At 34.8% G+C, this 129,419-nt stretch overlaps 1 protein-coding gene and 2 pseudogenes across 1 annotated transcript; 2 read left to right on the forward strand and 1 right to left on the reverse strand.

The window, feature by feature from the left end:
• The first annotated feature begins 7,758 nt into the window (after positions 1-7,758).
• On the forward strand, positions 7,759-8,298 carry LOC149203528 (TPD1 protein homolog 1 pseudogene; annotated as a pseudogene).
• Positions 8,299-39,780: 31,482 nt separating this feature from the next.
• On the reverse strand, positions 39,781-42,307 carry LOC149203529 (uncharacterized). The gene is made up of 2 exons (XM_089400203.1): positions 40,955-42,307; positions 39,781-40,132 (listed from the first exon to the last, which is right to left on the reverse strand). The coding sequence occupies exons 1-2, from the start codon at positions 42,233-42,235 to the stop codon at positions 40,031-40,033; spliced, it is 1,383 nt and encodes a 460-aa protein (XP_089256329.1). The 5' UTR covers positions 42,236-42,307; the 3' UTR covers positions 39,781-40,030.
• A 20,867-nt stretch (positions 42,308-63,174) lies between these two features.
• Positions 63,175-101,934, forward strand: LOC149203530 (transcription termination factor MTERF4, chloroplastic-like; annotated as a pseudogene).
• The last annotated feature ends 27,485 nt before the right edge of the window (positions 101,935-129,419 follow it).

Genomic DNA, 129,419 nt, shown 5'->3' on the forward strand with positions numbered 1-129,419 from the left:
AAGGAATTGCAGTAGATCCTGAGAAAATAAGGACCATAATGGAATGGCCCATACCAAAGGACGTGGCAGATATTAGGTCCTTTATGGGGCTAGCTAGCTATTATAGAAGGTTTGTCGAAGGTTTTTCAAGGGTAGCATACCCTATCACCTCCTTACAAAAGAAAGGGAAGACGTTCAAATGGACCCCAGAATGTCAGCGGAGCTTTGAGCAGCTTAAACACTTACTCACCACCGCACCCATTTTGTGTATAGCTGATCCTAATAAGGATTACGTGGTTTGTACTGACGCAAGTAAAGAGGGTGTGGGAGGAGTGTTGATGCAGGAAGGAAGGGTAATTGCATACGAATCAAGAAAACTAAAGGAACACAAGCATAAATACTCTACCTATGATTTTGAGTTGGCAGCCGTTATTCATGCACTGAAGATGTGGCGACATTACCTCTTGGGGAGAAAATTTCTATTGTTAACAGATCATCATAGTTTAACAAACTATTTCAGCCAACCCACCTTAAACACGAGGCAAGCTCGTTGGGCAGATTTCCTAAGTGGGTTTGATTTTGAAATTAAACATTTAAAAGGAAAGGAGAACCGGGTAGCTGACGCATTGAGTCGAAAGGTGCAGTGCTTGTGCAAAATTTCGGTCAGTAGATGGCAGAATACCTTGCTTGAAAAGATAAAAATAGCAGCTGATCAGGATGTTGATTATCAGCAAATTAAACAGCAGGTACAACAACTTTCTGGTAGGGATACACAGCAAGGATATGAATTAGATGATGTCGGAATGCTGTATTTTAATAAAAGGTTGTATGTACCTAATGAAGATAGCCTTAGAAAACTGATTCTGGACGAGTTTCACATCAGCCACTACACCGGGCACCCAGGATACCAAAAAATGGTCACCGCACTTCGGAAGGAATACTTTTGGCCAGGAATGAAGAAAAATGTAGCTGAATACCTGGCGCGATGTCTGGAATGTCAACAGATTAAGGCGGAGCATTTGCATCCAGCAGGACTGCTACAACCCTTACCCATTCCGGAATGGAAATGGGAAACTATTTCCATGGATTTTATAACCGGGTTGCCTCGAACAAAGAAAAATAATGATTCTATTATGGTGGTGGTGGACAAGCTGAGTAAGGCAGCACACTTTATACCTGTACAGTCCACGTATAAGGCTGTGCAAATTGCTCATATTTTCATGCAAAATGTGTTCAAATTGCATGGACTTCCGAAGGTGATAATATCTGATCGTGATGTCAAGTTCACATCAACTTTTTGGAGAACATTGTTTGCTGAACTGGGAACACAGCTGAACTTTAGCACAGCCTATCATCCCCAGACCGATGGCCAAACGGAACGAGTGAACCAGGTGGTGGAGGACATGTTGAGAGCATGTGTGATGCTGAAACCGACGCAATGGGAAGAATATCTTCACCTGGTTGAATTCGCGTATAATAATGGGTATCACACGTCAACACAGCTGAGTCCCTTTGAGGTTCTGTATGGGCGGAAGTGCCGCACACCCTCAAGTTGGGGTGGACCTGAAGATAGGTTAAGATTTGGCCCAGAAATGCTCAAGGAAATGGAAGACATGGTGAAAAGGGTGCGTACCAACTTAAAGGCTGCCCAGGACAGACAAAAAAGTTTTGCAGACCGGAAGAGAAGATTTAAGGAATTCCAGGTCGGAGACCATGTGTTTGTAAGAATTCAAGCCAGAAGGAGTACCTTGCAGTGGAGTGGGTGTGCCAAACTTGCTCCACGCTATTTTGGACCTTTTCAAATCTTGGCAAGAGTGGGGCCAGTAGCTTATCAACTCGCCCTGCCAAGTCATATTAAGATCCACAATGTTTTCCACGTTTCTGTGCTAAAAAAATACGTCTACGATCCTAAACATGTGATCCAATGGCAAGATGTTCAGGTAAGAATTAATCTGGTTGTTCTAGCTAAACTTGACCTCAAACAGGAAAATAACTAAACTTGTTGTTGGTTGCAGGTCGAGCCAGAAGGCGAGGTTCTGGTCGAACCACTTAACATTCTCGACCGGAGAGAAGTGCGGTTGCGGAAGCGGGTTATTTTCCAAGCTAAAGTGCAGTGGCAACACTATGGGCCTGATGAGGCTACCTGGGAGGATGAGGAACTCCTTAAAGAAGCTTACCCGAACTTGTTTAGGGAAAACAGACATCGGGACGATGTCCAATCATAGGAGGGGGAGATGTAATGACCCCAGAAGATGTAATGTGGAATTTTACTATGGTAAAAGATAGTGTGGTTGTTGTTGTTTTATTTAAAAAAGAAAAGAAAAAAAAAAAAAAAAAAAAAAAAAAACTCTGATATATTACTTTATTGAGAAATTTAAATATTTTTCTTGAAATGCTGGCAGCCTCTTAAAGGAGGATTTCAAAGAAAGAAGTCAGTTGCAATAACTGATTAAAACTACCCTCCCAAACAGGAAAAGTCCTGGAAGTGGGGAGGAAGTTCTGTGTTGTGGGGACAGACAGAAGGATCTCTTTCCAAGAGGAGAGAAAGAGGAAAGTACGAGAAAACTGGTTAAGTCTGGTGAGGACCAGATAACCAGGCACAAGGGTGTGCATATCTTGTTGAGGGCTGAAGGCCTGCAAGATGGCTCGGGGGGAGAATCCAGTCTGATAGATGGATCTCATGGTCGGGAGGAAGAGCAGAATCGAAAAGCAGGTGATTGCTAAAGTACTTATTCATGACTCTGGCGAACCAGGTATGGTTTCATACTGCAGAGCCTTTAATGAATTTTGAATGATGAATATACAGTGGACTTATAGTAGTCAAATGATAACTATATTTCGTTCCCTTAGTTACTGTCATGTTGTTAATCTAGCTACACAGGTGTAGTTTTAACTAAAAGACGGACTATTAATCGATAGACATAATAAGAAACAATCAGAGAGACAGAGGTAGTCCCAAGCAAAGAAAAGCATTTAATGAGACAAGCAGTCCTGCATGTCCTAGAATATGACTAACTGTTAATGTAATGTGCCGAAACAATATCAGAGACATCCTGAGCCTGAGCAATGAATGCTGGCTATAAATCTTTTCTTAAGACACCAACAGAAAGGAGATGAACCCACTTCTAATTACAAGAAACTGTTGAAATTCAAAGATCTAACATATTGTTTCAGGCAAAGAAAACAAACTCTGCAATCGTATGAGATGGAGAAGCCATACAATAACCAGATACAACCAATGTTATCAAATAATAATGTTCGAAGCTACAACAGCAGAGGAATCAAACTAATATAGATTAACAAAGGATAAACAAGATACCAAACAGTGTACATGTTAGGGTTAAAGATTTGGAGAAGGCGCAACCGCAGCTGTGAGTACGGCCGAGAGGAATTTTTCCTCCGGGGTAACCCATATCAGAACAAGAACCTGTGCATGCTATCAAGAAAACCCCATACATGGGAAATAATCCAACATTTTCAAAGGAAGGGAAAGAAGTATGGCGCTACTGCATAAATCGAGCCGAGAACATCAATAACAGAACTATTCAATGACAAGAACTACACGGAGATATCAGAACTATTTACTCCGAAACTATAACAAAATTATAAGTAAATTTGAAGAACCCTGTTGTCGCAGAGACAGACAGCTTAACCATAGCTGGAGGCGGAACCATTGGTAAGCAAAGGAAACGATGCATCATATTAACATTGTGCGGAACGCAAAACATATTAATAATTGCTCAAAACGCAAGCAACCTAGAAGAGGGCTCAGACATAGTAAAATCTTCGAATGTAAATTAGAAAAGAACCTAGATAGTATAACTTTGAAAGTGTAAACATTTGTATATATAAACCGAAAACTCAAAATATAGAGACTGGTTCTGCTAACCAAAAGCTGGCATTACGGCCAGTTTGTGTACAGTTTGCCTTTAAATTAAATACAGAGGCACCATTGTCCAAAGATGCCGAAAGGGTAGATATACCGAGAAAATTAATCCACAGACAAATGAAATTGAGTACATAGGTTCCGCCGTGCATCACATTTCACCAGGGCCGGACATGGATTCAAGCCAGATAATAAAACCCATATAAGTCGTGAGGGTCCTCTTGGGGAAATACCTCAGCAAATCGAAAAACGAGAGAAAACCAGCATCCGGACACGGACTGCAATAATCACAAATGCGAATGTATTAGGGTCGAAGGAGCTTAGAGCTCTCGCACCCAGGAGCAAAATAAATCAAGAGGTATACCTCCTACCTGTAACTGTCGAGAGAAGCTGAGGCGTTGAGGTTAACACCTCGATGTTGTCAGAGGGGCTTGAACGGACCCATCTGCAAGCACTACCAACAAAAGAAAAAAACAAATCAATATGAATTTCTAACGGGTAACAAATTTAACTCTGAATGCAAACCACAAATAGAGAACCAGATGATCATTACCTGTGTAAGCTTTACGTGAGCACTCCACGGCCTCCGGAAGGTTAACAGGTTGCGAGGACGACACTGGTGGATTCGAACGGGCGTCTGAGCACCAGAGTGGAGTCGGGTAGACCTTGTGAACAAATGAGCTCTGGGCTTGCTCCGGTAGGTTTATGTATTGACCTAAAACCCTCGGGCTCGTTCCAGCCCTTCGATCCAAGGAATAGATCTCGATCGTTGAAGTAGAGCGGGAAACTGGAGCGAAGAAGCCGAGAAACCAGAACCCGAGGTGTCACATGGCCGGGTGGGCAAGCCATGCCACCTGCCATGGTGTGGACTAAAATCATAAAGGCAGCGGATGACTTGGCGCCTGCAAGGGCTGCGGCCGGACCACAAACCTCCGCGCCAAATTAATATAAGCCGCGTACTGGGGGGGGTTGATGAGTTAGGGTTAAATGCAATATCATACAACCCACCATAACCAAATCTCAGCGCAGTATATAAACATTAATGCAACATATAATCCGACATGCGGTAAGGTGTTGGACAACGCAGCATATAAATTACAAAGTTATATAGTATATGGTGTTGGATAATGCAGCATACAAATTAACATGCAGTAAAGCGTAAAAGGGAATAATTATATAGTATAGTAGGGTTACCGTTTATGCCTTTAAAAAAAAAAAATTATGTATATGTAAATGAGGGTGTGACAATATATTTTTTAGAGTATTTTAAAACATATAGATTGAATTTGTTTAGGATTGGTTGGAATGACACATTTGAACTGTGAACTCTCCATAATCTGAGTATCCTAAAGAATTTTCAAAGGTAAAAAATACATTTTAAAAAACAAAAACAAAAAAAAAAAAAAAAAAAATAAAAAAAATTTACTAGAAAGTATTTTGGCAAATTCCAATAAAAACTCCAAAACTTATAATAATTAAATAATCTCAATAGAATATAATTGTAATCTATATTTTAATAATAATTTTTGAATAGTAAAAATTCGTAAATTTTGATATATATATATATATATATATATATATATATATATATATATAAATTAGCTTTAATTTCTAATTTGTTATTGAAATATATATATATATATACTTAGCTTTAATTTCTAATTTGTTATTCAATATATTACATGAACATATTGCAAAAAAAATTAAACATTCAAATTTAATTTTATATTTTAGAAATAAAATTTTAAATGGGATTATTTAATAATTATATAAACATAACACTCTAAACCTGTGAATTTTTATTTTTATCTTTTTGAATTTCAACATCTCAGTATTAAAGATTGTTTTAATTTAAAATCTAAACTAGTTAATTATTTTTTTTTTTTAATTTCAACACCTAAGTATTAAAGATTGTTTTAATTAGTTAGCATATATGGTCTGAAATACACTTTTTTGTTTAATAAAAGTTAATTGTAAGAAAATTGGGATATTATTTAGGCTACTTAATATAATATTTTTCTATATTAGATATGTTAAAAAAATATAATAACTAATTAATAATTTATAGTTTGTTTCGTGTCATGTAATTAATTCATTATGGGAATATCTTCACTTAATCAGTACTTTCAAATCTCATAGCCAGTTATGTTTTTCAACTATTATTTATTATTTATTGTTCTGGTTATTACAAATGCACAATTTAATTATATTAAAGGTTATATTAAAGGTACGGTGATAGAAATTAATCAGTAATTTCAAATCTCATAGTCATTTATGTTTTTCAACTATTATTTATTATTTATTGTTCTAGTTATTACAAATGCACAATTTAATTATATTAAAGGTACGGTGATAGAAAGTAATAAAAAAATATTAATTTAAAAAAAAAAAAATTTATTATAAATAAAATTTAATAGATAAAAAACAATATTTTTATAAATATATATATAATAAATATTTTATTTATTTAAAAAAAATAAAATTAATTTAGAAAGTTCAAATTAATGCGGAAAGAAAATATTTATCAACTTTCTCATGATGAATTCTAAAAGATAAATTTACAAATTCACAATATATAATACTATTGAATTTGCTTAGGTGTACTTTTTAGGTGTATTAGTTGTTATATTTTTAATTATTTTACTTTCAAGTTGCAAAGTAATAAATATTATGTAGTTCATTTCGATGGTTTCTTGTTTTTTTTTTAACTATGTATTTGTTTATAGAATTTTTAATATTTTTGCGAGACGTTTCAGAGAAGTAGAAGAAAGAAGATTTATAATAACTATAAAAATTGGAATGGGAAATTATATTAAAAAAACCAAATAAGTTACTAGAGAAAAAAATGATTAATTAATATTAATCAATAAACAAAAATACAAATAAAATAAAAATCAATAATAGGTAAAATAAAAATCAATTTAATAGGTAAATATGTTTAGTGTTATGTGCCATGATGTAAATAAAAGAACAATAATAAAAAAAATTAAAATGAGATATTATATATATCTATTGCATTGTATTGAGAGGCATTGTCCACTTTAATATGGAAGAGATGGTGTCATGTTCTATTATATTAGGCACAAAATAAAAGAAAAAATAAAATAAAATAAAAATTAGAATAATTAGAGTTATTAATTAAATTTTTTTCTCCTTATCAAATAATAAAAAAATAAAATTGTAATTATAATTAATAATTAAACACTTTATCTTAATTATGAATCTACCAAGAGTTGAGAGACATCATCTTAATTCTGAATTAAAATAATCCAAAATTAAAATAAATCTAAAATAATATATTATAAAATGTCGTAAAATATTTAAAAGTGTTTTATAACATTTTAAAAAATGTTTTAAAAGTTTATTATATTTACTGAATTTATTTAAACACTTAAAATGTTTTATTTAAACATGTTATAAGCATTTTAAACTTTTTATAAAAGTTTTAAACCAATTATAAAATTATTAATCATTTATAATGTTAACTTTATAAAATTAACATTTATTAAAAACATTCTGACATGAAAATTAAATTAAAATAAAAGATTTGACATGAAAATTAAATTAAAATAAATGTTAAGGCAATGTATAACTAATTCCACCTCGTTTTAGAAGAGTCAAGAATGGATTTTGTTCTCTAATTCCGTGGTTACGTGCTTTACCTGCTTTTTCCGATTGCTGAGCTACGAAAAATTAGAATTGTTACGTGCCTTTTCCCATTTCTGAGCTACAAACTTTTCCACCAGTTTTTCGCTTTTCTGCGCTACCAAAAATTAGAAATTTCAATTTCCTGTTTCAAACCTTGGTCTACTTAAAATCGAACGAAATTAGAGAATTGGAATAGAATACCATTTGGGACGGAGAAAGCTTTGTGAAAGATTACATAAAAAAAAATGCTTTCGCTGTGCGTTATTAATCGCCGCGGCCCCTCTATGAACGACCTTGTTCAATTGTTGTTTGTAGTCTGCATATTCCCAACTTTTCTCTCACCTGTTGAACCCATGCGGCAGTCTGCTGTTCTGAAGGTGGGAGGAGAATATGGATCGCCCATTAATGGGACAGAGAAGGCTCCAAGAATAGAAAAGACTGTGACAGTACGAGAGAGCCTCGCACTTGGTCAAGAGTGCTCGCCCAGAGATATTTCGGTGACTGAAAGTCCTATTTACTCATTTCCAGACGGTGTGCCTGCATTTGCTGTAGAAATTATAAACACATGCATCACTGGGTGCACAATAAGCAATATCCACATCAGGTGCGGCTCCTTCGCGTCGACGATAGAGGTAAACCCTAGCACATTCAGGCGCTTAGCGTACGACGACTGCTTGGTGAACGACGGCGGGAATTTGGCGGCGGGAGATACTGTATCGTTTGTGTATGCCAACAGTTTCATGTACCCACTCTCAGTCGCTTCCGTCGATTGCCCTGGTGATTAATTAATTATCGCAGACCGTCATTATAATACTGATAAATAAATCAGAGGGTATTACAGCTCCATGCACTCTGAATTTATAAGCTTGTATATTATATTTATATAATATGCTTTCTTCTTTTGGATATTCAGCCTGGTAGACAGATAGGGTATTACAGTTCCGTCAACTCTGAATTTATTGAACTTTTTCCATCAATATCAAGAATGTTTATATCTATTTCTATATCTTTTAGCGTTGATTAATGTATTGTTTTAATCACATGTTTATTTAATAATTGATATACTTTTTGATATTGTGTGTGGGAGTGATAAAGCTTTTAGGTCAATGTTAAACTCTGTAATCTGTGAACTCCTATAAAACCCATAACTAAGAGTGATATGTTTTTTATATGCAACTTATTATGAAGCCCAATGTCATTTTTACATGAGTATTTTTTTCTGATTCTATTCCATATTCATGTCATCCAGAAAATACAACACTATATAAGATCAAATCCATCAATATCAAGAATGTCTATATCTATTACTATATCCTTTTAGGGTTGATTGATGTATTCTTTTATTCGCATGTTTATTTAATAATTAATATATTTTTCTATATCGTGAGTGGGAGTGGTAAGTTTTTGGTCAATGTTTTTAAACAGAATTATAAATATAATGGAAGTAGTTTAGATATATATTTTTAGAGTGGTTTTTCAGAATATATTGATAGAATTTGTTTAAAAGTTGATAGGGATTTATTGAAATTACATATTTTAGTTATAAATTTTACACAATTTGAGTACTCAAAAGAATTTTCAGAGTACTATGAAAAACACAATTTAAAAATCAAAAACAAAGATCGTGATTTTTATCAAAAAAGTGTTTTGGTAAATTTTAATAAAAACTTCAAAATTTATAATAATTAAATAACCCTATTATAATATTAACTGTAATCAATATTTTAATAATAACTTATAATCAATATTTGAACAGGGGCTGCATAGTAGCTAGTCCACTTAGTTTAAATATAGCTTAATTAAATAAAAAAAAACACAAAATCAAAGATTTCATCACATAAATAAAAATAACTAATAAAATATTGTATTATTGAATACCAAAAATTAAGAAATGTGATTAACTAATATTGTTTATATTAACATGCATATATTTATATGTGTGTGTATATATATATTTATTAAAATATATTTTTAATATAACAATAATTTAAATTGAAAATAGTGTGAAAAAATTATAATTCATGAAAATAGAAATAAAAGAAAAAAAATCAAAAAATTAAATAAAAAACAAAAAATTAGTAATTAGAAATAAAAATTATTAAAAAATTCATAATAAAATCTCAATTAATCACCTTACAAATAAATAAATTAAAACATTAATAAAAATTGAATTTCTAATATTAAATTATATATATAAATAATAATTTTTTTGTCGAAACAAAATTCAAATTTGAATAAGTTATACCAGGCTACCGCACGCCTTATACCAACCACACTGCATGCCTCCGCACTGAATGCGTTGTTATGCCATGCTCCTGCACGCGTTATACCAACAGCACTACATGCAACCACACTTAATGCATTATACCATACCTACTTGCCCCCAGTATAATAATAATTTGTAAATCAATATTTTAATAATAATATATATATATATATATATATAATTTAATTTAAAATTGAAAATTTAATTTTTATTTTTTAATAATTTTTATTCAATATATTACATAAAAATTGATTTGAATTTATGTGGTTAAAAGTAAGATTTTATTTTAAAACTTATAATGGAAAATAAATTTAAAACCTAATTTCCATTTTTTTAATATTTTTTATTCAATATATTACATAAAAACTAAATTGAATTTATACTTTTAAAAGTAAAATTTTGATTATGATTATTTAATAATTATATAAGTAAAATTTAAACATAAAATTTTAACTTTTTAATTAGTTGGAATTTTAATTTCTTAATTTTTTAAATTTCTAACATATACGTATTAAAGATTGTTTTAATTAGTTATCATGCTTCGTTATAAATACACTTTTGTTTAATGAAGGTTAATTGTAAGTATAGAACCTTTGGAATAGATTAGAAGAGCTAAAGGTTCCTCTCGAGTTGAGAGCTGCCGCCATAAGGCTATATGAGAATGTAATTGCCAAACTAAAGAGCAATGAGGGGTGGTCAAAAGATATTAAGTGTAACATCGGAGTTAAACAGGTTGCCCCCTCTCCCCTACCCTATTTGGCATTTACATCAATAAGCTTGAAGGCTATTTAGAGGAAGCAAGATGTGATGGCACGATCTTAGCTGGGACAGTCGTCATCCTTCTTCTCTATGCTGACGATATTGTTATTTTGGCAAGGTGCCCATCTAATCTTGATAAGCAATTGAGGCTTCTTAAGGATTTCTGCTCTACCATGGGTATGATTGTTAACACTATTAAAACAAAATTTATAATTATCAAATCCAAGAAGGACACTTACACTAATTTTATGTATGACAATAATAACTTGGAGGAAGTGTATTCTTACAATTTCCTAGGAATTGATATTCATCACAAGCTCAACTAGAACCATAGCATTGAGAAAATGATTAATAGGGAGTGGAAAGCTTATTTTGGTCTTGAAAATAATTGTAAAACAGTAAACCTCGTAAAGTGGGATAAAAAGAAGTTCCTCTTTGAAACTTTAGTCACTCCTGTTATATTATATGGCTGTGAGATTTGGGGTTGCAACATCTCCAGAGAATCACGAAGGAAAATTGAGCAAATCCAGAAGCCTTTCATAACTTATAACCTGAAAATTAGAAGTAATACACCCTATCCTATTCTCCTTATAGAAGCAGGTCTTTCCCCTATTGAGAGTCTAGCTATGATTAGTTTTCTGTTGTACAAGCACAAACTCAATAACATAGATGATCATAGACTTCCTAAGCTAGCTTTAAATTCCAGCCAAAACCACCTAAGGCTCAATCGGGGGTGGCATAAAGACACAAGGGCTTGGTTAAACTATTGGGAGATCAACAAAAATGATGCATTGCAAAACATAAATAACATTAAAGATATTATTACTTCTAAGTTCAAAGAAAAAATGTGGTGTGAGAAAGATTTAGCAGCTAAAAGAAAATTAAGTTATTATAAGAAGGTCATCAACCCCACCCTAGAAGATCAAAATTATCTCTCTATTTTAACCAGCTCAAAGAAGAAAATTAATATAGCAAAGACTAGAACGAATTCTCATGAGCACCATAGTGAAAGAGGTAGTTGGGCAGTTCCTAAAACGCCATGGATGGAAAGGATCTGCCATATATGTGAGAATAGGAACATCGAGGATGAAAACCACTTCCTCTTAAAGTACCCCGCGTACAACCACATTAGATCTCAGTTTCACAATCTTTGTTACAACACTGACCTTCCTAGCCTTTTACAATTTCAAAATTATAGTGACCTCGGGAGGCTTCTCTCCAAGCTTTTTGAGCATAGGAATAAAATCTTAAATCAAAATAAATAATTTGTTTCTTTAGGTCCAATAAACCAATGTTTGGTCTCAGCGGACATTAACCACCATCATCATATTTTTGTTTAATAAAAGTTAATTGTAAGAAAAATGAAATATAATTTATGTTACCTAATACAATATATTTGTGATGTTAAAATTTTAAAATAAATAATTAATAAGTTATATTAATTTTTATTATGTATATATATTTTTAAAATTAAGTATGCATAAGTATGTTTAATATTATATAATTTATTATTAAAAAATATTTACTTAATCAGTAATCCCAAAACTCATTAAAACTATGTTCTTATTAAAAAAAATATACTTCAAGTAAATATTATTTTAATTTAAAAGAATTAATTAATCTAAATATTATTTTAATTTAAAAGAATTCAATTAATTTAAAATTTTAGATTAATATAAAAGAAAAATATTTATCAATTTATTAGTGATAGAAGCTAAAAGATAAATTCACTCTCATTTTTATAATATACCATACTACTGAATTTCTTTATGTTTATATTAGCTTTTATACCATATCATAAATTTTGGTTAGGTTTGCATTAGTTTTTATATTCTGTGTGTTTATATTAGCTTTTATACAATACCATAAATTTTGGTTAGGTTTGCATTAGCTTTTATATTTTTAGTTACTTTTCTTTTAGGTGGCAAAGTAATAAATATTATGTATTTATTTTGTTTTTTCTTTTAAACTATGTATTTATTTATAAAAAATTTAATATCTTTATGGGATATTTTATTTAGAATTTTGGATTGAAGAAGAAGAATGAAAAGTATGAAAAGCTATAATCGTAATAAAAAACAGAATTGGAAATTAAATTTAAAAATATCAAATAAAGTTTTGTTTGTTATAAGAAGAAAGAAAGAATGATTAATTAATAGTTAAAAATTAAATTTAGAATAAATAAAAATTAAGTAATGGCAGGGAAAAAATTAATATTTAGTAATTTATTATGGGGGAATTTAAGTTTATGAAAAACAATAAATAAAATTGTGAAATATGTTATGTTAATTATGGCTACTGTAAGAGATATGTTGTAATAGAGTACTAGATAACAAATAAATTGTTGTAACGAAGTATTATATAAAATAATAATAACAAATAAATTGTTGTAAGTAAGTATTAAATAAAATAATAATAATAAACATAATATCGATCTAATTAAAAAAATAGTAAAATATTAAAAGTAATGAAAATAATAAATCTATTCAGTTCAATATGTTATATTGTAATATTTTTTATTTTATTTAAAGAAACTCATATGTATATATTTATATCAAACATATGTATATATTTATATCAAAGAAAAACCTGATTTAAAAAAATAAGACAAGTACCAACATCTTTACAATATGTATATATTTATATCAAAGAAAACCTGATTAAAAAAAACAGTCTACAGCTTCATCTTGCTCCATCGTCCAACCAAGTTGAAGAAGCTCATTTTCAACACCTTCTTCCAAGGCTTCAAGTACTTCACAGATTTGGGGCCTCTCTTCCTTTAGCTTCTTTGCCTTGCCCAAGAAATTAAAGAGTCTCCTTTCACGTTCATCCAAACTTGCCATGTCTTATTGTCCACTGTTACGAGCAACCCTGCTCACCAGCTCCAACCGAGCTCTGATACCAACTGTCACGCCCCTACACCTGTGGTGATCTTCCAACCGCTTGTAGCGAGGTGCGGCACCACCGAACGCTTTCTTTTTAACAATACTAACGTTTATGGGCTACGCCTATTCCAACATGAACATACTTAACTTGTGTTCTTAAAACCGAATAAAGTGTTATCCTTTATACTTTAACAAAGAACATTCTCAATCATTAACCATGTACAATAAACCGAGAACAATATACAAGTATAAAGGGAGGGGCAACTCCCGGTAAAGTCTGCCCAACAATATATTATAACAGCTTCTTCAATTTTACAATACAAGTGTGCTTGAAAAACTTCAATCCAACACTTAGAATAATTTTACAACAGGCATAGAACAGCCTTATACATCATCATATGCACCCTTGCACAAAGAAGAATGCCCACCCAGGCCACCTATCTTACTTTGTCAAGTCCTGCACACAATCTGCACACCTCGGCACGCTTGCCTTCACCCAACCCGCACTTAAGTCAAAACTGCACCTTTAGTAGCACTACGCATGAGGTATGCGTAGTCTACTTTTACCCCTGCTGTTTTACCCCTATGCGTATGAGAGATGAGCGAAGATGCTTGTTTCAAATGAGGTGCAGCCTTCCTCATTTATACGCTTGCCATCATGTTACATAACCATGGGCCGACATGTTTAAATAACATCATGAAGCCCACGTCATATCTTTTAAGATGTCGGCTTGGCATATGTTTATGCTCCATGTTTAATTCTTATAAACCTTCGCATATCCCTTTTACATGTCGGCTTGATTATATTATATTTTATTGTTTATTATTCCACGCATGTAAACCTCCATATTACATAGTTTTAACATGTCGTATATGTATGTGCTCCACGCCTAACACTTAGTCGTATTATGTGTTTACATTATCGTCACATTTTATGTCGCATGTGTCGTAGGATTGTCGCATTTCCTCCGCGCTCCATCGCACATCGGTTGAACGCACCCGCACGCCCGCCCACGCTCTTGCCCGTGCCCGTGCACGATCGCCCGCCGTCGCCCTGCTGCACGAAGGCCTTACAGGATCCCTCTCAACACTTCATAGATCTGGGGTTAATCTGGATCTAGGCTAGTTTAGATACATAAGAGATTATATTAACTTATTTTTTTAGTCTTCAATCACAAATCATATATGTATGAAATTAGTATAAGTGATAAAAATAGTAATAAAAATATTCCAATCAATTCACACCAAACGTGGTGAAAGCATCGAAAACACCCCAAAGGAAAGATTGTCTAAGGTCCAAAACAACCTAACAACATATTTAAATATATTTTCATATTTTTATAATGATTGTGTTTAGAGGCCCTCTCCAATTTAATATAGAAGAGATGATGTTATATTTTTCTCTGTTATTAATAAACAAAAATAAAATAAAATAAAAATAAGAACCAACTTTATATGCAAAAGATGTTTAATACAATGTTATATAATGTAAATAAAAAATAAAAGTTGTATATATATATATATAGATATAGGATTGTTGTAACACATAATTGTCTTTTATATTTTCTTTTGTAACTATGTAAAACTTGGTAATTTGGTTTGATGAAGGCAGTGAAAAAAAATTTAAAATGTGAATATAATCATTTTAAGAGATTATATTTGGTCAGAAAAAATAGAGGAAAAAACTTCACAAAAAGAAAGAAAAATCTTGAGTTTCCAACGGTTACTCCCCTCCCAAGGATATTAAAAAAGTGAATATAAAGTTATTATTAATCATTTTTTTTTGTAACTATGTAAAACTTGGTAATTTGGTTTGATGAAGGCAGTGAAAAAAAATTAAAATGTGAATGTAATCATTTTAAGAGATTATATTTGGTCAGAAAAAAAGAGAGGAAAAAACTTCACAAAAAGAAAGAAAAAATCTTGAGTTTCCAATGGTTACTCCCCTCCCAAGGATATTAAAAAAGTGAATATAAAGTTATTATTAATCATTTTAAGAGATTATATTTGGTCAGAAAAAAGAAATGAAAAAACTTCACAAAAAGAAAGAGAAAATCTTGAGTTTCCAACGGTTACTCCCCTTCCAAGGATATTAAAGAGAAAATATCAAATGGGAAAGTCATGAGTGGCCCAAGGGAAGTAAGAGGAAAGGAAAGAGAATTGATAGGACATTTTCAAGAAGCATTTATTCTAATGTAGTTTCTTGAGCTGGTGGTAACTAGTGAAAAGTTTCTTGAGCTGGTGGTAACTAGTGGAAACCCTTGCAAGAAGGAATTTCAGGCTGGACTAGTGGTCTTTAGGCTCTAGAATGATTACTATCTGAAACTATTCTAGAAAAAGAGAGGCTCAGGGAGGGGTTTAGATATCATCGCCAACCTCACTGGTTGGGTGTTAAAAGAAGTATCTTCTCGTCTTGATCTCTGACAAAGAGAACGAGACAGATAAGTATAATGATAATAAAACTATGTTACTTGATTTAGTAAATGTTTACTTATAAAAAAATTGGGAATAGCCAACCTCACTGGTTGGGTGTTAAAAGAAGTATCTTCTCGTCTTGATCTCTGACAAAGAGAACGAGACAGATAAGTATAATGATAATAAAACTATGTTACTTGATCTAGTAAATGTTTACTTATAAAAAAATTGGGAATTCTGAATAATCAAAGTAGTTCCTTCCAGACTGAAATTTTACTACACTTATGAGTAAAAAATTAAATAGTTATTATGGAAAGCAAATAACGGAAAATCTCTGTCATTGAATATAAATTTATTTATTATTGTGTTTATTATATTTATTACTTTGTAAAGCAATCTGTTGAACTAACCCTTCTGAGTAAAAAATTAAATAGTTATTATGGAAAGCAAATAACGGAAAATATCTGTCATTGAATATAAATTTATTTATTATTGTGTTTATTATATTTATTACTTTGTAAAGCAATCTGTTGAACTAACCCTTCTGTGTAAAACATTCGAGAAAATGTGAGGGATGAAGGAGAAACTAGAACAGACCTTGGCTGGTTATTAGAGGAGATATGTGACACTTATTATCAATAGGAAGAGGAATTGCCTCTCACAGTTGATTCATGAGTGAATGAGTTATTAGAGGAGGTATGTGACACTTATTATCCATAGGAAAAGGAGTTGCCTCTAACAGCTGATTCATGAGAAAGTGAGCCAAATAATCTACGAACTAAAATAACTGGTGGTAAGATAGCAATAACGTGGGATAGGCTAGTTATCCTTGCAACCCGAATGCCACTAGGAAACAGTTCTCCATGGAGAGGGATAATATTTTTCGGTCAGAAGTCGCACATGCAAATAACCGGTAATACCCCGTAATACCAGTTATATAAACCATTAATAATAAAATCCACCAACAGACAGTAACTATGTTCAATAAAGAAGATTATAAACACATTTGGAATCATAAATCAATAGCAATAAAACTGCAGAACTATATAAAATGCCATGCATGGTAATGAGAGGTTACAACAAGAACCTTATTTAACTTTACAAGAAGATAGCAAAAAGAATTTCCAAATAACCGGAAATCGAACACATATAATGGCCATGACATATAGTAAGATTTAAGATATTGACCTTGTTTCAGGAATAAACACATGCAATTAGGAATATGAACCAGAATTGGAACTACCAAAATGATAATTAAAGTATTATAATAAAACAATAAGTTGGGACAGCAACAGAACAAATCTTCTGTGTTAATTAAGGTCAAAAATAATGTGCGCAGTAAACCGTAGTTCCTAAAATGAACTGTGAGTCAGACATCATTTCAAACAAATTCGAAGTATACAAGTTTTGGAATACTGAACAGAACACGCATAATTTCAACTATAAAAGCAAGATAAATAAGCACAATAAGTCAACTATAGCTTGTGACTTGGATTTCAGAGATCTGTGGTTTGTGTTATTTGAATTTCTGATCGGAGAACCCACAGTAATGGAGTTTTTACACCAACGTTTCGAATCCCAAATGGGATCCATCATCAGGGAAAAGAGAAAGATGAAGAGAAAGATGATAAAAAGAAGAGCCAGATGGAGGGAATAAATACTCATGAGGGCAGAATAATAGAGGCAAAGCACAGGTCGGCTGGAAATAAATAATGAAACCTAATTTTAATTTTAATTTTAATTTTAATTTTATTTATTGATTTTAATTTTAATAAATTAATTTTATTTATTTAGTAACTTTAAAACAAAATCATTAAACTAAACATTTTAAAATAATTTTAAAATAATATAATTATCTAGATACTAAAATAAATAATGATAATAATATCAAAAAAAAATTTAAAAACCTGAAACCCTAATGGTAATAATATCTAGAAACTAGAATATAAATTTTAATATTTTAATATTTAAATCATAAACCTAATAACATTAATATTTATATAACCTAAAGACATAACTAAGTAATAATCTAAATATTTATCTAACCTAAGGTCTAAACAAATTCATATATATATATTAGAATTAATAACAATCAAGCCTACAACTTCATTTCAATAAAACTTTCAAGAGCCGATAAGAACCTGGGAGAAAATAAACCAATTAAAAAGAGGCTTTAGAACCCTATAGACTAGATCCAGGAGTAACAAGCAAGAATGCAGAGAATTATTTCGAACCCCAAGTTTTGTAACTGATAGAAAACGAGAACTATGACCATTGTAGCCGTAACACTATTTCCATAGTCGGTCGATGGACATATGTATAGATACTTGATAAGATTATGATAAGCATAAGAACAAAAAAAAACAACTCGAACCATAGCAATTAGGGTGACCATTACCTGAATCACATTGAAATCCTGGCTGTTGATGACAAACCTGGCACCGGAGTTAAGAAAAGAGATTAGAAACCGGTGAAAAGGGTTTAGCTGAGACCTTGCCAAAATAATAGAATGACTGAATAACAACCATACTCGCTAAAAAAAACCCTCACCTTGAAGCATGAAGATGGCCTCATACCCTCGTACCTAATGTTCCAAAACCCAATTACAAACTTTCATGGCGCCTGGGTAAGTCGACACAAGAAGAGTGTTGTATCAAGAACCTAAGAAAGGAAGAGGGCAAAATGAAATAACCAAGTAGCGAAAACTGAGTGGTCTAGCTGACCTGAAGGGCAGCAATGTGGACAGAACCAAAACACCGAGGCGAAACAGCGCAAATGTAAGTGTTGGGAGGGAGAATGACGGTGCCGGAGAGGAGCTAGGAGTGGGACAGTTAGCATTAACCATTCTTTCACAACTGATGTCTTTCAGATGTAAACCCTAGAAAATGAACAGTGTGGATTAATCCACGTGTAAAGCATCAAATGCTTTGATTTTGTTGCAAAGCTTTTTCTGGAGGGTTATTAACAATTCGAGGGTTAGCCTAAAGCTGTTGGTTAGGTGATACATCATTTCCACAGCTATTACCAATTGAGTTACTAGAAGCAGCTGACAATAAAGTATATTTTTGAAATTGTGACTGGCAATGAAGTTTTTAGGTCAATGTTTTTAATTAAAATTATAAATATAATGGCAGTAGTTTAGATATACCTTTTTAGAGCGTTTTTATGTTAATGTTTTTAATTAGAATTATAAATATAATGGCAGTAATTTAGATATATTTTTTTAGAGTATTTTAAAACATATCGATTGAATTTGTTTAGGATTGGTTGGAATGACACATTTGAACTATGAACCCTCCATAATCTGAGTATCCCAAAAAATTTTCAGAGTGAAAAATACATTTTAAAAAAATAAAAACAAATTTAAAAAATAAAAAATAAAATTTTACTAGGAAGCATTTTGACAAATTCCAATAAAAAGTCCAAAACTTATAATATTTAGATAATCCCAATACAATATAATTGTAATCCATATTTTAATAATAATTATTGAATAGTAAAAATTTGTAAGTTTTGATATATATATATATATATATATATATATATATATATATATATATATAACTAAAACTTAGCTCTAATTTCTAATTCGTTATTCAATATATTATAGGAACTATTGCAAAAAAATTAAACATTCAAATTTAATTTTATATTTTAGAAATAAAATTTTAATTGTGATTATTTAATAATTATATAAACATAACAATCTAAACCTGTGAATTTTTATTTTTATCTTTTTGAATTTCAACATCTCAGATCTATTTCTTCAACTTGTCCTGACTATGAGCCACACTTGCTAGCTCGAAACGCATTGACAAAGATCTTTCTATATGTGATTTACGCCGAAACTCTTTTTATAAAGATTGTTTTAATTTAAAATCTTAACTTATTAATTTTTTTATTTTTTTTAATTTCAACATGTAAGTACTAAAGATTGTTTTAATTAATTAACATATATAGTCTGAAATACACTTTTGTTTAATAAAAGTTAATTGTAAGAAAAATGGAATATTATTTAGGCTACTTAATATAATATTTTACTATACTAGAGATGTTAAAAAAATATAATAACTAATTAATAATTTATATTTTTTTCGGGTCATGCAATTAATTCATTATGGGAATATCTTCACTTAATCAGTAATTTCAAATCTCATAGTCAGTTATGTTTTTCAACTATTATTTATTATTTATGGTTCTAGTTATTACAAATGCACAATTTAATTATATTAAAGGTACGGCGATAGAAATTAGTAATTTCAAATCTCATAGTTAGTTATGTTTTTCAACTATTATTTATTATTTATTGTTCTAGTTATTACAAATGCACAATTTAATTATATTAAAGGTACGGTGATAGAAAGTAATAAAAAAATATTAATTTAAAAAATATATATTATTATAAATAAAATTTAATAGATAAAAAACAATATTTTTATAAATATATATAATAAATATTTTATTTATTTAAAAAAAATAAAATTAATTTAGAAAGTTCAAATTAATGCGGAAAGAAAATATTTATCAACTTTCTCATGATGAATTCTAAAAGATAAATTTACAAATTCACAATATATAATACTATTGAATTTGCTTAGGTGTACTAGTGGTTATATTTTTAGTTATTTTACTTTCAAGTTGGAAAGTAATAAATATTATGTATTCATTTTGATGGTTTCTTGTTTTTTTTTAACTAGCATTTGCATCACATGTTGCAAAGGAAACGCCGTAAGGCAATGGCATAAGAAATAATAGCATAGAAGAAAGAAGTCAAAATTTTGTGCAATTTTGTTTATTTACTGGTGTTTCTTTTTTATCATATGTTATCTTTGAGGGAGATTCCAACCAGGATGTGTTCAAAGTGAATGATTTATGAAAATGTTCTTCATTAAGACTCTGGAACCTTTACAAGTAAATTTTTTAAATAAAACATTTCATAACAAAGTAATCTCATATCACCTTAATTCACAATGCAATGGGGATAATAGTTTTTGTTCATTAGAAATTGGTATAATTTTATGAGGAAAGCTAAATAAAAAGACTTTAGTAGTAAGGGGAACATTAATAATTTCCCTCGTCATTTGTTATATGATGTTGTTAATTTAGTTACTTGTTCCTTGTTATTCTTATTTCACTAGTGTAAAATGTCCAACATATAAAAGAGTGGTATTATTTGTTGTCTCTTGGGACCATTGTATTTTATCTAACTCAATCATTTCCAAGCCTCAACTAGGTGCCCATCATTCTCTTTCCATAGTCACTCAATATCTTCAAATGCATTTCACATATTTGGTTTAATAAATGTTGGTGGAAAACCAATATATTTCACTTTGTAGAAAGAAGTGTACATTTCTCTTACCATGTGATGATGCATCTAAATATTGAATCTTTCTCACCACTTATGAAATTCCCCATTCTAATTGTTGTTTGACCATGATGATATTGGCATCATAATCCTTGTTCATGAGAATTATTTACTAGCTAGGGTGGATATATGTCACCACCGAAACCATTATTGATTATCTAGGGTGGATATGTTTCACCACCCAAACTAATACTCACTAGAGTTTTCACCCTTTATTTATAAGCTCTAAGAGCTCACCAAATCAATTTAGACAAATAACCAATGCATGCCCAAAAGTGAGCTTCAACTCTCCTTTTATAACTTTTGTCTTTAGAATACCACGAGTCTATACCATGGGCCATTAAAATATCATGGCTCAAGCATCAGTGATCACAATACCATGGATCTTCCTTTTCCCTTGTTTCCCACTCAATAATATCAAGTGATTTTATAAAGTTTCTTTATTTTTGTCCATAGTCACATTTAATTTAAATATTTCTTGTCACTTCTATATGTTTTTCTTTTCACCCAAGTGACATTCAAACAATTGGTTGACCCTGTTTTTCCCTATATTCTATGAGAATTAAATATGCTATTGAATCAGTCTCCAGAAATAATCATTTGGAAAGGGACATTACAATCCTCCCTTCCCTATATCGGTTGCCCTCAAACAATCCATAACTTGCATATCAATACCATTATCAAATAATATGTGCATGAAGAATTTTCCCATATACCTGTTGTACCATCCACACAAAATGAATCCCAACATCACTATTACACTCTGATATGCTACAAAGCAATCCACTATGTTTTTGCTGCTTCATTATGATATAATTACAAACTAATAATTTGTTATCATATTAAAACCTATCACACATGTGAGATCTATAGTTCCTTGAATTCAAATCATCAAGCACGCTTACCATATTCAGTGTACAAGGGCCTCTTCCTATATGTCGGATGATGAGGAAAAACAAGGCAATATCAAAATTGTTGTTTCTTCGTGGAATAAATTTCCCAATTGGAAAATGTCGATCAACTCTAGGAAAATCAATCTATTTTTCACCCACTGCCATATGGAATCAACAATCAAATCCCCCATTTTTTCAACCTTCTCTATGAAATTAGATGCATCTTGAAAAATATAGCTAATATTTGCATCATCAACATTATACATCTAAAAATTTTTATACTCAAAAAGGTCTCGATATTGTGCTTCTGATTGACTAAATTGATTAGCACAAAAGCATAGAACATGAGTGACATCCAGAACTATAATGTAGTTATAGACCTTGAAGCCAAAGATCCACCAATAAAAAATATTCTGTAACATGTGATGGTCGCTCTGAGCTAACAGCCTAAGAGAGCAAAGCCATCTTTTCCAAAATGTGTTCACTATCAACCTTTGAAATCTTGTTCAAATATTTCAATTTAACTATCAGGGATATACTATGAGATGAATCACTATTTCCTTTTGGATATTTTCCATGATAGTTGTCCTGGAAAAATGGTGACATTTCTATGTTATCCTTATAAGGTGATTTTGAGAATGGATACTGAGAAAATCCTGTAAACCTATACCACTAGTATATGCAAGATCTTGAGGTTTTGTGTTTTCCCCATTTTCAAGCATTCTTTACCTACAACAGTTAACTGGAAAGAAAAAAATTGAAATGATGAGTGCAAGTGACCTTATTTAGTGGCCATGGAATCTTCTTTCTCGTCATCCCCTGAAAGATATTTTCTTAGAAATGTATTTGTCAAAACATTCAATTTATGGTGAAGTTTGAATATGAATGGTTGCAACTTCATCATTTCTCTTAATCCTCCATGAAAGCTAGCTTGAATTCATGCACAATTTTTTTTTGGTCAATATATCCATAGATAAATTGATCCATTGATCCAAGTTTTGTTTCTAAAATGTAACAACCAAGCTTTTCCCATGATATCTCATGTAACAAATCTGAAGCAATTTCTAGACTATTTAGAAAAAGCTCGACTAGTCTTGGATGCTGTGAAATATCAAACGATATTTTTCTAGTGGAAGGATGTCCTGGAACCCCTGATTAAATTGCCACAATATGAAAATCACTATCACGTGTATTTTTGTCTTCAATGCTAAGGAAAATTCCTTCAAAATTAGTCTCAGTCGCATTGTAGAATGCATCCACACGAACCTTATCATATCATGCCTTTAAAGCCTTGATCCATCTCAAGTTTGAAATACAATTGATATTCCAAGGACAAAAATTCTAGAGCGTTTACCATAGAACATTAACTTTGGTTCCTTATGTTCTAAACTTTTTTTTGAATTTATTTAAGGATTTTTCCTTTCTTGAATCATGGAGTCTCTCTCCATGTCCTTTTGGATGCCCATTCACGATAATATCAATTGACTCATCTTGAGGTGAACCAAACTCGCCACAGGAGATAGCCTAAAGATTTGTTGTATTTCGTCCATTAATTACTGTCTCTTGGGTAGAATGAAGGTATTTTCCAGTAATTTCATGTTAACTGCTGCCTAATAGCCCCGTACGTTTTCTTTAAAGTAAAAGAAAAAATGAAGTCTCATCAATGACAAAAAGTCGACAACAATCTTTTGTAACATAGTGTGACATGCTATTGATGATTCTTAACAATATCAATGCCAAACAGTGTCCCAAACCTCCTCAAAATTTCAACGAGCATACAGATTTCAAGACCCGTGCCATCAAAGCTAGGAAGTGCCCTATCTATGATTTCATTAGGCCCGATGAATAACCTGACAAAAGCTTGACAGTGTGTCCCTCAAAGAGGTATTCCAAATCATTTCCCAACATCAACATTGTTGATTGCATTAAATCCTTCTAGGTAACAATATTTTGATGCATTGATCACTCCAACAAGGCCTTGAACATGGTGGAGTCTAGAAAAAAGGCTTAGAATTCCGAAGCAACACACCTATGCCTTATAGCATATGTAGAAACTAATGATGCATAATTGATCAAATTCACAAATGGTGTTTCCAATAATTGTAAAACTGCAATCGAGCCCTCGACTTTCTGAAGGGGTATCTTAATAATAAAAATGGAACTCCATAGTATTGCATATATCTCAATGTCTAAACAATTAAGTTCTCACGGATAACTAAAGAATTTGTCCTCACATGTGGGAAAGAATGTGCGTAGGAGATCAATTTCCTCCTCTTTAAATTTGCAAATTGCAACGAGATGTATATGCTCTTCAAATCCAACAAAGACAGTGTACTCCCCACCTAGGCAAACTCCATTGGTGTGGCCTTCGAATATCTAGTCGAAAGCCTCACAAATCTCTAGTTGTCTTCCAACATATATAACAATCAGCTTTCTGAGGTGACTTGATTCTGGTATGATTTCAACAATTGTTTTGTTGATAACTGACTCAAGGCGTGGGACGCGTGACTTAATTACAGTTTCAAGATGCTTCCATTTCAGGTCATTTTGAAAAAAACCATGTTGATAGTGTGTAATATGTTGCAATTGATTATATCCCATAGTTCAACAATATGTCCAACTGAAACAAGATGTAGAGTGTTTTTTATTCTTCTGCCATAAGTGCTTTCGAAATATGTCTCATGCTGGAAAGGGCAACCCATTTACCCACTTCTTCACCATCCTCTTCACTGGTAATCTTTGTTATGACAAATAATTCTTCCAAAATCTCACAGATATTTCCAACAATTTTGTCATGTTTTAGACCAATTGCACCTTGGTCTATTCTTTTTTCACTTGTATATTTTCTTCTTATACTCAACTTGATTGTAGTAATTGGTGTTCATGCATCAGTAGAGACACTTTGTAGAGAATCAGACACAAGCCCTACATGATTGTTTTGCAAAGAAATGCTAACATGTTCATTTTGCTGACTAATTTCTTTTTCCCATAACTTACTCATTGGATGGAATGGATTAGAACATTAATCAAGTCTTTTTAGAGATTATCCTTCTCACTCATCTACAAGGAGAAAAATTGCATGGAAAATATCTTATCTAAGGATGGACGTTGTGGATTAATGGGTATGATTAATTACTATGCTTTTGATAATGAAACATTTCAAAGATTAGAAGTATAAAAATCTAAAAGATCTTTGTAAACAATTTATATAAACTACTGTTTGATATTGTTGATAACTAAAAATATTATTTTCTCTTTTTGTGAAGAAAACTTTTAGATATTTTAAATAGGATCAACCAAGGTAAGATATATTAGGAAGATCGATAAAGATGGGAAGGTAGATCTTTTGAATTTATATATTATTTATATGTAATGATGAAATAAGATATAATTTTGAGGGGCATAGTAAAGGGATCAAAGGTGTATGGGGATGACATAAAAAATATTGAATATGCAACTAATTTTTGATAATGAAAATATGTGAGTTTTTTCTTATTGAAAAAAAAAGATGCACTCAGCAGCTCTAAAACCTGTGAATCAGCAATGTAGTTCACAAATCAACCCTATAAATTCAATAAACAACACATTGCACTAATGGGATGTTGGATTCTAGGTGTGGTTTCAGCAAAATAGATTCATCAGTAGTCATATATGCCACATTTATCTTTTGACTTGTGTTCTTGTGGAGACTACTCGTAATATTGAGTGAAGAGTATTAAGAATCAGTGGAAAGAAAAAAATTGAAATGATGAGTGCATGTGACCTAATTTAGTGGCCCTAAAATCTTCTTCCTTGTCATCTCCTAGAAGATATTTTCTTAGAAATGTATTTATCAAAACATCCAGATAGCCTGAGGATTTGTTGCATTTGATCCATTAATTACTGTCTCTTGGGTAGAATGAAGGTATTTTCCAGTAGTTTCATGTTAACTACTGCCTAATAGCCCCATACGTTTTCATTAAAGTAAAAGAAAAACTGAAGTCCCATCATTGACAAAAAGTCGACCACAGTCTTTTGTAACATAGTGTGACATGCTACTAGACGATGCTTAACAATATCAGTGCCAATCAGTGTCCCAGACCTCCTCAAAATTTCAGCGAGCATACAAATTTCAACACCCGTGCCATCAAATCTAGGAAGTGCCCTATTTGTAATTTCATCAAGTCCCATGAATAACTTGACAAAAGCCTAACAGTGTGTCCCTCAAAGAGTTATTCCAAATCATTTCCCAACATCAACAACGTTGATTGCATTAAATCCTTCTAGGCAACAGTATTTTGATGCATTGATCACTCCAACAGGGCCTTGAACATGGTGGAGTCTAGAAAAAGAGCTTAGAATTCCGAAGCAACACACCTATGCCTTACAGCATATGTAGAAACCAATGATGCATAATTGATCAAATTCACAAATGGTGTTTCCAATAATTGTAAAACTGCAATTGAGCCCTCGACTCTTCGAAGGGGTATCTTAGGAAAAACAATGGAACTCTATAGTATTGCATATATCTCAATGTCTAAACGATTAAGTTCTCACAGATAACTAAAGAATTTGTCCTCACATGTGGGAAAGAATGTATAGGAGATCAATTTCCTGCTCTTTAAATTTGAAAATTGCAACGAGATGTATATGCTCTTCTAATCCAACAAAGACACTCTACTCCCCACCTAGGCGCACTCCATTGGGGTGGGATTTGAATATCTGGTCGAAAGCCTGACAAATCTCTAGTTTTCTTCCAACATATATAACAATCAGCTTTCTGAGGTGACTTGATTCTGGTATGATTTCAGCAATTGTTTTGTTGATAAGTGACTGAAGGCATGGGATGCATGAATTAATTACAGTCTCAAATGCTTCCATTTCAGGTCATTTTGAAAAGCAACCTTGTTGATAGTGTGTAATATGTTGTGACCAATTATATCCCATAGTTCAACAATATGTCAAACTGGAACAAGATGTAGAGTGTTTTTTATTCTTCTGCCATAAGTTCTTTGGAAATATGTTTCATGCTGGAAAAGGGAACCCATTTGCCCACTTCTTCACCATCCTCGTCACTGTTAATCTTTGTTATGTCAAATAATTCTTCCAAAATCTCACAGATATTTCCAACACTTTTGTCATTTGTCATGTTTTAGATCAATTGCACCTTGGTCTATTCTTTTTTCACTTGTATATTTTCTTCTAATACTCAACTTGATTGTAGAAAACGGTGTTCATGCATCTGTAGAGACACTTTGTAGAGAATCAAACACAAGCCCTGCATGATTGCTTTGCAAAACAATGCTAACATGTTCATTTTGCTGACTAATTTCTTCTTTCCATAACTTACTCACTGGATGGAATGGATTAGAACATTAATCAAGTCTTTTTAGAGATTATCCTTCTCACTCATCTACAAGGAGAAAAAATGTGTGGAAAATCGCCTATCTAAGGATGGACGTTGTGGATTATTGGGTATGATTAATTACTCTGCTTTTGATAATGAAACATTTCAAAGATTAGAAGTATGAAAAACTAAAGGATCTTCGTAGAAAATTTCTATGAACTATTGTTTGATATTATTGATACTTAAAAAGATTATTTTCTCTTTTTGTGAAGAAAATTCTTAGATATTTTAAATAGGATCAATCAAGGTAAGATAGATTAGGAATATCGATAAAGATGGAAAGGTAGATCTTTTGAATTTATATATTATTTATATGTAATGATGAAATAAGATATAATTTTTATGAGCATAATAAATGGATCAAAGATGTATGAGGATGACATAAAACATATTGAATATGCAACTAATTTTTGATAACGAAAATATGTGGGTTTTTTCCTATTGAAAAAAAAGATGCACTTAGAAGCTCTAAAACCTATGAATCAGCAATGTATTTCACAAATCAACCCTATAAATTCAATAAAAAACACATTGCACTAATGGGGTGTTGGATTCTAGGTGTGGTTTCAACAAAACAGATTTATCAGTAGTCATATAGGCCACATTTATCTTTCAGCTTGTGTTCTTGTGGAGACTACAGGTAATATTGAGTGAAGAGGACTAAGAATCACTGTAAAGAAAAAAATTGAAATGATGAATGCATGTGACCTAATTTGGTGGCCTTAGAATCTTCTTTCTTGTCATCCCATAGAGGATATTTTCTTAGAAATGTATTTATCAAAACATCCAATTTATGGTGAAGTTTGAATATGAATGGTTGATAAATTGATCCATTCATCCAATTGTTGTTTCTGAAATGTAACAACCAAGCTTTTCCCATGATATCTCATGTAACACATCTGAAGCAATTTTTGGATTATTTAGAAAAAGCTCGACTAGTCTTGGATGTTGTGAAATATCAAACGATATTTTTCATTCCTTCAAAAGTAGTTTCAGTCGTATTGTAGAATGCATCCACACGAACCTTATCATGTCATGCCTTTAAAGCCTTGATCCATCTCTAGTATGAAATACAATTGATATTCCAAGGACAAAAATTCTAGAGCATTTACCATAGAATATTAACTTTGGTTCCTTGTGTTCCAAACTTTTATTTGAATTTATTTAAGGATTTTTCCTTTCTTGAATCATGGAGTCTCTCTCCATGTCCTTTTGGATGCCCATTCACGATAATGTCAATTGACTCATCTTAAGGTGAACCAAACTTGCCATAGGAGATAGCCTGAAGATTTGTTGCATTTGATCCATTAATTACTATCTCTTGGGTAGAATGAAGGTATTTTCCAGTAATTTCATGTTAACTGCTTCCTAAGCCTTGTACGTTTTCTTTAAAGTAAAAGAAAAAATGAAGCCCCATCAATGACAAAAAGTCGACAACAGTCTTGTGTAACATAGTGTGACATGCTGCTAGAAATGCTTAACAATATCAATGCCAATCAGTGTCACAGACCTCCTCTAGATTTCAGCGAGCATACAGATTTCAACACTCGTGCCATCAAATCTAGGAAGTGCCCTATCTGTGATTTCATTAAGTCCCACAAATAACCTAACAAAAGCGTGACAGTGTGTCCCTCAAAGAGGTATTCCAAATCATTTCCCAACATCAACATTGTTGATTGCATCAAATCCTTCTAGGTAACAATATTTTGATGCATTGATCACTCCAACAGTGCCTTGAACATGGTGGAGTCCAAAAAAAAAGCTTATAATTCGGAAGCAACACACCTATACCTTTCAAAATATGTAGAAACCAATGATGCATAATTGATCAAATTCACAAATGGTGTTTCCAATAATTGTAAAACTACAATTGAGCCCTCGACTCTCCGAAGGGGTATCTTAGGAAAAACAATGGAACTCTATAGTATTGCATATATCTCAATGTCTAAACAATTAAGTTTTCATAGATAACTAAAGAATGTTTCCTCACATGTGGGAAAGAATGTACGTAGGAGATCAATTTCCTCCTCTTTAAATATGAAAATAGCAACGAGACGTATATGCTCTTCTAATCCAACAAAGGCAGTGTACTCCCCACCTAGGCCCACTCCATTCAGGTGGGCTTTGAATATCTAGTCAAAAGCCCGACAAATCTCTAGTTGTCTTCGAACATATATAAAAATCAGCTTTCTGAGGTGACTTGATTCTGGTATGATTTCAACAATTGTTTTGTTGATAAGTGACTGAAAGCGTGGGATGCGTGACTTAATTACAGTTTCAATATGCTTCCATTTCAGGTCATTCTGAAAAACAACCTTGTTGATAGTGTGTAATATGTTACAATTGATTATATCCCATAGTTCAACAGTATGTCCAACTGGAACAAGATGTAGAGTGTTTTTTGTTCTTTTGCCATAAGCTCTTTGGAAAGATGTCTCATGCTGGAAAAGGGAACCCATTTACCCACTTCTTCACCATCCTCTTCACTGGTAATCTTTGTTATGTCAAATAATTCTTCCAAAATCTCATAGATATTTCCAACACTTTTGTCATGTTTTAGATCAATTGCACCTTGGTCTATTCTTTTTTCACTTGTATAATTTCTTCTTATACTCAACTTGATTTCAGGAAATGTTGTTCATGCATTTGTAGAGACACTTTGTAGAGAATCAGATAGAAGCCCTGCACGATTGTTTTGCAAAGCAATGCTAACATGTTCATTTTGCTGACTAATGTCCTTTTTACATAACTTACTCATTGGATGGAATGGATTAGAACATTAATCAAGTCTTTTTAGGGATTATCCTTCACACTCATCTACAAGGAGAAAAAATGTGTGGAAAATATCCTATCTAAGGATGGATGTTGTGGATTATTGGGTATGATTAGTTACTCTGCTTTTGATAATGAAACATTTCAAAGATTAGAAGTATAAAAATCTAAAGGATCTTCATAGACAATTTATATAAACTATTGTTTTATATTGTTAATACTTAAAAAGATTATTTTCTCTTTGTGTGAAGAAAACATTTAGATATTTTAAATAGGATCAACCAAGGTAAGATAGATTAGGAAGATCGATAAAGATGAAAAGGTAGATCTTTTGAATTTATATATTATTTATATGTAATGATGAAATAAGATATAATTTTCAGGGGCATAATAAAGGGATCAAAGATGTATGGGGATGACATAAAAAATATTGAATATGTAACTAATTTTTGATAATGAAAATATGTGGATTCTTTCTTATTGAAAAAAAAAAGGATGCACTCATCAGCTCTAAAACCTATGAATCAACAATGTAGTTCAAAAATCAACCCTATAAATTCAATAAACAACACATTGCACTAATGGGGTGTTGGATTCTAGGTGTGGTTTCAGCAAAACAGATTTATCAGTAGTCATATTTAGCTTGTGTTCTTGTGGAGACTACTGGTAATATTGAGTGAAGAGGATTAAGAATCACTGGAAAGAAAAAAATTGAAATGATGAGTGCATGTGACCTAATTTAGTGGCCCTAGAATCTTCTTTCTTGTCATCCCCTGGAAGATATTTTCTTAGAAATGTATTTATCAAAACATCCAATTTATGGTGATGTTTGAATATGAATGGTTGCAACTTCATCATTTCTCTTAATCCTCCAAGAAAGCTAGCTTGAACTCATGCACAAATTTGTTTTGGTCAATATCTCTAGAGATAAGTTGATCCATTGGTCCAATTGTTGTTTCTGAAATGTAACAACCAACATGAACCTTATCATGTCACTTATCATGTCATGCCTTTAAAGCCTTGATCCCATCTCCAATCTGAAATGCAATTGATATTCCAATAATTGTAAAACTACAATTGAGCCCTCGACTCTCCGAAGGGGTATCTTAGGAAAAACAATGGAACTCTATAGTATTGCATATATCTCAATGTCTAAACAATTAAGTTTTCATAGATAACTAAAGAATGTGTCCTCACATGTGGGAAAGAATGTGCGTAGGAGATCAATTTCCTCCTCTTTAAATATGAAAATTGCAACGAGACATATATGCTCTTCTAATCCAACAAAGGCAGTGTACTCCCCACCTAGGCCCACTCCATTCGGGTGGGCTTTGAATATCTAGTCAAAATCCCGACAAATCTCTAGTTGTCTTCGAACATATATAACAATCAGCTTTCTGAGGTGACTTGATTCTGGTATGATTTCAACAATTGTTTTGTTGATAAGTGACTGAAAGCGTGGGATGCGTGACTTAATTACAGTTTCAAGATGCTTCCATTTCAGGTCATTCTGAAAAACAACCTTGTTGATAGTGTGTAATATGTTACAATTGATTATATCCCATAGTTCAATAGTATGTCCAACTGGAACAAGATGTAGAGTGTTTTTTGTTCTTTTGCCATAAGCTCTTTGGAAAGATGTCTCATGCTCGGAAAGGGAACCCATTTACCCACTTCTTCACCATCCTCTTCACTGCTAATCTTTGTTATGTCAAATAATTCTTCCAAAATCTCATAGATATTTCCAACACTTTTGTCATGTTTTAGATCAATTGCACCTTGGTCTATTCTTTTTTCACTTGTATAATTTCTTCTTATACTCAACTTGATTTCAGGAAATGTTGTTCATGCATTTGTAGAGACACTTTGTAGAGAATCAGATAGAAGCCCTGCATGATTGTTTTGCAAAGCAATGCTAACATGTTCATTTTGCTGACTAATGTCCTTTTTACATAACTTACTCATTGGATGGAATGGATTAGAACATTAATCAAGTCTTTTTAGGGATTATCCTTCACACTCATCTACAAGGAGAAAAAATGTGTGGAAAATCTCCTATCTAAGGATGGATGTTGTGGATTATTGGGTATGATTAGTTACTCTGCTTTTGATAATGAAACATTTCAAAGATTAGAAGTGTAAAAATATAACAAATCAACCCTATAAATTCAATAAACAACACATTGCACTAATGGGATGTTGGATTCTAGGTGTGGTTTCAGCAAAATAGATTCATCAGTAGTCATATATGCCACATTTATCTTTTGACTTGTGTTCTTGTGGAGACTACTCGTAATATTGAGTGAAGAGTATTAAGAATCAGTGGAAAGAAAAAAATTGAAATGATGAGTGCATGTGACCTAATTTAGTGGCCCTAAAATCTTCTTCCTTGTCATCTCCTAGAAGATATTTTCTTAGAAATGTATTTATCAAAACATCCAGATAGCCTGAGGATTTGTTGCATTTGATCCATTAATTACTGTCTCTTGGGTAGAATGAAGGTATTTTCCAGTAGTTTCATGTTAACTACTGCCTAATAGCCCCATACGTTTTCATTAAAGTAAAAGAAAAACTGAAGTCCCATCATTGACAAAAAGTCGACCACAGTCTTTTGTAACATAGTGTGACATGCTACTAGACGATGCTTAACAATATCAGTGCCAATCAGTGTCCCAGACCTCCTCAAAATTTCAGCGAGCATACAAATTTCAACACCCGTGCCATCAAATCTAGGAAGTGCCCTATTTGTAATTTCATCAAGTCCCATGAATAACTTGACAAAAGCCTAACAGTGTGTCCCTCAAAGAGTTATTCCAAATCATTTCCCAACATCAACAACGTTGATTGCATTAAATCCTTCTAGGCAACAGTATTTTGATGCATTGATCACTCCAACAGGGCCTTGAACATGGTGGAGTCTAGAAAAAGAGCTTAGAATTCCGAAGCAACACACCTATGCCTTACAGCATATGTAGAAACCAATGATGCATAATTGATCAAATTCACAAATGGTGTTTCCAATAATTGTAAAACTGCAATTGAGCCCTCGACTCTTCGAAGGGGTATCTTAGGAAAAACAATGGAACTCTATAGTATTGCATATATCTCAATGTCTAAACAATTAAGTTCTCACAGATAACTAAAGAATTTGTCCTCACATGTGGGAAAGAATGTATAGGAGATCAATTTCCTGCTCTTTAAATTTGAAAATTGCAACGAGATGTATATGCTCTTCTAATCCAACAAAGACACTCTACTCCCCACCTAGGCGCACTCCATTGGGGTGGGATTTGAATATCTGGTCGAAAGCCTGACAAATCTCTAGTTTTCTTCCAACATATATAACAATCAGCTTTCTGAGGTGACTTGATTCTGGTATGATTTCAGCAATTGTTTTGTTGATAAGTGACTGAAGGCGTGGGATGCATGAATTAATTACAGCCTCAAATGCTTCCATTTCAGGTCATTTTGAAAAGCAACCTTGTTGATAGTGTGTAATATGTTGTGACCAATTATATCCCATAGTTCAACAATATGTCAAACTGGAACAAGATGTAGAGTGTTTTTTATTCTTCTACCATAAGTTCTTTGGAAATATGTTTCATGCTGGAAAAGGGAACCCATTTGCCCACTTCTTCACCATCCTCGTCACTGTTAATCTTTGTTATGTCAAATAATTCCTCCAAAATCTCACAGATATTTCCAACACTTTTGTCATTTGTCATGTTTTAGATCAATTGCACCTTGGTCTATTCTTTTTTCACTTGTATATTTTCTTCTAATACTCAACTTGATTGTAGAAAATGGTGTTCATGCATCTGTAGAGACACTTTGTAGAGAATCAAACACAAGCCCTGCATGATTGCTTTGCAAAACAATGCCAACATGTTCATTTTGCTGACTAATTTCTTCTTTCCATAACTTACTCACTGGATGGAATGTATTAGAAGATTAATCAAGTCTTTTTAGAGATTATCCTTCTCACTCATCTACAAGGAGAAAAAATGTGTGGAAAATCGCCTATCTAAGGATGGACGTTGTGGATTATTGGGTATGATTAATTACTCTGCTTTTGATAATGAAATATTTCAAAGATTAGAAGTATGAAAAACTAAAGGATCTTCGTAGAAAATTTCTATGAACTATTGTTTGATATTATTGATACTTAAAAAGATTATTTTCTCTTTTTGTGAAGAAAATTCTTAGATATTTTAAATAGGATCAATCAAGGTAAGATAGATTAGGAATATCGATAAAGATGGAAAGGTAGATCTTTTGAATTTATATATTATTTATATGTAATGATGAAATAAGATATAATTTTTATGAGCATAATAAATGGATCAAAGATGTATGAGGATGACATAAAAAATATTGAATATGCAACTAATTTTTGATAACGAAAATATGTGGGTTTTGTTCCTATTGAAAAAAAAGATGCACTTAGAAGCTCTAAAACCTATGAATCAACAATGTATTTCACAAATCAACCCTATAAATTCAATAAAAAACACATTGCACTAATGGGGTGTTGGATTCTAGGTGTGGTTTCAACAAAACAGATTTATCAGTAGTCATATAGGCCACATTTATCTTTCAGCTTGTGTTCTTGTGGATACTACAGGTAATATTGAGTGAAGAGGACTAAGAATCACTGTAAAGAAAAAAATTGAAATGATGAATGCATGTGACCTAATTTGGTGGCCTTAGAATCTTCTTTCTTGTCATCCCATAGAGGATATTTTCTTAGAAATGTATTTATCAAAACATCCAATTTATGGTGAAGTTTGAATATGAATGGTTGATAAATTGATCCATTCATCCAATTGTTGTTTCTGAAATGTAACAACCAAGCTTTTCCCATGATATCTCATGTAACACATCTGAAGCAATTTTTGGATTATTTAGAAAAAGCTCGACTAGTCTTGGATGTTGTGAAATATCAAACGATATTTTTCATTCCTTCAAAAGTAGTTTCAGTCGTATTGTAGAATGCATCCACACGAACCTTATCATGTCATGCCTTTAAAGCCTTGATCCATCTCTAGTATGAAATACAATTGATATTCCAAGGACAAAAATTCTAGAGCATTTACCATAGAATATTAACTTTGGTTCCTTGTGTTCCAAACTTTTATTTGAATATATTTAAGGATTTTTCCTTTCTTGAATCATGGAGTCTCTCTCCATGTCCTTTTGGATGCCCATTCACGATAATATCAATTGACTCATCTTGAGGTGAACCAAACTTGCCATGGAGTCTCTCTCCATGTCCTTTTGGATGCCCATTCACGATAATATCAATTGACTCATCTTGAGGTGAACCAAACTTGCCATAGGAGATAGCCTGAAGATTTGTTGCATTTGATCCATTAATTACTATCTCTTGGGTAGAATGAAGGTATTTTCCAGTAATTTCATGTTAACTGCTTCCTAAGCCTTGTACGTTTTCTTTAAAGTAAAAGAAAAAATGAAGTCCCATCAATGACAAAAAGTCGACAACAGTCTTGTGTAACATAGTGTGACATGCTGCTAGAAATGCTTAACAATATCAATGCCAATCAGTGTCACAGACCTCCTCTAGATTTCAACGAGCATACAGATTTCAACACTCGTGCCATCAAATCTAGGAAGTGCCCTATCTGTGATTTCATTAAGTCCCACAAATAACCTAACAAAAGCGTGACAGTGTGTCCCTCAAAGAGGTATTCCAAATCATTTCCCAACATCAACATTGTTGATTGCATCAAATCCTTCTAGGTAACAATATTTTGATGCATTGATCACTCCAACAGTGCCTTGAACATGGTGGAGTCCAAAAAAAAAGCTTATAATTCGGAAGCAACACACCTATACCTTACAAAATATGTAGAAACCAATGATGCATAATTGATCAAATTCACAAATGGTGTTTCCAATAATTGTAAAACTACAATTGAGCCCTCGACTCTCCGAAGGGGTATCTTAGGAAAAACAATGGAACTCTATAGTATTGCATATATCTCAATGTCTAAACAATTAAGTTTTCATAGATAACTAAAGAATGTGTCCTCACATGTGGGAAAGAATGTGCGTAGGAGATCAATTTCCTCCTCTTTAAATACGAAAATAGCAACGCGACGTATATGCTCTTCTAATCCAACAAAGGCAGTGTACTCCCCACCTAGGCCCACTCCATTTGGGTGGGCTTTGAATATCTAGTCAAAAGCCCGACAAATCTCTAGTTGTCTTCGAACATATATAAAAATCAGCTTTCTGAGGTGACTTGATTCTGGTATGATTTCAACAATTGTTTTGTTGATAAGTGACTGAAAGCGTGGGATGCGTGACTTAATTACAATTTTAAGATGCTTCCATTTCAGGTCATTCTGAAAAACAACCTTGTTGAGAGTGTGTAATATGTTACAATTGATTATATCCCATAGTTCAACAGTATGTCCAACTGGAACAAGATGTAGAGTGTTTTTTGTTCTTTTGCCATAAGCTCTTTGGAAAGATGTCTCATGCTGGAAAAGGGAACCCATTTACCCACTTCTTCACCATCCTCCTCACTGGTAATCTTTGTTATGTCAAATAATTCTTCCAAAATCTCATAGATATTTCCAACACTTTTGTCATGTTTTAGATCAATTGCACCTTGGTCTATTCTTTTTTCACTTGTATAATTTCTTCTTATACTCAACTTGTTTTCAGGAAATGTTGTTCATGCATTTGTAGAGACACTTTGTAGAGAATCAGATAGAAGCCCTGCACGATTGTTTTGCAAAGCAATGCTAACATGTTCATTTTGCTGACTAATGTCCTTTTTACATAACTTACTCATTGGATGGAATGGATTAGAACATTAATCAAGTCTTTTTAGGAATTATCCTTCACACTCATCTACAAGGAGAAAAAATGTGTGGAAAATCTCCTATCTAAGGATGGATGTTGTGGATTATTGGGTATGATTAGTTACTCTGCTTTTGATAATGAAACATTTCAAAGATTAGAAGTATAAAAATCTAAAGGATCTTCATAGACAATTTATATAAACTATTGTTTTATATTGTTGATACTTAAAAAGATTATTTTCCCTTTTTGTGAAGAAAACTTTTAGATATTTTAAATAGGATCAACCAAGGTAAGATAGATTAGGAAGATCGATAAAGATGAAAAGGTAGATCTTTTGAATTTATATATTATTTATATGTAATGATGAAATAAGATATAATTTTCAGGGGCATAATAAAGGGATCAAAGATGTATGGGGATGACATAAAAAATATTGAATATGTAACTAATTTTTGATAATGAAAATATGTGGATTCTTTCTTATTGAAAAAAAAAAGGATGCACTCATCAGCTCTAAAACCTATGAATCAACATTGTAGTTCAAAAATCAACCCTATAAATTCAATAAACAACACATTGCACTAATGGGGTGTTGGATTCTAGGTGTGGTTTCAGCAAAACAGATTTATCAGTAGTCATATTCAGCTTGTGTTCTTGTGGAGACTACTGGTAATATTGAGTGAAGAGGATTAAGAATCACTGGAAAGAAAAAAATTGAAATGATGAGTGCATGTGACCTAATTTAGTGGCCCTAGAATCTTCTTTCTTGTCATCCCCTGGAAGATATTTTCTTAGAAATGTATTTATCAAAACATCCAATTTATGGTGATGTTTGAATATGAATGGTTGCAACTTCATCATTTCTCTTAATCCTCCAAGAAAGCTAGCTTGAACTCATGCACAAATTTGTTTTGGTCAATATCTCTAGAGATAAGTTGATCCATTGGTCCAATTGTTGTTTCTGAAATGTAACAACCAACATGAACCTTATCATGTCACTTATCATGTCATGCCTTTAAAGCCTTGATCCCATCTCCAATCTGAAATGCAATTGATATTCCAATAATTGTAAAACTACAATTGAGCCCTCGACTCTCCGAAGGGGTATCTTAGGAAAAACAATGGAACTCTATAGTATTGCATATATCTCAATGTCTAAACAATTAAGTTTTCATAGATAACTAAAGAATGTGTCCTCACATGTGGGAAAGAATGTGCGTAGGAGATCAATTTCCTCCTCTTTAAATATGAAAATTGCAACGAGACGTATATGCTCTTCTAATCCAACAAAGGCAGTGTACTCCCCACCTAGGCCCACTCCATTCGGGTGGGCTTTGAATATCTAGTCAAAATCCCGACAAATCTCTAGTTGTCTTCGAACATATATAACAATCAGCTTTCTGAGGTGACTTGATTCTGGTATGATTTCAACAATTGTTCTGTTGATAAGTGACTAAAAGCGTGGGATGTGTGACTTAATTACAGTTTCAAGATGCTTCCATTTCAGGTCATTCTGAAAAACAACCTTGTTGATAGTGTGTAATATGTTACAATTGATTATATCCCATAGTTCAATAGTATGTCCAACTGGAACAAGATGTAGAGTGTTTTTTGTTCTTTTGCCATAAGCTCTTTGGAAAGATGTCTCATGCTGGAAAAGGGAACCCATTTACCCACTTCTTCACCATCCTCTTCACTGGTAATCTTTGTTATGTCAAATAATTCTTCCAAAATATCATAGATATTTCCAACACTTTTGTCATGTTTTAGATCAATTGCACCTTGGTCTATTCTTTTTTCACTTGTATAATTTCTTCTTATACTCAACTTGATTTCAGGAAATGTTGTTCATGCATTTGTAGAGACACTTTGTAGAGAATCAGATAGAAGCCCTGCATGATTGTTTTGCAAAGCAATGCTAACATGTTCATTTTGCTGACTAATGTCCTTTTTACATAACTTACTCATTGGATGGAATGGATTAGAACATTAATCAAGTCTTTTTAGGGATTATCCTTCACACTCATCTACAAGGAGAAAAAATGTGTGGAAAATCTCCTATCTAAGGATGGATGTTGTGGATTATTGGGTATGATTAGTTACTCTGCTTTTGATAATGAAACATTTCAAAGATTAGAAGTGTAAAAATCTAAAGGATCTTCATAGGCAATTTATATAAACTATTGTTTTATATTGTTGATACTTAAAAAGATTATTTTCTCTTTTTGTGAAGAAAAATTTTAGATATTTTAAATAGGATCAACCAAGGTAAGATAGATTAAGAAGATCGATAAAGATGAAAAGGTAGATCTTTTGAATTTATATATTATTTATATGTAATGATGAAATAAGATATAATTTTCAGGGGCATAATAAAGGGATCAAAGATGTATGGGGATGACATAAAAAATATTGAATATGTAACTAATTTTTGATAATGAAAATATGTGGGTTCTTTCTTATTGAAAAAAAAAAAGATGCACTCATCAGCTCTAAAACCTATGAATCAACAGATCCTCCCTCAGAATATCATAAATGCTAACTATTCCATTAAATTCAACATTTTTTTATCCGGATAAAAACATTAATATATGCCATAAAAACCTGTACCATCTAAATGTTTAAAAGGTTTTAGAAATGGTGAATCATATATATATAAAATGAAACATAATAATCAGAGTAGATGAAAAACATAATATATGATCAGAATACATGTCAAGTTCATCATACAGTTTATTTGAGAAAGCATATCATGCTTCTGAATCCGAAAAACCCATACCACACAAAATACAGTATATGAACAGTCAATGAGCCCAGTGCTGTTCCGAAATTTAGAAGAGATAGACAAAAGTAAAACCATAAAACATACGGCCAATGACACACTGATATATCAGATAGATGATACATGAAAAAAATACTAATCATGATAATATTTATTCTTACTAACGTTCTGGAATCTCAATTATCTCGTCAGGATAGCCGAAAATTTGACTGCCTTCCTCCGGGGTCTCGTCAACTTTGATTTGTAAGTCACCAATGTCAGTCTACACATCAAACAAAACAAAAATTAAGTTGCCACTCCACACATTATACAAATCACCAATTTATTGAATATTTATTCATTTATAGTTTTGTTGATACATAAATAAAAAGTGTACATAGGTTAAATATTTTTTGGAGAGTCAAAATTATTATTGTTCATTAAAAATTAATGTAATCAATTTAGTTGTGATATAGGGGTGCATCGCCCCTGAGTCCCAGCATGCGAGGTTGCTCCTGATTAACGCCCTCGATCATACGCCCCGCATTAGCAACGATACCTCCCGCGATCACACAGAAAGAGTGAAATAATAATGCTCCCGATTGCGACGATCGTAGAAATCCACAGCATAAGCAGAATATTCAGTATTTCTCCTTCCTCTAAACTATGGAAGTGGAGGGTGCAAGGGCATACCTCTCATATGGGTGGTGTATACGCTCATTATTAGAGTAACCAACAACATCGGAGGACTAATGGCAAGGACGTAGTATCGATGCGACTCCAAGTTCGTTCGTGTATTTTTGTTATTCCTTAAAGATGGAAAGTAAAAATCATTTTATTTTAGAATGTGAGGTTTTCAAAGACAACACAGAACTTTATGCAGATATTTTGGCTGCTAACTCTTAGAACAACCTATTTAGTAAAAAGTTTGTCCAAAAGCTAAAAACATTTGTTTATTACACAACTTAACAAAAAAAATACAAAATACATAAACCAAATAAAAAAATAATCTATACCATAAAATATTTTTAACTTCGTAAACATTAAAAAATATATATATATATATAAATAATTTTCATTGTAATACCAGGCATTAAGATTGTACCTTCACGGCCTCAGCTATGCCAGCTACAAATGCTACCTCGTAGATGTCGATTTCATTTCCTTCCTGTGCCCACTTATCGCAATTTTTTATGATTGCCTTGTCTACCTCCACATCAATGCAACCGAAAATAACATTGGCCAGTAAGCTCTTTAACCTACCCATTGAGTGAGCTCTATCAAGACCCAATGCTTTCCTTGTTTTGTACAGGCTGCTTTTTGCAGCTGCACTCTTCATCCATTCCTTGTTGTCGTGAAATCTGTCCCTGTATTTGGTGTCTTTTCTCGCCTTCCTTTCCTGTTCATCTGAAAGTAGTTTCAGATCCCCTAGTTCTTCACAAACTTGGCAAAGTTGGCCCTTCTTCATCTTCCCTTCGACTAGTTCTGACAGTTGCTGTTTGGAGTGACTGTATTTAGGATTTCCAATAGACTTCATATGCTTCTTCCAAATGTCTTCAATGGCGTCGAATTCTTCGTCTGCTGCTTGACTCACCAAATTGGCTTCAGGATTTGAGGTGTCAACGATATTCATGAGGGGCCATGCTTGACAGTAAGCTTGGATAGCATCATCAATATCTGTACACACACAGTCCTCATAATAAAAGATCATAAAACGGATCAATGAAACTGCTTTCATCTTCCACGACATTTTCCCAAGCTGCTGGAAATACTCTTCTTCTTTTACAGAGACCGCAGCTTCACTGTGAGGGTCCCCTGTTCTATGTTCCTTTAACTTGATCAATTGAGAACTGTCTTTGCCCTTTTTAAACCCTTTCTTCATATGCTTCTCCACTTTCTTAAATGCCGATTTATTCGCTATCCACAAGCTGTACGCGGTTTCTCCTGGCATTCTTATGATCTCCAAAGCTTCCTGGTACTTGAAAAATGGATTTTCACCTGTCGGCGAACGATTGGAAGATGGATTTTTATCGGCTGGTGAGCCGTTAGAGCCAGACAGCAACGCATTCATTTCACGGCCGAATAATACAGGCCGAATCATTCGGAATACGATCTCAGAAAGACACCAACAAGCTTTTCTGAGTAAGACCATGAGTTTCTGCAGCCAGAATACCATGGTGAGGAAGAAGCAAAGTAGCCGAATCGCTATGATTGAGCTCATAATGCCATTTTCTTGTACGGCTCTTTTAGGAAGTCTTCTGTCTCGAAACAATTGTTCTCTGTAGCGTGCATTCAGATCAGCTTTCAGCCCAACAATATTACTTGTCCAAAAATCTTCCCAGTGAAGCAAGGACCGCAGATCTCTTGGAAAATACATAACACTCATCAACCATCTGATTGAAATGATGAACCATCCTATTATGATAAACACAAACTGAATAACATGCGTTATTAGGTCAGGCACTTCATCGGCTGGAGGTAGAATAGTTAGCGTTTCATGGTCCATTGTCAGATCCTCCCTCTCTGTCTTCCAGCTGTAGGGAAAAAACAGATTAAATCATTCTGGAGGTAGAATAGTTAGCGTTTCATGGTCCATTGTCAGATCCTCCCTCTCTGTCTTCCAGCTGTAGGGAAAAAACAGATTAAATCATTCTATGAAAAAAACAGATTAAATCAAAGGCAGAAAACACTCCAATCGTCTAACACAAGAATCAATGGCTCAGAATCGCACACGTCACATTTTAGGGATGTCTTTCTCAGAGGGAACGCCTTACGGCGTAACTATTTATTTGTTTATAGTTTTTTTAATATTTTTGCGAGACTTTTCAGAGAAGAAGAAGATAGAAGAGTTATAATAACGATAAAAATTGGAATTTGAAATTAAATGAAAAAACCAAATAAGTTACGACAGGAAAAAAATGATTAATTAATATTAATCAATAAACAAAAACACAAATAAAATAAAAATCAATTTAATAGGTAAAATGTGTTTAGTGTTATGTTTTATGATGTAAATAAAAAAATAATAATAAAACATTTTAAAAATGAGATATTATATATATTTATTGCATTGCATTTAGAGGCATTGTCCACTTTAATATGGAAGAGATGGTGTCATGTTCTATTATATTAAGCATAGAATAAAAGAAAAAATAAAACAAAATAAAAATTAGAATAATTAGAGTTATTAATTAAAATCTTTTCTCTTTATCAGGTAATAGAAAAAATAAATTTATAATTATAATTAGTAATTAAACATGTTTATATTTATCTTAATTATGAATCTACCAAATTCTAAATTAAGATAATCCCAAATTAAAATAAATCTAGAATAATATATTATAAAATGTTTTAAAATATTTAAAAGTGTTTTAAAATGTTTTAAAATATTTAAAAGTGTTTTATAACATTTTTAAAAATGTTTTAAGAGTTTATTATATTTACTAAATTTATTTAAACACTTTAAATGTTTTATTTAAACATGTTATAAGCATTTTAAACTTTTTATAAAAGTTTTAAACCAATTATAAAATTATTAATCATTTATAATGTTAACTTTATAAAATTAACATTTATTAAAATCATTCTGACAGGAAAATTAAATTAAAATAAAAGATTTGACATGAAAATTAAATTAAAATAAATGTAAGGCAATGTATAACTAATTCCACCTCGCTTTAGAAGAGTCAAGAATGGATTTTTTTCCCTAATTCCGTGGTTACGTGCTTTACGTGCTTTTTCCGATTGCTGAGCTACGAAAAATTAGAATTGTTCACGTGCCTTTTCCCATTTCTGAGCGACAAACTTTTCACTAGTTTTTTCGCTTTTCTGCGCTACCAAAAATTAGAAAAATTAGAAATTTCCTGTTTCAAACTTTGGTCTACTTCAAATCGAACGAAATCGCACTTGGTCAAGAGTGCTCGCCCAGAGATATTTCGGTGACTGAAAGTCCTATTTACTCATTTCCAGACGGTATGCCTGCATTTGCTGTACAAATTATAAACACATGCATCACTGGGTGCACAATAAGCAATATCCACATCAGGTGCGGCTCCTTCGCGTCGACGATAGAGGTAAACCCTAGCACATTCAGGCGCTTAGCGTACGACGACTGCTTGGTGAACGACGGCGGGACTTTGGCGGCGGGAGATACTGTATCGTTTGTGTATGCCAACAGTTTCATCTACCCACTTTCAGTCACTTCCGTCGATTGCCCTGGCGATTAATTAATTATCGCAGACCGTCAGTATAATACTGATAAATAAATCAGAGGGTATTACAGCTCCATGCACTCTGAATTTATAAGCTTGCATATTATATTTATATAATATTCTTTCTTCTTTTGGATATTCAGCCTGATAAACAGATAGGGTATTACAGTTCCGTCAACTGTGAATTTATTGAACTTTTTCCATCAATATCAAGAATGTTTATATCTATTTCTATATCTTTTAGGGTTGATTAATGTATTCTTTTAATCCCATGTTTATTTAATAATTGATATACTTTTTGATATTGTGTGTGGGAGTGATAAAGCTTTTAGGTCAATGTTAAACTCTGTAATCTGTGAACTCCCATAAAACCCATAACTAAGAGTGTTTATATGCAACTTATTATGCAGCCCAATGCCATTTTTACATGAGTATTTTTTTTCTGATTCTATTCCATATTCATGTCATCCAGAAAATACAACACTATATAAGATCAAATCCATCAATATCAAGAATGTCTATATCTATTACTATATCCTTTTAGGGTTGATTGATGTATTCTTTTATTCGCATGTTTATTTAATAATTAATATATTTTTTTTATATTGTGAGTGGGAGTGGTAAGTTTTTGGCCAATGTTTTTGGACAGAATTATAAAAAATACAATGGAAGTAGTTTAGATATATATTTTTGAGTGTTTTTTCAGAATATATTGATAGAATTTGTTTAAAAGTTATAGGGATTTATTGAAATCACATATTTTAGTTATAAATTTTACATAATTTGAGTACTCAAAAGAATTTTCAGAGTACTATTAAAAACACATTTTAAAAATAAAAAACAAAGATCGAGATTTTTACCAAAAAGTGTTTTGGTAAATTTTAATAAAAACTCCAAAATTTATAATAATTAAATAACCCTATTATAATATTAATTGTAATCAATATTTTAATAATAATTTATAATCAATATTTTAACAAGGGCTGCATAGTAGCTAGTTCACTTAGTTTAAATATAGTTTAATTAAATAAAAAGATAACAAAATCAAAGATTTCATCACATAAATAAAAATAACTAATAAATATTGTATTATTGAATACCATCACCAGAAATTAAGAAATGTAATTAACTAATATTGTTTATATTAACATGCATATATTTACATGTGTGTGTATATATATTAAAATATATTTTTAATATAACAATAACTTAAATTGAAAATAGTGTGAAAAAATTATAATTCATGAAAATAGAAATAAAAGAAAAAAATCAAAAAATCAAATAAAAAACAAAAAATTAGTAATTAGAAATAGAAATTATTAAAAAATCCATAATAAAATCTCAACTAATCACCCAAATAAATAAATTATATATATATATATATATATATATAAACCCAGAATTCAAATTTGAATAAATTATACCATGCTACCGCACGCCTTATACCAACCACACTACATGCATCCGCACTAAATGCGTTGTTATGCCATGCTCCTGCACGCGTTATACCAACAGTACTACATGCAACCACACTTAATGCATTATACCATACCTACTTGCCCCCAGTATAATAATAATTTGTAAATCAATATTTTTAAATATTAATTTAATTTTAAAACTGAAAATTTAATTTTTATTTTTTAATAATTTTTATTATATTACATAAAAATGGATTTTAATTTATACTATTAAAAGTAAGATTTTATTTTAAACTTATAATGAAATAAAATTTGAAACCTAATTTCTATTTTTTTAATATTTTTTATTCAATATATTACATAAAAAATAATTTTAATTTATACTTTTAAAAGTAAAATTTTAATTATGATTATTTAATAACTATATAAGTAAAATTTAAACATAAAATATTTACTTTTTAATTATGCAAATTAAAATTTACGCCTAGGAATTTTAATTTTTAATTTTTTTAAATTTCTAACATATACTTATTAAAGAATGTTTTAATTAGTTATCATGCTTCGTTAGAAATACACTTTTGTTTAATAAAGGTTAATTGTAAGTATAGAACTTTTGGAATAGATTAGAAGAGCTAAAGATTCCTCTCGAGTTGAGAGCTGCAGCTATAAGGCTATACGAGAATGTAATTGCCAAACTAAAGAGCAATGAGGGATGGTCAAAAGATATTAAGTGTAACATCGGAGTTAAACAAGGTTGCCCCCTCTCCCCTACCCTATTTGGCATTTACATCAATAAGCTTGAAGGCCATTTAGAGGAAGCAAGATGTGATGGCACGATCTTAGCTGGGATAGTCGTCATCCTTCTTCTCTATGCTGACGATATTGTTCTTTTGGCAAGGTGCCCATTTGATCTTGATAGGCAACTCAGGCTTCTTAAGGATTTCTGCTCTACCATGGGTATGACTGTTAACATTGTTAAAACAAAAGTTATAATTATCAAATCCAAGAAGGACACTTACACTAATTTTATGTATGACAATAATAACTTGGAGGAAGTGTATTCTTACAATTTCCTAAGAATTGATATTCATCACAAGCTCAACTGGAACCATAGCATTGAGAAAATGATTAATAGGGAGTGGAAAGCTTATTTTAGTCTTGAAAATAATTGTAAAACAGCAAACCTCGTAATGTGGGATAAAAAGAAGTTCCTCTTTGAAACTTTAGTCACTCCTGTTATCTTATATGGCTGTGAGATTTGGTGTCACACCCTTTTATCAATACACACAAAAAAAAATTTCCAATGTATAACCATATACAGAATATATTACCAATATGATTTACGTACTAGACATGACTACATGCCCAACTACATAGCGTATGGAAACATATTTTGTGCACATAATTTATACCATGATTTGTACAGCTAGCTGGCTTAACATCTTGTCATCGTTATAACTTGTATACAAATGTTATGCTATATGTTTTACGCTGTCATATGAGTTTAAACAGGCATGGACAGCCGTTAGTCTACCCTACTATGCAGTTGTATTAATGCGGCGCGGGGTTTGTTGGTCCGGCCGCAGTCTCTGCAGGTGCCAACTCACCCGTCGCCTTAATGTCTTTGGTCCACACCACGGCAGGTGGCATGGCTCGTCCCTTCAGCCATGTGACACCTCGGTCACAGCTTTCTCGGCGTTCCCGCTTTGCTTTCCCGCCTTGGATGGACGGTCACGATGGCTCTCTTGGATCGGAGGGTTGGAATGTTTCCAAGGGTTTAAGTCATCATATAAAACTCATTTTGGTCGACTCAGGGTTTATTTGTTCCTCGGCTCTTCCAGCTCCGCTTCTGTGTTTATTTCCTGGTTCGATACCACCGACGTTTTGTTTGCATCCTTCCTCTCCTCTGAAGGCTGCACGGTGCACATCAATACACCCCTACAGGTATTGACCCTTGTTCTTGGAGATTTACAGTAATCATTACAGTTCTCGGTTAAATGTGATGAATCTTATGATGTTGTTCTATTTTGTGGTCAGGGCGTGCAGCTGGGTTATTCAACCCCCTCAGCCGGAGCCATGGTGGCTAAGCTCGAAGGTTTGACCCTCCTTGGCGGACACGGTAAGTCCTCAACTCTCAACATGCCTTGCTCTGCATATGAGGGTTCAAAGTCCATGATTTTGAGCGGATTATGTTATGGCTTGGTTGCAGACCACTGTTCGAGCGAGGTTTTCCTTGCTTCGAAGCCGAGGTATTTCTCCACAGAGAACCCTCACGGTGGCATTCGGTACCTCTTGATGTCTGGTTGAGTTCTGTGACCCACACTGTTAAGTTCTATTTATGGTGGAGTGCTATAGCACGCACTTACGGTTTCATTTGTTTATAATACTGCCCTTGTGGCATGTGTAACTTGGTTTGATATTTTCTGATATATATTACAAGACATTGGGTCCGGCCGTAAGCACAGACCTGGACTGTCGGATTTAAGCTCTGATTTGAGGTTCTCTGTATTAATGAATGCACAGTGGTTACTCTTGCACTATTTCACCACCTGGGTGCTAGGTTTTGTTATATAATTGTGAAACTGTTACAATGTCTATATTTCCAGGGTAACAAATGCTTTGTGCACTCCATGAATGTATTCTATGTTTATCATTTCTCAGAATAGTGAATAATGGTTTGTTTATTTACCACTGGTTCCGCTCAACTTAATGGTAGCAGATTCATGAGTTTGCTTAGGGTTTGTTTACCGTTTCGAGGCATCCATCTGGTATTGTTATGATTGTTCTCGTCTTGTTAGACTCAGACCAGATGCCCTCGGTTAAATAGAATAACCATATCATGCATCTGCTTTCTTTATACAATGCCGTAAATATATGTATATACAGAGTTGTTCCTCTTAAGTATCATGTACAGAGTTTTCCGTAATGGGTTTTCGATTCTGTTTTCTTTTACTTGTGCATCATTAAACATCTGCAGTTTAATATTACTGAGGTACAGGAATGAAATGTGGTTCTTGTTCTATATTTACACAGTTTTTACGATAATCTCTATATCCGGAATATCTTATTTGTTTTCTGCTCATGTTAACAATCAATACTATGATCGTTATGAGGTTATTTTCCTTTCTCGTTGACGAGTTAAACCGACCATAGTCGGTGCTCGTTGCTCAGGCTTCGAGCGTTCCAAACTCGTTCCGTCAACATGTTAAATATCTGCTTGTTTATATTAAAGAGCTTCGCACTTGTTCCTTCCACTATTGCTGTTCCGACACTACACAGCGCCTCCGTCTCTCAGACGAGGTTGGTTTATGATGTTTTCCTATTTACTAGTCGGTTTACTTGGGCCACTGCCCTCCTCATTCTATGACCAGTACACGGCTAGTTTCTTGGTTATGCCTCTCGAGTTATAGGCTGCCCTTTCGCTTAAAACTACACCTGTGCAGTCGTTTAAGCAATTGTAACAGTATTTAGGATAATGAAACCCTACTGTAGGTTCGCTGTAAGTAATAACAGTGTCTAGAATTAGGATACATAATCCTTATTTACCTACCTGTAAATTCACTGTATATACATTAACAGCATTTAGGAAAATGAAATATAATCCATGTTTACTTACTGTAAGTTTCACTGTATATTTATATTCAATCAGGGACTCAGCAACTTGAAAACGTACCTGATTCACCCGAGTCAGAAGTAGTTTCTCAAGCAAGTCACCTGTTCTTTGTTTAAGCTCTTCCACCCAGCCATGAGATCCATCTCTCAGACGGAAGTCTCCCCCCGAGCCATCTTGCAGACCTCAAGCCCTCAGCAAGATTTCTGCACTCTGTGCTTGGTTATCTGGTCCTAACCAGACTTAACCAGTCTTTTCTTGTCTTTCTCCCTTTTTCCTCTTCTTGGAAAAGGTCTCCTCTGCCTGTCCACACAGCACAGAGCTTCCCCCTACAGCCAGGACTTTTCCTGTTCTTGGGAGGGTAGTTCCCATCAGTTATTATAACTGATCACTTTCTTTTAAATCCACCTCCTAGAGGCTGCCAGCATTTCAAGAAAATATTTAAATTACTTTAATAAAATATTTTGTCACAGTTTTGTTTTTTTTTTTTTTTTAAAACATAACAACAACTGTTTTACTGTCTTTTACCACAGTAGATTTTCACATTTACATAATCTGGGGTCATCACATCTCCCCCTCCTGAGATTGGACATCGTCCCGATGTCTGTCTCCCTTAAACAAATTCGGGTAAGCTTCTCTAAGGAGTTCCTCATCCTCCCAAGTGGCCTCTTCAGGCCCATAATGCTACCATTGTACCTTATCTTGGGAAATAACCCGTTTCCGCAGCTGCACTTCTCTCCGGTCGAGAATGGTCAGTGGTTCGACCAGAACCTCGCCTTCCGGCTCGACCTGCAATCAGCAACAGATTTAGTTATTTTCTTGTTTAAGAACAAAGCTTTCCTAACATGATCAGATTAGTTCTTACCTGAACATTCTGCCATTGAATCACATGTTTAGGATCGTAAACGTATTGTTTTAATACGGATACGTGAAAAACATTGTGGATCTTAATATGGCTTGGTAGGGCGAGTTGATAAGCTACTGGCCCCACTCTTGCCAAGATTTGAAAGGGTCCAAAATAGCGAGGTGCTAGTTTGGCACATCCGCTCCACTGCAAGGTACTCCTTCTAGGTTGAATTCTTACAAACACATGGTCCCCAACTTGAAATTCTTTGAACCTTCTCTTTCGATCAGCAAAACTTTTCTGTCTGTCCTGAGCGGCTTTTAAGTTGGTACGCACTTTCTTTACCGTGTCTTCCATTTCCTTGAGCATTTCAGGACCAATTCGTAACCTATCCTCAGGTCCACCCCAACTGGAGGGTGTGCGGCACTTCCGCCCATACAGGACCTCAAAAGGACTCAACTGTGTTGAGGAATGATATCCATTGTTATAAGCGAATTCGACCAGGTGGAGGTATTCCTCCCATTGAGTTGGTTTCATCATAACACATGCTCTCAGCATGTCCTCCACTACCTGATTTACTCGTTCCGTTTGGCCATCGGTCTGGGGATGATAAGTTGTGCTAAAGTTCAGCTGGGTTCCCAGTTCAGCAAACAATGTCCTCCAAAAGGTTGACGTGAACTTAACATCACGATCAGAGATTATTACCTTCGGAAGTCCATGCAATTTGAACACATTTTGCATAAAGATATGAGCAATTTGCACGGCCTTATACGTGGATTGCACAGGTATGAAGTGTGCTGCCTTACTTAACTTATCAACTACCACCATAATAGAATCATTATTTTTCTTCGTTCGAGGCAATCCGGTTATAAAGTCCATGGAGATAGTCTCCCATTTCCATTCCGGAATGGGTAAGGGTTGTAGCAGCCCTGCTGGATGCAAATGCTCCGCCTTGATCTGTTGACATTCTAGGCATCGCGATAGATACTCAGCTACCTCCTTCTTCATTTTTGGCCAGAAATATTCTTTCCGAAGTGCGGTAACCATTTTCTGGTACCCTGGATGTCCGGTGTAATGGCTGATATGAAATTCGTCCAGAATCAGCTGTTTAAGACTATCTTCATTGGGTACATACAACTTTTTATTAAAATACAGCATTCCGGCATCATCTAACTCATACCCTTGTTGTATCTCCTTACCAGAAAGTTGTTGTACTTGCTTTTTAATCTGCTGGTAAACAACATCTTGATCAGCTGTTGTTTTTATCCTTTCATGTAAAGTACTCTGCCATTTACTAACCGAAATCCTGCACACGCATTGTACCTTTCGACTTAATGCATCAGCTACACGGTTTTCCTTCCCTTTTAAATGCTTAATTTCAAAATCAAACCCGCTTAAGAAGTCGGCCCAACGGGCTTGCCTTGTATTTAAGGTGGGTTGGCTGAAATAGTTTGTTAAGCTGTGGTGATCTGTTAACAACAGAAATTTCCTTCCCAACAGGTAGTGTCGCCACATTTTCAGTGCATGGATAACAGCTGCCAGCTCCAAGTCGTAAGCAGAGTATTTCTGCTCATGTTCCTTTAGTTTCCTTGATTCGTATGCAATGACTCTTCCTTCCTGCATCAGCACTCCTCCCACGCCTTCTTTGCTTGCGTCAGTGCAGACCACGTAATCCTTATTAGGATCCGCTATACTCAAAATGGGCGCGGTGGTGAGTAAGTGCTTGAGCTGTTCAAAGCTCTGCTGACATTCTGAGGTCCACTTAAATACCTTTCCCTTCTTTTGTAAGGAGGTGATAGGGTATGCTACCCTTGAAAAGCCTTCCACAAATCTTCTGTAATAACCCGCTAGCCCCATAAAGGACCTAATATCTGCCACGTCCTTTGGTATGGGCCACTCCATTATAGTTCTGATTTTCTCAGGGTCTACTGCAATTCCTTCCTTTGTGATTACATGGCCTAAGTATTGTATCTCCTCCTTGAAGAAATCACACTTACTAAACTTTGCATACAATTGATGTTCTCGCAAGGTTTGCAACACCAATCTTAGGTGTTCCTCATGCTCCTTTCTTGATCGGGAATAAATCAGAATGTCATCTATGAATATCAACACAAATTTGTCTAAGAATCTGTGAAACACACTGTTCATCAAACACATGAAGGTAGCAGGTGCATTGGTCAGACCAAAAGGTAGCACCACGAATTCATAATGTCCATACCGCGTTCTGAAAGTTGTCTTAGCGATATCCTCCTCTTTAATTCTGATCTGATGATAACCAGATCGCAGATCGATCTTAGAGAATACCGTCACTCCCTTCACCTGATCAAAAAGTTCGTCGATCCGAGGCAAAGGATATTTATTTTTGATCGTGAGCTTATTCAGCTGACGATAATCAATACACATCCGGAAAGTTCCATCTTTCTTTTTGACAAATAACACTGGGGCTCCCCAGGGTGATACACTGGGACGGATGTAATTTTTATCTAACAGCTCCTGCAGTTGCATTTTTAATTCTGTTAGTTCTGGCACGCTCATTCGGTATGGTGCCCGTGACACGGGTGCTGCTCCCGGAATCAATTCAATGGTGAAATCCACATCTCTTTTAGGTGGTAATCCCGGTACCTCTTCAGGAAAAACATCTGCAAATTCTTGTACCACCGGAATGTTGCCCAGCATGGCAGTTTTATCCTTCTGATTTGCGTAACCCACCTGAATAGCATAGATTTGACATTTCTTCCTGATGCATTTAGCTAACTGAGATGCTGTAATGGGTCGAATCTGTACAGGATGTTTGATTCCTTGTAACTCCTGCTGCTCTCCATGGTCATCCTTATAGTAGATGGTTTTTGTCTTGCAATTCACTAAGGACCAGTGTTTTTCCAGCCAATCCATCCCAATCAGGATATCATATGAACCCAACGGTAGTACGTTTAAATCTGCTACTATTGGCTGCCCTGCTATAGTTAAAGAACAATTATTTACTTTGGCCAAGACTCGTCTCTTGGCTCCTGTAGCTAATTGGACCAGCCACGGATTCCTGAACTTTTCAGATTGTAATTTACACTGTTCTACTATCTTTGGGCTAACATAACTTAAAGTAGCTCCTGGATCAATAAGAACAGCTATAGAAAGGTTTGAAATTTTACCTTCAAATTCGACCATAGATGGCTGGTACTCCGCTTGGCGGTCTTCCAAAGCTGCATTAATTCTGGGTACACTACGTGCCACGTCCCCAACGGTCGATGCTTCATGAATTTGGGATATCTGGTCTGTCCCCTTTCGCTGTGGGCAGTTTTTAACATAGTGAGGTCCTCCACAGCCCCAGCATTGAACTGGAGGTCTGGTCATTCCTTCACCTTCTGGCCTAACAGGCTGCTCACTTACTCTGTTTTCACTTACTGGCCTAGCTCGGGGCGCACTTCTTGTTACAGATCTACTGTTCAATCCTTTACCAGCTCCCTTACTTCCATTGCTGCGACCTCCCTTGCTGCTTCCAATCACCCGACTGCTCCTCTTCTCATTCCATCTTTTATTTGAAGTATCCCCCTTCTGTCTATTCTGCTGGTAGCAGATCCTTGCTTTACGAATAGCCTCATCCATGGTCCTAGGATTGTCAAACTCAATCCTCTCTCTTATATATGAAGGTAAGCTGCTCACAAACCTTTGGACCTTGGCTTTCTCCTCTTTGATATAAGGTACATAACGTAGCAGAGAGGTAAAGCGATTAATGAACTCGTCCATCGTTTGCTGCCCCAGTCTTAAATCATGAAACTCTCTCGCTTTTTCATCGTAGAAGCGCTCAGTTAGGTACCTTTCTTTGAAGTATTTCTGAAATTTCTCCCATGTAATGGTCCGTTCACTGACCCCCTTGATAATCTTGATTTCCTCCCACCACAAGGTTGCCTTACCTTGTAGCTGGAAGATAGCCAGTCTCGCCTTCAAATTGTGATCATACTCGTACAACTGAAAATATTTATTCATATTTATCAACCATGCTTCAGCTGCTTCCTCCTGTTCGCCATCGAAATGTGGAGGTTTAATTTTCCGAAACTCTCCCTGCAGCTCCATTTTCTGACGTTTTGAGGTTTGCTGCTGTGGTGCATTATCAGAGTGATCCTCTTTGCCATCTGAATTTTCAGGTTCAATCTGATAGTCTTGTTCCTCTGTCATCCTCTGCTGTTCTGCGCTGGGGTTAGATAGAGGTGGATTTTGCCTGTCTGACAGACTCTTCAGAATTCTTTCCTGTTCAACTGTCAAACGTGCGTTGTCCTCTCGCAACCGTGCCATCTCATTTTTCAACTCCTGAACAGTTTCCAGGATTGCAAGGTTGGTACTTCGTGTTTCCTCACCCAACTGTACCCACAGCTCTGGGTTCTCTCGAGGGTTGCTACCGGTTCCTTGCATTCTGTCTCCTTTCTGGCTTAACTGTTAGCTGTTGTAATTCTGTATTTCACCCCTAAATAGACAGAACACAGTTAAGTAATTATTAACTTACATATGTATGCATGGTGTACGCTTCTGCACAGTGAAGCATGTTTTGCTTGAGGCCACAGTGTTGAAACTGGGCTCTGATACCAATTTGTCACACCCTTTTATCAATACACACAAAAAAAAAATTCCAATGTATAACCATATACAGAATCTATTACCAATATGATTTACGTACTAGACATGGCTACATGCCCCAACTACATAGCGTATGGAACATATTTGTACACATAATTTATACCCTGATTTGTACAGTTAGCTGGCTTAACGTCTTGTCATCGTTTAGCTTGTATACAAATGTTATGTTATATGTTGTGTGCTGTCATATGAGTTTTAAACAGGCATGGACAGCCGTTGGTCTACCCTACTATGCAGTTGTATTAATGCGGCGCGGGTTTGTTGGTCCGGCCGCAGTCTCTGCAGGTGCCAACTCACCCGTCGCCTTAATGTCTTTGGCCCACACCACAGCAGGTGGCATGACTCGTCCCTTCAGCCATGTGACACCTCGGTCACAGCTTTCTCGGCGTTCCCGCTATGCTTTCCCGCCTTGGATGGACGGTCACGATGGTTCTCTTGGATCGGAGGGTTGGAAAGCTTCCGAGGGTTTAAGTCATTATATAAAACTCATTTTGGTTGACTCAGGGTTCATTTGTTTCTCGGCTCTTCCAGCTCCGCTGCTGTGTTTATTTCCTGGTTCGATACCACCGACGTTTTGTTTGCATCCTTCCTCTCCTCCGAAGGCTGCACGGTGCACATCAATACGCCCCTACAGGTATTGACCCTTGTTCTTGGAGATTTACAGAATCATTACAGTTCTCAGTCAAATATGATGAATCTTATGATGTTGTTCTGTTTTGTGGTCAGGGCGTGCAGCTGGGTTATTCAACCCCCTTCAACCGGACCCATGGTGGCTAAGCTCGAAGGTATGACCCTCCTTGGCGGACACGGTAAGTCCTCAACTCTCAACATGCCTTGCTCTGCATATGAGGGTTCAAAGTCCATGATTTTGAGCGGATTATGTTATGGCTTGGTTGCAGACCACTGTTCGAGCGAGGTTTTCCTTGCTTCGAAGCCGAGGTATTTCTCCACAGAGAACCCTCACGGTGGCATTCGGTACCTCTTGATGTCTGGTTGAGTTCTGTGACCCACACTGTTAAGTTCTATTTATGGTGGAGTGCTACAGCACGCACTTACGGTTTCATTTGTTTATAATACTGCCCTTGTGGCATGCGTGAACTTTGGTTTGGTGTTTTCTGATATAAATTATAAGACATTGGGTCCGGCCGTAACGCACAGACCTGGACTGTCGGATTCATGCTCTGATTCGAGGTTTTCTGTATTAATGTATGCACAGTTGTTACTCTTGCACTATTTCACCACCTGGGTGCTAGGTTTTGTTATATAATTGCGAAACTGTTACAATGTCTATATTTCCAGGGTAACAAATGCTTTGCGCACTCCATGAATGTATTCTGTGTTTATCATTTCTCAGAACAGTGAATAATGGTTTGTTTATTTACCACTGGTTCCGCTCAACTTAATGGTAGCAGATTCATGAGTTTGCTTAGGGTTTGTTTACCGTTTCGAGGCATCCATCTGGTATTGTTATGCTTGTTCTCGTCTTGTTAGACTCAGACCAGATGCCCTCGGTTAAATAGAATAACCATATCATGCATCTGCTTTCTTTATACAATGTCGTAAATATAGGTATATACAGAGCTGTTCCTCTTAAGTATCATGTACAGAGTTTTCCGTAATGGGTTTTTGATTCTGTTTCCTTTTACTTGTGCATCATTAAACATCTGTAGTTTAATATTACTGAGGTACAGGAATGAAATGTGGTTCTTGTTCTATATTTACACAGTTTTTACGATAATCTCTATATCCGGAATATCTTATTTGTTTTCTGCTCATGTTAACAATCAATACTATGATCGTTATGAGGTTATTTTCCTTTCTTGTTGACGAGTTAAACCGACCATAGTCGGTGCTCGTTGCTCAGGCTCGAGCGTTCCAAACTCGTTCCGTCAACATGTTAAATATCTACTTGTTTATATTAAAGAGCTTCGCACTTGTTCCTTCCACTATTGCTGTTCCAACACTACACAGCGCCTTCGTCTCTCAGACGAGGTTGGTTTATGATGTTTTCCTATTTACTAGTCGGTTTACTTGGGCCACTGCCCTCCTCATTCTATGACCAGTACACGGCTAGTTTCTTGGTTATGCCTCTCGAGTTATAGGCTACCCTTTCGCTTAAAACTACACCTGTGCAGTCGTTTAAGCAATTGTAACAGTATTTAGGATAATGAAACCCTACTGTAGGTTCGCTGTAAGTAATAACAGTGTCTAGAATTAGGATACATAATCCTTATTTACCTACCTGTAAATTCATTGTATATACATTAACAGCATTTATAAAAATGAAATATAATCCATGTTTACTTACTGTAAGTTTCGTTGTATATTTATATTCAATCAGGGACTCAGCAACTTGAAAACGTACCTGATTCACCCGAGTCAGAAGTAGTTTCTCAAGCAAGTCACCTGTTCTTGGTTTAAGCTCTTCCACCCAGCCATGAGATCCATCTCTCAGACGGAAGTCTCCCCCCGAGCCATCTTGCAGACCTCAAGCCCTCAGCAAGATTTTTGCACTCTGTGCTTGGTTATCTGGTCCTAACCAGACTTAACCAGTCTTTTCTTGTCTTTCTCCCTTTTTCCTCTTCTTGGAAAAGGTCTCCTCTGCCTGTCCACACAGCACATAGCTTCCCCCTACAGCCAGGACTTTTCCTGTTCTTGGGAGGGTAGTTCCCATCAGTTATTATAACTGATCACTTTCTTTTAAATCCACCTCCTAGAGGCTGCCATCATTTCAAGAAAATATTTAAATTACTTTAATAAAATATTTTGTCACAGTTTTGTTTTTTTTTTTTTTTTTTTAAACATAACAACAACTGTTTTACTGTCTTTTACCACAGTAGATTTTCACATTTACATAATCTGGGGTCATCACATTTGGGGTTACAGCATCTCGAGAGAATCACGAAGCAAAATTGAGCAAATCTAGAAGTGTTTTATAACTTATAACCTGAAAATTAGAAGTAATACACCCTATCCTATTCTTCTTCTAGAAGCAAGTCTTTCCCCTATTGAGAGCCTAGCTATGATTAGTTTTATGCTATACAAGAACAAGCTCAATAACATACACGATCATAAACTTCCTAAGCTAGCTTTAAATTCCAGCCAAAACCACCTAAAGCTCAATCAGGGGTGGCATAAAGACACAAGGGCTTGGTTAAACTATTGGGAGATCAACAAGAATGATGCATTGCAAAACATAAATAACATTAAAGATATTTTTACTTCTAAGTTCAAAGAAAAAATGTGGTGTGAGAAAGATTTAGCAGCTAAAAGAAAATTAAGTTATTATAAGAAGGTCATCAACCCCACCCTAGAAGATCAAAAGTATCTCTCTATTTTAACTAGCTCAAAGAAAAAAAATCAATATAGCAAAGATTAGAACGAATTCTCATGAGCTCCATAGTGAAAGAGGTCGTTGGGCAGTTCCTAAAACACCATGGATGGAAAGAATCTACCATATATGTGAGAATAGGAACATCGAGGATGAAAACCACTTCCTCTTAAAGTGCCCCGCTACAACCACATTAGATCTCAGTTTCACAATCTTTGTTACAATATTGACCTTCCTAGCCTTTTACGATGTCAAAATTATAGTGAGTTCGGGAGGCTTCTCTCCAAGATTTTTGAGCATAGGAATAAAATCTTAAATCAAAATAAATAATTTGTTTCTTTGGGTTCGATAGACCAATGTTTGGTCTCAGCAGACATTACCTATCATCATCATATTTTTGTTTAATGAAAGTTAATTATTAAAAAAAAATGAAATATAATTTATGTTACCTAATACAATATATTTGTGATGTTAAAATTTTAAAATAAATAATTAATAATTTATATTAATTTTTTATGATGTATATATATTTTTAAAATTAAATATACATAAGTATGTTTAGTATTATATAATTTATTATCAGAAAGTATTTACTTAATCTTTAATCTCATTAAAGATTATGTTCTTATTAAAAAATATACTTCAAATAAATATTATTTTAATTTAAAGAATTAAATTAATCTAAATATTATTTTAATTTAAAAGAATTCAATTAATTTTAAAAATTTAGATAAATGTAAAAGAAAAATATTTATCAATTTATTAGTGGTAAAAGCTAAAAGATAAATTCACTCTCAATTTTATAATATACCATACTACTGAATTTCTTTATGTTTATATTAGCTTTTATACCATATCATAAATTTTGGTTAGGTTTCCATTAGTTTTTATATCTGTGTGTTTATATTAGCTTTTATACAATACCATAAATTTTGGTTAGGTTTGCATTAGCTTTTATATTTTCGGTTACTTTTCTTTTAGGTGGCAAATTAATAAATAGTATGTATTTATTTTGTTTTTTCTTTTAAACTATGTATTTATTTATAAAAAAATTAATATCTTTATGGGATATTTTATTTAGAATTTTGGATTGAAGAAGAAGGATGAAAAGTATGAAAAGTTATAATCGTAATAAAAAACAGAATTGGAAATTAAATTTAAAAATATCAAATAAAGCTTTGTTTGTTATAAGAAGAAAGAAAGAATGATTAATTAATAGTTCAAAATTAAATTTAGAATAAATAAAAATGAGTAATCGCAGAAAAAAAATTTAATATTTAGTAATTTATTATGGGGAATTTAAGTTTATGAAAAACAATAAATAAAATTGTGAAATATATTATGTTAATTGCGGCTACTCTAAGAGATATGTTGTAATAGAGTACTAGATAACAAATAAATTGTTGTAACGAAGTATTATATAAAATAATAATAACAAATAAATTGTTGTAACGAAGTATTATATAAAATAATAATAATAAACATGACCTAATTAAAAAAGTAGTAAAAGATTAAATGTAATGAAAATAATAAATTTATTCAATTCAATATGTTACATTCAATTCAATATGTTACATTGTAATATTTTTTATTTTATTTAAAAAAACTCATATGTATATATTATATCAAACATATTTATATATTTATATCAAAGAAAAAACTGATTAAAAAAAAACAGGACAAGTAACCTTTACAATTTATCATAGGTATATATTTATATTAAAGAAAAACCTGATTAAAAAAAACAGGACAAGTCCCACCACCTTTACAATTTATCTAAGTTACAAAAATGTGTCTTTACCAAAGTAAACTGAGAGTTTATTAGATTAAGAAAAGTTTCACAATTTTATAAATAAAAAAAATAAACAAATAAAAAAAACTACAACTATAGAATCTACAGTAAGACCCCAACAACAAGATCCACTTACAAAAATTCATACTAAATAAAAAGACGACATGACAAAACTAGCTACAAAAACCGAAGAAACTTGTAGTCTGAGAGGAATCACCCAACGCTGCATCCACCCTCATCAGATCCCCGTGGGTGACGAGCTCTTTTACCAGCAGTGAGAGAAATACCCACGGCACAAATTCCATTTTAATTTCCATCTGTTGTGGATGATGAAATCTCCAGAGCAGCAACCTGATATGAGAGAAGGAGAATTTCCTCCTTTAAATCATCCACGGTGTCCTCTGTTTCCACACAATGAACGAGAATTGTTTCGTCTATGTACGTCTGAAAAGAGGTTCTCTGTCGTCCCACCATGTCCTCAACCCTATTTATTGACACCAGCAACGCTTGAGCAACATTAACTATCCATTCAATCACATCTGCAAGTTCCACATAGTTCTGAGGGTTCTCCATCCCACAGTGTAAAAACGAACTACCAAAGCGACGAACCGAAGACTGACAATCCAGACCACCCAGAACTTCAACCAATTTTCAGCGAGGGAGACGAAAGGCTGGAGACATTGTTATAATGAGTGGGCTCAGAGTCTTGAATGAGACAACCTATGTTGATAAGACTAAAATCCTTATTGCAGAGCCACTACCACTGGATAGCTACAATAATGGGATGTTCTAGGTCCAGGGAAATGAATTTTTCCTCAACGAGTGTGCCCTGGCCTTCTTATTACGCTTGATTTGAGGATGAGCAGAACGATCCTCCATTAATTGGAAATGATCGGGAGTTAAACCGGATAGTTTTGGAATGTTTCCATGTGTACCTTCTCATTAAACACACATTACTTTTGCTAAATTATGATGTTGGAGAGAGAGATTCTCCGGGGAGGAGGATCCTGGTGGCCTTCCTTATCAAAAGTTTCTAACATAATTTGATCCACATGTAGGTGAATCGTAGCATTGAGACGTAGCATGATATGAAATTGGAATGCGGCTCTTCCTTTGATTACAATTGATTTCTCCTTGGGTCATCGTAGACCTTTTTTTTTTCGGCTAATGTGTCATCCTTCAAATGGAGAAGGATGCTAAAAATTTTAACCGTCAAAATTGGACAATAAGGAAAGCATTATTTTTACGTGAGCTTAAGTCAATTGCAGATTTTCTAAATATTCAAGAATTTAATGAAAAGAGGCACAATTAAAAAATTAACAAGTTCATATCTTTTGAATTTTCAAAATATTCGGGAATCCTTAATTGACTTAAGGATGGCCAGCGTTATTTGATTATTTATCGCTTACTCTTTATAAATGGTTAAATTGACTTTTGTTAATCAGAAAATAATCAGCATCGAATCCCCGAAAATACTATATTTTGAGTTCCACCATGGTTTCAAGACCTTTCCATAAGGCCGAGAAATCTACATGGTCGTTGGTTTTCTTCCAATACCCAGGCAAATTGTTACATCATTTTTCTATCAAGACCAAATAAGATCCCTACCACTTCGGCCTCCCCAATATTATTTTTATCAATAAAATTATAAATATTGCTCATGAAAAAAATCAATCATATTATCCATGTTATATTGAAAAGAAAATTTAAATAATAATATCTTATATCAATATTCACAATATTTTTAAATTCTATAAAAAATTATATAATTTAAAAAAATTATATAAAAAATTAATAGATGTGTTATGAAGTTTTAAATCAAATTAGAAATAAAAAATAATTATATAGAGAAATGTGAAATACACATAAAATATAATTAGATATATATCATATAAATTAAAATAATGATGATATTTCATAGCTTACAAAAACATAATACTTGTCATGAACATGTGTCTTTTTCTAAGAGGTCAAGTGTTCAAATCTAGAGTAGGTAGACTACATATACCTTATTTTAAAATTCAAAGTGTTTTGTCTTAACTCCCATATCTATAAGTTCTAAGAGAGATTAAATATCTTGAAGTACAAGGGGTTTGCACCACCAAATATGTGATCCCTCTCAACCCTTGATAGATCCAATTTTAAAATGGATCTATGTAACCAAAAAAAATTGTGTATGAGAGATTTTAAGTGAGAGAGTTTTGATTCCATGGATATATTATTTCTACTTCATGGGGATGTGTAATTAAAAAAAAAAACACATTTTAATGTAGATAATGTGGATCATAAATAAAATAAGATGAAAGAGGTGTAATTTCATCCATGCTCACAACACACACACATATATCTTGATGTGAAAACTTGTATGCAAGTTTTGTACTTTAAAAAGTGTTTACCCCTCATAGGCCTGAACTTATTTGAATGTATAATAGCACAAACTGGTTCAAATTCAAATTTTATTAAACGATTTGATTTTAGGAGATATTAACACAAAAAATTCATACAAACTGCCCCAATATGTTCAATGCGTTAATTTTATCTAACCTAATTTTTATATGTATATATACATATATACAATAAGTTACATATGTTAAAAATTAAATTTAATAATAAATTAAATAAATATAAATTTATTTTTTTTTCTGGAAATTTGGTAAGACCACATCTTTGTCATGTCCATTATGACTTTAGATCAAAAAGTCCCTTAACAAAGCATCTTTTCACCTTTATCTAAAGCTCCGTGAAAATTTTTATTTATTTATTTATCTTTTACTTTATATTTCATAAAATCCAAAATATTAACTTGAAAGACATACAAACAAATAAAATCTTAAAAATGAGAAATACATATTGATTTTTTTTTTTGGTATGAAATTAACTTTTGTAACTATTGAGTGATCAATAACCAAGGGTTCAACATCCTCACAAAATTTAGTAGGTGAATGTTTGTAATAGACTTTTGTAAAAAAAAAAAAAAAAATCTCTTAGAGATATCTAGGGAAATCGGCCCTTTTGTAATATGGAGGTTGAATAATTTTGGAGGTATCCTCCACTGTCATGATCTCTGCAGGTTTTTGCATACTCCTTCATTTCTTAACCCTAATATTTTATGGAGTCTATATAGAATTCGAGGTTTTCCACATTTGTTTATGTTTCTTGGTCTCTTAACCTTAATTTTCCTTTTGTGTCTATTTACAAACCTAGGTGGTTGTAATCGCATTGTACCTAGGAGGATGGATTAGTAACATAAGAGAAAATTCATTCTCAACATGAAACCAGCACAACATTTGCGTTCCTGTAAGTTCAATTAAAGGTTGATACGTCATTTACAACATCATAGGATATTGAAGAAAGCAATTCAGTTGAAGAAATTTGTAATATCCCTATTATAATTACCCCCTGGGTAAAAGTAATTTCAACTTACAAATCAGTTATTAACTGATTCTTGGTAGTTGGGAACTGAATGAGGGGGCAACATTCCTTTTTGAGGGTAATGGTAATAGTGCTTCATGTAGAAACCGATCCTTTGGAAGGAAAGCGATGCGTGCAGTGGTGGGAGGTCTTAGATAAAATCAAGAAGGAAATTACGATGAAAAGGTTTATGATTTTCTTGACATTCGTTGGGGAAAACTGGAATCTTAAACCTAGGAAGCGAGCGCAGATTACAGAGACTGCAAATACTGTCATTGCCATGTGATGGATAGGAATTTTTGCGATAGTAATTTGTGCCCTTGACCATTTTCAGTCGAATCATATGAAAATTACAAGCTCTCCAAAGGTTCTGGCTCTCTTTGGGTTTGGTGAATCGACCATTGATCCAGGCAACAACAACTATATTGCAACTGCATTCAGGGGCAACTATGCTCCCTACGGCAGAGATTTCATCGATCACCAACCTAACAGAAGGTTTTCCAATGGGATACTACAACAGAGTTGTCGAAGGAAAGAGATAACTTGATCTCTTGAAATATTTTTTGTTTATGTGTAGTAAAAGAAGATTAAATTATATGTTTTCTTGGTAGAAAAATATGTTGATGCATGCAGTAAAAGAATGATTGAATTATATGTTTCCGTGGTAGGAAAATATGTTGATGCATGCAGTAAAAGAATGATTAAATTATATGTTTTCTTGGTAGGAAAATATGTTAATGCATGTGGTAAAAGAATGATTATTTTATATGTTTTCTTGGTAAAGAAAATATGTTAGTGCATGCAGTAGAAGATTGAATATTTGATATGTTTTCTTGGTAAAGAAAATATGTTAAAGATTGATTATTTTGTATGTTTTCTTGGTAAAGAAAATAGGTATTTCCTCTTAGAAAGACTACATGTGAGTCTTGTGTGTAAAATGCTTGTCTCTCATCATTTTCTTGGAATAAAATCCTTGCTAAATATAGCCAAAATATCTTCTTGAGAAAAGAAGAGGAAGCATATAAACATCCTGAGGACATAGCGTGAAAAGTGGCCAAGTTTTCTTGAATTAAAATAAGTATTTTTATAAAAGTTTCTTGAAAAAGGATATATGCTAATGGCATTGTGATACGAGCTAATTTCTAAGTTCATGTGAAATAATTATGCATTACATGCATGATTGAATTAGCTAGTGAAGTGCTTCTAGGCTCATAGATATTTATTTCTATAGTTTTCTTTTTAGGAAAGTGTGCATACTTCATGTATGAAGATGATGGCTTTTATGAGAAGATCTCTTGAAACAAAAATAGAGTTTCCTATTTTTGAAAGACATATGAATAGTGTTCATATCATACCAAGAATCCATACTTGTTCCAAGGAAAGATTATGTGCATTGAAGTAAAAGTAATTGTGTTAGGAAAAACACATGTTGCATGCACATAAGGGTAGTTATTGTGATTGTGGGAGTATGATTTTGTATGATTTTGTGTGTACGTAGAGAAAGTGATTATGTTAACTTTCTTGAAAATAATAATCTCTTGAAAAGTTTGTCTTGTTAGATGAGTTGTGTTGACTTCTTGATTTTGATGCATAAAGGGTAAGTTAACCTTGTTTTTGTGTCTTGATTTTTATGTATAAAGATGGATATCTTTAATAATTTCCTGAAAGGGAAGCTTGAGAGACACTCATATAGGAAGATAGGGAAATGAGGTTATAATGACTTCCTTTAAGAAAGAAGTATGTGGTTGTTGTATGAAATGATGGTAGTATTCTAGTGAAGGGAATATGTATTGCATACATTAAAGAATGGCTAATATGATAAGCTACGGTATGCACAAAGAATAGTCATTGTGATATGGAGTTATGTTCTTTGTATGTTAGAGAGACTATGTTGAGTTCTCGAAAAATAACTATGTGAAAAGAACATATGTGCTTAAGCATAGAAATAATAGTTTATTACATGTATGAAGATGTAACGATTATGTTATACATGTTAGTAGAACTAAAAAGTTAGATCTCTTAAAGAGAATTATGCATTAATGTAAATAAACATTATGGAGGTCAAACAATATTTACTTGAGTATATATACTAGCTATATAGTATGTCATGCTTGCTCATGCATATGAGTAGAGGTTAAAAGATCTCTTTTAGAGGTTGCTTATTGATTGATTAATATGATATCTAATCTTGTTGCCAAGCTTGTTGACAACTACATTGACAGGAAACGATGGTGGATGGTGCCAAAGGAAAGTGATGTTTAACCTTGTGGCAGGAAAAGGATTAATGGACCATGCAGATGAGTTTGCGTAGCAGGATCGTACATTGCTAGAACAATCATGCCACAAGGAATGTTGTATGTGGCGGTATGTAAGTAAAAGATTACATGGAAACTGTATTAGCTTTTAGCTAGTTATGTGACAACTTAATGATAATTCATTGTAATGATTTTATGACAATGGTTAAGGGATGGAATCTCTTATAAGCCATTGAGTGAGGGGTGAAAACCCTCACGAGTGTTTAATAATAATATTGAACGTTTGTTGGTTTTCACCCTACGAGGTTTCCAAGGTATACTGGTGTTCAATGGTGTGATTGCCTTTTGTGTCAGTTTGATGATGATGAATCCTTGATGTTGATGGTTCTTTATTTGATGGCATAATATTAATGTCCAAGTATGTGATTAACTAATATGGTTAAGGAAATCATGGAATGGATGCAAGGATTCGTGAGACAGTTTATGTTATTACACTACCACAGTGGTGGTTAATGGTTAAGCAACTTACTGTCTTTTACTGCAATTTACTTGATGTGCTAATGTACATTATATCTAATGGTTAATGATGAATTGTGGAGTTGTGAATTGGATATTACTTGTGGGTAATTTGTATAAAAAAATTCTAACTCCCTACATGCGAGGTTACCGGGGTATGTGACAAAATTGCACAGAAATTTGACCATTATCAATTTCATATCATAAGTTGAGAAGATTTTTAACAACAAGTCTCGAATTGTAGTTTCAAATTGCATCTAGATGAACTAAATCTTTGCAGCCAAGGATAGTTTAAATTCAATTTGCGTTAAAGTTGTTCAAATATATGATTGATATTGATAGATTTGCAGTAAATGCAGATGAACTATGCTAAATTCTTTAATTCCCCATAAGTTGTAAAGTTTTTTAATATTCAAAATTCAAAAAGTCCTTGAATCATCCAATGTGCTTAAAAGGTGGTGAAATAAATGATTTTTAAATTAAATATGCTATTTTTTTATTTGAAACTGAAAACCCTTCAAATATTTTTTATATCATTTGTTGATGTATTAGATGAAAAATATTCTCTTCAAATCAAATATTGTTTATTCATTTATTTAAAAATAAAAACTACTTAAATCTAATTCCAATATAGATCACACATATAGCTTAATTTGAAGAAAAAAAAAATTCAAAAAGAAAATGAGTAAAATAAGATATGAAATTAATAACACATAGAAAAGAAATAAAGTTATAAAATAAAAATAATAATGAGATGACCAGGAAGATGAAATAGTTAAATTAAAATGTGATGAGAAAATAAAAATATAAGTATACATAATTTTAAAACATTAAGAAAAAATAAAATAAAAAATTATTACATTATTAAAATTATATTAATGTAATAAAATATTATATTAAAAATGTAAACAAATAAAATCAATTAAATAGATAAGAAATTGAAATTATTCATAATATTATTTTTTTTGTCGATTAAACTGATTATATTTGAAAAACATTACAATAGATTTACTTAATTTTCAAAAGTCTTTCAACCTCACTCCTACCAGATTTGTTGGTTAGAAGGGCGACACAAAAATTGATAAAAAAAAATGTTAGTAACAACCCATAACCCAAATTCAGAAGGACTAGAGAAACCGAAATACATCTAGGATAAGAATACAACCTACAACCATTAAGAGTATGAGGAATTAACCAAAGTAGGATTGTCTGGTCCATTGCTAGGAGATGTTCGGGCCTGGGGGTTTAAATCCATAATGGACATGAGTTTTCATGTGATCTAGCCTCCCTTCCAAGTAATCAATTTTCTCATAGATCCTCCTACAACCTCCCTACAATGTTTCCAACCAATCTTGTATGTACCATTGGTTGCACTACCAATCATTCATGAAGTCAATCACCGCATTTCGATCATCATGGAGGACTGGGCCTAGATGTTCAAGAAGAAGAGTGACATGTCACAACTAATTCTTAAGAGAGTTGAAGGGTTGTGGAAGATGCACCCTATTAGGAGAGAGCATTGATTTTTGTTCTAGCTCCTCCCAAAATTCCACATCATCCCTCTAATGATCTTCTCTCTATCCTCTTAAACCTATGCCCCTTCAAGCCTTGCCATGTTGATAGTGCATACTTTGAAAATTTGGTCCCCCCCTAAAACTCCTCCTCAACTCAAGTGAAACTGAATGGACATGTAACAATACCAAATTATATCTCCCAACCCAAAGTCCCATGTAGAGCTACTTGTCAAAATAGTTCCATTTATGACCAGGCAGGTCCACACCTAACTAGAACGTCGCCGACCAAGAAATACTCCTCACAATGGCTACAACACCCCTGAACTAGCGTATCTTAAATGACACTACACCAATCTCTGCAACCAACACCACTTTACCGCACCCCCTCAGTAACACACAAAAGTCAAAAACCTCTCAGGAGGACCCCTTCAGAGAAGACACCAAATGACAGGCAATAAGAGGCTTCAACCCTGACCCATAAGAAATACCATCTCCATTTGCTAAATCTTGAAGGATACATCTCTAGTGGTATCCCAGGAGATTTTTTGGAAACAGAGAACCATCGTAAGGTGCATTATAGACCCTAATAATACTGTTAGGATATTCCGACACATAGGATATAGTTAAGTTCAACTTGGTCTAGTATAGAGTTAGGTTAGAGTTAGGTAAAGTGTGTTTCTTTACCGTTGTACATTTTGTAACTTACAATCCGACGGTCACGATATGTTGTGATCCGACGGTTCACTCTCACCTCGGTATTACCGACACTTGATCCGTGGCTTGACACCCGATTGGTCCATGAGTTCTATTTAAAGCGCATGGAGGGTCATTGTTCGGGTAATTCGTGCATGAGAGAAGCTTATGTAAATTTTCATTCTTTGATTAATAAATTGCCTGTAGTACCCACGTTGGGACAGGCCGTGGACTGTTTCCCTCCTTGCACTTTGAGGGTTTTAACCACGTCAAAAATACTGGTGTATTGATTTGAGATCTGGTTGTGAGCGGTGTCCTTTTGGTATTATTTCTGAGGAACTTACCCTGTAAATTCCTACATGGTATCAGAGCTATTTGAGGGCCGCGTCCGTTGGTGATCCAAATCTGAAGCTGGTAGAACTGCATGCGGCTGTCGTTTCCTAGATCTGCTGTTTCTGACTACTTTCGGGCCGAGAGGACTGCTCTGTTGCGTTCGGAGCATCTGTTCCAGTGAGGAACCCCTTTCATTTCACGCGAAAAGGTTTCCGGTAGCCCTAGCTGCGTCATTTTTCAGATCGGGAGGTATACAGTGTTTTTTTTGCAGTTTACTGTTATTTTCTCTCTGCTTATTTCGGTCTCAGTTTATTTATCCTTTTTTTTAACCGGATCTATACCTTTCATTTCTGCGTATGCTCTTTGCCCTGCGACTCTGTGCGATCTGGGCAAATCAGAAACAGAAAGGAAGGATTTTTCTCATGCGTATGCTCTTTTCCCTGCACCTTAGTGTGATCTCGGAAAATCAAAAACATTGAGAAAAATATTTAGTTTTTCGGCTAAAGCTAACTTTGAGATTTTTTTTTTAAATTTCTAGTTTTTTGGCTAAAGCTAACTTTGAGCCGTAAGGTTCGTTTTTCTTTGCATATTCATGTTGGGTTTTGTGTTTTGTGTTTTGTAGGGAAAAAGAGCTTTCTCAAGGAAAGCACGCAAACCAAGGCCCCCCCCCCCCTCTCTCTCTCTCTCTCTCAAATTTTTTGTATAGATCAATTGGTTCAAAGCTATTTTAAGAGAGTAGAGGTCTTGGGTTCAAGTCTCCATTTTGTGGGGGTGGATTTTTTCATTCCCGCACATTCGCGCACTTTGCCGGCAACGTCAACAATTTTTTTTCAAAAAACCATAACTTCTTCCTCCGGAAACCTTTTTCAGAGCCGTTTTTTTTAAAACCGCCTATTTTTTCGAGATCTATCCATTGAAACACTTACTTTCAGCATCTTCAGCTTCAGTTTAAAAAAAAAAAATGGAAAGTCCATGCCAAGTCATTCTTGACAGCACTAACTACTTCCAATGGGTAGCCTACATGGGAGATTTACTTAGAAGTAAAGGTCTCTACAGAATAGCCACAGACCAAGAGAAGAAACCAAAAGATGAAGACAAGGCGGCAAAATGGGAAAATAGACAAGATCAAGCACGTGGTTTGATAGGGATGTCTGTTTCTCCTAATCTTAGATTCCACATTGCAGAACTTGAGACTCCTCATGAAGCATTAGAAAAACTTGCTAAAGTTTTTGGAATTAAAAATGAAATTAGAGCCCATCAACTTGAAAATGAGCTGCTTACTTTGGATCCTAACAATTTTTCTTGCATTGAAGATTTCTTGTCCAAATTCAAGACCCTTAGATATCTCTTGGAAGGTGTTAAAGTTAAGAAAGAAGATGGTAACCTTATTTATTCCATCCTTACTAAGTTGGGACCAGCCTACTCTGTATTTGTTTCCACTTTCCATTCTACAAGGGAAGCTTTCATTTGTCAAGGACAAGAATACAAGGCCCCTTCCTTTGACTCCTTTTGTGATTCCTTAATAAGAGAACAAGAAAAACTCTTACACCTTGGTCTTCTTAATCTTGGAAACTCTTCCACGAAAGCGTTAGCCGCCCAGCAGCAACCAAATTCAAAGAATCCTAAGAAGTCATATCCTCAAAAGAATGGTCCTAAACCATCTCAGCCTCAAAATGAAAGATCATTTCAGCAAAATGATAAGACCAATAAAAACAAATGGAAGAAGTCTGATAGACATTGTAACTTTTGTAATCGAGATGGCCACTTAGAATCTAAATGCTTTAAAAAGATGGAAGCCTTGGAAGCCGCAATGAAGAAACATAACATCCATGTGGAGCCTACTTCAACTTCAACTTCCGGAATGGCACTTTCTGCATGTCATTATCAATCATCTCAGTCTGGTTATGCATTAAATGTATCTTCTTCTTCTTCTCATTCTCATGAGTGGCTCATTGATTCTGGAGCCTCTTGTCACATGGCCAAAAATCAAGCCATGTTTTCTTCTTTAAATGATTGTAACACCAAAAATATATATATTGGTGATGATAGATCTCTTAATGTTGTAGGGACTGGAACTGTTCATCTAGACAATGGTCAGTTTAATGATGTATTATGTGTTCCAACCTTATCCTGCAACCTTCTATCTGTCTATCAGATAACTCATTCAGGTGAAGGTAAAATTGTTGAATTTTCACCTCATGATGTTGTAATCAAGGATCTAAAAGATCCTAAACAGATTCTAGCTACTGGTCTTGCTGATGATTCCAAAAGGTTGTATAAGTTTCACAACTTTGGGTCATCAAATCTTCCCTCAGTATTTGTTGCTCATAATGATGAAGTGAGCAAACTTTGGCATGAGCGATTTGGTCACTTAAACTATCGCTCCCTTCAGCATCTATGTAAAGAAAATATGGTGACAGGTCTTCCTATGGTATCTTGCAGAGATGGTGTTTGTTCCGGATGTGTACTCGGAAAACATCATCGGGACAGTTTTGACAAACGTGCCTCTTGGCACGCCTCAGCCCCTTTACAGCTTGTGCACAGTGATTTATGTGGTCCTCTTCCTGTTGCTTCATTCTCTGGCTGCAAGTACTTCTTAACTTTCATTGATGATTTCTCCAGACGCACTTGGGTATACTTCTTAAAACTCAAGAGTGAAGTATTTAACACTTTTTTGGCCTTCAAAGCCTTTGTTGAAAAACAATCTGGACATCAAATTCTTAAGCTAAGAACTGATAATGGTGGAGAATATGTTAAAAACACATTCATCAACTTTTGCACCGAAAATGGAATTCAAATGCAACATACTGTTCCATACACTCCACAACAAAATGGTGTAGCTGAAAGGAAAAATCGCACCTTAAAGGAAATGGCTAATTGTATGCTACAATCTAAAGGACTCAGTCTTAGTTTTTGGGCCGAGGCAATTAATTGTGCAAATTATATAATCAATCGCACTCCTACTAAGGTTCTAAAGAATATCACTCCAGAAGAAGCTTGGAGTTCCATTAAACCAGATGTAAGTCACTTTCGTGTGTTTGGAAGTGAAGCATGGGCCCATATTCCAGATGAAAAGCATAAAGCTTTAGAACCTAAGAGTGAGAAATGTACTTTTGTTGGATATTCTGAAGATGTAAAAGGTTATAGACTTATTCCATTTAAGTCCAAAAATGTTATCATTAGAAGAGATGTAAAATTTGATGAAACTAAATCGGCCTGCGAGCCTAGTCCGGCGGATGTGCCACCTCTTCCTATCTCTTCTACTTTTGAAAAAATTTCTTCTTCAGATGATGAAAGCGAGGATGATAATCCTCCCCCACCTTCTCAGGATCCTCAACTTCCAAGATGGGTCCGTGCTACTCGAGATGCAGCAGGTGATCTTGCCGGTGATCCTACAGATTAGCGACGTACACGTTCTCAGTTTGAAAGAGCCTCTTCTTTACTAGCTTAAGCTCCAGTAAATCATGATCCTGACACTTTTGCAGAAGCTTCAGGCCATCCACATTGGGAAGCAGCTATGAATGAAGAATATCATTCATTGATGACAAATGATACATGGGATCTTGTTCCTCTACCAAAGGGACGCAAACTTGTTAGATGTAAATGGGTTTACAGAACCAAGTATGGACCAGATGGGAAAGTTGATAAACATAAAGCTCGTCTCGTTGCTAAGGGCTTTTCACAGGTTGAAGGCATTGACTACACTGAAACCTTCTCCCCTGTTGCCAAAATGAACTCTATCCGCCTTGTTCTTTCCCTTGCTGCCTCTTTAAAATGGGAAGTCCATCAGATGGATGTTAAATCTGCCTTCTTGCATGGGGACTTGCAGGAAGAAATCTATATGGAACAACCCATTGGCTTCATACAAACAGACTCCAGCCTTGTTTGTCGACTTAAGAAATCCCTTTATGGCCTCAAGCAAGCTCCTCGGGCTTGGTATGCCAAAATGGATAGCTTTCTTTTAGAATCTGGCTTTTCTAGGTGTCATTCTGACAATACTGTCTACACCAAGAAAGTGGGCAACTCTCTTATCATCCTTGTTCTTTATGTTGATGATCTTATTCTTACTGGTAGTGATCCCAACCTTATAAACCATGTGAAGTCCAGCCTTAAAAAGAAATTTGAAATGACAGACTTAGGACACTTACACTATTTTCTTGGTCTTCAAGTCTTGCAATCCCAAGAGGGTATTTTCCTTTCCCAGTCCAAGTATGATTGTGATATTCTTCGTCATTTTCACATGGAAGACTGTAAGCCAGCCCCTTCTCCCTTTCAGTCTGGAGTCAAACTTTCAGTCTCTTGTAATTCTCCTGAAGTTGATGCTACCTTATACCGTCAACTTGTCGGAAAACTCTTGTATTTAACCCATACTCGTCTTGATCTTTCCTTTGTTGTTGGCCTTGTTGCTCATTTTATGCAAAACCCCCGTGAAAGTCATTGGAAAGCAGCTAAAAGAATACTTCGTTATGTTCGAGGTACAGTACAGTTTGGGATTCATTACAGTGCCAAAGCAGCTCCTCTGTTAGTTGGTTTCACTGATTCTGATTGGGCTGGTGACCCTGATGATCGGAAGTCTACTGCCAGTTATGTCTTCACTCTTGGTTCAGGACCTATTACATGGGCTTGTAAGAAACAGGCTTCCATTTCTCTTTCGTCAGCAGAAGCAGAGTATCGTGGTGCCGTGGAAGCTAGTAAGGAAGCCTTGTGGCTTCGTCAGATCCTATCAGAGTTTGGCTTTGAGCAGCAGCATCCAACCACACTTTGGTGTGATAATCAAAGTGCCATTCAGCTATGCAAAGATCCAGTCCAGCATCAGCGCAGCAAACACATTGAACTACACATGCACTTCATGAGAAAGCTCATTCATGACCATGTTCTTGAAGTGCAATATTGTCCAACAGATGATCAGGTTGCAGACATCTTCACAAAGGCTCTCACAGAGGCGAAGTTCACTAAACTTCGATATATGCTTGGAGTTCAGGAAGTTGTCACTAAGGGGGGATAGGCTCTAGTGCCTCCTTCCTTCTCCTATTGTGTCATATTTGTAAATCCTTCAATCCTATCCCAAGTTGTTCTTAAGGGGGGATGTTAGGATATTCCGACACATAGGATATAGTTAAGTTCAACTTGGTCTAGTATAGAGTTAGGTAAAGTGTGTTTCTTTACCGTTGTACATTTTGTAACTTACAATCCGACGGTCACGATATGTAGTGATCCGACGGTTCACTCTCACCTCGGTATTACCGACACTTGATCCGTGGCTTGACACCCGATTGGTCCATGAGTTCTATTTAAAGCGCATGGAGGGTCATTGTTCGGGTAATCCGTGCATGAGAGAAGCTTATGTAAATTTTCATTCTTTGATTAATAAATTGCCTGTAGTACCCACGTTGGGACAGGCCGTGGACTGTTTCCCTCCTTGCACTTTGAGGGTTTTAACCACGTCAAAAATACTGGTGTATTGATTTGAGATCTGGTTGTGAGCGGTGTCCTTTTGGTATTCTTTCTGAGGAACTTACCCTGTAAATTCCTACAAATACCTCCTATCATCTACATCCAAGACGACATGGGAGTCCCAATAGCATAGAGAAATGCCAAGATACCCAATAATAGATGAATGTGATAAGACCTTAACCCTTAATTCAAAAGAGTGAAGCACATTTCAACCATATACCATACAAACCCAAGATAAAACACTCCCATTGGCCGCAATAGTAGGCACATAAACCAACGATCTTTCCCAAAGGGCATAAAAACTTGCAAGGGATAAGAGACACATAAATGAACCATAAAGAAGGTCTCAAGATTCTTACCAAACTGCAACACATAAGTGTGTGCTTCATATTTCCTTTGCACACCAAGACAATTAGATGTTGCTGACTAAAGTTGAACTTTGTTCACAGGAAAGCTTCTTCCACTAGCACATGCACCGAGATCCCAAATTTTCCACCTTTTACTCCCTTCAAATGACTCACATGAACCAACTAAATCCCAACTCTAGTGCAGTGGCCCCAAGCTTAAGATGCCACCCCTAGACTAGCATGACCATATTACTATCTTCTGTAACCATAGCTCGACATCTTCCTCCTTCTGCTATGCCCATACTAGACTATACGAACACCATCGTTGAATATATTACCTAGTTCACATAGAATACATCCAAATTCTGGAGATTTTCGTGCATTAAATTTTACATGTGGGTAAACCACTATGTACCATGTGAAGAGATCGCCCAAGTTAAGGAGTGGTGAGTTTCCCCCACCCCAAGCTCACTATCATCACGCGCCACCACCTCATTGAGAAATAATATTAAATAAATTAAACTAATTTTTATTTTTATTTTTTTTAACTTAAATTAAAAAACAAAAAATTAAATAAATATAAAGCCAAAGGAAACATGGACCTCAAGTTAGCCTATAATGACTTCTTGAAAACCATATTCCACAACCTTGAAGATTCAAACTCTATCTTTGAAAAGCAAGAAAAAAGCAAGAAAAAAGCTAAACATAATGTAAATATCTCAAGAATAACAATATCAAGAATAATAATAATTAATCATTCAACTAGAAAATCAATCTCAAAGGTGTTCCTATGATTGGTTTTGGCTGAGAATATTCAGCCAATCACAAGGGCTCAATTTTGTCTTCCTATGTCTAACAATTTTTGACCTGACCAGGGAAAATAATTAGATTTTTGAGTTCTCCACTAGTAAAACTTTGTGTTCGAAAACCTCTGACTCCAGTGCATCGAAGGTGGACTACATACCTCATTCGCATGAAAAGGCATCACTATTATATTACCTCTATTGTTTGGTTGTCAATTTTGTCTTTGAATGCAATTCATATAATCGAATTATGATATCTGATCCAAAAGCCCTCAGAAACAACTATGCTTATGTGATTGAAGGTTTTTAGAAGGTTTCAACCTCTGTTAATTATCTTTCATCAGTGGCGTAGGTAATTCCCCAAGTCTGAACTGTATTTAAAGTAATCGGTATATTTCTTCAATTTCTCTACATTGACCATTCTTTATTTTTACGGTAAACAATGTGCCACAAAAAATGGATTGAACCCACTAGAAGGTTATTAGAAGGAAAAGTTTACTAGTGGAGGCATTAATGCAAGAGAAAATTACCTTTTCATAATAGTAGTCTGTTAGAGGGTATAGTGGTCTCTTGTTAGTGCTTTGCACAATCCAATTTGTGTATTTTATGCCATACCAAGACCACTCCAGTTTTAAACCCGGTCTCTGTAAGTCGAACCAAGGCCAGAGAATCTTCATTTCTATGAAAAAAGGGAAGCCTTACAACATTGGCAAGAAGGATTCGTTGTTAAATGAAACAATTACAAGGGTAATTTAAGCTTCATATGGGGCACCTCTTACCTTTTCAATGGGTGTTGTCGACAATTCCAGTAAAAACCATGAAGCTGATGTTATAATTTGTGATTACTTAAAGAATTTGGGAATAGATACCGAGGAGCTTGAAGAGTTAACACTTCCTGCTACAATAGATGTTATGAAAGAGGGTTGAATTTTTGTAGAAATTAGGCCTTAGCATTGGGGATATAAATGAGTATCCTCTAATGCTAGGATGTTGTGTGAAGAGGAACATGATGCCTATTATTGACTCTTTGGAGAAGTTTGGTGTTCGTAAATCTGTGATTCCATATTTTCTTTGAGGATGCCCACAAGTGTTGCATTCCAGTGTTGTCATAGACCTTCAATTCATTGTCAAGTTTCTTGGAGGACTAGACATTAAGGCAAATGACATCCCACGAGTCATAGAGAGTTATCTTAAGATACTGGGATTTAAGCTCGAAGGTATCATGAGAAGTTCAGTGACATACTTATATCAGCATGGACCGTAGATCTATTGGAGCCACGCTGACATGGTATCCTCAGATTTTGGTCATGTGAATTGGAAGGGTTATTAAGCCGATTGTGGGCTATCTTATAAGCTTGGGGATTCAAAAAAAAAATTCATAGCAATAATTCTTGAGAATAAACCATACATTCTAGGTTTATTTTGGAGGAAAGTAAATCTACGAGGTACTTGCTTTTATTATAGTGCACTATTTGGAGATTGTTGGTCTTGATTTGAAGAAAAATTTGATATTGCAACAGGACTTCTTAAAGTCATATATGAAGATAAGACGTGAAGATTTTGGTAAACTTCGAGAGAAAATGTTGGAGTTTGTCGTCCTTAGTCAGGATCTAGAATTAAAACGGATTGAGCTTATTAGAGTATGGGGATTTTTGTCGAAAGATATAACAAAAAGGTTTGTCACATGCCCTCAATTTGTCGCCCTCAACATGGGCATAAAGACACTTGGTTTCAATTATTTCAGACATGAAATGAACAGATCATTATGAGAACTCATAGATTCTCCTACTTACTTCACTTATAGATTAGAAACTAGAATCAAACCTCGATTTCAGAAATTATCAAAGGAATAAAATAAAGATTATCGTGGTTTTTAAGATGTAGTGACGAGAGGTTTACAGAAACGTTGAAATTTATGAAATGGAGCCATCTTTCAGTTTCAGTGGAGCATTAGGATGAGTAGAAAAAGAAAGCTTTCTAAAAGACGACGATGAGGAAACTGAATGCGTTGAATAAATTGAAAAGAGGTCATTTTATAGGCTACACTGTCTTTCTAGTGCATATTTCTATCTCAAGGTGAGGTTACATTTTATCCCGAGTTTTTGCCAGGTCAAATTCAGGATTACCAACATATTTTTGAGGTCGTGATAAGCATCCTCCATTGAATTTTCTGTTGCACTACCTTTTAATTCAACATTATGTTTTTCTTCTATGTGGTACTCGTGGGCTACATGTAATAGATCATATCTTTAAATATGGCAGTCAGATTTGGTGATGAGGTTCTGGAACGGTTGGTCGACTTTATTTTTCATTCTTTGTCTAGAAACTACTAACGAGTCAAACTTATGCTTAATGTTGTAGAAAGTATAATAAACATTTTATGCATTTGGACCACCTATGTGGAAATAACTAATCTATTTACATTTTCATTCCATTAGTTCTCCATATCCCTCTGCAAGATGCACATACACAGAAATAGACACAAAAGGAGAGTATCGAATAAATAGATGAACACATAAATGCATAAAACACTTGAACGTTGTCTTAATTTACTAGAAATTTGAAGGATTCTTATAGCTGTTTTTATTTACTTGTGAGTAAGATTTCAGGGTAATTTTGTTTCCCTTGCCTTTATACATCGTAATCAAGTATGATTAAATCTTTATATCTTGGTGTTTCCTTTGTGTTCACACGGATGGTGTGTAGAGGTGATGTATGCATCGTAATCAAGTATGATTAAATCTTTATATCTTGGTGTTTCCTTTGTGTTCACAAGGATGGTGTGATGGTGTGTAGAGGTGATGTATGTTTCCTTGGTGTTCTTGAGGGACTTGATCAATCTTTGCTACTAAACCCTAGTATATTTTTTGCCAAGATGAAATTAGAAGAATTGGAGGTAAAAAAGAACCACGGCAAGGAATGGATGCTTGGATGGAAAAGGGAGCTCCATCTTTGTTTCCCCTAAGAACCTATACATCATGTTCATGAGGGTCCAAACAATATCACAAAGAAATTTTCGAGGGAGTTATCTAATTTTTTTTCTAAAAATACACGATCATCTAGGTTAAGTCCAATATGAAAACCTCTCAAATCTATTGTAACTTCATAGGCTTCCTATAACTTATTTGTCAAAAGTGTAGTAGTACTTGCTTCCAAAGTTTAATATCCTTGGACAATATCCATGGGCACATGGTTATATTATTATACTTCTAGAGGTTCTTTCTATTGTACTTGAATATTAAGGCCACACATAGCTGGTTTTATCCATAGTATTAAAAAGCATAACCAGTCTACTTAATAAATTGGGTTTTAAACTGGAATTGATCAAACCAGGACTGATCAGATCTCAATGAACCAATTTAAAACAAAATACATGAAATAATTAATTTTTAATGGAAAAACTACTTTTAAGATTTAAAACCATGACTCTGAATCAATAGAGAAAAAAAATGCAATGTTTTCTCATCTATATACCATGTAAAGGTAAGTATATCAAAATGGAACCGAGTGCAATACATATCATCAACAAAATACATAAGTAATGTGGCTCTAAATGGCCTATAAAGTCCAAAAAACATGTTATGCGCTATGAGGCCATTTACATACTACAATACTAGAAGTCTACCTATGAGAGATAAACATAATCATTTCTCATCGTGATCAAATTCACCACCACTTTGATTATCACCTCCATGCTGGTGTATTTCAATCTTATGCTCACATTGAGGACTTCAGTCTAGATTTCTGTGATTTTATTTGTCTGAAATACTTTTCATGATTCTTTCTTATCCCCTCATTAGCCTATCATTATCCAATCTAATATTTTATAATTGTAGGTTTTAACCCCGCGCAGAAATTACCTGCATACAGATTCTAAAAACACAGAAAATAAACAATGTGAGAGCATAACACATAAACCACATACACATAGAGATTTTCCCCTGGATCCCAAAATTGGGACTACTAGCTTGATTTTTTGTTATGTTCCTTTCAATGTTACAATACATATTTATAAATGCCAAAGCATCCAATACCATGGACCGAAAACCATCACGTCCAAAACCATGGAATAAAAACCATTGCATCCAAAACCATGGATTGAAAAACATTGCATCCAAAACCATGTGAAAAAATCATGCACAAAACCATAGGTAGGTCCACCCAACCTAATATAGGGTCCAAAAAACAAAAATTTCTGCGGCACTGCCCTGGACCTCAGAGAGAGGGGTTACCTGCACCCTTCATACCCCTTTGACCCCCTTTGCTACATAATCAGTGCAACGAACGGGGGGCTCTGACCCCCCTCTAACCCCCCGGTTAACTACGTGGGCTAGCCTTGGAAAGAATATAACACAACCCAACATGCTCCCACTTGTTGTTTTCTTTCCACAATGGGGCACAAGATAGCTTAGTCATTTATCCAGCCCTGCAATGCCCATTGTTTCTCTACACCAAGAGAAATTCTCAGAGCCCACAAGTTTTGTCAATGCATCTGCAGTATTCTTCAAAGTGTCCACCTTTACCAGCAACACCTTTTTTCTTCTATCATATCCCTCACAAAGTGATACTAAACATCAATGTGCTTTGTCTTTGAATGATATGTAGGGTTCTTTGCTAATAAAATTGCACTTTGGTTGTCACAGTCTATCCTTATAGCTCCCTGTACTAACCCCATACTTGAACACAATCTCTATAACCAAACTTCTTCCTTGATTGCATGAGTGTCTGCCATGTATTCTACCTCTGTAGTTGACATTGCCACTACAAATTGTTTCTTACTCATCTAATTGACTGCACCTCCAAATAGGTTAAACACATAGCCACTTGTAGATCTTCTCTAATCTAGATCTCCAGCCCAGTCTACATCAACAAATCCACGAATATCCAACACTCTGTCCAATCCTGGTCTTCCTTGGTAGCAAAAACCATAATCACTAGTGCCACGCAAATACCTGAAAACCCGCTTCATTATTGTTCAGTGCTCCTTCCCTAGTTTTGACATAAACTTGCTCAATACTCCCACTACATGTGCAATCTATGGTCTAGTACAGACCATTGCATACATCAAGCTACCGACTGCACTTGCATATGGAACACGGGACATGTCCTCTTCATCTTCTTTTGTCTTGGGACACTGTTCAGCAGATAACCTCACACCTACAGGAATAGGAACCTTCATCGGTTTAATATCCTGCATATTAAACCTCTGCAATATGGTATCGAAATACTTCCTCTAGCTTAAGCAAAGCTTCCTCTTTGCCCAATCTCTTTTAATTTCCATGCTCAAAATATAGTTTGCATCACCAAGATATTTCATATCAAATTTGGAGGACAATTGGGTCTTCAAATCCTGGATAATTTCTTTGTCATTTCCAACCAGCAACATATCATCCACATATAAGACCAGACAAATAACAGAGTCACCAATTACTTTAAAACACACACAGTGATATACTTTGCTTCTAGTGAAGCCAAGTCCCCATACAAATGTATTAAATTTCTGATACCACATCCTTGGTGACTGTTAAAACCCACACAGAGACTTCTTTAACTTGCATACCAGTTCTTTCATACCCCTCACCACAAATCCTTCAGGTTGCTTCATATAAATTTCCTCTTCCAGATCCCCATGAAGAAATTTTTTCTTCACTTCCATCTGTTTTACCTCAAAATCAAAAGCAGCAGCAACAAATAAAATTAATCTAGTAGAAGTTACCTTCGCAACAGGAGAAAAGATATCACCAAAATCAATTCCCAACACCTAGGAATAACCTTTTGCTACCAACCGAGCTTTGTATTTCTCCACCTTTCCTACTGCATTTGTCTTCTTCTTGAACACTAATTTGCTACCAATGGGTTTCCTTCCAGCCAGCAACTCCACCAGATCCCAAGCCTCATTTTTGTGCAAAGATGCCATTTCATCAACCATGGCCTCTTTCCATAGTTTTCCATGCTCTGAATCTATTGCTTCCTTCAGAGTTATGGGATCATCATCAGTAACAGATAAAGCAAAATTTGAATAGAAAGTAGATGGAATATACTTTTCCGACTGCGTTCTTTCTCAAACTGATCTTCTCACACTCATAGTTTGTGGTTCTTAATCCTCTGATTCCTCCTCTACTATAGAGTCTGATTCTTCCCCCTTAAGCTCAAACTCTATCTTCTCAGGTTCCTTTGGTTTGACTTCATGTTTAATAATGTCTTTCACCTTTCTGAACACCACATCTTGGTTGTACACAACCTTCCTTGTTACTGGGTTCCCAAGCTTATAACCCTTTAAACCATCCTTATACCCAATAAAGATGCACTTTTCTGATTTACTATCAAACTTGGTTCTTTTCTCCTTTGGAACATGTACATATGCATCATATCCAAATACCTTCAGATGTGAAAGAGAGGGTTTCTTACCCGTCCATACCTCTCTTATCTTCCAACGCTGATGAAGGTGATCTGTTGACCAAGTAACATGTTGTCTCCACCGCCTCTGCCCAAAATTCATATCCTAACCCGGCACCATTGAGCATGCTTCTTTCCCTTTCCATCAACATCTTGTTCATTCTTTCTGCAACTCCATTTTTCTCAGGTGTGTATGGAGTAGTCTTCTGTCATGCTATACCAGACTTCGTATAAAATTCTTCAAATTCCTTGCTACAAAACGCTCCACCGTTATCTACCCTCAACACCTTTATCTTCTTTTCTGTCTGGTTTTCTACTAAAGCCTTAAATTCTTTAAACCTGTCAAATACTTCATATTTCTTATTAAGGAAATATATTCATGTATTCCTTGAGAAGTCGTCTATAAATTATACATAGTACACAGACTTACCCAGTGATGGAACCTTCACAGGTCCAAACACATCACTGTGCACAAGTTCTAATATTTGTTTTGCCCTCTTACCACCAAAAGCGAAACTCACCCGATTCTGCTTCCCATATACACAATTTTCACAAAAATCAAAATCCAGAGAGCTATTACTCATACCTTCTACCATACCTTTACTATGAAGTATTTGAAGGCCCTTCTCTCTAATATGTCAAAACCTTTGATGCCACAACATGGTCTTCTCTCGAGAGACCACTAGATTTTCTACTCCACTTTTAGGAACCACAGAACTGTTGCACCCATCAACAATAGTGCTACCTTGCATTTTTTACAGAGTTCCAATTTGAATTCCCCGCATCAATACCAGTGCCCCTGAACCATCTTACAGGTATCCTTCTCGAGCACTATTTTTACACCTGCATCATCCAACTTGCTTACAGAAAGCAGATTTCTGGCTAATGTAGGAATATGCAGAACACCCAGAAGTGTTCTAACCCTTCCACCTTGCAACTTCAAATTTACTTTTCCACGATCAACGATTCTAGCCTTCCTATCATCCCCTACGAAGCCATCACCACCATCGTATTTCTCATACTCGTAGAACCACTCTCTATGGGGAGTGAAGTGAAAGGATGCACTTGAGTCAATCAACCATGCCTCATGATCTACATGTGTACTTGAAGAAGCCAAGTACGCATCCCCACCTTCATCTGAGGTGGTTTTTTTCTCTACAAAAGGAGCAACATCAAATCCCTTTCCTTTATCAAGAGCTTTAGATTTACAAGCCCTTTTGTATTGTCCTTTCTTTCTGCATTTCCAGCACACCACATTTATAGGTTTTCCTAGAGATTTAGATCTCCCTCTAGAATTAGATCTCTCACTCGATGACTTATTTTTGCTTCTGTTCTGGGACCATCCTCGTATAGACAATGCATCACCATTATAGCTCTCCATATTTTTCTGTCTCATCTCCTCCATCAGCAAGGATGAGACTATTTCATCAAACTGCAAGGTAGTTGCATTGATACCTATTGCAATAACCAAACTATCCCACGAATCTGGTAAAGAACATAACAAACTGATGCACTTATCTTCATCTAAAATTTTAATATCAACAGATAATAACTGACTTACCACAATATTAAATGCATTCAGCTGCTCTGTCACCGAGTCTCCATCTTTCATCCTTAGGTTATATAGCTCTTTCCATAGGAACAATTTATTCACCAGAGACTTATATTGGTACAAAGTCCCTAACTTGTCCCACAAAGCCTTCACCGTAGCTTCCCCTGATACATTCAACAATATTGAATCTGAGACACACAATTGTATTGTGTTCTTTTCCTTCCGATCCAATTTATTCCATTCTTCATTGAACACTCCCATTGGTTTAGTACCCAAATCTACCACGATCCATTGATCTTTATCCACCAACTGATCCTCCATGTTTAGTTTTCACAACTCAAAACTCTGACCATTAAATTTCTCGATCTCTATCTTTCCACTACTTGCCATCTTCTTTCACCACTAGAATCGATCTCGTAGATCTCCCACTGAACAGGGTCTACAACAAGCTCAAGTGAAACCTCTCAGCAAAAAAGGCGTCACCTTGAAGCCAAAACAGCTCTGATACCAAATATAGGTTTTAACCCTGTTCAATAATTACCTGCATACGAATTCTAAAAACACAGAAAATAAACAATGCGAGAGAATAACACATACACACAGAAATTTTCCCCTAGATCCCAAACCCCCGAACAACCAGCTTGGTTTTTCATTATGTTCCTTTTAATGTTACAATACATATTTATACATGTTGAAGCATCCAATTCCATGGAACAAAAACCATCGTGTCCAAAACCATGGACCGAAAACCATCGCGTCCAAAACCATGTATGAAAATCATGCACAAAACCATAGGTAGGTTTGCCCAACCTAATAGAGGGTCCAAAAAAACAAAATTTTCCGTGGTGCTACCCTGGACCGCATAGAGGGGGGTTACCTGGGGGTCTCCTACCCCCCTCTAAACCCCCTGGTTAACTACGTGGGCTAGTCGTGGAAAGAATATAACACAACCCAACAATATTTCTTCCCTTAGTTGTTATTCAATCTCCAATAACATATAATTTGTATTTTGTGATTCTTCTCCCATCTAGACCCACATTTCAATATTAGCTCCAATGAACAAACATGCCTAGCTCCAATAGTTAGTCTGACTAGCAGTGTATTTCCAGCTCTCTCCTCTTCTTGTTCCTCTCTGTGAATGATCAACACATTTGTTATTTCCATGTTTTCCCAATAGGCCTTAGTGTTGAAAATTAAGATTTGATACCACTTCTCACATCTCCTAGGCCAAATATTTATTTTTTTATTTATACAACAATTTCTTACCAGTACTTACATCCTAGTTAAATAATATGTTATTATTGTTAACTTTATCTACTCACTAATCTTGGTTTAACCATACCCATTACTAAAAGAATAGATCACCTCACATATTCATTATAATCTGTTAGTATCAGGGCATGAGTCATATAGTTAATTTTCTACATTGTATTATATTTATGGCACAAATGTTGATTGGTGAATGACCAATGCCCATGAGGTTGATTATAGTCATAATTAGTGGTAGCTATGAAATTTGGAATAAATTTTTTTGACTTTCTTATATGTGACTATGATTATAATTTTATTTTCATTTTATTTTGTGCACCTTCCCCCATGATTTAACAATATCATAATCTTATAATACATCTAAAGGATCTCCCCTAGTATCACGCATAAGCGTGTAGAGTACTGGGTGGAGTTGGTACGTTATTTGGCCACCTTATTGTCATTGATGGCACCAATCCTAAGGTGACTGTTTAATTGAGGAGGTTAGCATAACTTCTTTGCCTCTCCCTCACCAATGGTTCAGCCATTTTCCTCTATGTGCCTATGGAAATAATCTCTATAACATTGAAACCCTAGGCCATTCTTTTATGAGGTTTTCTACACTCAGTTCTAGCTCTCTAGGTATATCCTCTCACGTATTAACTAATTTATTTACATGTGTCTAAATTTTTCATTAACTTCATTTCTCGTGCCAGCGGCTCATCTTGTGTATCACAAAGTTCTCTTGCGACATGTTGGGGTTAGTGCTGCTCCCATGGGGTTTCCTAGCTTCTAGTGCTTTAAACTCATGGCCCTATGATGTAATACTTCCTACAACCCCCTTTTTCGAGGTAATTCCTTGTCATGGCAAGATTATTATGGCTTAATATGTTTGATGTATGCAGGATGGCAGTTTTCCTCTAACAATAGATGTCGCATGTACATTATTATTTTCTTATGTTAATGTCGGTTTGTTTTCACATTGGTATACAAAGAAGGGTGCTTCTATGTCTTTTTTGTAACCCTTTATCTCCTATACTAATTTCGTATATAAAATTGACCACTAGGATGGAGGGTTCCTGGTTTCTCTTGTTGCATTATGCCTCACTTTCATACCAAGTTTTTATTGGTTATTTCCTCTTTCTAGCAAGTTTTTGTTCTGGATTTTTCGGATTCAATAATGTAGTTATTTTTTTTTTCCCTTGGTTGTTATTTTCCTTGCTGAATTTCGTAAATGTTGGCACTTGTCACCATCGGCTTGCTAGGGCTTCCATTCCTACAATTTGCTTCAAGTTGTGAGTCTGTCCTTATTCTATTGTGTATAATATTTTGGGAGTTACTATGACACCCATTAATTTTTGAAACCCTATCCTAGGGTTATAAAGGTGGGACTATGAAACAATAATAATTTTCTTTTGAAAGAGGTACAAGTATTGTAAGACTGTGTTTATGGTAATTTTAATGCCCAACTCAATGGAATTTCAACATTTTTGTGTTATATCAATTCATTTGTGAGTCTTGGTGTATATTGATCGTTTTTTTTGGGAATTTCTAGTTATATTGTTAGCGTAATCATTTATTAGAGATTGCTATATTTCTCTCAGTCGATCTGGAACTAAAACTACCGCTCACTCAGTCACAATTACAATAACTAAATATTTTATTCACACAGTATTGTTATGAACATATTATATGTAACATTTTTGTCCTTCCACTGTTTTAGTTGTTGGGTGTTATAGATATTTTACATGTTGCTTTAGTAATACATTTTTTGGTTTATTTTCATTCGATAGTGATCTCCTTGTTATATTTCTCGTTAGAATCCTTATATTTATATTCTAGATTATATTTGGTTAGTTAATATTACATAATCATATTTCTTATTTATATATTTGTAGCTCAGGGCTAACTAGACCTAGTTCCCATTGGGACCTATTCCAATCGACTAGGTTAAATAATTTATCTAGACAAGGACTATCCTTCTCTTGAAATGTCAATTTCACTAAGTGGACTAACCTATATTAATGTATTGGAAATTTTAACAAAGGGATTATTATCTTCTTAATTTATTCATGTGGCCTCTTACTTGATTTTTGGTTATCATAATATAGGTCTCATATCTCTGTTCACATCACAATCCATAGAAACCTTCTTTATTTTGTCACGCGTTACACTATATCCTTTAGTTATATTTCATTAGCGTACCATTTTCATAACCTACATTACACAATTAAACATAAACATTGTATATAAGACAGATAACATTTCACATTACAAATTTAATTATTCAATAGCACAGTAACTCTTACTTTCATTTCAACTAGTTCTTGTGTTTGATTCATTTTTTTTAAATATACTCACAACCTTAAACAGCAATAGAAAAACAACCCCTTTTAAAGAAATGTATACTTATATTTTTTTCTAGCTAATCCAAGGAATTCAGTGAGGGAGAGACCTCTACTCCAAACCTCTGATTATGGAAATTACATCCAGTAATCCCCCCAAGCTCTTTCAATTTCAAACTCAATTATTATATAATATTCAATAAAATATATTATTTGGCATCAAGGCCACACAATCCAACCAAGAATCCTTCAGACTTATAAGTCTAAATTAGGGTTTCAACTAGCCCATAGTCCAACTCAAGAACACCCTTAGCAATGTCCTATCCAGCCTTCCACATTGTTCCTTTCATATTTCTCTTTTTTCTTCTCCTCCAATATGCCTCAAGGCTTTTCCTTAGCCTTCATTTTCTTCTTTTCCTACTAGATATTTTTATCTTTTGGAGAGTGAAAATATTAATTGTATATAATTGTGTGGTAAAAGAAAGTTCTCATTTATAGGTCTCTTCTCGTGAATCCTAAGACTTTTCAAATTTTATTTTAAAAGAAAAATTTAAACTTCTATGTTCTACTAGATTTTTCACCTCACCCAAACATTTACCAAAGTATTCATAATAAAATCATGTAAAAACAAACTTTACAGTAACTAGGGGTGTTACTGTATGGATCACCCCAAAGGCATTGAAGGTTCACGAGCAAGGTGGTCAAAAAGGCAACAACCTTCTAGCCTCCCTACCCACAACCCTTTGGCGTCGAGTAGAGCGGCCCATACCACCATAGTTTTTTTAATATTTTTTGTTTTAATTTTTTTTATGGTCTTTTTAATGTATTTTTTAATTCTTTTTCTGTTTTTTTAATATTTTATTTTTTTATAAGCTTGGTAGGACTACATCTTCATCATGTCAAATATATCATCCTGATCAAGGCAGGGAATTGAACTGGTGACTTCACATGAAGAAGTTCCTTAACAGAGCACATGATCACCATTTATCCAAGACCTCGTGGACTTTTTTAAATATTTTTTAATTTGTTTCAAAATTTAATATTAAATATTTTGATATTATTTTATTAAAAACAATTATTTTCCTTTTCTTGGTAGGTAAGCACCCACAAGGGATTTGAACCAATGACATATCACAAGGAGTGCCTTAAAAGTACACCCATTCACCATCAATCCAATGCCCCATGGGCTTTAAAAACAATTATTTTCTTTTAAAATAAATTTAATGATTATTTTATTTGTGGTTGTCTTTTTTTAATTATTTTAATTATTTATTTTTAATTATTTGTTAATTATTCAATTTTTTATTATGATTTTAAGTTAGATGTTTTTTTGATATATATATATATATATATAAATTTTTATTTTAATTAGTTGATAACATTTTTTTCTTTTTTTGCATAATTTTTTTCTTCCATTTTTTTTTAAGTTAGTTTTCATTCTTTTAGTTCTTTTTTTATTATTATTAAAATCAATTTATAATTTACAACCTCAAGATTAAAGGAAACATTCCCTATCATATTCTTGGTATTGAAGCTAGCCTTTCCCTCGTTGAAAGCATGCATATGTTTAGGTATCTAATGTACAAGAAGAAGCTATACAACATGCAAGCCATGTTGTTGCCAAACAATTCTTCTAAGTCTAGTCAAAACCCCCACATCAAACTTATTTGAGGTTGGCATAAGGATGCACATTCCTCCTTGATGGTTAAGGAATAAAGGAGGATACAACCTTCGAGAATAACGGTAATCTTGAAAATACTATTACTCCCAAATTTAAGGATAAGTTGCAGGATGATAAGGAGTTAGAGAAAAAAAATGAAGTTAAGGTATTATAAGGAGGTGGTCAACTCCACTTTTGCTAACTAAAACTATCTTTTTGTCTTGACTAGTGCTAAGAAGAAAATAAACATTGCAAAGATAAGAACTAATTCTCAAGAGCTTTGGAGTGAAACTGGATGTTGGTCTATTCCCAAAAAACCTTGGGATGAAACATTCTACCCCCTTTTTTATATTGTGAGAGTTGAAGATGAAATAATTTTCTCTTAGATTGCCTAGTCCTTACTTGCATTTGTTCTTCTTTTCAGATAATTTTCCACACTACTAACCTTCTTTCAATGTCAAGTCTGCAAAACTACAATGATCTTGGAATGCTTCTCCCCCTTATCTTTTATCATAGGAATAAAATATTAAAAAGTCTCAATAAATCGATTACTTTCTTGAGGTCTGATAAACCATATTAGTCTTAGTGGATGTTAGTCATTATATATATATATATATATATATAGATATATCAAAATTTAATAAATAAACCAACAAATAAATAAAATGAAATAGATAATTGAAAAATAAACCAATAAAAAAATAAAAAATAAAAACTATTTTTTAATTAATAAATGAAAATTAAAAAATATATTAAAAAAGCATTCCATAACTAAACAAAAATAACAATTTAAAAGAAATTAAGTTAAGCAAAAAAATTAGAAAATTAGAAAATATAAATACCATCCAAAATATAACAATTAAAAGGATTATTCAATTTCTTTATAATTAAAAAAAAAAAAAAAAAATTAAAAATTTAAACAAATTTACAAATTTAAGAAAATATAAAATTTGGACATTAAAAAAAAAATTATATATATATATATAACAAACAAATTTTAAAAACTTGTAATTTTAATATAATTTAATAAATCGTTTTTAAAAAATTAAAATTAAAAAAATAATGAAAATTTATTTCCTTTTATTAAAATTAAAAAAAAAAATGGTGCGAGCCCCCCTTGAAGGAGGGTTGATTTTGGGAATCAACCCTTGCCTAGGTAGGAATCAGTCATTGCCAAGGCAGGAATTGGCCCTCACCTAGGCGGGGTGCCCGAGGGTCGCCCCAGTGCCAGTTGAGCTGCCTCCAAGCCAGCTCGGCCAGCTTTGGGGCAACTCTCTAGCCCCTCCCTGGCCAAAGGCCAATTCTTCGAATCATCCCTTTGCTAGGGAAAGGCCGAGGCCAATTCTTCTTTAAAATTTCAATAAATAAAAAAACAATTTTAATTTTTTTTTTAATGAAACGTTTTAAAATTGGTTTATTTAAATATATTAAAATTAAAAGTTTTTACAACATTTTAATTTAAATTAATGTAATTATTTTTTTAAATTATAAATGATAATTTTTTAAATAAAAAAAATTAATTTGTTTAAATTTTAACAAAAAAAAATAAAAATACATTTTTTATTTTTGAAATTATAAATTTTTTAATTTTTAAAATATAAATATTTTAAATTTTAAAATAAATTTTTTTTAATTTATTTTTATTAATAATTTTTAATAATAAAATTTTTATAAATTTATTTAAATTCTTTTAGTTTCTTTCATTTATTTATAAAATTGAATTTTATTTTATTTTTAAATTAATTTTATTTAAATATTTGAAGTCCTTTAACAAAAAAAATGAATTATTAATTTTTTTTAATTTCATTTTATTTATACTTTTTAATTTTTTTTTATAAGGTTTATCTTTTATATTTTTTTACAACTTTTTAAAACCTAATAGAGGGTCAACATACCCAACAGGTCACGAAATGAAAATAGCGCTGATATAAATAATAATATGGATAAAACAAAAAACTTCGCTAACATACCCAATAGGTCACGAAATGAAAATAGCGCTGATATAAATAATAATATGGATAAAACAAAAAGCTTCGCTAATAACCCATCTACCAGTTTAAAAACGCAAAACCCTCATCAGAATCTAATCATGACATCTGACAAAGCCCAGGTTATTAACTTATCAGACATCATCCTAGATCATGCAGCTGAATCCATCTTGAAAAAAGGGATAAATTTTGCCATAACCCCTAATAAAATATTGGTAGAAGAGGCTATCAGTAATATCGAAGTAGCCATAAAAAACTTAGATATAGCAAAAATTGAAGAAATCAAACAAGATATTGCAAAAATCCTGAGAACTACTAAACCTCCTACATCTAACATTTCCATATAAGAAAAAAGAGCTTTAAACACCCTAAGAAATAATAAAAACATAGTCATCCTAAAGGCTGACAAGGGAAACGCAACTGCGATTATGAATAGAAGTGATTATGACAATTAAATGGAAGATCATCTAAACAATAGTGGTTGCTATAAAATAATAAACAAAGATCCTAGTGAGAAAATCATGTGTGAAGTAATTAAGAAAATCAAAGAATCATCCTTAGATGATGCCACTAAAAAGAAAATCATCCCTAATAGTTCCATTATTCCTAGAATTTATGGGGCTCCTAAAGTCCATAAACCTAACATACCTCTCAGACCTATAGTTAACACCACAAGTTCCCCTACTTACCTGCTGGCAAAACACCTTGCTAAAAAACTTAGACCCCTATCTGGTAATACCCCTTCTTATATTAAAGACTCCTATTCTTTTGTTCAATGGATAAATAGCATAGAAATGAAAGACAGAGATCTTATGGTTAGCTTTGACATTGTATCCCTTTATGCCATGATTCCTATTGATGAAGCCATTAAGATCATGAGAAACCTCACTGATAAAGAAACTGTGGATCTTTTGGAACTATGCTTGAAATATTCGTACTTCAGTTTCAAAGGAATAATTTATGAACAAACTCATGGTGTGGCTATGTGTTCTCCTCTATCCCCCATAATTTCCAACATCTTTATGGAGCACTTTGAACAAAAGGCTCTTATGTCATTTCCATACACCCCTGAAGAATGGAAAAGGTTTTTAGATGACATATTTGCTAAGTGGAGTCATGGAAAAGAAAAGCTTGACCTATTCCTCAATCACTTAAATAGCCTCTTTAACCATATAAAATTCACCATTGAAATTGAAAACAACAACTAGCTTCCCTTTCTTGATGTCCTTCTAACTAAAAGAGAAGGGTCTCTTAGTTTCCAGGTCTATAGAAAGAAAACTCATACAGAAAGATATCTGCATGCAAATTCCCATCACCACCCTAAACAGAAGATTGGCATCATTAGGACCTTAACCACTAGGGCAGTCAAAATATCTGATCTTGACCATTTAAACAATGAACTCAACCATCTTCACAAAGTGTTTGAGCTAAATGGCTCTAATAGAAATACCATCAAGAAAGCCATGCACCTATCCCTAAAGAAAAATAACAATAATATTGATGATCAAAATTTATCAACTCCTAAGGTCTCCCTTCCATACATAAAAGGTACCACAGATAAAATTACTAAAGTTCTCAATAAACATAACATTAATGTAGCATTCACCCCAGCTAACACCATCAGACAATTATTCAACTCTGTTAAAGATCCCATAAACCCTAACCTTTAGAAAGGTGTTTATGTGATTCCTTGCTCATGCGGCAAGGAATACATAGGTGAAATAGGTAGATCTCTTAATGTTAGAATTAAAGAACACACTGCTCACTTAAGAAGAGAAAGAATTTCTAAATCAGCCTTAGCAGAACATGTTCACTCTTCCTCTCATTAAATCTGCATGGAAGAAGCCAAACTTGTTAGAAAAGAAGAACACTATCTTAAAAGGAAAATTAAAGAAGCCATTGAAATAGAAAAAAGGAAAAACAACTTTAACCGTGATGATGGATTAAAACTAAGTAACAATTGGAAACCTTTACTAGAAATCCTAAAAAAACAATAATCCCCCCTTATATTAACCTATTCCCTCCTCTCTTAAAAAACAATATAAAATTCCCCTTAACCATCCTCCTTAAACATTAAATCATTGGTCTAACCAAAACATAAAAGAGTAATAGATTACTTCTCATATAACTTGATAACATTAAAAAAAAAAACTAATTTAATACATATAGCTGAAAAATTTAAACAACTAAAAATCAACCCTAGGAATTATAGATAATACTATAATAATATCTCACCAATCCTATAAGATTAATTAATTAATTGAAATTAATTAATTAAATATACAAATTAAATAAAAACCAACTAACCCAATATGGATACTTTAATTGGTTTATATCTATATATATATATATATATATATATATATATATATATACTCATCAATTAATTAGTTAATTAATCAAACTAATAAAAATAATAATAATAAGCATATATATCTATATATATATATATATATATATATATATATATATATATATATATATAATCAAACTCTTTTAATAAAATATATAATTAAATTAAAAATTAAAAAATTAAAATGGAATAAAGAAAATAAAATTAATTAATAATAATAATAATTTAATAATAATAATAAATAAATAAATAATTTAAACATAGTAAGTAAATCATTATTCAAGATAATTAATTTTATATATAAATAAATTAGTAAACATAATAATTAAACCTATAAAATATAAAATTAATTAATTAGCCTATTTATCCTTTCAACCTTTTTATTAAATTAATTAATTAATCCTCCTATCTAGCTTAATAATTTAGCTAATTAAACACAATAATAAATAAATCAATTAATTAATTAAACAATAAATTAATAATAATAATATATGATATTAAAAAAATAATAATAAGTAAATAAGTAAAAAAATAAAATAATAAATAATAAATAAATAAAATACAATGGCCGACCTAATTTCTCACATCATTCCTCAATAACCTATATATATATATATACCCTAAGCATAGCTCATGGATACATCATTAAGGTTGAAGATTATCTATTGTCGCATCCCCTGATGATGGACTCACTTGGTAGTCCGAAACGTTGGGTTCACAAAACTCTACAACAGGTCATTCCCCCTCTATCTAAAACCATCCTCACCTGTATGGATTCTCTATTTAACAACTTTTTTATTTTTATTTTTATTTTAAATTACTTTCTTTCTTTCTTTCTTTCTTTCTTTAGTTTGTATTTTTTTTAATTATATAATTCACTTCTATTTTTTATTTTTAATTTAAATTTTTAAAAAGATTCCTTAAATTATATTTTTTAATTGTTTTTTTCTCTTTTTTTTAGTTTTTTTATTAGAATTTTTATATTTTTTAGTTCTACATATACATATACATATACATATACATATACATATACATATACATATATATATATATATATATAGTGTATTAAAATATCAATTAACTATATATAAATTTATAAAAAATCTTAACCTCAAAATATCGATGTCATTATTTTGTTAAATTTTGAAAAAATAATTAAAACTTTCATTATATAAAAACATTTCTAAAAAAGTCAAAAAACACATATTTTGAAATCCCTTAAAAAAACAAACATCTTATCATGAAAAACAAAATGAGGAATAAGATAACTTAAACAATTGTTAAATAGTCAACATTTAAAAAAAATGTGCATACTTATGACTTCATAAAATTTTAAGTGTAAAAATATGCCTTAAAAAATGATGGCTTTCAAAATTCGCATGAAAATCACAAACATTTTAAAATATATATCCTCACTCAATACATTAGAAAATTTAAAGTGTAAAAAATAAACCCTCTAAAAAAAGGGTTGATGTTGCATCAACACTTTTTAGAATCAGTATGAAAATTGTTAACATTTCAAAAAAAAAAATTCATACTTGATACATAAAAAAAAATTGAAGTGTTAAGAACATGCTCTAGAAAAAAGGGTTGATGATGCATCAACACTTTTCAAAATCAACATGAAAATCACTAACGTTTAAAACAAAATGTTCATAACAAAATTTAAAGTGCAAAAAATATGCTAAAACAAAAAAGTGTATTCTGAGTCACCAATTTTCAAACTCGGGTGATTTTTTGCTACCTCAAAAAAATGAGTACTCAGTAATTTTCTAGTTTGATTGGTAACTATGTTTATTGCAAAGAAAAACGAAAAATGCAAAATTGAAAAATCATTAAAAAAACATCTCAAGAAGAGGAAAGAAGGAGAAGAAGAAGACAATTTGAAATTTGGTTAAATAACCAACATTTGAAAAAAATAAGTACATACTTAAGACATAAGAAAATTTAAAATGTGAAAATATGCCCCCAAAAAAAGAAAGGTTAATTCTACATCAATGTCATTCAAAATCAACATGAAAATCATCAACATTTAAAAAAATATCCATACGCAAAACATAAGAACATTTAAAGTGTCAAAAATAAACACTGGATACAAAGGGGGATGATGTTCCATCAACACTTTTGAAAATCAGCATGAAAATCATGATTTTGTGTGACCTCTAAAATAATGATAACTTTGTAAGTTATCAGTAACTTGGTAACTTTGTTTAATATGGGTGTATATAGGTATATTTCCTTTCCAAAACTTAATAATGCAATTTATACTATAAAACAAACCTTCAGTCATTGTTCCAACTTCTCCTTGATGGTATCTTTTCTATCCAGTAGGTGCAATTTTTTGTTAACCACTTAGACTTAGGTGGAAATAACTCATTCTAACATTGATTTCATTGATCTATTGTGTACTCAAATATGTCATGATTTATTTTTTGCAATTTTATTATTTATTTGAATTTGTTCTAAGAAAAGTCTTTTGGTTTTGATTTCTTTCCAATGATCAATATATTTCATATTTTGGATTCATGTTATTTGGTATAGTTAATTTCAATTTTGAATGGAATTGACTAAATTTCTTGGAGAAATATATTCCTACCTCAGTACTTGTTTGATGGAATTGAAATTTCTTTCTTTCATTTCAAAGATTTGTATGTCGAAATATTATCATAAATTTATATGTCTAAAGCCCTTCCAATCATGTCAAGTTGTACGAACATTTCCTTTCCAAGGCCTATAAATAATATAATTTTCTAAATGGTAATAGAATAGGTCTGTGGATATTGCCTTTTCTCTTAATTTTTTCCAATTAGTCTTTGAGGTATAGTTCTATTACTTTTGTATTCTTGGTTTAGGATTCTTTGGGGAAGGTTTATTGTGTTATATATGGGTGAGGTGGCCTTGTCCTCTTCCTCTCAAGATGATCTCCCTGAGATTGTGTCTTGGATTTACTACTACCTAGAAAATCCTCTTCCCTTTTTTTACCTTAAATCTTTTTCTATGCAATACTTGATTTGGTATGTTGTGCGTTAGCCTCTCCTTGGTTTTCAATTCATTGAACTTCTTCTATCTCTCGGTACATCACCAGTTGGTTAAATTTTGCCATTATCACCATTCCTTGACAACAGGTGTAGCTGAGATGTGGCTATAGTGGTTGTGTCTCCTCTAGAAAACCCCATGCTCTATGTTAAACCCAAACTATTTATTACCTCTTCCATGTGTCTACCTCCGCTAGAATTCCAAGATGACATAAGTTTGCTTGCAGCCCGAGTTGTTCATGATAGGAATTCCCATTTAGACTTTAAGATCCAGGTAGATGATGTTGATTAGGCTCCAAATATAGAACACACCAAAGGCTATAGGAATTAGTATTTCTATCCCAGAACACTTACTGGCATATGAAAATAACATTGGGAATAATTATTTGGGAGAAGCAAGAGAACTGAAATGAGATGATTTTCCATCGCAATGTTATTTAATGGGTTCATAATCATTTGTAATCATGTTTGGTTAGTCTTAATGCTCAGTTGATGCATATAATGATGCATCTTCGATGTGAGAGGAGAATATCATCAAGGACGATCACTCAGGATCCTTCTCTTTCATCCTCTTTCAATGAAGGATGACACCACGGTTCTACCACATTTCAGTGTCTATGTTTTCTCAATTGAAATTTAATGTATTTTTGTGTTACACAATTGTGGACAATCTTTTGTACCACATTGCTTTTTTTGTACTCTTTAAATTACCATGGACAATGAAGTGTTAGGTTTTAGAGAACATGTCCATGGACAACGAAGTGTTAGGTTCTAGAGTACATGTCCATGGGAAACTAATTGTTATGTTCTAGATTTAGTGATGTGGTAGTACTATATTGAACCATGTTTCTAGGAATACCAACCTTATAGCATATCTATTGTTACAAATTCAATTTCCCTTTTTTCTCAGAGAAGAAAAAAATGACCAAGTTCCATTATAAGAAAACTTACTACATGTTCCATATAGAAACATCAAAAAAGGAAAAAAAATTGCATGTAAACTAAAAGCCACTATGTGGTTCACCATCTACTAAAATTCAAGCAATGTGACTAAATATTAGGAGAAAGTTCACAATAGAAAATATAATTGGTCTAATAAAAAAAATACTAAATTGAACATCTACAATAAATCAAATAGACCAAAAAATTATGGGTTTGTCAATTAAAATCAAAAGATTAAGAATGTCAGAGCGATGAAGCTTGTCCTAAACCATTACTCTGAAACGCATGATACCAACTATGCATTGTAGTCTTTGCTGGGAGAGATCATTTTTCACAATATCATGAGATGTTTATATATGAGAGAATCTAATATATTTTACCTAGACTTCAATTCTTTGGAACGATGCATCAAATTCTATAATAGGGCAAAGATGGAGCAATCATTGATCCATTCTATCAAAACTTTGGAATCTCCAAATACTAACAAGTAGTTGATCCCAATCATTGTAACGTAGTGTAGTAATCACCACAAATTGGTGATCTCATGCCATGTGTTGGATCCTAGGCCACAGCCAACATACACTACTCATTGCATTTGTTGCTTCATCAAAATAACATGTAGGAAGATATAAATTATAGTAAATAGGCTCATGTACCCTATAGTGAGGTTTTATAGATGATTGACCATACTCTGCAAAATGTCAACAAATGTTGAGGTAGATTTTATCAATGTCAAGTGGTTTTTCCTCAAACATAGCAGTGTTGTGTAAGCACCAAATAGCCTACAATATGAAAAACATGAGTTTTTTGAAAGATTTGTAATTGGATTTCCATTCAATGATGCAGGATTCAATTGAAGGAAATAGAAAAACGGATGAAATGGATAAGAGAAGAGTGACCTTATGTAACAACCTCGGTGAAAAGTTCATGTCATAAAATTTATAAAGGAAAAATAAGACCACGAGTAAGGGACATGTATTCGAAGTTGAATGTTGGGTAGGACATCCTGGTGTGAGTGCTCATTTGGTTTATTATGCCTAAGGAAATTGGCAAAGGCTAAGGCTAAGGCATTAAAAGACAAAAAGGAATTTTTGTACATTTATTTATGAAAATAAAGGAAGTTAGGAGTCAAGGAAGGTAAAAGGTCACAGGTTGCATGTGAGAAAGAAATTAAGGAAAATAATGGAAAATAAAGAAATAGATGCCTCATTGAAAAAGAACCTTATGAGGATCAGTTGACAAGGTAATGGTCAGTGTTAAGCTCTTGGCCCAAGTTTTTCTCATGTTTTGGAAGAAAGGAAAGAAAAATCAAGCAACGAAGGGCAAGGAAAGGAAAGGAATGAAAGCAAGGATCAAGGAAGAAGATAAGGATTAGGCATCTTCAGCAAGAATACTTACAGGTAACATTTTGAAGGTGTGACCTCCTAGATGGTTTGGACATGCATGGATTTGCATGTTCGTGTATGGTTCTCTTCTTGTCAATGCCATGGTTTTTCAGGTTCTGACAGTGGTTTTCAGCCTAGCCTTTCCATTTTCCAGATTCCATGGTGTGTTGGGATGTTTATTTCAGTTTTGAGCTTTGGTTTATTAGATGGATTTCAGAATCTGAGGCAGATGTGGTCTCAACATTCATTCCCAAATCCCTAGGAATCCCTTGACTGGTTTTGGCAGGATACATAGTAAATCCTAAAGAAGAAGTCTCAGTTTAGGGCCTAGTGATCCAGGTTTGGATTGTGGTAAATCCTGAAATATTGGTCTTGATTTAGGGCCTAATGATCTGAGATTGGATGGGGATACATCCCAAGAGACAAGGATATGGAAAATTCCTCAAGGATAGTGATGGATTCTGGATGGCATTCTATGTTCAGTTTGGTTGTGATCGAAGCACCATTTTTGGTGTGATCATAGTTTCTTGAGGGTCAAGGTGGTTTAACCTCTGGATTCCCTTGGTTGCTTTTGGATTGATTTTTCTATGAGATCCCAAACTCATGCTTAGAATATGGCATAGTGGTGACTAGGTGAAAGAAATATATGTTTCAACCATGTATATGATCGGGTGGTACATGGAAGCCCCAAACCTATTCAAATTTTCCTATCATTAATGAAAGTTAAGTTCTCTTACATTTTCACTTGTTTATATGTGTATTGTTGGGCACGGGATCCCCCAAGGGAAGTTTTGGGGCTTAGAGCCCAGATTTTGGTCAAAAGTTGTAACCCCTATGTAAAGACACTGCATGTTGTGGGCACAGAGCGCCTAGTTTGTAAAAGAGCCATAGGGTTGTACGCCCTCAATTTTGTAGTGTAATGTTGGTTGTAAAGATCTACCCATGGTCCGCAGACCATGGGATTGTATAAATAGAGTGAGGCTCTAAGTAGTAAGAAACGGATTAGAGGATCAATGATAAACGATAAGGATGAAGATTTAAGTCATAACTAAAGTGTAAAGTCTAGTTTTGGGTGATACATTAAGAGAAGGTTGTGCAGCTGAGTGCGAAGAGGCCTAGTAGTCTGCAGCTGTGCGAAGAGGCCTAGTAGTCTGCAGCTGAGTGTGAGAACCCCTGCAGTTAAGTGCGCAGGGTGAGTCGAGTCTGTAAAAGTTGGAAGAATTAATAAATTGAAGTCTTATATCAATTCTATGTATTTGTTTCTTGTTTTCTGCATTGAATATATTGGGTATGAATTGCATTTCTACTATTTATATGATGCATGAACATATGACTGTGTTGATTAAGTGAATGTGAGATAGAGTATATGTTTACGTGAAGTTAACTAATATCTGTAAGAAGATAAGTAAGATACATGGTGTAGTTTGGGAAGGTAGCACAGGTCACTGCCTTAGCAGCACGAAAGCATCTCAGCCCCTAGTCAGGGTTGTGCTAAAAATGATTATAATCGATCGCAAAGCTATTAAGAGTTAGGACAGTGTGTGAAGTGACCTAAGTGAAGGTATGCATAGTGGGACTAAATTGACACCTCAAACATCTCAAGTGTGCGGAAACTTTATTCTAGCATCCCCCCACACTGCTTCAGGTGAGACTTCAATCCGCGTTCCGCGGGTTGATGCTGAAAGGGCCAGTAGCGTAGGGATTTTTTTGGCTAAATAACTCTGAACCTGTGTCAGGCCCCCTCAAGCCAACAAATGTATGTAATGCATAGCGAAGTGATTGGGACCTGCACTTACTTGCAGTATTATGGTCTTATAGGACGACATGCAAGAAACTGACGAGACAAATGCCTTTTAGGCTTGTCTATGGAGTAGAAGTCGTAATGCCTATGGAGTACATCATGCCCAGACTGTGCATAGCGACACTCACCGGTATGACAGACTGTGAATCCTTGGAGGAGAGGCTCATGCAGTTGGAGGAGCTCGAAGAAGAACGATTTTTGGTTGGATTCCACCAACAGGTACAAAAGCAGTGCAAAAATGCTTAGCACGACCGACATATTAAGTTGCACACCTTGAAGGTGAATGATTTGTTGTTGCTATATGATAGTAAGTTTGATAAATTCCTAGGGAAGCTCAGAATGCATTGATTGGGACCATATGTTATTAAGGAGATCACAAATGGTGGCACGGTGTAGTTGGTGAAAGTAAATGGAGACCCCTTCCCAAGAAAAGTGAATGGTAATCGTTTGAAGCCATACTTAGGTGGCCCGGCCATCTGACTATCCGACGAAAGCATAGTCTTAGCACTCCAGGTAGCTGAAAGGAGGCGCGGGACTATAAAATACTCTGCCCAGGGGCTACGCGATGTTAGGTTTACGCACAGTAGCAAAGTGTCACAGGGTTCACGACAGCGTGAGGGTAGTTGCACTACCATGTAGGTCAGCTGGAAAGTGACCATTACAGTCACTATTCATGATGTGATGCTTGGTTTGAGACCAAATGGAGTGGGTGGCAAGCATTTAAGGTGAACTTTATGGGCTAGATTCTTGAAATATTTCACCAAGTGAGCATTAATGGACTGAATGTTGAGGGAATGGTCGAATTCAAATTCAAAAGGCACCATAAATTATAAAGGGCTTCCCAGCAAACAATACTTGGAAATTTGAGAATAGAGCTGTTACCCGACAAGGCATTCATGAACCCAGATTTGTTCAATCTTTTGAAGTTGAAGTCGTTGTTTGAGCACATACCCGAGCCGTTGAGATAATTGTGGAATAGAACTATGGCCGCACCTTAGGAAGCCATGGATACTGGAGTAATGACTACTGAGGAAGCCATGTAGGCCATGACAAAAATGGAAGCCCCAAAATATAGTCGCATAAATCCCTAAATCACCACGCACTCTGTTACCCAAGAAAGACAAGCAACCTATTGTACTGGCGCGCGTATCCCCTAGGAATCCATTAAGGAATAAACTTACCATGGAAGAGAATGGTAAGGCTATCAATTTGGAAGCTAATGAGGAGGAAGAATTTGAAGAAATCCTAGTAGAGGAGGAGGATGAAGAAATGTTGGTGGAAACCCAAGGTCTGGACCCTCTAACTAGGTTGCCTGCATATGTTCCTCCACAGAAGGGGAGAGAAAAGGTGCCCAAAGACCTAGATGAGAGCAAGTGCTCTCTACAGAATCTGTTGCTCCCTAACAACATCATTTTTGAAGGAGTTCACTTGGGGTGAGTGCCTATATTAAAATTTGAAGACTGGGATCTCGCGGACCACTAGACGTTCCCACATTTGGCAACCGCGTAGCTCATGTGCCGGAAGAAAGACACACCGATGGGAGTTATAGAGCTGGAGTTGCGTATGTGGCTGAGAGGTGTAGAAAAAGAAGGACTGTTAAACCTGCTCTGGGCGCCACATTACCATCACGCCCCAATGACTATTTTCGTCATCAAGTAGCTGCTATGCCTAGTGCATGATGGGTGCTTGTGGTTGGAGGAGCCCATCCCATCATAGACCACTTAATTCAAAGAATTACCCCAACTCCCTTGCAAAGGTGAGGACCCAGTGAACATCTCGGAGGGCAAAAGTGATGATTTGGCCATCGCGGAAGCCATGAAGAAGAAGTTCAAGCTGGAGAAGAAGAAGAGAGGGTACACGATTTCCAGCACCAATAACCCTGCGGTCAAATTTGCGACGCAGATATTGGTAGGGAAGGTTATGTAGAAATGTCGCGTGGCTGCGGTGCCCGCACCGATGGTTGCACTTGCCACGCAATGCACATAAGGGGTCTAGTTTAACTGGGCAAACTACTTGCACAGAGAGTTCCTTTAGAACTGCCACGAGACACAGGAGTAGGGGAAGACTTTTCATTATGCGTGGTTATTGTTGTCTATAGTACTGGTGGCTTGAGAATTGCCCAAGGACAGCTACTTCCCAACAATTTCATAGGACCTTCCGGAGGCAGCGAAATACACTTCACTGTGGGAAATCAAATCTGCATAGAGAATAAGAGACAATAAAATATTATGGGTTTTCATGGAGATGAACATCAGAATGGGGATTAACCACAAGCCACGTTATCGCCCATAGTCTACAACAACTTGTAGAGCTTCACGAAGTTCAAGGCAGATTTCTACCATGTGTACATTAGGGTGCGGAAGGACCCCACGAAGACATGGTGCGAGCTACCTTATCTGGCAACGGACGATGTCATCTTCGTGGTCCTTGAGTCATTGTTGCTGGAGTGGTGCGCTCCATCCAACTCCGCGATGGAAGCAAATAAGTCCACCGCACAAAGGAAAAAGGATGAGGCAAAACTGCAGATGGTGTAGTTGGCAGAAAAGCGTAGAAACAAAGCGGAAGCAGTTAAGGCACAGGAGGCATGCGATGCAGCGAAGGCAACAGAAGAGTAGCAGAAAGCAGTGGTAGAGTAGCAGAAGGCAGTGGTAGAGCAGCAAAAGGCAGCAGAGGAGGAGCATGGAGGCCAGAAGTCACCTCTGACCGAACAGGAAACAGATACAGAGCAAGGTGGTGCCAACCCGCAAATAGCGTCCACACAGCTAAAACGACAGTGCCCAAGAGAGCAGGTAGGGCCGTGGAAGAAGTTGAAGGCTTTGAAGACTTCTTTTCACTCAATCACCCTCACTGAGGGGGATCTTCACGACATTAGGGAGACGGTGAGGGACGTCACCACGGAGGCCCTCCAGCAGTTTATGGAGGAACACCAGATGGTGTTGGGGGCCCTTCGAGCATAGATACAGGAGTTGTAGCTGTGCACTCCACAAGCTGGCACTCGGTCAACCAACCTCGTAGTAGGCACGTCCGCGAGTGAGGAAATGCTACATGCTTGAATGACCAACACTATAGTATTGCCAGTTGGAGCACTCATGACAGAAAATGAGGCCGACATGCCTATGGTGAGCAGGTTGAGGAGAATCGAACTAAACATGGTTATGCTCCCTCGGGAGATGCTCTATGTTTTGTAAGATGGAGTTACTATAGAACTGCGAGCCAGGGAGGGTAACGTGTTCCAGGTCATGAGCGAGCAGCACATCAACATTGAACAGTTGAGCCTGTAGCGCGATGAGGTAGTGGCACAGAACCGACAGCTAATGGAGGTGGTTGAGGAAGCCTACCAAATGTTCCCAGAGTTGGTCATCCAAGCAGAAGAACCAGTCGAGGTGTGCATCCAAAAACTAGCTAAGAGTACGTGAGGCAAAGCAGGTGATGGCCAGGGTTCAACTTGAACTGAACCTTTAGATTGCCGAACTGCAACTAAAGGCACAACCTTCAACTCTGCCAGAGGTTAAGAAACAGCACGCCAGCTTGTTTACAGTAGCAATAACGAAGGTCAACAGTGCAATGAAAGACTACACAAATTTGTTCGAGGTTCTCAGCACTTTGCAGGAGGACCTGAACATACAACACCTAGAAACAGAGGCAAGTGAGCTACAGGAGAAGTACGACGAAGTCAAAGGGACCGTGTAGATGGTTTCCCTTACACAGAGGCTCACGTAGATGCAACAAGCAAAAGCACTCAAGGAGTAGGTGGATGATGCTTGACATAAGGAAACAGTTTTGAAGGTACGCTTACATCCATGGATAGACGAGGCATACATCGTTACAGCCTCTATTGAAGCAAAGCTCGCACAAATGCAAGGAACACAGGAACAGATTCAGGGTAGCAATTTAGCCTCAGCAATCTCTGAGCAGCAATCTAGGCAGAGTTGGGAGGTCTTCGCGCAAAGATCTATGCACTGACAAAGTGACTCGAGGGCGAGTCACGATGTTTGTGTTGGGGTACGGGATCCCCCAAGGGAACTTTTGGGGCTTAGAGCCTAGATTTTGGTCAAAAATTGTAACCCCAATGTAAAGACACCGCATGTTGTGGACGCGGAATGCTTAGTTTGTGAAAGAATCATAGGGTTGTCCGCCCTCAATTTTGTAATGTAATGTCGGCTGTAGAGATCAGACCATGGGATTGTATAAATAGAGTGAGACTCTAAGTAGTAAGAAATGGATCAGAGGATCAATGATAAATGATAAGGATGAAGATTTGATTTATATCTGAAGTGTAAAGTCTAGTTTCGGGTCGTAGAGTAGGAGAAGGCTCTACAACCGAGTCCGCAAAGGCCTAGTATTCTGTAGCCAAGTGTGCAGACCCCTGCAGCTAAGTTTGTAGGGCGAGTCAAGTGTGTAACAATTGGAAGCATTAATAAAGAGAAGTTTTATGTCAATTCTGTGTATTTGTTTCCTATTTTCTGCATTGAATATATTGGATATGAATTGCATTTCTATTGTTTATATGATGCGTGAACATATATGATTAAGTGAATGTGAGATAAAGTATTTGTTTACATGAAGTTAACTAACATCTGTAAGAAGATAAGTAAGATACGCGGTGTAGTTTGGGAAGGTCGCAGGTTGCTACCTTAGCAATGAGAAATCATCTCAGCCCCTGGTCAGGGCTGTGTGAAAGAAGATTATAACATATCGTGAAGGTATTAAGGTTTAGGACAGTGCACAAAGTTACATGCACAAAAGTAGGAACAATGGGACTAAATCAACACCTCAGACATCTCAAGGGTGTGGAAATTTGGTTCCAGCATCCCCCCATACTGCTTCGGGTGAGACTTCAGTCCGCACTTCGCGGGCTGATGCCAAAAGGGCCAGTAGTGTAGGGATTTGTTTGGCTAAATAACTCTAAACCTGGTTTAGGCCCCCTCAAGCCAACATGGATTTAACGGTTGTCATAGCTCTAATATTTACATTGTTTTATGTTGGTTATAAGCGGGTTAATTGATTGGTTCATGCCATGGTTACTTCATGTATTTACTTGTGAATGTTAATATGATGGATGCGAGACCTAATTGATGTTATAACAGTTCAATGGAGAAGGTGGTGATCATTCTTGTCATGTTTCATAAGCGTTTTCATTAATTCATGCTCTGTCTTGCATCTTAGACCTATAGGTTACATCGATGCCAACTGGTTGATAAAATGTCAGTCCTGGTTGGGGATGGTCAGTTTTAGTCTCGAGTTTTTTTACTGGTTTATTAGCTTTTTCTTCATTTCTTTAATGTATTTTGTAAGTTGTAACAAGTTCTGTGCAGTGGCCAGAATTCTATACTAGAAATGTGCCATGAATTTTGTGGATGTTGGAACAGGTTTATTGTGAAAAGTCCCTTGATGTTAGCATGCAAGCCTGTGAGAGCATCCAAAGGTCCCTAGACATTGACATTCCCATAGAATGAGAGTGCCTAGATGTTAATATTCTTAAAAGGTCAGTGGGACCAAGAAGCAAGATGTTTGAGTGGTTGAGATGTCTCTTGGTGGTGTTGTTGTTGATTTGTAAGGTCCGGTTGATGTGTTTCATCTATTCCATTTCCTTAAGGTCACCAAGGAGGTTGAATCCCTTATAGTGGCCTCTCTCATTGTATATTTACCCCAGCTAGTCAATTTCTTGGGTAGATGTGGGAGGAGGGGGTATTATATATTGGTATCCGAGCATGGTTGTGATCTCCTTGGGTGAATGTATTTATCATGCATTCATGTCAGTTTCATAGTTGTTCCTTATGCTTTTACTGCATTTTCTTGTTGCATTTTCATGGTGTTGATCATGGTTGTAGTGATGCCGCAATGTGAAGGTTGATGGTGTTATTGTGGGATGTGTCATCATGAGTGTAAGTTTGTATATGCATTTGTGATGCATGTCAATGTCTATATGTTGTCATGCATGCATTCTCATGGTAAAAGTTCCTTGTGCATGAGGTCATTGTATTCAATTAGGTCATCGTGGTGATATTGGTATGTTATGATGCTAATGTATTGGCTGAGTTAGAGTAGGAGATTCAAACCATTAAAGTGAAGTTGCAACATTGGACCTTGAGGCAAGCGCATGTCATCATACAGGTTTGGATGTTCGGCATGCAGGTATGTTAGTTAATGGATGGTTTTATGAATTATTGTTATACACATTATGTTTATGTACATGTATATTGATGTTATGGTTACTTATATGATAAATTCTAGTTTATTAATGTAGTCATATGCACTTGTGTCAGATAGTTATGAATGATAGCAACCTGTGGTTGTATGCATTGTTATTGTTGTTTAGATTAGATGAGTTGATGATTATGTTATATGTTATATATTGTGGATGAAATGTATAAGTTAACTTGTTATGATTATGTATGTTATAGGTTAGCTTGTTGTTGTTATATGATAGTTATCTTGATTATTAGGTTTTGTGTTGTTGATGAGTGGGATACGTAACATGTGTTGTTATATGCTAGTAACTTGATGATTAGGGTTATAGCATTAATATATTGATGTCATATGTATCATACTAAGTTGGATTGGCCTATGCAAATGGTTATGGTTATGGTTATGATATTCAGGTATGAGCTGACATAATTGTAATATGGTGTTGTACTAATCTAGATTGACTTTGCATATGTGTGAGTGACAATTGTGTATAAGTTATGATGTAAACATGTTAACTAGTGAATATTATGGATATCATCATCTTAGTCGTGCTTGAGCTTATGTGTTGTAAAGTTATATCATGCTAAATTGATTATGAAAACAAGATAGCCTCCCCTGAGATACATTAAGGTATGAGTTTTCTTATGTCATCTATTTGGTGTTTGAGTGTTTGGTGTCTATTATGTCATCTAATTGATTTATTTGACATGGTACATTTATAGTTATCGAAAGTTTTATTTATTGCATGACATGAGTATGAGTCCATAGGACTGCATGAAGGAATGATATTATTTTAAGATGAGTGTGCTAACACGTATGTGTTGAGACAGTTAATATATATACTTGAGTATAAGTAGGTGAGAGTTGTAGCATTATGTCTAATGAATATGAGTTGACTATGGATTATGACATGATTTTTAGTCTTGGTAAATGTTGATTTGAAATTAATAGATATGATTGAATTTACATTTGGAACATGTGGTTGACATGTGTGAGAAGTTTCAGGGAAACATGCTCGGTATTAGCATTACAATGTAACAATTGATGTGTTTATACAACTAACATTTGGGTGATGTGACAATACATAGTAAGGCTCAATTGCAACAAGGTTAAAAGGTAAACGAGAGGAATTGGGTAATAATTCCTTTAGCTATGCTTGGAAAAACCCTAATTCCAAACGAATGAGTGTTTTACATAAAGGAAGTCTTATTAACCTTAATCTTGTCTGACATTATGTGGATCATTATGTGGATATGTGTTATATGCATGAACTTGTACTTGACAGGTATATTTGCTAGTTTGTAGTTACAGGTGGATCTGCGAATGGAATTGGAGTCCCTTGAGAGATGGCGTGGATGTGTTCAGTTGAAAGAAACATGCTTGGCATAGCAAGGTAAGGTACCCAATGTATTTTTATGTTTATTTAAGTGATGAAATTTATTCGTTGATGGAAGTATGATGCAAGGGATTACATAGAAAATAAATTTCCATGAAATCTTGAAGAAGTCTCACATTGATATTTCCTTTGGAAGCATTAGGAACCATGGCTGTGGAGTCATGGTGTTTGTTGAGAGTATTGTGATTTCAATTCTTTTTATTTGTTTGTGCTTTATTTATAGATTTGTTTATGTCCAGTGTATGGTCATACCACTTTGGTTATGGTGTCATATTGTTGTTATTAGTTTTCATGATTTTCTTCTTGTTTGATTATCGGCTTGCCCTTTATGTTTGAATCTTGGGAATTGGTTGGGAAACAAGAAATTTGATGGAGCTTGGGGAGAACTGTGTGGTATCTGACAAGTAATATAAGACATGGATGAAGCTCGGTGCATGAGTAAGTGCAATGAGAGGTAAGCCTATGACAACTAGTTGGATTGGATGGGTCCATTAGTTTAGATGGGCGATGGAAGTACAATTCATAAGAAAGGTAACCATAAAAAGGTAAAGTAAATGGATCTAAGATTTCAAATGCCTTGGTTAAGTTGGGAATTGTGGCTCTCAATGTTGTGCATGGTGTGCACAAATAAGGAAGTTCTCTTAACCTCGACCTTATGTTATCTGGTAATTATGTTATGATCATGATGATGATGATATGTATGTATGTATGTATGTATGTATGTTGTGTGTGATACGGATGTCATGCATCATGGTGCTTTAATGCTTATGTTTATATGTATATATGTGTGTATGTGTGTCATTGTCTAATAGGATGATCATTGTTTCATGCTAATAATTATATATGTATGTATATATGTATCTGTCACTATCCGACAAGGTTGTCAGAGATCATTCTTTTGGAGGAATGATTGCTTATGTAGGTGAATGGCATGAAGAGATTCTTGATTTATGAGGAATCAATTGGAAGAGTAGACTTGATGGATCTATGAGGTCACGATTATGAGTTTATATTATGTTTTTATACTATGTATATGTTTATGTTATGGACAAGATATGTTGACAGATTCATCAGCAGAATGAAAGCAGTGTGATTTGCGGCATGTTGGGACAAGAATTGACAACACACTGGAAGAAAGGTTGCTTGGTAGAGGTAGTGTGGTGTTGGAGGTGTTGTAATAATGTTGTCAATATGTTGTATATATTGTACATGTTTCATCTATGATGTTGTGCACATGTAGTGTTTTGTATATATAGTGAGTGTACATGTTTTTTTTATGCAATGTTATGTACAAGATGGTATAGATAGCATTGTGTGAATATTGCATGTGTAGTGATGGGTATAGATGGTGTTATGTACATTTTGGATATGCGTTGTTGTGTACATATTGTACTATGTGCATGACGATTATGCGACATTATGTGCATATGGTGCTCTGTGCATGTTAGATATGAAATGTTGTGTACAAATGGTGCTATGTACATGTTGGATATGTAGTGCTATGTACATGTGGTGTCGCCCATGTGTTGTACATATGGTGTTGTGTGCATGATTTTGCAAGTGGTGTTTTGTGCATGTGGTGTCGTGTACATGTAGTACAAGTGGTGGTGTTTGTAGGTGGTGTTGTGTACATGTCATGCATGTGACATTGTGTACATGTGGTGTCAAGTACATGTTGTGTATGTGGTATTGTGTACATGTGGTATTGTGTGCACATTATACATGTGATGCGGTGTACATGTGGTGTTGTGTACACTTTGTGCAAGTGGTACTTTGTACAGATGCCATTGTGTACATGTTGTTCATATGGTATTCAAGTATAGGTGGTACTGTGTGCATGTTATACATGTTATGTTCCAGACATGCGATACTATGTACATGCATTATGTAGTTGTGGTATCGTGACATGTGTACTCATTGTGTTGTACTCTATGTATGCATATGTATTGTGTTATGTTGTACATTGGGTGTATATGTATGTGTGGTATGTCAGGTGTAGGTGCATTTATTGCATGGTGGTGTATGTTGTGTGTGGTTGAATGTGTGTGATGCACACTATGTGTATGTGTACATGGTTGAGGAGAAGGCACTAGGTGTTTGTCATTATGGAAACCAATCTGGAGTGCGTACGAAATAAGGACAAAGGTAGAAGCTAAGGATTGATTAAAGGATAAGTATCAGTATTTTATTTCAGTTTTATTATGTGTGTGAATTATGATTCTAGTTTTATGGTGGTTACATGTGATTTATGATTTTGATCTATGATGGTTGTGTTTTGATCTAACCTAATGTGATATTTTAATACATGATGATTTGGTAAAAGATGCTAGTTTGACTCGTTGTGATAGGAAGTAAACAGGATTGCAAGTGTACCTTGTTGACGAGCTACCAATGAGGTATGACTTGAAGTTATTTCAAAATTTTTGAATCTAATGGAAACTGTGTGCTTGGAATAGGAATGCATGAACATGCCTGGTTGAGTTTCCAAAATCAAATGCAAGAATTAGTAGCAATAGTGAAATAAATTGGAACATGCAGCAATATGTTGGTAAAGCACTTCAGCAACAAGGCCATTGTGGGACAGTGGTACCCAATAGTGTCCATTGATTTCCATGAGCATGCTATGACTAGTATTGATTTTATTTTAAGCAAGGATATGGCTTGGTTTTGTATATCCTGATGTGAGGAAGCCTTGCCAAGGGATAGATCACCCGGGATAGGGAATATTGCAGAACTTGGAAGGTGAGTGACTCCACAGAAGGGAATGACTAGATTTCTCGAGGGACTATGTAGCAGAGAAGGGAAGGTCATAGATATATTTGATTTGGTCATGAGCATTGCCATATGGAATCAGATGCACATTAGGAATGCATCATAGAACAATGAGTAGGTAATTGTTCACTGAGAGGACAAGTGGCATAAGATTGTGGTACAAGATTGTAGCGTTGGATATTGGATACATCTTTGACTGTGGCAGTAGATTATAGACTTCTTGGGAAGGATGTTAATCTTAGGATTACTTTTAGGGTTAAGGTGAGATTATTTGGATTCCCTTGTTGGTTGATACTAGCATCAAATGCTTTTATTTGTTAGTTTAGGAAATATCCATATGTGTATATGTGTTTATTGTAAATATCGTAATGAACTATGTTATAAAGCTCCATTATGTGTATTGTTGTCATGTTGTCATGATGTTTTGCATTTGAGGAGGTAATTCATTGTAAATACTACAACAAACTATGTTTTAAAGCTCTAAGGGTAGTATGTTTTAACACTAAGGATAGTGTTCCCAAAGGGGGGCAGTTCTGTAACAGCCCTGGTGAAAAGTTCGTGTAATAAAGTTAATAAAAGAAAAATAAGAACATGGGTAAGGGACACATATTCTAATATGAATGTTGGGCAAGACAACTTGTTGTGGGTTTCCATTGATTTATTATGGCTAAGGAAATTGGCAAAGGCTAAGGAAAAGGCATTAAAAGGAAAAAAGGCATTTTTGGCACATTTATTTGTGAAAATGAAGGAAATTAGGAGAAAAGGAAGGTAAAAGGTCACAGGTAGAATGTGAGGAGGAAATGAAGGAAAATAATGGAAAATTAAGAAAATAGAGGCCTCATTGATAAAAAGGCTTCTAAGGATCAGTTGGCAAGCTCTGGGTCAATGTTAAGCTTTTGGCTCAAGTTTTGCTCAGGTTTTGGAAACAATGAAGGGAAAAGCAAGGAAGGAAGGGAAAGGAAAGAAAAAGAAAGAAAGAAAGGATCAAGGAAGAAGAGCAGGATCAGGCATCTTCAACAAGAATACTTGCAAGTAATGTTTTGCTTGTATGATTTCCTAGCTGGTTTAGACATGCATGTCTTTGCATGTTGGTGTTTGGTTCTCTTGCTATTGGTGACATGGATTTTCGAATTATGACAATGGTTTTTAGCATAGCCTTGCCATTTTCTAGATTCCATGGTGTGTTGGGATGTTTATTTCTATTTTGAGTTTTGGCTTTTCGAATGGATTTTGGAATTTGGGGTGGAGGTAGTCTCAAGGTTCATTCCCAAAGGCCTAGGAATACCTTGACCATTTTTGTTGGGATAAACGGTAAATATTGAGGGAGAAGTCTTGGTTTAGGGCCTTGTGATCCAGGTTTGGATTGTGGTAAAGCCTGAGAGACTAGTCTCAGTTTAAGGCCTATTGATCTAGGATTGGATTGTAGTAAATCCTTAAAGACAAGGAGACAGAAAATTCCTCAAGGATATTGATGGATTCCGGATGGTATTCCAAGTTCGATTTGGTTGTGATTGAAGCATAAGTTTTTGTGTGATCACAGTTTGATGAGGGTGGAGGTGGTTCAACCTCTTCATTCCTTTGGTTTTTTTTTGGATTGGTTTTTCTAAGAGATCCCATATTCATGCTTGGAATATGTCACAAGGGTGACTAGCTGAAAGAAAGATTTGGGTAAGCCATGTCTACAGTCAAGTGGTATGTGGAAGTCTCAAACCTGGTCAGACTTGCCTATGATTAATGAAATATAAGTTCTCTTATATTTTCACTTATTTATATGTGGATTTAATGGTTGTCATAGCTCTAATATTTACATGGTTTTTTGCTGGTTATAAGCATGGTTAATTGACTAGCTCATGTCATGGTTACTTCACAGATTTACTTGTGAATGTTTAGATGATGGATGCAAGACCTAATTGGTGTTATAAAAGTTCAACGGAGAAGGTGGTGATCCTTATTTTCATGTTTCATAAGTGTTTTCATTCATTCATGCTCTGTCTTGTATCTTAGACCTATAGGTTGCATTTATGCCAAGTGTTTGACAAAATGTCAATCCCTATTGGGGATGGTAAGGCATAGACTTGAGGTTTTTTTCTAGTTTATTAGATTTTTCATCATGTCTTTGATGGATTCTGGATGTTGTAACAAGTTCTGGGTAGTGGCTGGAATTTTGGACTATAAAAGTGCCATGAATTCCCCTAACGTTGGCACAGATGAAAATTCATTGGACGTTGGCATGCAAGCCTATGAGAGCGTCTAGAGATCCTTGGATGCTAGCATGCCCATAGCATGAGAGCATCAAGAGTTTAGGATGCTTAAAAGGTCAGTGGGACCCAGGGCTGGGATGTTTGAGTGGCTGAGATGTCTCCTGGGCTTGTTGTTGCTAATGTGTAAGGTCTAGTTGAGTGTTCCATCGATTCCATTTCCTTAAGGTCACCATGAGGTTGAATCCCTTATAGTGGCCTCTTTCGTCACATGTTTACCCTCATTGGCTGGTTGCTTGGGTAGATGTGGGAGGAGGGGGTATTACACATTATACCATATTACCCTAGTGATCGAGAAGGTGATGAAAAGGTGATAAGCATCATCACTAGTATTTCTACAATGACAACAAGTTCCACGTCATCCTCATTTACGAAGTGTGTCCCAGGAAAGTTTTTTTTCCTTCAAAACAAGCCAACCGGAGATTTTAATCTTAAGTGGAATGTTCCACTTCCAAAAAGGCCTGTAAAGACTTGTTGACTACAATGAAGGTGGACATAGCGTGATGTGGTTATAAATTTCTTTGACCATAATCTTAGAATGCATGGATCATCTACCCCACCAAAGGGAGTCAGGAATCGCATATTGGCCATATATAATTTATTTATATAATCCTACTAGATAACTTCCTAATTATGCTCCAAACCCAGAGCCAAGATGTGTTTACATGACAAACTTGGAGAATGAATATCATGAATCTGATACATATGTTTGATTCCCTTGTCATGTAGCCAATGAATGATTTTGAAACTTGGATATATAAATTATATAGATATTTTGTATATATTAATTGTATTGTAATTAAAGTTGACAAATATTATTTTAAAACAAAACATCGTCAAAGAGACCTTTTTCTAATTAATTTATAGATGGTATAGGTTTTTAAGCCTAATTATCCTCTAAGTTTGCAAACAAATCTTCGAATATTAATTGTTTTCTAGATGTTATTAGTATTTAAGTAAGCCCAACTATCCTCTAAGTTCACATTTTTTTTTTTTTTGGAAAAGAAAAAAATTATGAATAAATGAAATAGGTATTGATGAAATGGGAAAGATATATGTTTATTTCTCAACTTTTGCATAAGATAAATGTTGATTTCTCAATTTTTGCATTTCATCCTTGCACATGGGTCCAAAATTTATCGGGTGTCTCTAGAGACATAAATATTAGTTTGCAACCTATTCTATTTGGCCGCTTGAACTATTATAGAAGTATCCCTTTCTAGATGGTCTTGATTAATATATAAGCTTCTCCTTCTAGATGATATAGGTATTCAAGTATGTCCATGTAGCCTCTGTGTTGAAGAACCATATTCTGAAGATTAACTTTTGTTCCAGAAAAAGGGGAAAATTACGAATAAACAAAATGGTTATGATAGGATGGGTCAAAGAAAAATGTTGGTTTACCATGTATTACATTTGGCCGTGTGGAATATTATAGAAAATTATTTTCCACAATATATTTTAGGCATTATAGAAGCTTTTCTTTATAAATATATTTCAGTGAGCCCAGGAAGAGTTTTTTTGCAACTTAAAAAAAAAGATAATATGAGACCAAAAACGGTGATATGCTAGATTTGCAATCATTTTTATTGTGCCAAGTGATGCTTTACAACCAAAAGAAGTTTTCATGTGAATAATTTTTATCCCTCTTGGCTCATGTTAGTTCTATACTTAAGATTGATCTACCCACTATGCGGGTTTAATATCATATTTTTTTAATTGAAGCTAAAAGGAAAATAGTTATAATTACTTTTGATATATCTAAACCCTCTAAGGACTACTAAAACTATTTCCATAAAAAATAAATTAAAGTTCTAATGAAATTAAAAATGAGAATTCTTTTATATTTGAAGTTGTGAAATTTATATAATATAAATAGTATTATTAAGAACCAATATCGATCCATATTAACTAATGATCCGAGTGACAAGAGAAAGAAAAGCTACTATCAATAATAGAGGAGAGATAGTGCAGGATTTTTTTAAAGATTTTTGTTATTGTATTTTCTCTCACATGGTTGATCCAAAATATAGGTTTAATATTTTACAACTAATTGATTTTTATTAATTTAGTTACCTTCTTAAAAACAATACAATGGGATCAAATTTAAGAGAGGGGAGGGACAAGGAGAGAGATAGTGACAAAGCTAGAGGGCTGAGAGAGAGAGAGTGATGGGGGACAGGGAGAGAGGGAGGTGGGAGAGAGAGGAAGGAAGAGAGAGTGAGAGAGAAAAGAAAAAATACATAGAGAGATAGAGGTGGGGAGATAATGGGAGTAACAAGAGATCGATGAAGAGAGGAGAGGAGGGAAGAGTGACATGGAGAGAAGGGTAAGAAAGAGAGAGGAATATGTGGAGATGGAGGGGAGAGAGAGGAAGGGAAGAGGTAGGGAGACAGTGACAGAGGTGGAGAGAGAGAGAGAGAGAGAGAGAGAGAGATGGGGGCAGGAGACACAAGAAGGTGGGAGAAAGAGAGAGATGACTCAAGGGAAAGAAGGAGAGAGATGGAATTGGAGGGGGAGAGAGAGAAGAAAAAAATACATAGAGGGAGAAATATGAAGAGAGAGAGAGTGACAAGGGATCGATGGAGAGAGAGTGAAGGAGAGAGGAGAGAAAGGGATATGATAAAGAAAGAGAGATAGAGATACGCAGAGAGAGTGTGTATGTTTGGGGGGTGACATAGAGAGAGAAAATAAAAAAGAGACACCAAGATATAAATATAGATATTATATAGTATCACACAACCAGCCTAGATCCATCTTAACCCCAGATCTATCAAGGGCTGAGAGGGATCAAATATTTTGAGGTGCAAACATTTCCTCAAGTTTTACACTTAAAAAGAGGTTTGCACATAGAGAGATTGGATCTATCAAGGCCCGAGAGGGATCAAATAGCTTGAGGTGCAAACATTTCCTCATGTTTTACACTCAAAAAGAGGTTTGCACCTAAAGAGATTGGATCCCTCTCAACACTTCATAGATCTGGGGTTAATCTGGATCTAGGCTAGTTTAGATACATAAGAGATTATATTAACTTCTTTTTTTAGTCTTCAATCACAAATTATATATGTATGAAATTAGTATAAGTGATAAAAGTAACAATAAAAATATTTCAATCAATTCACACCAAACATGGTGAAAGCATCGAAAACACCCCAAAGGAAAGATTGTCTAAGGTACAAAACAACCTAACAACATATTTAAATATATTTTCATATTTTTATGATGATTTTATTTAGAGACCCCCTCCAATTTAATAGAGAACCGATGATGTTATATTTTTCTCTGTTATTAACAAACAAAACAAAAACACAAATAAAATAAAATAAAAATAAGAACCAACTTTATATGCAAAAGATGCTTAATACAATGTTATATAATGTAAATAAAAAATAAAAGTTGTATATATATATATATAGGAGATTGTTGTAACACCCTTGGTTTTATACATAATTGTCTTTTATATTTTCTTTTGTAACTTTGTAAAACTTGGTAATTTGGTTCGATGAAGGCAGTGAAAAAAAATAAAAAGTGAATATAAAGTTATTATTAATCATTTTAAGAGATTATATTTGGTAAAAAAGAAAGAGAATCTTGAGTTTCCAACTGTTACTCCCCTCCCAAGGATATTAAAGAGAAAATATCAAATGGGAAAGTCATGAGTGGCCTAAGAGAAGTAAGAGGAAAGGAAAGAGAGTTGATAGGACATTGTCAAGAAGCATTTATTCTAATGTAGTTTCTTGAGCTGGTGGTAAGTAGTGGAAAGTTTCTTCAGCTGGTGGTAACTAGTGGAAACCCTTGCAAGAAGGAATTTCAGGCTGGACTAGTGGTCTTTAGGCTCTAGAATGATTACTATCTGAGACTATTCTAGAAAAAGAGAGGCTGGGGGAGGGGTTTAGATATCATCGCCAACCTCACTGGTTGGGTGGTTAAAAGAAGTATCTTCTCGCCTTGATCTCTGACAAAGCTAACGAGACACAAGTATAATGATAATAAAACTATGTTACTTGATTTAGTAAATGTTCAATAAAAAAATTGGAAATTCTGAATAATCAAAGTAGTTCCTTCCAGACTGAAATTTTACTACCCTTATGAGTAAAAAATTAAATATTTATTATGGAAAGCAAATAACGGAAAATCTCTGTCATTGAATATAAATTTATTTATTATTGTGTTTATTATATTTATTACTTTGTAAAGCAATCTGTTGAACTAACCCTTCTGTGTAAAACATTCGAGAAAATGTGAGGGATGAAGGAGAAACTAGAACAGACCTTGGCTGTGGTTATTAGAGGAGGTATGTGACACTTATTATCAATAGGAAAAGGAATTGTCTCTAACAGTTGATTCATGAGTGAATGAGTTATTAGAGGAGGTAAGTGACACTTATTATCCATAGGAAAAGGAGTTGCCTCTAACAGTTGATTCATGAGTGAGTGAGCCAAATAATCTACGAACTAAAATAACTGGTGGTAAGATTACAATAACTTGGGATAGGTTAGCTATCCTTGCAACCCGACTGCCACTAGGAATCCGTCCTTCTCCATGGAGAGGGATAATATTTTTGGGTCAGAAGTCGCACATGCAAATAACCCGTAATACGGGTTATATAAACCATTAATAATAAAATACACCAACAGACAGTAACTATGTTCAATAAAGAAGATTATAAACACATTTGGAATCATAAATCAATAGCAATAAAACTGCAGAAGAACCAGTGATGCGGGGGAGCGCCCCCCCCCCCCTACGAACCCGCTCCCGAAGCGCGCTCCGGGCGGGAGCGGCTCGGGAGCGGGTCGGGAGCGCGCTCCCCAAATCGCTCCCGGACGGGAGCGATTTTCGGGAGCGCGCTCCCGTAAAAAAATTTGCGCTCCCTGGTCTGTGAGGGAGCGATCGCTCCCGCGCTCCCGGAGCGCTTTTTAATGCCCGGGAGCGATCGGGGAGCGATCGCTCCCTGATCGCTCCCGGGCATTAAAAAAACGCTCCGGGAGCGAATTTTAAATTTCCGGGAGCGATTCGGCGGAAAAAAAATCCGCGGACCCGAAAAAAACAAAAAATTAAACAAATTTTTTTGGATTTATAAGCCCAATGGGCCAAAACAAAATCATTCTAATGAGATTGAGGTTGAGTTTGAGAGCAAAGGAGCAAGGAGCAAGAGCTGAGGAGCAAGGAGCCAGAGCTGAGGAGCGAGGAGCAAGTGCCGAGGAGCGAGGAGCAAGCTTGCAGAGGTAAGTAACTTAATCATTTAGTTAGTTTAGCTGGTTAGGTAGTTAATTTGGTTAGTTTCATTTACCTGTTTGAGTTTAAAGATCATTAATTTAAATTAAATTAATAAATTAAATGAATTAATCCCAATAAACTAAATTAATTTGCAGATTCAAGACTCAAACCCTACAAACATCAAACACGATGGACCTGAGCATTTTTATTGGCATTTTCCTCTTCCTGGTCCCCTTTCTGGTTATTATGGTGGTGGAGAGTAGGAAACGGAGGGGGCCTGAAACTGAAGAGGTGGATGAAGAAGCCGGAGGAAGTCAAATAGGTGAAAACCCAGTGAGGAGGATGTGGAGGGTGAACATGAGGGTCAAAAAACTAAACAAGACCAAACTCCATTGTGGAAATATGTTCAGAGGCCTGAAACAGGGAGAGGGGGTGGAACCACTAAATTTCATTGCCCCCATTGCAACAGTGATTTCACAGGCTCATACACCCGTTTGAGAAGACACCTTTGCGGGAAAAGGGCATGGGATGGAGAGAAACAAATAGGAATCAGAACTTGCGACGCGGTGTCAACAGTTGATAGAGCCAAATACATAAAGGAAGAGAGGACGCCCCAATACAAAGCAAAAATATCAAGGGGTTTCTTTGAACCAAGCTCACAAAGAACTCCTTCAGCATCCTCCCAAGGCAGTGGATATGGACATGGAGGCTCAGGGTCATCATCTTTACGCCGTAGAACCATATCAGATTTCCTTGATGAGGGGTGTAGGAATGATGTGGATTCAAAAATTTACAGGTTCCTCTATGCAAATGGGATACCATTCAATGTTCACGCTCCTTATTGCTCACCTTATTGCACGAAATGGTTTCTGCCATAAATGATGCCCCTAAAGGATACAAGAGCCCTGGGTATGACAAGGCAAGAATAGTTGGCCTTGATCATGAAAAAGAAAAAATATCACATTCTTTGAATAAAATGACAAGTTCTTGGACTGACAATGGGGTGTCCATTGTATCTGATGGATGGACAAATGTAAAAGGCAAGCCATTGATAAGTGTTCTTGCTGTGTCCCGAAGTGGTCCCATTTTTCTAGCTGCACATGATTACTCAGACAAGTTCAAGACTGCTATCAACATTGCAGAAGCATTGCTTGAAACAATTGAGCGTATTGGCCCATACAATGTCATCCAAGTCATCACTGATAATGCTCCTAATTGTAAGGCAGCGGGAGCAATTATTGAGGATAGATACCCGAACATATTTTGGTCTGGATGTTTGGTTCACACATTGAACCTTCTGTTGCATGATATTGTCAAAAACAAAAATGAACAATACCAATGGATTGGGGATTTGTACAAGAGAGGAAAAAAAATGATAAAATTTATTACAAATCATAGCAATACCCATGGCCTTTTCCGCAGTCACTCGAGATTGGAGTTGCTGAAGATTGGGAGGACTAGATTTGGTAGCTATTACCTCACCTTCAGGCGCCTTTTGAAGGTAAGAGAGGGTTTAGCTAGCATGGTATCAAGTCCAAATTGGCAGGTGTTAAAGGAAAGGGCTACAAATGTAGCTGACATTGCAGGTTTTGAAACGGTGGAGGAGGCCGCTCTTGATGGGCAGTTTTGGACAGCTGTGAGACAGGTATTGGATTTCACCAAGCCAATTTATAACATGATTCGGTTTGCAGATACAGACAAACCAGTGATTGGCGAGGTGTATGAGCAAATGGATACCATGTTGGGGGAAATAAAAGACATTGTTAATAACAGAGATCCCGACTTGTACAATCTGATTCACGATTGTGTGTGTGAACGGTGGAAAAAGCTTAACCTTCCACTACATTGCTTGGCGTATATCCTTACGCCAAAATACTACTCAGATTCTTGGTTGGGCAAACCTGCAGCAGGGGGTGGTGTTAGGACCAAACCCCATTTAGATCGAGAGGTAACTAAAGGATATCTGGATGCATTAGAAAAGTTGGTGCCTGACAGGGAGGAATGTGCAGCTGTGCGCCTTGAAATAGGCAGATACTTCACTGGCAGTGGTTTGTATGGTAACTTCCATGCAATGGACGACAAAGATAAATTTGATTCTCTCACATGGTGGGAAACATATGGCGGCGACGGACTTTTGCGAAAATTGGCATTGAAAGTTCTTGCACAGGTTGTAAATTCTTCTTCTGCAGAGAGGTGTTGGAGCACCTACAGTTATATACATAATGTGAAAAGAAACAGGCTCAACGAAAACCGAGCAGAAAGCTTGGTTTATGTGCACTACAATTTGAGGTTGTTGAGCCATTACTGTGATCGGGCTAATGAAGATCCCACATATAAAATTTGGGACAATCACCCTGAGGACGACAATTTAGAGGATGGCATTGTACATATGGAAGAACTAGAAGATGAGCTTGTACGGGATGAAGCTGAAGCAGCTGCAGCAGCCATGCCACCTCCACCTCCACCATCCAGTAGCAGTTCTCGGGGCCCGAGTCTTGTTCCATTGCTGTCGCCACCTCCATCGACACCCTCGCGTGGAGGCTCTAGTTCTGGTCGTCGGTCTGGGTGGGAGACTCCTAGAAGACCGCCAAGACCTACTTATACTCCTGGAGACTCTCGTGGCAAGGGCCACTTGTAGATTTACAGTTTACTTGTCTTTTTTAGTTTCTATTAGACTTGTCACTTTAGTTTTCATAACTGTTCAGTGTTGAGTTTTGAGTCCTTGACTCTTGACTCTTGACTCTTTCATATCATTATGACATTATGATATTTTTTGTAAACATTATATCACTGTGACAATGAAAATTTGAAGTTTGAAGTTGGGCCTTGGCAATTATAACTCATTGGTAATGATTGTGAATTATGAATATGATGCTTTGTGAAAGACTAAAGTTGTTTCATTTCATCTCATTATTCATGTTTCATTTTATAAATTTTTAACATTTCATATCATGTTAACAGTTACAAGTTAGGACTTAGAAATATCTTCGATATTACTTCTTGTAATGGTTAAACTTGGCTTACAAGTACAACTTGTTACTTTGGTGATCAATGATGATAAATGTAGTGAATTGAATGTTATTTTAATTTATTATTTTACTAAGGTTGATGACGATTATAATTTCTAGATGATTGATGTGATATGGTTCAATGATCAATTTATGTTTTTTTATGTTTTTTATGTCTATTTCATCATTCTACATGTTTTTGTTGACATATATGTATCAAAAATTAAAAAATATAAAAAATATATATATTTTTTAAAAATCGCTCCGGGATTCGCTCCCAAACCGGGAGCTTCTGAAAATGGTCGCTCCCGCTCCCGCTTCCGCTCCCGCTCCCCGCTCCTGCTCCCGCTCCCAAGTAACACTGTGCAGAACTATATAAAATGCCATGCATGGTAATGCGAGGTTACAACAAGAACTTTATTTAACTTTACAAGAAGATAGCAAAAAGAATTTTCAAATAACCGGAAATCGAACACATATAATGGCCATGACATATAGTAAGATTTAAGATATTGACCTTGTTTCAGGAATAAACACATGCAATTAGGAATATGAACCAGAATTGGAACTACCAAAATGATAATTAAAGTATTTTAACAAAACAATAAGTTGGGACTGCAACAGAACAAATCTTCTGTGTTAATTAAGGTCAAAAATAATGTGCGCAGTAAACCCTAGTTCGTAAAATGAAGTGTGAGTCAGACATCATTTCAAACAAATTCGAAGTATACAAGTTTTGGAATACTGAACAGAACACGCATAATTTCAACTATAAAAACAAGATAAATAAGCACAATAAGTCAACTATAGCTTGTGACTTCATTTCAATAAAACTTTCAAGAGCCGATAAGAACCTGGGAGAAAATAAACCAATTAAAAAGAGGCTTTAGAACCCTATAGACTAGATCCAGGAGTAACAAGCAAGAATGCAGAGAATTATTTCGAACCCCAAGTTTTGTAACTGATAGAAAACGAGAACTATGACCATTGTAGCCGTAACACTATTTCCATAGTCGGTCGATGGACATATGTATAGATACTTGATAAGATTATGATAAGCATAAGAACAAAAAAAAACAACTCGAACCATAGCAATTAGGGTGACCATTACCTGAATCACATTGAGATCCTGGCTGTTGATGACAAACCTGGCACCGGAGTTAAGAAAAGAGATTAGAAACCGGTGAAAAGGGTTTAGCTGAGACCTTCCCAAAATAATAGAATGACCGAATAACAACCATACTCGCTAAAAAAAGCCCTCACCTTGAAGCATGAAGATGGCCTCGTACCCTCGGACGTAATGTTCCAAAACCCAATTACAAACTTTCATGGCGCCTGGGTAAGTCGAAACAAGAAGAGTGTTGTATCAAGAACCTAAGAAAGGAAGAGGGCAAAATGAAATAATCAAGTAGCGAAAACTGAGTGGTCTAGCTGACCTGAAGGGCAGCAATGTGGACAGAACCAAAACACCGAGGCGAAACAGCGCAAATGTAAGTGTTGGGAGGGAGAATGACGGTGCCTGAGAGGAGCTAGGAGTGGGACAGTTAGCATTAACCATTCTTTCACAACTGATGTCTTCAGATGTAAACCCTAGAAAATGAACAGTGTGGATTAATCCACGTGTAAAGCATCAAATGCTTTGATTTTGTTGCAAAGCTTTTTCTCGAGGGTTCCTAACAATTCAAGGGTTAACCGATGACCGAAGGAAGTAACGGTTGGGTATTTTTATGGGAAAATACCAAAACCAAGAGCCAACGCTCTGTTCCATTTCTTCCGGGACCTTTGCACAGGGAAGCTTCTTTTTTTTTTAAATTACTCAGAACAGAGTATTACACAGCCATAAAATATTTCTATTCATTAAAACAAAATGTCTGAAACAACATTCATCCTCTTTCACTCAGAGGGATTTACCAAAAATATATTCAGCCAACTCTGATACATATTCATCCTCTTTGCTGAGAGGGATTCACCAAATTTAATTCATTCTACAAAACTCTGTTTTCACCTGAGAGTTTACTGTGCTGGGTTTACTGCTGTAAAACCCCTTTTTACTTTACTGGTGTAAAATTATTTTTACACATACAGCTGTAAAAGTATTTTATCATACTGCTGTAAAACTACATATGCAATAAACTTTTACATTACATTCACAATTTCAAAAATACTTGTGCTCTCTTTTCTTTTGCATTTCAATGCAAATCCAATACATAAAAAAAAATCAACACTGAACTATGCATTGTTGTGCATCTCCCTTGGTTTTTTTTCGTTGCTGCCACGTTCCTCAAATGGTCAATACAAACAACAACTATCTGTTGCTCCCCTGTTCTTTCTTGCTGCCGTGAGCTCATTTCACAATGGCCAACTCCAAGAAAATACATGCGCTCCACCTGATTTCTTTTTCTTGCACTGCTGTGCAAAAATTCATAGTTCTTCGCTGCTCCTCTATACTTTTACAATGGTCAACATATGTCCAAAAAAAATTACAACTCACACACGCTTTTCATTTTGGCTCATTATATATGTAAAAACATTTTTACAAACGTGGTTTTTATAATATATATGGTCAACATTTTTAAAAAACATAACACATAAAATATGTGCCCATACCTCCGTGTAGTCAATATTCAATGTTTTTACCAAACATTTACGGATCACTTAGCTATGCATTTAAATCCTTTTGCAGACTGGAGTGGTGGTCAATAAACTTGACTTTTACTTCACGCATGATTTTTAATTCGATGCAGGTTCGTATGCATCTTGGAGCAATCGACGGCGGAGGTAGATGGAGTAAATCGGACGGCTGACAAGAATATCGGAAGCCAGTTTGCTGCAGAACTTTAGCGCCCGATAAATTACGTTTGCTTACGTATGGGGAAAGCCACGCGCCTGCCCCATATTATATCGGGCTCAAAAATACGGAACCTCCCTTCGCCGGAAAGTGGTGCGAAATATTTTAGGCGGGTATGCTGACCGGTTTCAAGCGCTGTGGTTTGGGCGTTGTATTCCTGATGCCGTCGTTGTCCACGCTGCATCCACGAACTCTGCTGCAGTTGGAATTAACATTCCAACACTCTCCTTTAATTTCAACTGTTGGGCATTCAATCATACCCAAACACTTCCTCACATCGAGGGATTCACCAACACTGTTGTTACAAAAATATCTTCCTCACATAGAGGGATTCACCAACTGCTGTTACAAAGACATCTTCCTCACATAGAGGGATTCACCAACTGCTTCTGATGCAGTTCCACAAACAACAAAATAGTCTTCCTCTTAATAGAGGGATTCACTTGAGATTGTGCTGAAGAGCGGCTTCCTCATGACAGAGGGATTCACCTGTGACTATGCTGAAAAGCATCATCCTCTTGATAGAGAGATTTACCATGTGTATGCTAAAAAGCATCTTCCTCTTGACAGAGGGATTTACCATGACACTGTGTTGAAAAGCACCTTCCTCTTTAACAGAGGGATTCACTAAGTACTTCACTTCCTCTCACGGAGGGATTACTGCCAAACACGGCTTTAGATGCAGTTTCAAAACAAAACATTCATTGCACTGTTGTGCATACTCATTACATTGTTCTTTTATGTTGTTGCATGTTCTCTGCTGCACTGTTGTGCCATCTTCTTTGTTGCGTCTACCCCACACTGCTGTGTCTACACTTGTTGTTGTGTTGCTGCACTTCACTTACATTTCTTTGCAAACTCTGCATTGCTGTGCATTCTTCAAAGACAGAACACTCTGTCTTTTCTGGAACAATTACTTTGTCCCACCTTACAATTTTACACTGCTGTGTGTAAACATTTCTTACATCACTGTTGTTGCATATGTTGCATTTCAATTCAATGAACGACACATTCACTATACTTACATTTACTGTTGTAAAGGAAAAATTTATTTTACATCTGCTGCTGTCCATTACCTTTCATTTCTTCAACAAAAAACTTCATGCTGCTACATTTTCTTATTTGCATTGCTGTCCATACCCATAACCATAGACTCTGTCATCCCTGGGTTTTTATGTGCTGCTGTGTTGCCTCTGCAATTTGCACTGTGGCTGAGTTTTGTTTCATCATACTGCTGTGTGCCCATACACTAACTCTTTACTCTCCATTACTTGCACATAGAGAGAAATCATCCTCACGTTGTTTTGCGCTGCACTCTCCACACAACAAAAAAAAATTAACACGGGCTGCTGCATTTTCTTTTTACACCCTTGCTTCACACAATCTTAGTCTTTATTCATTTTTTTTATTTACACAATGCACTGCTGTGCAATTCCTTTCGTTTTTATGCTGCCATACACATTCATCCCATGTGCATTAAAAATATATGCTGCCCCTATTTTTCTTTAGGCATTTCTGTGCATGTTGCATCGCATACAAAAAAAATATTACATTTTTTTTACTGTTGTGTATTGTACTCACTCTGCTGTGAGTATGTTCTATCACATTACATAGAAGGAAACTACCTTCCATTGCTATGCATTTCAATGCATGTGCTCCATAACAAAAAAAATCAAAAACTGCTCTTTTATGTTCTATCTTCCCACTGCTGTGAGGGTCTCCATGCTTTGCATACTTTTCTTATTGCGCTGCTACACTTCACATTTGAGCGTTGCCCCTTTTTCTTCTCTGCTTTTATGGCAGATTTAACTTCATATTTTTCCCTTATAAAAGGTCTTCATCAAAGAGTGACTGTTAAGACAGTTCAGCAACAAAAAGAAATTACAAGCTCCCCTTTAATGTGTGCTTGTCTTCTTTTGGCAGACTCTTCTCAAAACAAATTTAGATCCACTGGGGAGTTCAAGGGGTTTTCAGATTTCCTTTCCTTCCTTCTCCATACTTGTGTAACTTTCTTCTTTTGCATGGGTCTAGCTTGTGTAAGAGCCCATGTTAAGTTACAGTCACGTGCCATATGCCCAATGTTATGACACTTGAAGCATTCAACTTTATTCATGAATAAGAATTCATGATTTCTTCTTGTGAAATTATTTCTTGGAGATTGTCGGGGACCACAACATCTATCTCCATGAAATGCTCTACAGTCTTTTGCCATATGACCAAAGTTTGAACAAGCATAACAATAACCAAAAAATAAACTTTGGTACCTGGGAGATGGAGGTTTTCTTGATGCACTTCTGAAGCCTTGCTGCCTTGAGATCCTTTGATGATAACCATTGCCTCTTGCCTCTTTGACATCAGCTACATTTCTTCTTGGAGTTGATTTTCTACTTGGAGTAGGATTTCTTCTATTGCAGCCTTCATTTTTCTCCTTGCCTTTGCTGGAACTAGGAGCATCACCATTTCTTTATGGCTTCTTCACATCTCCTTTGCTTAAAGCATTTTCATTCTTGTTTGAGGGTTCACCTACATACCCAAGTCTTGATTTATCAGATGGGGATCTGTGATAGCTGAGCATGTCATCCAAAGCTTGAGAGCTCTTCATGATCTTGTTCATCCCTTCAACCTTCTTCCTGAGGAGGACAATATCTTCTTCTAACTTTTCACATTCATTATTTTTCTTTGCTAGTTGTCCCTCAGTTTTTTCCTTGCTATGAGTAGCTTCAGCTGCTGCTATTTTAAGGGAGATAATATCTGACTTCATTTTGGAGATTTCTGCTTGACTGCTCTCCATTCTCTTTTCAGCTCCTTGTGCCTGCATCCTGGCTTCTTGTAGTTCAGACTTAAGGGAGGAGACCTCTACCTTGTACTATCCAATCTCTTCTACAAGCTTGTTCACTCTCTTGTGCCTTTGTTCAAGTTGACTTGACAAGGCGTCTTCCTGCTTCTTTGCTTTGTTCAGCTGATTTGTCATGAATATGACTTCTTCATGATGTTTCCTCTTGCATTGGTCAAGCTCCTTCTTAAGTTTGGCAAGCTCTTCATCCCTTTCTTTTACTTGAAGCTTGATGAGGTCCACATTCTCATTTTTAGCTTCTATGATGGGTTCAGAATTTTCTTCTTCACTGATGGTCATGGTCAGTGCTCCCTTTGCATGAAGATCATGCAGTCTGTCCCATATCCCTTTGGCTGAAACTTCACACTGCTGGAGAAGCTTTACTGCTGCAACAAGAGTCTTTCCTTCAGCTTCTTTGTCGCCTTCAAAGAGCCTGGACTAGCTTTGATACCACTGTTGGGTATTTTTCATGGGAAAATACCAAAACCAGACAAACAAACACCACAGAGCCAACGCTCTGTTCCATTTCTTCCAGGACCTTTGCACAGGGAAGCTTTTTTTAAAAAAATTACTCAGAACAGAGTATTACACAGCCATAAAACATTTCTATTCATTAAAACAAAATGTCTGAAACAACATTCATCCTCTTTCACTTTGCTGAGAGGGATTCACCAAATTTAATTCATTCTACAAAACTCTGTTTTCACCTGAGAGTTTTACTGTGCTGGGTTTACTGCTGTAAAACCCCTTTTTACTTTACTGGTGTAAAATTATTTTTACACATACAGCTGTAAAAATATTTTACACACACTGTTGTAAAACAAACTTTTACATATGCAGTAAACTTTTACATTACATTCACAATTTCAAAAATACCTGTGCGCTCTTTTCTTTTGCATTTCAATGCAAATCCAATACATAAAAAAAAATCAACACTAAACTATGCACTGTTGTGCATCTCCCTTGGTTTTTTTTCGCTGCTGCCACGTTCCTCAAATGGTCAATACAAACAACAACTATCTGTTGCTCCCCTGTTCTTTCTTGTTGTCGTGAGCTCATTTCACAATGGCCAACTCCAAGAAAATACATGCGCTCCACCTGATTTCTTTTCCTTGCACTGATGTACAAAAATTCATAGTTCTTCGCTGCTCCTCTATACTTTTACAATGGTCAACATATGTCCAAAAAAAAATTACAACTCACACACGCTTTTCATTTTGGCTCATTATATATGTAAAAACATTTTTACAAATGTGGTTTTTATAATATATATGGTCAACGTTTTATACCTCCGTGTAGTCAATATTCAATGTTTTTACCAAACATTTACGGATCACTTAGCTATGCATTTAAATCCTTTTGCAGACTGGAGTGGCGGTCAATCAAACTTGACTTTTACTTCACGCATGATTTTTAATTCGATGCAGGTTCGTATGCATCTTGGAGCAATCGACGGCGGAGGTAGATGGAGTAAATTGGACGGCTGACAAGAATATCGGAAGCCAGTTTGCTGCAAAACTTTAGCGCCCGATAAATTATATTTGCTTACGTATGGGGAAAGCCACGCGTCTGCCCCATATTATATCGGGCTCAAAAATACGGAACCTCCCTTCGCCGGAAAGTGGTGCGAAATATTTCAGGCGGGTATGCTGACCGGTTTCAAGCGCTGTGGTTTGGGCGTTGTATTCCTGATGCCGTCGTTGTCCACGCTGCGTCCACGAACTCTGCTGCAATTGGAATTAACATTCCCACAGTAACCTAGCTACCAGTTTGAAGGTTATCACATAGGGTTGCACCGATTCATAGTATATGCGAAATTACCCTATGGTCAGACCATATGTCAATCTTACATTAAACCATGTCAATACAAGATCCAAAAGTTATAGCCCGATGTGATCTAACATATTGACTATTGCTTCATGTACATGGATAGTGTAATGCACATAACTGGATCTTGTGTTCACTTGCATGTATTTATCATCTTATTATTGGTATATATGATTTGTTTGGGTCAAAATGCGGGATGTCCAACATTTAAAAAAAAAATGGTAGGGTAAACTGTGTAATTGTTATGAGGATTGTGACGATTGTATTGAGAGATACTATGCAGTTTAGTATGGAAGAGATGATGTTTTTATTTTATTATGTTATGTAAATATTTTGTCTTAATTAAATTATAAAAAATAAAAATAAAATAATAAGAATTATAATAATTAGAATTATTAATTTAAATATTTTTACTTTGTCAAATAATATAAAATATAAAATAAATAATAATTATTATAATCAATAATTAAACTACTCTAGAATTATTTTAATTTTAGATTTACTAAACACATAAATAGATCAAATTATTTTTTGAATGAAAAAAAAATGATTTCTCTAAACATTTAGTAAATCCAAAATTAAAATAAATCTAAAATAATATATTATAAACCAACGCTATATATCTTAACTCTATATCTATATCCATAATACAAATGCTAAAAATATTTAATATCTCACCCAAACAAAAAAAAAATTGAAATAAAGACCATTAAAATAAATATAAGGCCATAGATAACTAATTCCCCTTCTTTTTAGAGGAATCAAGATGGATTGTGTTCTCTAATTCGGGGGTGACGTGCTTTTTCCGATTGGTGAATTACAAAAAAAATTAGAATTGTTCTGTTTCAAACTTATTCACATGCTTTTTTCCATTTCTGAGCTACAAACGTGTTCACATGTTCTTTCCCATATCTGAGCCACGAAAATTTAGAATTTTCTTATTTCAAACTTTGATATATATATATATATATATATAAAAAAAAAGGTACTTCAAATCGAACAAAATTACAGAATATACAGGAAACTGTGCGTTACTAACCGCCGTGGCCCCTCTGTGAACGACGTTGTTCCATTGTTGTTTGCAGTCGGCCAGAGATATTTCGGTCCCTGACACTATGATTTACACAATGCCACACGGTATATCTGCATTTTCTGTAGAAATTATAAACACATGTGTCACACGGCAATTCTTATTTCTTACTTCGTAGAAAAGTTAATGCAGTCTGATATGCTAGGGAAATAGCAGTTTCCTTGCATTTATATTTCTCTCAAAATTGATTTTGGCACTTTATCAGCAAAGAAACTGCTATTCCCCTTGCATGTCAGACTGCATTAATTTTTCTATAGAATAAGAAA

The sequence above is a fragment of the Pinus tabuliformis genome, chromosome 2_1 (assembly GCF_031772625.1).
Source record: "Pinus tabuliformis cultivar Carrire ecotype Pingquan chromosome 2_1, CPIR1, whole genome shotgun sequence".
NCBI classification, from domain to species: Eukaryota; Viridiplantae; Streptophyta; class Pinopsida; order Pinales; family Pinaceae; genus Pinus; species Pinus tabuliformis.

Coding starts and splice junctions, on each gene's coding strand:
- LOC149203529 (XM_089400203.1), bottom strand. CDS start 42,235: ATGAGTGTTATGTATTTTCCAAGAGATCTGCGGTCCTTGCTTCACTGG. Junction 40,133..40,954: donor GCATAGCTGAGGCCGTGAAG/GTACAATCTTAA, acceptor TTTGATGTGTAG/ACTGACATTGGTGACTTACA.